We start from the raw sequence: 144,179 nt of genomic DNA, 5'->3' as shown, positions 1-144,179 counted from the left end.
TGTCCAACTTTGGGCATGAGGAGTTACACCAACTGAAACCTAATATAAATCCTGGCATGCAACTTGGGTGCACATCTTCCAAATTCTATAACACTGCGCATAGTTCTTTGGACTGTCTCTGACCCACCCATGCCCCTCCTGTAGCCATGCATTCTTTTGGGTTGCACGCAAGAGGATTTGAGAGCGAGTCTTTATAGAATTGCATATAGCCAGATCCAGAAGCAAATCTAAATTAGAGACAATTAATATCAATAGCAACAATCAATAATTGGCTAACTGCTAATTAACTAATGGGTCCTTTTGCTAAGCAGCGGTAGGTCTAATGCACGAATAGTGTGTGCCAAATCGGCACTACCACAGGAGTATCGTGGGCACCCTGCGGTAGTTTTGAAGTTGGCGCATGCTGATTCCAAGTTAGAAAATATTTTTTTCTATTTTCTACTGCAGGGGGTGTTCCCAGTGGTCATCGACAGCGCAGCTGCATTGACGCATGCTGCATGATTTCCACATGAGTAGCGTGTGAGCCCTTACCACTATGCCAATGGGTGGTGGTAAGGGCTCAGGCAGTACAGTCATGTGCTACTTTTAGTTTTAATGCACAGCCATTTACTACCCCCATTGAAAATGCCTTTTTTTCCCAGCCGTGGTAAAAAAATGGCCCAGCACCATGTGCCAAAAACACATGCCCATACTACCGCAGGCCACTTTTTAACCACAGCTTAGTGAAACAACCCCTAATTTATTTGCACATAGATCTCAGGATCATGCACAATTGTGGGTGCCCAAATTTGGGTTCCATTTATAGAATCCAGGGGAAAATGTTGAGTTTTTTCTGCTCATTTTCATTTGGTAATGACATACAACATCTCTAAGTACCATGTTAGACAATTATGTTATTCTATGCTATGCTATATGATTCTTATATTCCGCTAAGTTCAAAAGAGATTCTAAGCAGGTTACAAACACTAAGTCCTTCTTCGGGATAATTTACAATTGTATATCTAATATATTGAAACTAAAAAAAAAAACATCTTTCTCATGAAATGCATATCTAAAACATTAATTGCAGTTGCATATCTAGTACATTGAAACGAAAAAGGATCGTTCTCATCAAATGCAATTAGTTGGACCTCCTCTAGGGCTTTTCTTTGGTTTACCCATCAGCTTTCTGAAATTTTAACTTTGAGCATCAGAACTGGTATATTCTTACAGGTTTAAAAAACCATAAATCTAGGGCGGTAATGGCGTATTCTCAATTCACCGCAATGTTGGCGGCTGGAAGCACACATTATATTACATTTGTTTAGAAATCCATGATGAAACATTTATTTAGCTTTGAATGAGGCTGATTTGGAGTCACACTCAAGGGCTCTACAGAGATGAAAATCTGTTTCTAATTATCTCTTTTTTTTTTTTTTTTTGAAATTGTAAGTTGCTTTGACAGAAAAAGCAATCTCAGGTGGCATCTTAATGTCAAACAAATTGTGTCATACAGGTAATACTTTCTATCAGCCTGTAAGGTGCAAATGCATTATGAAGTGGGAAAGTGGTGTATATAATTATCTAAAAAGCTTTTAGAAATGTAAAATTCTAACAGAACTGTAAAAATAACAAATTTTACCATTTTGCAATCAAGGTTTTTTCTAACAACTTCCATTCTCAAAGGAATTGTATAGCACAATAAAAATATTGGTCAATATTCAGCTCATGGCAGTGTTTTTTAAACACTGACCTCCACAAGTAGAATTAGCCCTGGATATTCAGTGCCAGGCCATGCCGGGACACCAACACTGAATATCCAGGGCTAATTCACATTTCCCTGGCTGCCAGAGCTTATACGGATCCAGCTGATATTCAGATTAGTGCCCGGTTACCTTCCCTGCATAAAGTTAAGGCAGTCTTTTTTCTGTCCTAAATTTGGGGCCCTTTTACTAAGCCGCATAAGTGTCTACACGCACCCACCGCGCACCAAAATGGAGTTACCGCCCGGCTACCGCATAGCTCTTGCAGTATTTTCATTTTTGGCGCTCGTCCGATATGGGCATCCAAAAAATAATTTTCGGACATGCGTATCTGACACGCGCCAAGTGGCATTTCACACGCGTAGGTAATTACCACCCAGTTACCACATGAGTCTTTACCGCTAGGTCAATGGCTGGCGGCAAGGTCTCAGACCCCAAATGGACGTGAGCCAATTTTGATTTTGCTGCACGTCCATTTTTGGCAAAAATTAAAAAAGGCATTTGTTTGCAGCATGCTGAAAAATGGATCTGCGCACGCCCAAAACCGCAGGCCATTTTTCACCGCACCTTAGTAAAAGGACCCATTTTTTTTTGCGGCTTCCTAGCTGGTCAGAGGGCTAAATATTGCCCAACTTCAACTTCACTCCCAGCCTGTCGCAACCCCGTAGGGGTTGGCCGTCCAGAGGCAATCTTCATTGGCGATATCCGGTTAAGTGTCACTGAATATTGCCACTTATCTCCAGACAAGAGATTTAAATGGCCAATATTGCTACATGGATGTCCAACCACCACCTGAAACTGAACATGTCCAAGACTGAGCTCATCGTCTTTCCACCAAAACCCACTTCTCCTCTTCTTCCACTTTCTATCTCAGTGAATAACACCCTCATCCTCCCCGTCTCATCTGCCCGCAACCTCGGAGTCATCTTCGACTCCTCCCTCTCCTTCTCGGCACACATCCAGCAGATAGCCAAGACCTGTCACTTCTTCCTCTTCAACATCAGCAAAATTCGCCCTTTCCTCTCTGAACACACTACCCGAACTCTCGTCCACGCTCTCATTACCTCCCGACTTGACTACTGCAACTTACTCCTCACCGGACTCCCACTTAGCCATCTATCCCCCCTTCAATCTGTTCAGAACTCTGCTGCACGTCTTATATTCCGCCAGAACCGATATACTCATATCACCCCTCTTCTCAGGTCACTTCACTGGCTTCCAATCCGATACCGCATTCAGTTCAAGCTCCTCCTTCTTACCTACAAATGTACTCAATCTGCTGCCCCTCACTACCTCTCTACCCTCATCTCCCCTTATGTTCCCACCTGAAACCTCCGTTCACAGGACAAATTCCTCCTCTCAGTACCCTTCTCCACCACTTTTTGAGGGGGTAAGCAAACGTGGACAATGGGGAGCCGGTTGATATTGTATATCTGGATTTTCAGAAGGCGTTTGACAAAGTGCCGCACGAAAGACTCCTGAAGAAATTGCAGAGTCATGGAATCGGAGGTAGGGTATTATTATGGATTAAGAACTGGTTGAAAGATAGGAAGCAGAGAGTAGGATTGCGTGGCCAGTATTCTCAGTGGAGGAGGGTAGTTAGTGGGGTCCCGCAGGGGTCTGTGCTGGGTCCGTTGCTTTTTAATGTATTTATAAATGACCTAGAGATGGGAATAACTAGTGAGGTAATTAAATTCGCCGATGACACAAAATTATTCAGGGTCGTCAAGTCGCAGGAGGAATGTGAACGATTACAGGAGGACCTTGCGAGACTGGGAGAATGGGCGTGCAAGTGGCAGATGAAGTTCAATGTTGACAAGTGCAAAGTGATGCATGTGGGTAAGAGGAATCCGAATTATAGCTACGTCTTGCAAGGTTCCGCGTTAGGAGTTACGGATCAAGAAAGGGATCTGGGTGTCGTCGTCGATGATACGCTGAAACCTTCTGCTCAGTGTGCTGCTGCGGCTAGGAAAGCGAATAGAATGTTGGGTGTTATTAGGAAGGGTATGGAGTCCAGGTGTGCGGATGTTATAATGTCGTTGTATCGCTCCATGGTGCGACCGCACCTGGAGTATTGTGTTCAGTACTGGTCTCCGTATCTCAAAAAAGATATAGTAGAATTGGAAAAGGTACAGCGAAGGGCGACGAAAATGATAGTGGGGATGGGACGACTGTCCTATGAAGAGAGGCTGAGAAGGCTAGGGCTTTTCAGCTTGGAGAAGAGACGGCTGAGGGGAGATATGATAGAAGTGTATAAAATAATGAGTGGAATGGATCGGGTGGATGTGAAGCGACTGTTCACGCTATCCAAAAATACTAGGACTAGAGGGCATGAGTTGAAGCTACAGTGTGGTAAATTTAAAACGAATCGGAGAAAATTTTTCTTCACCCAACGTGTAATTAGACTCTGGAATTCGTTGCCGGAGAACGTGGTATGGGCGGTTAGCTTGACGGAGTTTAAAAAGGGGTTAGATAGATTCCTAAAGGACAAGTCCATAGACCGCTATTAAATGGACTTGGAAAAATTCCGCATTTTTAGGTATAACTTGTCTGGAATGTTTTTACGTTTGGGGAGCGTGCCAGGTGCCCTTGACCTGGATTGGCCACTGTCGGTGACAGGATGCTGGGCTAGATGGACCTTGGTCTTTCCCAGTATGGCACTACTTATGTACTTATGTACTTATGTACTGCCAACTCCAGGCTCCGCCCATTCTGCCTCGCCTCACCCTATGCCTGGAACAACCTTCCTGAGCCCCTACGTCAAGCCCCCTCCCTACCCATCTTCAAGTCTCTGCAGCCCACCTCTTCAATGCTGCCTTCGGCACCTAACTCTTATCTTCACTATATCTGGACTGCCTCAAATTGACTGCCCCCATCGTATCGTCTACTCACTTGTCCTTTAGATTGTAAGCTCTTTGAGCAGGGCCTGTCCTTTTATGTTAAATTGTACAGCACTGCGTAACCCTAGTAGCGCTTTAGAAATGTTAAGTAGTAGTAGTAGTAGTAGTAGTAAGGTTTGTTTGTTTGTTTGTTTGTTTGTTTGTTTTAATTTATGCCAATCCCATCCATTCTTCAAACAACTAGGGCTCAATACACCCCACCTGAGGTTGAAATTGCTATTTTGAAGGACTGGCAAATAATGCTTGAACAGAGGCTGCATGCTAGCAATTGGCTGTCATTTTAAAACATAAAAACATCCGTGATTCTCATTGTAGAATTTGACATTTTCCATAGAAAATGACAAATCAAATTAACACAATATTCTTTTATGTTGTTTTGGCACTTCATTTCTATTACAACCCACACTTTATTTTTGCCTATAACACTATCAGGTCCATTTTCGAAAGAGAAGGACGTCCAAAAAGCGACACAAAAGGCACATGGGCATCCCCGTGAAAGAAGGTCGCCCATATCCAATAATCGAAACAGGGCCGTAAGGACGTCCTCAGCGCAAGGACGCCCATCTAAGGTCGTCCCCACAGGGGGTGTGTTAGGGGTGTGTTATGGGCGGCGTTACGAGATGGGCGCCTCCACCGTATAACGGCTAGCGAAATGATTTCGCATGGGCAGGAACATGGGAGTCCTTAGTTAGACCTGAAATAAAAGCGACCAGACTAAAGGGGAAGTCGTCTTTAGATCTACTAGCGATTTTGTGGAGTTGGAGAGTGGCGAGATCGTTGTTGGGAAGGAAAGTTGAGAGTTGTTCAGTGCCCTGTTACCTTTTTTTTTTTTTAATTTATGAGAAGTCTTTATTGTTACCTTTGTCTGTGTTCCTGGTTTGCTGCTCTATCTGCCCTTCAGTATGCTGGGGCTGGTGCCCACTAAGACCAGCTTCTGTGTCTGACTGGTGTCATCACCTGCACAGCAAAAGGGGCAGAAGTGTGTTGGTTAAAATAACCCAGTTTTCTTTTCCAGCATTCATATACATAGCCCCACATGTGAAGACCCAGGAAACAGATGATGAACAATGGCATTAGCAGGTAATGACAAATGGAGAGGAGGAGTAGAATGCACTTTAGAGACTGATGTGCAAGAGAGCCACACAGGCAGGTGGGGTAAACATAGAATTGTGGAAGGAGTGTAGAGGTCACAGTGAAATTATCTTTGTGGGTGGGTGACTGTTTTGGTGCCATTGTACCAATGCGATGCAAAGAATCGAAAATACTGAGAAGAGCACTTAAATACTATCCAGGGACGCCCATGTAAGAACTTGATGGGCGTCCTAATTTCGATTATGGACAAAATTCCTAAACGTCCCCAGCTGCTCTCTGCAATTTGGGCGTCCTCATTTCGATTATGGGTGGGAACTTTGGGTGTCCCCAGCTACTCTGTGTTTTGAACACCCTGAATTCGATTATGGGTGAAAATGATAAACGTCCCCAGCTGCTCTTCCGGTTTGGACGTTTGCATTCCCTTTATTGGCGCCTCTTTAAAACGGCTTTCTCTGTGCTTGCACTTTAGAGGTTTTTCTTTAGATCATGGAGTGGTAATTTTAAGCATTTTATCTTCAGTTATGGTAAACCTTGTTTTTGCCACTGTATGCTTTTGTAGACCTGTTTGGTTTTTTTCAGTCTATTTTTTTTTTTGGGGGGGGGGGGGATACCTTTTGGCCAATTCTTAAAAGATAACTGGTGTGTGGGCTGTGTACCTTTCCTTTCAAAAGGTTTCTGACTGGGTGTTAGCTGGCAGCTTAGCATATACTCTGCATTTTCTGCATCTGACCAACTCTCCATCTTCTACCCTCCAGGAGTTGCTTGCTATGTTTGATGTGGTTCCTCACTGACCCCCATTCTCTCTCCTTAGTTGAAGCAGCCAGCCTCTGGCCCCTTGAAGCAAACAGATTGGTGTTCCTTTTGGCAATTTCTGGAACCACAAGTTCAAGGTAAGCTCATACCTCTCAGCCACCTCTTCTCCTTCTGCTATGTAGATGCTAAACAAACACTTCTTGCATCTTGCACTGCAGCTGGTCAACAGGATTGCAAGGGACAGCAGTGGACTCTAATACATTGGACTATGATACTGATGATTGTTTCTACCCAGTTCATTGTACAGATGTCTTGTTCTCTATTGGACACACTCAGTTGTGCCTGCCAGTGGGAGTGGGGGAGGGGAAGAGGCCCTGAGAATGGATGTGTGCATCCTCATGGTCAAGGGCTCCCCATTCTCTCTATGTTCTCTGCATTCAAATCTTACCTCTATTTTCACCAGGTTTGCCAGTGGTTTGCTGTGCAGTGGTGGAAGGAGACGCCACTTGTTGCTGCATCAGGGCTGTACTGTGTGCTTGCAGGTCACGCCGTAGACCCTCGACACTATGCTCCAGCCGTTGGAGCTGTTGTATCGCTTCCCGTTGGGCCTGTACCACTCCCCGATAGGTTCCATCCTTCTTTATGTGTTGAATCCCAGTCCCCTTTTATGAAGTGCCCACCCATTCTCAAGGTTGCTGGTGGTGGGGAGGGGGTGGGAGAAGCATATATGCACTGAATGTCTTCTCCACATTATTCAACACAGTCCTACAATCCTCCATGGGATCCTCTAAATTATATCCTGCAAACTATTTTCAAGGTGGCCATGGGTGCTTGCCTACCATGGCCTTGAGCCCTTAAGTCATGGTGAGGGAAAGGGGTTCTGGTTACAGTTCCTATTCTAAATTACCTGCAGGTGGCTACAGCCCGGTGCCTATATAATTCCCCTAGCCTGTGCCCTTCTGTACCTGATGTATTATATTGCAATTGTGATGAAGTAAACATCCATCTAATGCTTTTACCGTTGTTTTCCCTTTTCTCCTCAGCACTATATACCATTGCTGATACATTCAATGTGAAAAGATGACCCAGCTGTTTCTAGCTTCTTCCTGGCCCTCACCAATGTGGTTTGATTGTGGGTAAGGGTGTCTGGTGATCAGAGAGCAAACGTCATCTATGCGCTACCTATGGTTATCTGCAAGTTTCTACTTGGCAGATCACTAGTGCTAGACAACATACCTATTATTTACCCAACTCTGTGCTGTGGGGCTCTATGGTAAGGGGGGGAGAGGCTCGATAGGCATTTCTGTTCCTCAACAGAAATGCCCACCCAGCCTCCCCCCCCCCCCCCTTACCATATAGCCATGCAGTTTGGAAGGAACAGGTGGCCTTCTGTATGGCCACACTTATCACAAATATGTACCAAAGTTTCTCTGTCACAGTTGACCTGTCATGCAACCCAGATTGCTGCCTCTTCTCGAATCAACCCCAGCATTTGATAATATGTAGTGCACAAAGTAGAGACACACACCCTTTATATCAAAAATATGAAACTTATATTTAACAAAACAAAAAATGGAATTATGTACAATTTATTGTTTTTTTTTTTTAACAAAGTTTCTCAAGGGAGGCCTTGTCCTCCTCCCTGAATGGCCCTTTGCAGCAGGCTAACGAGCAGCACCAGGAACAGCCTCTGTGCCCTGAAGTGCTGCTCGTTAGCCTGCCGCATTGCCAACATCTCCAGCCTCATTGCTGACACCTCCTGCAGCAACTGGTTTTGGCTATTCACCAGTTGCTGCAGGAGGCGCAGTGCTGGGACTGGAGATGGGGCTGGGGATAGTGATGGTGATGGTGCTGGTGATGGGGCTGGTGCTGGTGCTGGGGATGGTGTGGAGAGGGCTGGAGGTGTTGGGCCCTCCTCCTCGAGGGGAGGCATATCATGCCAGGGGTCCTCCTGCTCGACCATTGCTGCAGGCAGTCCTGCCTCCTCCTCCTGCTCCTGCTCCTCCTCCACCACCAGAGCAGGCAGTCCTGCCTCCTCCTCCTCCTCCTCCTCCTCCTCCTCCTCCTCCTCCTCCTCATGCTCCTGCTCCTGCTGCTGGTGCCCTGTGTATGTAAAAGGATTGTCCTTGAGATCAGCACATTCAACATGGCTTGCATAGTGCAGGAGTTGGCTGGCTGGCTGGCATGAGGCAGGAATGGGGAAAGGTGGGGGTCAGTGGTGAGCCCTAAGCTAGACACATGGGGTATGAGATGCATGAGATGGCATGACAGGGACCCCTGGAAACTGGTCTGAAAAAGGAATACACTATAAGATGTGTTGGCAGGGAACACTCATTCCTCAGCAGCATGTTAGTATTTTGAGTTGTGACTATGGTAGTATGACCATTTTTTGGTGGGGGGGGGCACTATTTTTTTTACATTACTTTCAAATCATGCTATGACATCCACTAAGAGCAGGACATCACGCAAGAATACCATGAAACAGTATCCACCCCAGAAAGGGGGATACAGAAGTGAGGCATGTCATCTCATTCATCTCAGAGGAGGTTAGTTGGAAGTTACAGCCATACTCATGGGAGGGTAGCTGCAACCTCAGGCCTTGATCTGGGACAGAGGTATTATGACTTACTATTTGCCTACTATTTGCCTATTAGCCATATGGAAACTGAACATGAAATTTGCATTATTAAATAAATACATTTACAGAGGACTACATGTGCCCTGTTTATAATACTTATGTTGAGCCCTGAGGCACCATTGCACGCTCCGTATTATATCTGGGTGGTCCCGCCGTACAAGGCGGAACCTTCTCCTCAGGGACTCCAGGTCCCGGCATATGCCAAAACATCTGTAAGATACAAGTTTGTACACCAGGAGTCAGGGGATGGCCCTTCTTGCCTTCACAACATAAAATCATTTGGCAGCCAAATTGTAGAGACACAACACTGATAATGGGGGGGGGGGGGCATGACATTGGTACAGGTGATGTCATTGAGGTGGACATGAGGACAGAGAGTACCGTTTGTGTGCAGTATTGTTGGGAAGTGAGAATGTTTTTCCTTTCTAGTACATTGATTCTATTAATGAATTTACGTGAGCACATATCACTGATTACCCTTGAATGCAGACTACAGTTAGTGCTTACATTGCTGAGGGAGCTCTTATATGTGTAGCTACAGGAGAGGGACCTGATAGGCCAGGACCGGGGGGGGGGGGGGGGGGGAACAAACAGTTACCTTTGCAACCTATCTCTTATATTACTCCATGCTCTTATAGAGACAGTCCTGGGGGGGCAGGTGGTGGTGGTGGATAAATAACCTGCGACGGTGCCGCAGACAGAGGTGCACCAAAAGCAGGGTCTCAGCTGTGCTGGTTTGGTTCTCTTCTGAGTGCCATCTCAATGAATAACCATTGGGAAAACGTGCATCGCCTTATATGGACACCCATGCGTGATGGACGTCCTTACATGCACAGTTCCATATATGGACAATCATCCCATATATGGACGATGAGTCAGCACATAGACGACCATGATGCATGGACGTCCATGATGTGCATGGACCGTCGTTATGCATGTGGTGCCTTATTTGTATGAGTACGTGTTCACATGTGCAGAGCCTTTCTTATCTGAATCATTATCAAGTATGCGAACCTCTTCATATATACACAATAAAATATGTATGTTCCTTATATTTCCCATAGCTGCATGTTTCGCAAGTACAGTGCATATAGTTGCGGACATCCAGGTACGGGAAATATAAAGAACATTCATAAGTGTAAAATACAGTAATCAAGGACGTGTTTCTCACAGAACTGCCGAAGAACGTCCCTCTTACAGACCCACCGTACTTCAATGGGCCTTGTAAGATGGACGTCCTTCGGCAGTTCTGTGAGAAACATGTCCTTGTTACTGTATGTTACACTTATGAATGTTCTTTATATTTTCCATACCTGGATATCTGCAACTACATGCACTCTACTTGAAGAACAACCAGGTACATCAGAGAAGTCCAAAGTAAAGTAATAAGGATGTCTTTCTCGTTAAACCTCCGAAGGACATTGATATGACAAGTACAGTGAATGTTTTAGAGACGTCCTTTCGCGGTTCTGGAAGATGGGCAATCTTTCTACTATACTTTGGGCATCCCTGATTTGAGCATTTTGAACTGCAATAACGGATTGTTTAAGGACGTCCATACTATTTTTCGATTATACCTACCTGATTTTGGCCGACTTCGCGAGAGCATCCTAATTCATACTTGAACAACCTTTCGAAAATGCCCCTCCACAGGTTGCTAAAGCATTCTTATAAATAATGAATTTAACCCAATTGCTGATACTTGCCCCTGAGTACAACTTTCAAAATCATAAAGGCAAGAAGGAAAAGTGTGAGTGCTGCTATTTAATGTCACGTTTTCAAAACAGGAACTAGGTTTGTGAGCCCTTGGACCACTACCGAGGAGCAGCAATGGCAGGCAAAACCACCCCACACTGGAGACTAGGCAGAACAGGACTGGAACCCCGGACTGGAGTTGCAGCAGAGGCAAACAAGCAGGCATAAGCAGAGCAGGCACACTTAAAGTTCACCTGCACTTGGCCGCCTTTCACCAGGAGTTGAGTCCCTGGCTGCAGGTGGCCAGCAGGACTTACTGGGCAAGGCAAGACTGGATACCCACTAGGCTGAACCAAGACTGAGGGTCAGAGGGGAAAGGAACATACAGGGGCAGCAGGGCAAGGAAGGGAAAGCTAAAGGGCAGGCCTGAAAGCTGCAAGCAGCCACTAAAACAGGGAACAAAACACTGAATAACAAGACACAGACCAGAAAGCTGCAGAGCTGCCACAAAGGCACAAACAGACAAAGACTAAACACAAAACTAACCCAGAGACAGGACTAGCAAACAAACAACAACCTAATCAAAACTACACACAGCCTAACTAGAACAGACAAGAATCTCAGGCAAGAATCAAAACAATAAAACTAGACTAGGCAGACATGCACATAGCACACCAGGGCCTTAGGCAATGCAAAGGCAAAGCAGAAAGATTTCAGAATGGCTAATAAGCCCAGCAGCAGCTGAGGCTTCACTGCAGCAATCACCAGGCCACTACGGGAACTGTGCAGGTTCAAACAAAAAGAGCAAGTCTGGCAGTCTGGAAGATCCGGACCGGACTGGGCTGAAATCTGGAAGGGTGATAATAACCAGACAGTTCATTGCAGCCCCCAGGTCTGGCCACCAGGTGGCGAGAGGAAGGCGAGCACGAAGCATGGGCACAACCGTGACATTTAAGGAGGAAAGACTTCAGAAACTCTGTATTCACCGTATATACTTGTGAATTACAGACCTTCAACGATCTCTAGCATAGCTTTACTGTAGAGATCATGGTACAGGTTCCTCATTAGCTCTTAGGGGTGAAGGGGGCAACTACATGTGGGTACAGTGGGTTTTGGAGGGCTCCCATTTACCAGCACAAGTGTTACAGATAGGGGGGATGGGCCTGCCTTAAGTGCACTGCGGTACCCACTAAAAGTGCTCCAGGGACCTGCATACACGCAGGTCTCTAGGACTTGTTGCTGTATAACCTTGGCACACCAGTTGACACGTGAAGACTAATCTCTTTGAAAAAGTCCTTTATTTGAATAAACCCGTTTACTCACAGTTAATTGCAGATCAAAGGTTGTGCCCCACTGGCAAAGAGTCTCCCTGGTACTGAGATGAGCAGTAGGTCAGAGCTGGCAGAATGGTGTACAATGTCCTCTTTCAGCAACGTGGGTAACACATGAAAGGGATCTAAAACTGGATTACAAAAATGGCCACTTCCTCGTGGACTACCGGAAACAAAACTGGCCACACCAGTTGCGGTATGAACAAATACAGGTGTTATTGTGGTAAAAGAAGGTTCGTGTTTGGTAGATACATTGGGGAAGTTAGGGAGGGGGGATAAGGGTTAAGGTATGTCCATTACAGTCTTTGGTTTTGCAGTGTCGCAGGAACTTAGGCTTTTATGTTGGGTCAGTGGGGTATGCCTTTTTGAACAGGTTTGTTTTTAGTTCTTTCCGGAAACTTAGGTGGTCGTTCGTTGTTTTTATTATCTTTGGCAGAGCGTTCCATAGTTGTGCGCTTAAGTAAGAAAAGCTGGATGCATAAGTTGATTTGTATTTGAGTCCTTTAGTACTTGGGTAGTGGAGATTTAGGTAAGTTCGTGCTGATCTTGTGTTTCTGGTTGGTAGGTCTATGAGGTCTGTCATGTATCCCGGGACTATTCATTTAGGAAGCCATCCAAACCTTTTTTAAACTTTGCTAAGCTAACCACCTTTACCACATTCTCCGGCAACAAATTCCAGAGTTTAATTATACATTGAGTGAAGAAATATTTTCTCTGATTTGTTTTAAATTTACTACATTGTAGCTTCATCGCATGCCCCCATAGTCCTAGTATTTTTGGAAAGCGTAAACAGACGCTTCACATCTACCCGTTCAACTCCATTCATTATTTTATAGACCTCTTTCATATCTCCAAGCTGAAGAGCCCTAGGCGCTTTAGCCTTTCCTTAAAGGGAAGTCGTCCCATCCCCTTTATCATTTTCGTCGCCCTTCTCTGCACCTTTTCTAATTCCATTATATCTTTTTTGAGATGCGTCGACCAGAATTGAACACAATATTCGAGGTGCGATCGCACCATGGAGCGATACAAAGGCATTATAACATCCTCATTTTTGTTTTCCATTCCTTTCCTAATAATACCTAACATTCTATTTGCTTTCTTAGCCATAGCAGCACACTGAGCAGAAGGTTTCAACGTATCATCAACGACGACACCTAGATCCCTTTCTTGGCCGGTGACTCCTAACGTGGAACCTTGCATGACGTAGCTATAATTCGGGTTCCTCTTTCCCACATGCATCACTTTGCACTTGCTCATATTAAACGTCATCTGCCATTTAGATGCCCAGTCTCCCAGTCTTGTAAGGTCCTCTTGTAATTTTTCACACTCCTCCCGCGATGTAATGACTTTGAATAACTTTGTGTCATCAGCAAATTTAATTACCTCACTAGTTACTCCCATCTCTAGGTCATTTATAAATATTTTAAAAAGCAGCGGTCCCAGCACAGACCCCTGGGGAACCCCACTAACTACCCTTCTCCATTGAGAATACTGACCATTTAACCCTACTCTCTGTTTTCTATCTTTTAACCAGTTTTTAATCCACAGTAGAACATTACCTCCTATCCCATGACTCTCCAATTTCTTCTGGGGTCTTTCATGAGGTACTTTGTCAAACGCCTTCTGAAAATCCAGATACACAATATCATCCAGCTCCCCTTTATCGACATGTTTGTTCACCCCATCAAATAAATGTAGTAGATTGGTGAGGCAAGATTTCCCTTCACTAGATCCATGTTGACTTTGTCTCATCAATTCATGCTTTTGAATATGCTCTGTAATTTTGTTCTTTATAATAGTCTCTACCATTTTGCCCAGCACCGACATCAGACTCACCGGTCTATAATTTCCCCGGATCTCCTCTGGAACCTTTTTTAAAAATCGGCGTTACATTGGCCACCCTCCAATCTTCTGGTACCACGCTCGATTTTAAGGATAAATTACATATTACTAACAATAGCTCTGCAAGCTCATTTTTCAGTTCTATCAGTACTCTGGGATGAATACCATCCGGTCCAGGAGATTTGCTACTCTTCAGTTTGTAGAACTGCCCCATTACATCCTCCAGGTTTACAGAGATTCATTAAGTTTCTCTAACTCGTCAGCTTTGAATACCATTTCTGGCACTGGTATCCCACCCAAATCTTCCTCAGTGAAGACCGAAGCAAAGATACATTAGTTTGGCATATTTATTGCTTGTTGTATAAAGACAGCTTGTAAAAATTGTTAGACAATCAAGCCTGCCCAAATTTATGCAACTGAAATGCATGTGGATATTTACTTACAGCTTTACCATCAGGGGCAGGCAATGTTCAGTCACTGGACTCCAATCTGCTTGGAATTTCAGAATTTGTATATTTTGGGGATCTTGCCGGGTATTGGAAACAGGATGCTGGGCTCGATGGACCTTTGGTCTTTCCCAGTATGGCAGTACTTATGTACTTAATATACTTAATAAATATGCATGAGATAGCTTTGTATACAATTGAGATAGTTTAATACATGACCTGTGTATTTTATCAGTTCATTAGTTCTAACCACAAGGAATTCAGGAGGTCTTACAATAATTGGCAACTGAGATGATAACACAAATTACTTACTGGTTTTAACACCAGTATTATATTTAGCTTCCACATTCAAAAGTCAATTCTATAACTGCATGCCTTTAGTTATACACACTTTGGGGTCCTTGTACTAAGGGGCGCTAAAGAATTTAGCATCATTAGAACATGCTAAATCTGTTAGCACATACTAACTCTGTTAGTGCACCTTAGTAAAAGGACCCCTTTTTGCACGTAAATCCATCAAAAGTGCCACTTATATGTGCAGGTGTCCTAAGAACTATTCTAACATGGTGCTCAAAAGTGGCATAGCAAGCAACTGGTAGGGGAGTATACATGTGGGCAGAGCATGGGCTTGTCTTACTTTTACATGCACAGCTTATAGAATATTGTAAGTTGCATGCACTTCTTGCTGTACTTAGGTACGTGGATTTACATCTGCCATAGACCTGGCACAAACCCACATTTAGGCATACTGATGTGGGTTTATGCTAGTATTCTAAAATGAAATCTGGGTTCCCAGATTCCATTATAGAATAGGTGCTCCTTACACTGCATCGAGGCACCTACATCTAAGCACCCCTTTATAGAAATGCCCCTTCAATGTACAAATTAATTCTAAAACATAGTAGTATAGCTGTGATAATGCATGTCATGATCTGTGCATCAAGTTTTACTGCATTAACCAATTGGAAATGAATTACCAGTAAATACAGAGAAACCCTCCCCTCACCAGAGATATGATCATACTTATGAGCTTGTCATCCTTTCACTCACCAATGACAACACATAGCCTTTGGGCCCAAATCCCCAAATCTTTGCACCCCCATGATGCCTCCTCCCCAAAGTCACATACTTGGTCAAGGCACTCCTCATCACCCCTGACTCTCCTAAAGTCATGGACCCTTTACAACATCCCTTCCTAACTCTCAATTCCTGCCCTGAATGTAATGGTCCACTATTTTTATAATTTTTCTGAATAATCTCAAGTCATCTTCATCAGCAACTTTGTTTAACTTGCATGTCCAACTCCTTTGTGTAATGTTATCTTGAAGAAGCATTAACTTTTGTGTTAACATGCATGCCATTATGCTCTACATAGTATGTCTGAAAGATATTGATCTCTGAAAAAAGAAGCAGAGCAAATAAATCTTTGTTCTGAATGGTTAATGACTAATAATTGATTATGTATGAATTATACCAGAATACTTTCTAGATTGAAAAATCCAAAATTTCTTCTGATATTGATATTGGACCAGATTCAGTAAATGGCACTCAAAATTGGAATGGTGAATGTGTGAAACAAAATGTTAAAAAAGATCTGGCACTATACAGAGGCCTGCATGCTACTTTTTTACAAAACCACTAGGGGTTTCCGGATCCTGGTGAGTGTCATAGACCAATTCCTTTGATTTCCTTTGTAAATGCTCAGTCGATAAAGGAATTTCTGTATGAGACCTTCCTCACATCTATGTTGAAGTTTATCTATGTATATTTCATAAACCTACGTTGAGATTGGCAGTATATACACATTTAAGACTTTGGACATATCGTCTGGGTGTTCATGTCGCGATTTTGAATGTAGTGCCACAGTGGGAAGGAAGAAGAATGGTACTCTCTGCTGCAGATTCCATAAGGCCCAGCAGACATTGTAAGTAGGGTCTGATGTCTGCTGTTATTGATATGGGCATGGGGGAAGCCACTGCTTGTCCCGGGATTGGTAGCATGAAATGGGGAGAGGAACTTTGGGGTTCTGGTAGTAAGGATTAATATGAGGCATCAACAAGAAAGTTAATTACACCTTTGAGGTATAGTTAACTATCCTGCATTAAGCAGCCTCTGTTGTTATGTTCAGGTATTAGATTTTCATGTACTATCCAGTATTAGTGCTCAATGAGTCTGTTAAAATAAAGTGGATTTTTAATGGGTTCATTTGTTTGTTATGGTAGAAAGCAGAAATGCCAATGTTCAGGCAAATTGCATGCTTGGACAAAGAATTAGTGAACAATTTCTTTAATATATATTAAATAACACTAATGTGTTTTAGTATATAATCCATTGATTATTATAGGTTATTTACAGGACTGAAATATATGAATGGTGAACTTTTATTTGGAATAGATATACATTTGGATTCAAGGTGAGTTGTTGATAGAAATAAAAGTGACTGTGCACTTTGAAAAAAATCTCTATTTTCATTTTTCACTGTCTCCTTTCACATTTTCCAGTAATATATAAATGTGCACCCTCTCCAGTGAAATTGTACTTAGCATTTGACTTAAGAATATAAGAACATAGGAATTGCCATACTGGATTAAATAAAAAATCCATCCAGCCCAGCATCCTGTTTCTAACAGAGGCCAATCTGGGTCAGAAGTGCCTGGCAGGATCCCACAAAGTAGCTAGGTTTAATGGGATAAGCAGACTTTCAATAGTTGTGTAACATCAAATAATTGATACAATTGCAAATAGAGAAAAATAAGCCACAAAATCATCCTTGCAAAAAAAATAAAAAATAAGATCAATGGATTTTAAATGAAATTCATCTGGGCAACTCACTGGAAAGTGCATCTATACAGTAAGAGTGTTTGCTGAGAGCAAATGGCTCATTAATTTGAAACAATCTAACCTCTACCAAATATTACAGTCAGACTGAAAAATGACCCTCATTGCCAGGAACATGCTGTACAGTACTGGATACAAGAATGCATTTCCAGTATCTATCAGGTAGCCTGAATAATACATTGACCCCTGGTACGTTGAAATGGTTTCAAGAAGATGAGAAGATAGATAGATAGATAGATAGATAGATAGATAGATAGATAGATAGATAGATAGATAGATAGATAGACAGAAAGAGAGAGAGAGAGATTTCCAAATCATCTAAATTCAAACAGCTTGAGAAATATGTGGGTCAATAAGCACGTGGCGTCTCAGATTAATATATTCTAGGCTGCCTACTGTAGGCACTTGAGTTGTGAATTATAATTTATGATGCATGAAAACTGTACCCTCTGAGTGTACGTCAAAAAAGCTGTGACGTATTGCTTATATGCATCAAGAAAACTTTTACAAAAAAAAAAGAAAGAAAATGCAGTAGAGTAGAATTTTCCTCTGCTTTTATTCTGTTTCTTTAAACAAAGCAATGTTTTAGAACCTTGATCTTCACTCCCATTCCTCTAGAACTGCCAAAGGTCAGGTCTTCAGGCTACACCTACTGAATATGCAAATCTCACATGTATTGCTCCATGGTGCGACCTCACCTTGAGTATTGCATTCATTTCTGGTCGCTATATCTCAAAAAAAGATATAGCGGAATTAAAAAAGGTTCAAAGAAGAACAACGAAAATGATAAAGAGGATGTAACTCCTCTCATATGAAGAAAGGCTAAAGAGGTTAGGGCTCTTCAGCTTGGAAAAGAGATGTTTGAGGGGGAATATGATTGAGGGCTATAAAATCTTGAGTGGTATATAATGGGTAAAACTGAATCGTTTTTTTTGCTCTTTCAGAAAGTACAAAAACCAAGGGAGACGCAATGAAATTACATGGAAATACTTTTAAAACAAACAGGAGGAAATATATTTTCACTCAGTTAAGCTCTGGAACTCATTGCTGGAGGATGTGGTAACAACGGTTAGCATATCTGGGTTTAAAAAAGGTTTGGACAAGTTCCTGAAGGAAAAGTCCTTAGTCTGTTATTGAGTTGGACATTGGGGAAGCCACTACTTGCCCTGGGATTGGTAGCATGGAATGTTGCTACTAATTGGGTTTCTGCCAGATTCTTGTGACCTGGATTGGCCACTGTTGGAAACAGGATACTACGCTAGTTGGACCAGTGATCTGACCCAATGTGGCTATTCTAATATAAAAAAACGCACCGTGAATGTTCTAATGAGGACAACGTTCTGAAGTCACTAAAACACTCCCTGAAGGGTTCGTGGCATTCGTGGTGTGAAGCCACCCAGCCGTCTCTGCCCCGCCCTCGCGTCAAACGTCATGACGTCGAGGGCGGAGCGGAAACAAGAACAAACAAATCCGGCAGTGCAGCGTCAGGGAAGGAGGCGGCGTTCCCAACGTCTCCAGCCTTCCCTTCGCTGAGATCCGCCTTCTTCTGACGTCAAAGATGACGTCAGAAGAAGGCGGAACACAGCGAAGGAAAGGCTAGACGTCGGGAACGCCGCCTCCTTCCCTGACGCTGCGCTGCCGGAACCGCCACGGAGGTAAATTTAAAAAGAAGAAGAAAAAAAAAAAAAAGGGAAAGAGAAGAGGATGGGCAGTAAAGAAGAACAATGGGAGCGGGAGGGCAGGGGAGAAACGACAGCATGGATGCGAAGGGGGAGGGCAAGGATGCGAAGGGGGGGGAGAAGAGGGCGGGCCAGGCTGGGACATGGGAGAGAGAGGAGCATGGATGCGAGGGGGGGTCATGGAAGGGAGAGAGGGGACTTGCAGGAAAAGGATGAATGGAGGAGACAGGGGACAGAGGAGCATGGATGGACATGGATTGGGATGGCAGGCCTCAGGGAGAGAGGGGAATTGCTGAAAAGGGATGAATGGAGGGGGCAGGTGACAGAGGAGCATGGAAGGGCATGGATTGGGAGGGCAGGGCTCAGGGAGAGGGGAATTGCTGGATAGGGATGAATGGAGGGGACAGATGGGCATGGATGGATATGGATTGCACAGCAGGGCTCAGGGAGAGAGGGGAATTGCTGGATAGGGATGAATGGAGGGGGCAAGTGACAGAGGAGCATGGATGGCCATGTATTGGGAGGGCAGGGCTCAGGGAGAGGGGAATTGCTGGATAGGGATGAATGGAGGGGACAGATGGGTATGGATGGATATGGATTGCAGGGCAGGGCTCAGGGAGAGAGGGGAAATGCTGGATAGGGATGAATGGAGGGAGCAGGTGACAGAGGAGCATGGATGGATATGGATTGCAGGGCAGAGCTCAGGGAGAGAGGGGAATTGCTGGATAGGGATGAATGGAGGGGGCAGGTGACAGAGGAGCATGGATGGGCATGGATTGGGAGGGCAGGGCTCAGGGAGAGAGGGGAATTGCTGGATAGGGATGAACAGAGGGGACAGATGGGCATGGATGGATATGGATTGCAGGGCAGGGAGAAAGGGGAATTGCTGGATAGGGATGAATGGAGGGGACAGGTGACAGAGGAGCATGGATGGCCATGGATTGGGAGGGCAGGGCTCAGGGAAAGAGGGGAATTGCTGGAAAAAGATGAATGGAGGGGGCAGGGGACAGATGGGCATGGATTGGGAGGGCACGGCTCACACACACACACTCTCACAAACACACTCACACCCAGACTCACTCTCTCTCTCACGCACACATACTCACACTTTCACTCTGACTCTCAAACAGTCACTCTCACATACACTCTCCCAAACATACACACTCCGAGGAAAACCTTGCTAGCGCCCGTTTCATTTGTGTCAGAAACGGGCCTTTTTTACTAGTGTTCTTATAATATTCATTAGGAATATCCTGAAAACTTGACTTGTTGATGGTTCTTGAGTACTGAGTATAAAGACCAAGGCTTTAGAATAAGAGTTTACAGGGCCAAAGATGGCCACCCGGTTGTAACAGTTGGCTGCTCACTTTTTTCCCTTGGTCTTTTAATTTACCTGGAGATAGGCAAGCAGAAGAGCAAAACCTGGGTCTTCCCCTCTGAATCCGGGTCAATTTTTTTTATAGGCCCAAGGGATAATTTTATGCAGCGAGTAAGCGTTCAAAGTAGGTCTGGTGATGGCCATCTTAACATGCTGGAGGAGGTGTTGTACCTAATACATCTCTGAGGCATGAAATCTCCTTTAGTGTGGAAGAGAGAGTTCCACCTCCACAGCAGCATGTGCTTGATTCAAATAAAGCATCAGTTGCATAAGCCATGGCTGATGATGTCAGAGCACTGGCAGAAGGAGGGGGAATAACTGGAGCAAGGAGAGGAGAGCTGGGTTCCCTGCACAAGGCAATGAAATCTTTCACTGGAGTTTGAGATATGGAAGTTGCTGTAGAAGAAGGAAGAGTGTCTAACCCAGGTGAGATACATTATCTGTGGATGTTTCAATGAAGAGAGGCATCACTGGAATTTCAGGTATGCCTGTTTCTCTACCCCACTCGGTTTTAGTTGGGACAGGGTCTATTACTCTGGAAACCATCTGGGAAGGAATTGTTGAGCCAGGAAAAGCAGTGATTTCCAAGATTAATCTGTTGACTCATATTTTTTCAAGTAGTGGGCCATGTGGACAAGATGGAGAAAGAACTGTCTAAGGTTCAAGGGCTCCAGAAGTCTATTCTTCTGAAAGCTAAGGTAGAGGCCTCAGAGGATGCTTCAAGGAGTTGTAACTTTTTTTTTTTTTTCTGAATTGGTGATTCCATATGAATTTGTACCACCGGTCACTCAAGTTTATTATCTTCCTTCAGGGAATATTGAAGTTTCTGTGGAAATGGATGCCTTGGATGGTTTAGCTCTTCTGGAGCCCCTTGATACAGTGGGATTGACCTCTGCCACAATGCTGGTGACTGTAGCATCAAATTCAGACAGAGATTGGCTTTTTTAGGATGTATCTCAGATATTGTGATAAATTATTTTTCAATCTTAAGAAACAGAGGGGTAGATATTCAAAGTGATTTAAATGGCCAGAAACAGCTTCTGGCTATTTAAATTGCTTCTCTAAGGCTAACTGGGCATATTCCGTGGCAAATAACAGGACAGTGCCGCTAAAAATGCCCGGTTAGCATCTAAACCAAAACCAGGTATTTTGTGGGCATTCCCAGGGTGGAGTTGGCACTTAGCTGGTAAGTGATGATGTTCAACACTTAAACGGCTAAGCTAACTGCATAAATAGGACCACATAAAACACAGTCCTATCTTTAAGTGGTTCATCATAGTCACTTAAGTGCTGAATATTACACTTAATGCTTTGTTTGTCCGCATATGCCCAGATGCTCAGTGCAGGTGGTCCTGCATTGAATAACTGGGAATAAAGCTGTAACCGGTCATCCAAACTGAGCACCGTCAACTGAATATCTATCCAGTAGCATACCAAGGGTGGGGCAGTAGGGGCAGTACCAGGGGCGTAGCCAGCCTTCCGTGGGTGAGGGGTCCAGAGCCCGGGGGGAGGGGGCACATTTTAGCCTTCCCCCCGCCCCCCCCCCACCGCCGACATTGCCGCCCCCCCTCCCGCCGCGAACCCGCCGCCGCTGCAGCCTACCTTTACTTTTGCTGGCGGAGGATCCCACTCCCCGCCAGCCGACGTCTTTTTCTCAGTCGCTTCCTGCTCTTCAATTTGTTTGCTGACGTCCTGCACGTTGTACGTGCAGGACGTCAGACTCAGAGAACAGAACTGTTCTCTGAGTCTGACGTCCTGCACGTACAATTACGTGCAGGTCGTCAGCAAACAAATTGAAGAGCAGGAAGGACTGAGAAGATGTCGGCTGGCGGGGAGTGGGATCCCCCGCCCGCCAGCAAAAGTAAAGGTAGGCGGCGGCGGGGGCGGGTTCGCCGGGAGGGGGGTCCTGGGGTGAATCTGCGGGGGCCCCGGCCCCCTCAGGCCCCACGTAGCTACGCCACTGGGCAGTATGCCCTGAGTGCAGGCAGCAAGGAGGTGCACAGAGCGGGTGCGTGGCTGTTGGCTCTGCCGGTCCTTGCCCCCTCTGACATTACTTCCTGTTCCAGGGCAGGGGACTGACAGAGCAGACACACATGCGCCTGCTTCATGCACCCCCTTGCTAGGAGGAAAGATGGTGGGGTGATGCGCTTTGGGAGGTAGCACACCTTGAGGAAGGGTGATACATTGGGGGAGGGTGCACCAGGGGGGCGCAGTGGCAACCCGCTCCAGATGGTGAACAAGCTAGGAACGCCACTGTATCTACCCCATATATTTCTAGAGAGACTCAGAAATACATAAGCAGTTTTTGTTTCTTCAACGTGGTGTCTTATAGCAGGGTGCACTGTTTCTCCTCAAGTATCCTTGTATAACTAAATTCCATTCCTTGAAATATGTGTTCCTTGATCCTTTCCATCTTACTTTGTTTTTCTCATCCAAGAGGGCTCTGATCAGGTTCTTTCATGGTTACTGATAATCTGTCAAATATGTCTGACTGAATCGGAAAGGTATATAGTCTGCTTGATTTACTGTAAGTGGACATGTAAATTAAATTTGAAATTTGTTGCAAAGTAATCAGATGCATTACATAGTAATGAGATGCAAAAAAATGTAAAGCTGTTTACCACTATGTGAATGCTATAGAATATGGCCGAAAAACATCCAAATGTTAGGAACGTCCAGATCCCACCCTTAACACGCCCCTGACATGCCTCCTTGTGATCTGAACGCACTTGTGACAGATTTCATAGAAAAAAATCTATAAATTGTTTTTGAAAATACCAGTTTGGACTTTTTATGAGAAAAATGTCCAAATCAGACATGTCACTTTTTGGATTTTTCTCTTTTGAAAATGAGCCCCATAGAAAATATAGATATTCAGCATGTGGAGGTCACTGTGTTTTTAAACACTGACAGCTGGGGGGAGAATTAACCCCAGATATTCAGTGCCGGGCCATGTCCGGGCACCAACACTGAATATATGGGCCTAATTGACACTGCAGTGACTACCAGAGCTTATACATGTCCTGGCCAATATTCAGCTGCAGCACACATAAGACATTTATGCAGGCCCTGGCTGAAAATCAGCCTGTACCCGTATAACAAAAATGTGCTAGTTTCCCTTCAACCCCTCCCCCCCCCCCCCCCCCCGATGAGGTCTATATCCCACTCCAAACTCCCCTGACAATTCAAGATCCCCCCAACCCCACAGCTCCATATCCCCTCCCATCTCCACCTCCACCTCTAATTCAGGATAGGCCCCCTTCAAACCTACCTGAAGTCCTTGGTGGTCCAGTGGGGTAATGGGGGCAGATACAAACACCACTATCTCCTGCAACTAGCGACTGACTTTACAAAATGACTGCCGTGATTTCTAGAGTACAATGAATTTTGTAAAGGCAGCTTCTAGGGGTAGAAGCAAGTGGGGTTTGTTCCTGTCTCCATCACCCCACTGGACTACCAGGGACTTCTGGTAGGCCCGGGGGAGGGGGGAGGCTATCCTGAGTTGGGGGTAGGGGTGGGGGTGGAGATGGGGATATGGATCTGTGGGGTGGTTGTGAGGTGGGATCAGAGGGAAACTAGCCATTTTTTTGTTATGTACATCCCAGCTGATATTCAGTGCTGATGCCTGCATAGCTACCTGGTCAAATTTAGAACAGCTTTGAAGCTATCCTAAATTTGCCCAGTTAAGTATGAGAGTTCTGTCACTGAATATTGCCAGCTCCCGCATAACTGCTGGCTCCTCCCCAACACCGCATCCCATAATGCCCTTGACCTGTACACTTTTAACATTGCCATTCTGTGCCGATATTCAGCAGCACTGCTCAATTATGTGCCACTGAATATCGAACAGCAAGGCAGCCATAGGCGATTTAAGTGGGACAGAGAAGAAGAATATGTCAGATACAGATGGTTGGTGGTAACGGCCCAGAGAACCGGGGGCATTGATAATGGGTCATAGTGTGGGTGGGCCTAGTTGAGTAGTATGAAGGATCTTATGCAATGTGTGGTAATGAGTTGCCTCAATGGGTGTGGAGCAGCGGTATATAAGATATGCTGTGTTTGTAAGGCTCAGGTAGGTTTTATGTGTTGCCAATAAACTGCAGCCCTTGTAAATTCAATGTGGTATCTTGTGTTTTATTTGTGACGGGATGAAGGGGCAGGAGGGTTGGCACCAGTTCCTAGCCTATGTTATATGCATTGCGGAATAACATGTGTACTTCTAGCAATATCCAGATAGGACAATTTTCAAACAGTCTAATCACTTTCTGCCTTCATAAATGTCTTTGACAATTGTTCTCTTAAAGCCCTTTTACCAAGCAGCAGTAAAAGGGGCCCTGCTGTGGCATCGGAACACAGGTTTGCCACACACCAAACTCCCCTTTTATCACCTCCCAGAAAAAGGAAATTCTGGACGGGGGATGGAAATGGCCATGTGGTAAGTGAAAAAGTTGCCACATTTCCTGGTGGAGCCCTTACCGCCTCCTATTTAGGAGGTGGTGGGGGCTTTGGCGGTAGCCCAGCAGTAACTGGGAAGTGATTACCGCTGGGCACATCCCGCACTAAAAAAATACAAAACTATTTTCTAGCACCCTAGTTGCCATTCACTAGAAGCTGAAACTACTTCCTGGCTCCTCAGCAAGCCCGGTGGTAGGCCCGATTTGACATGCATCAATGCAGCGGTACAGGTACTGCTGCTTTGTAAATAGGCCTCTAAATGAGATAATTGTTCTGATAAATATTATATTCCCAAAGATTAACACATAGATTTTTATGAAAAAGCACTCATTAACTTATAGAAGTTTATTTTATATATCTAGAAAAATGTGAAATATCAAAGGGAAAATAATAGTTCATTTTCTTTTTAAGGTCCACAGGTTAATGTAACTATTTCTACTTAGACTTTGAACATCTCTGCCTCTCTTATTACCTTCCTGAAGTCATTAAAAGCAATTAAGGTTCAATCTATTTTTCAGATTACCTGATGGGCACTTAAATGCATTCTGCTTAGGCTGCACTGTCTCTTTTCTTCCCTTGTAGCTCTTTATGACATTTTAGTGTCTCTTTATCTTTTTCACAGCTGGTTGGTGTCTTTGTCCCCTGGGGCTAGTTACTTTTTTCCTCTTCATGGCTCCCCTTTGTGTGCTGCTTGATCAGTATAAATGCATTCTACAAAGCTGAACTGTGAGTGCTGCACAAATTCTTTTGCCAGATTAGGTGAGCAAGAACCAGGGGGCTTTTTTTATTGTTTGATACTTCAATTTAATCCTTTCAGGAGGAACATTTTTCCATGGTTTCTATACAAGTTTTTGATCGACTATTTCTTTTCTGTGGAATTTTTCCCTCGTCACAAAATTAAAACTGTAGAAGCAACATGATTTGCAGACAGGTTTTACTCCCTTTAATGTAGTCCTTTCTGTCTTACTATGTTCTGTTGTATTGACACAGATTAAAATACAAAATATTAAGAGCTGGGATTACTCTACAAGTTGCTTAGTGTCATAGGAGAAGAAATGGGAGTGTTGCATTACATTACCTAAATACACACGTTTTGATTATTTTCTATTTAATGTCATAGCAATGTACGCTTGGATATAGTTAAGGCCTCAAAACGTAGGCAGAGCACCAATGGAAGTAATTTGAGTAATGCAGAACACAGACTGAGGGGTCCTTTTACTAAGGTGTGCCGAAAAATGGGCTGCACTAGTGTAGGCGTGTGTTTTAGGCACACGCAGATCCATTTTTCAGCGCTCCTGTAAAAAAGGCCTTTTTCAAATTTCTGCCAAAAATGGACGTGCAACAAAATAAAAATTGGCATACATCATTATGGGTCTGAGACCTTACTGCCAGTCATTGACTTAGCGGTAAGGACTCACATGGTAACCGTGTGGTAATCGTCTACATGTGTAGGATGACGATTACCGCCCAGTTTCCGCCATGCATAGCATACACGCATAAAAATGAAATTACCACCTGGGCCTCATGGTAGCCGAGTGGTAGCTCCAAACTGACGCTTGTAGGATGCGCGTACATGCCTATACGGCTTAGTAAAAGGGCCCCTGAATGTGTATGAAAGTTAGTAAGTTTCCTTCTCATGTAAAGCCCATAAACCTAACACAGGAAAAAGAATATTCCTTTCTTACCAACAAGGAAATGGATTGCCCTGTGAGTAGCCTTGGAAGTAAAACTAATTCCCTCTATATTCAGTGATAACCCAACAGTAACCGGGCAGCGTGCAGCACTGCCCGATTACTGCCGGGTATACATCAGTACTATAAAAATACAAATATTTTTGTAGCGCCAGATATGATGTCTACCGGAGGTGGGAACTACTGCTGGGCTGCTGTGGTAGCCCGGCGGTACGTCCCATTGTAAAAGGACCGTTTAATGTAGCTTGGTCAAAGAGCCCCTTAATGAGGACTTGAGCTGGGCATTTAAGCAGCGAGGCAGAGATAGAGTGTCCTCCTAAAGATTTTGTCTAAAGAGAGCTGCTAACCTAAGAGTAAAGGAAACAATAGCTTTTGGAGCACAGGAGTACCCTGATTGTATTGACCGTGCAGAAAAATCAGATGGTATAATAGTTACATTCTGATGGACTTAAGCAACTGGATTGGAGAAACATGAAATACCCTTATGTCTTTTCAAACAATAAAGAAACACAAATTGGGGAACAGCATTAAAATCTGAATAGTACATCAGAAGGATGTGTTGCCTTTAAACCTGGGAACAAAGATTTGTTAAAGAATATCAGATGAATGCATTGTCTTTTAAACAGAGAACAAGGATTTATCAAACAACCAAATGGGCAGATTTTATTCAATTGTGAGTGTCTGAGATTATTAAGTACATAAATATATAGTATTGCCATACCGGAACAGATCAAAGACCATCAAGCCCACTATCCTGTTTCCAACAGTGGACAATCCAGGTCACAAGTACCTGACAAGATCTCAAAAAAGTAAAACAGATTTTATGCAGTTTATCCTAGAAATAAGCAGAGGATTACCCCATATCCATCTTAATAATGGCTTATGGAATTTTTGTTTATGAATGTGTCCAAACGTTTATTTAAACCTGCTAAGCTAACTGCTTTTACCACATTCTCTGGTAAAAGAAAACCAGTGCTTAATTAGACATTGGGTGAAGAAATGATAACTCTGATTTGTTTTAAATTTACTATTTAGTAGCTTCATTGTGTGCCCCTTAATCATTGTATTTTTGGAAACAGAAAACAAATGATTCATATCTACCCATTTTCCACTCAGTATTTTATAGACCTTTATTATATCTCTCCTCAGCCATCTCTTCTCCAAGCTGTAGAGCCTTAGCCTCTTTGGCCTTTTCACATAGGAAAGTAACCCCATTCCCTCTATCATTTTTATGTCCTTTTATGTACCTTTTCTAATTCTGCTATATCTTTTTTGAGATGTGGTGACCAGAATTGAACACAATATTCTAGATGTGATTACACCATGGAGCAATGCAAAGGACTTATAACATTCTTAGTTTTGTTCTCCACAGTGTGTTTTTTCTAACAAAAAAGGTGCCCGTACTCAAATTCCAGGCCACCCTTCAGGGGTGGAATGATCACTGAGGGACTCATCTCACAATAGCCAGGCCCCCTGCAACCAGTCACAGAATCTATGACCAGGCAGAATTGGTGTGTAAAGCCTGAGCTCTTTCATTAAAACTTGGGGACCATGGGTCAATTTTGGCAGACAATGGAAAAGGTGCTGGTACTCAGTACCCCCAAGTACCCCCTCAAAAAAAGCCCTGGTTCTCCATTCCTTTCCTAATAATTCCTAACATTCTATTTCCTTTCTTAGCTGCTGTTGCACACTGAGCAAAGGATTTCAATATCATTAATGTTGATATCTAAATCCTTTTCTTAGGTAGTGACTCCTAATGTGGAACCTTTAATCATGCAGCTATAGTTTGGGTTCCCCTTCATACGTGCATCACTTTGCACTTGTTCACATTAAATGTTATCTGCCATTTCGATGCCCAATCTCCCAGTCTCATAATCTAATTTAATCTAATCTATTCTAAATTGACATTTGTAACCCACATTCATCCCTATATAAGTTCAAAGTGGCTAACAATACAAATAAATAAAAATATAAATCAAACTTATATGTATAAAACTATTATAATATCTTAGGCCCCCTTTTATCAAGCCGCTAGTGGCTGCTGCGCAGCAGTGCTGACACAGTTCATTCAAAGTGAATGGGCTGTGTTGGCATGACTGCACCAGCAGACGCTAGTGCGGCTTGATAAAAGGAGGCTTTAATTCCTAAAAATATCAATTAAAAAAGTTTTCAAATCCTTTCAGAATAAATCATAAGAAAACTGATGTTTAAGACTTAGCGGTAAATCATTCCATACTCGAGGAGCTTGATATAAAAAAGGAAGCTTATACCCCGCCCCTTCGCAGGGACGTCCTGCGAGGACGCCCTCAGGAAAACTTGGGCGCCCCGTTCGATTATGCCCCTCCACGTATTGTAAGGCTGCGGTTTTTTTATCTTATAAAATTGTGGATGCAGGTGTCTCATGGTTCAGGGCTCGAGACTGGGAGTACAGTTAAGGTTCTAAACTGTTTAGTTTTGGCAGTTGGGTGGGTTGTTAAAGTGATGTTCAGATGTGTGCTGTAGGCTATCTGAGGAAAACTGTTGAAAGAGATACTTTCCATTCGGAAAAATGATTGTGCCTTTGTTTTAGCTGTGATAAAAGGTGTGAGTGATTTGAGAGTGTCTTAGTTCATTTTAAGAGGCCGCGGGTATTTTATGGCTCAAGAGAACATATGATTGTAAATGCCTTTACAGTGGTTATGCTGTAGAATTCATGATTTATCATATTGTGCCAAAGTGTCATTAATATAAAATATTAATGGGTACATTTTGAAGCTGTTAAACTTGTCAGAACACAGATTAGTAAAGTCTGTGTCAGGGAAGTCAAAACTGGTTCTGTATTTCCTGAATAAATTCTGACAGGTTTTTAGGTTGCTTGAAAATAATATTAAGTAACTTTTATTTTCTGCCAGCTGTTTGAAAATTATTTTTTAAACTGTGCAGAAAGAGTTTCTTAAAAGGCTGATAGAACCTTTTACACATATAAAAAAATTCTGAAGTAATATCTTAAGGTTATAGAACTGGGAAACTAAACCCATTATTTTCTTACATGACAGCAAAGTTATAATTGATATTTTATCTAAGATCCAATTCTGAAGTACATCTGAGAGTGCACGTGTTTATCATACAGTTATTGAAGGGAGGGCTAGCTCAGGGCTTATCAATTATAATTTATTTTGGGGTAGTTAGTGCAAGTATAATTAACATTTTTAAGTTAATTTGAGTGAAGATTATTTCTTACATAAGTAAAACAATTTTTAGGGAGTAGGTTTTATTCCTTTGAGTTCTTTCAGATAGCATAGTAGGTATCATTGGACCTGGTTCTGGCTTATCCATCCAAAAGTAAGGTACCCAACATAAAGAAAGACCAAGAAAAAAAGAAATATAAGAAAGTATAAAACCCAGCTAAGTTTTAATTCTACATTGCAAGATTTAATAAAACTAAGATAAGGAGAATATAGAATTAAGGGAAAAATTAAAATATACTCACCTATTTGGCAAAGTTGAGGAACCTGAAAAATAAAGATAATTACAAAGCATCAAATTCCAAAATTAACGACATAATTTAATACATTAATAATTTTTTCTTGCTACAAAAATGTTATAGAAATTTTACTTATCTGATAGAAATTGGTGTAAACTGTGTGAGTTCACTGGAAACATTTTATTGCAACCTGTAAAATATGTAAACAATACTGTTAGAGATGACTAAAGTTAAATGTGCATAAATAGAAATAAATTTATCTTAATTGAAATACAACATACTTGCTTTTGAGTTACTTTATCTATATATTTTCACCTCCTAATATTAAAACTAACCACACCTATAGGCAGGTGTGGTTAGTTTTAATATTCGTATCTTCATCTCCATTTTAGTGAAACTTACCTGACGTATTTATTAGGATACTAGTGGAACCATGCCCATTTCTTCAACAATGAAACAGGCCCTAGGAAGGCTGTGATGTAAGCTTTTTTTTTCTCTGTTTCCCCTGCCCTGCCCTCCTCTCCATGTCTAGCGATTCTTCCCTTCCCTCCCCTCCCCTCCCATCCCATCTGATCCCCTCCATGTCCAGCAATTCTCCTCTTCCCTGCCCTCCCATCCCTGTCCCGCGATTCTCTCCTTTACTGTTCTCCCATCCCATCCAAGTCCATCAATTCTCCTCTGCCCTGCCCTCCCCTTCCCTTCCTGTCCCTCCCTCCCCTCAATGTCCTGCGATTTTCTCCTCCCCTCGATTTGTACCTGAACATTATCTGGCTGGCTGGCACTGGCTTCAATTCTGTTCGTAATATCCCTCTTGATGTCAGCTCACCTCCAGCATTCCCTTCCCTCTCACTGTTCCACCCTCTGATGTCATTACTTCTTGACGCGAGGGCGGGACAGTGATGGAGAATGGAACGCTGGAGGCTGGATGACGTCAGGAGATGTTACGAACCCAGCCAGCCAGCCAGCCATGGAACGTTGGAAGTGCAAATTAATATATAGGATAGTAGGGTAAATATTTCACTCTTGGAGGTGTGGTTACTCTAAGAACTGTGATGAGGCAGGGAACTACAAGGTCCAGAATGCACTGCAGCAGCAAGAGAATCAGAGTCAGGGGGAGGACTCTTGCCAGGAGAGTGAGAAGCCAGCAGTTGATTGGGAAATTGAACCAGGTGTGAGAGGATTGCAGGCAGCTTTATTAAGAGAGTGGTGGAAAGCTGTAGGTAGTAGATGGAAACACTGGGGAAGCTCTCTCGGGAAAAGGTGACAACTCTGAGAAGGAAAGTAAATTCTTTTGTTTGACTGTTTGAGTTTGAGGAACTGTCTAAAGTTTGAGAAGGGTTTAAGAAGCAGGCTCTGAGTGAAGTGCCTTTTGTTGTTTGACTTGAAGAAATGTTTATGTTAAAGACATTAATAAAACCCTTAATTACAAGAAGCCTGCTGTTGATGAGCATTTTGTGAAGGGAGAAGAGGAGGCAGAAAGCTCCCCAGTGTTTGAGACAGAGGCCAAGATGCACAAAACTGTAATGACCCTTTAACGGCCACATTAAGGGCCCTTTTCCGAAGCCGATAGCAGACAACGAAAACGGGATGCAAACGAGTCACTTCCAATTGAATATGAACAAATCGCAATGCACCAACCATACCGACGCTTACAACGATTCATTTACCGCAAAAGATTTAACGAGGAGTTGAAGCTGTCGTTCAGGCCACAGCTGTCAGACAAATCCATCGTAACACGTCAATGCACACAAAAATGGAACAAAAATACACCCCAAAACAATTTAATCACCTAGGAACACTTATGGACCAAAAATTGTGGGAACCACATGTTACACGCCACACACCTTGGACAATAATAAAATGCAGCATAAAGGAACAATAACATGGCAGCACCTTCAAAGCACGAAAATGTGAAATGAAACAACAGGAGCATGGCTGCAAACTTATCATCTGTTTAGTAGGAAAACTACCCATAAAAAAAGCAGAGTGCCTGAAACCACACGGTACACAGCGAAAGCAAAAAAAAAAACATGTGGAAAACAACGCAATTTACTAAAAATCAAAATTTTAACTTTGTAAACGTCTTTCTATTGCCAGCACAGAGAACAACACACAACAATCAAGTCGCAGCGCTCAGTAGTTGTGATTTTAAAAAGCTGTGACTCGACTATTACACGCCGTGGACGCACGCCTATGACGTTACATACACGTAGGTTAGCCACATTGATCCATGCGTATGCATTTCCAAACGGATTTCCGAAATTTTCATGCATCCGACTTCTGAGTACCGTTTCGAAATTTTCTACGGTGCATTTTTCCTGCATTGCTCGTACTTTCGAAATCGGTAAGCAGTTTTACATTTCGAGATTTTTTATGAAGGGTTAATGCATCTGGGCCAGAATCCTGTGAGTTACTGAGAAAGGCTAGAGCCCAGCAGTGAGTGTGTGTGTGTGTGTGTGTGTGTGTGTGTGTGTGTGTGTGTGTGTGTGTGTGTGTGTGTGTGAACCAAGACAGCCGGCTCCTCCCCAGCGCTGTCTAAAATTTTATCTAGGGGCCGCGTGAGGTCCGCCACCTTCGCACCAGGCAGGCAAGTGACCAAGCGATCTTCACATCCACCAGCCACCCAGCCATCTACATGCCTAATATCTCCAACAGTCCTAACCTTTCCCTCCTGTGTGAAAACCCCTGGAGACACATCCTTAATCAGTCACTATGGTTTGACTGACAGATAACAACACAGTGCTAATCCTTGTGCCTAAAAGTACATAAGTATTGCCATACTGGGAAAGACCAAAGGTCCATCGAGCCCAGCATCCTGTTTCCAACAGTGGCCAATCCAGGTCACAAATACCCGGCAAAACTCTTGCAAACGTTCTCCTACCTTTCTTTCTGTCTATATTAATAGAGATGTCTTTGAAATAACTAAAGTTAAAGGGGTGCTTTTACTAAGGTGTGCTGAAAAATGGCTTGCAGTAGTGTAGGCGTGGGTTTTGGGCACACACCAATCTATTTTTCAGCATGCCTGTAAAAAAGGACTTTTTAAAATTTTTGCCGCAAACAGATGTGCAGCAAAATCAAAATTACCGCGCGTCCATTTTGGGTCTATGACCTTACCATCAGCCATTGACCTAGCAGTAAAGTTTCACATGGTAACCATGTGGTAATGACCTACATGCATCAAATACCACTTGGCGTGTGACCGATACGCGCATCTTAAAATAAAAAAATTTTTTCAGCCACACGTATTTTGGCGTGCATTGGGAACGCATAGACGCTTACGTGGCTTAGTAAAAGAGCCCCAAAGAGTCTAAGCTGAGGCTTCCTGTGCCTCTTAGCTGTGTTTTATACTATTATTATAGTAACTGTAAAAAAGCCCCCTTAAACACTAGCCTATGGTAATGTAACAGAGACTTTTTATGCTAAGAAAAACTATTCCCTAAACTCCTATGCTAAGTGAGCAGAGCAATTCAAAAATATGGTCCCTGAAGTTACCTATTTAATTCTAAGCCTACCTTTCCCCACGTTAAAAAAAAACAATTTCCTAGCAAATTCTTACCAATAAAAATCTCGCCTTCTCTGGAATTGTTCTCACAGCACTTCTTCCAATCTGGATTGAGGAGAACTCAGCCCTTCCTTTTTCCTAGTTATGCTGGGGTGGGGTCAGGGGTAGAGTGGCTTTTTATTTTTTTTGTGTCATTTTTGTTGTCTCTGTAAATGTGGTAACCTTAGTGGAACCCAGCCTGAAAGCAAGAACAGGGAAGGAGCCTTTTCGGAGCCAAAGGCAGTAGCCCTGAAAGATACATCTTTGAGTGTGGACAGACAGGGAGGTCTGATCCAGAGTGGACATAGCTTGCCACACCAGTGCTGTAGGCACAGCCTTAGACTGATATCCCAGAAGGGATGGGTATTTGGACTGGAGGAGCTGCACATATATAAATACCCTAGGAATTTGCTGAATATGGGTGAAAGAGAAGAATGAGAGGGGGAAATTCTGACTGGGGAAGGAGAAAAGGATAGAGAGGAGGATACTGATTAGGGGGAGAAGAGAGAGAAAAAGTGAGAAACTGTACAGTTGGGAGTGAAAGGGGAGAAGATGTACTATTGGGAAAGGAGAGAAGAGGGGACAGGGGAATGCTAGGATACAAATGTGGGGGCGGGGAGAAGGAAGGTGTTTGACTTCAAGAGTGGGGAGTGTTGAGAGAAGGAAGATGTTGGACTATAAGGGAGGGGTGGAGAGATGAAGAGAGAGAGAGGGAGATGAGATGCTGGGCAGTGGAAAGAGAGAAGAGATGCTGAGCTACAAAAGTGGAGGGAGGGAAGGTGTTGAACATAACGGAACTATGTAGTAAAAGCCATACGGGTGGCCTCAAGAAAAATAGGATGGGAGAACTAGGGACTGAGAAAAGGATATGGAAAGTTGCTAAGTTGGTGAAAAGTAAAAATAAGGAGGTAAAGAACTGGACTATAAATTAAGCCCTGTCTAAATGTCTTTCAGCAGCGTGTGCCTTGCTGAATATCACCTTCTCAAGTTTTAGCCTGCATTAGGGTCTTTTTCATCAGTATGGTATAAAATAACACAGTTTTGGTATGTAGGTTCATAAATCTGCCCACAAATGTATAAGGGAAAAAGTTATCAAAATGAGGTAAAAGTTGGGCTTTTACCACATTTCATTTATCATGAGAGTCACCCACCCTCTAGTATCACAGGGAGCATCAAGCCATGGCTTTGCAGTCTAATGCTCCCACCTTTAGCTAGAACTTACATAGTAATGAGTTGTTTTGCATGCAGTTTCTTGCTTTCCATCTCTTTACTATATACCATGTGTCAACCTGCATATTACTGTGTTAGAGCACCACAGATTGTGACCTTATTTTAAAGTTATAATTTTCCTAGTGTGGGTCTAGTTCTTTTAATATAATTGTAATCCGCACTGATCCAGTAATGGTTTGTAGTGGAATATAAATTTTTACTGTAATTGTAATTAGAGCTTTTTAACACATGTTAAAGGGCAGATAACATGGGTTAGAGCCCTAAAACAGCATTACAACTACTCCCTAAGGGGGTCTTTTACTAAAGGTTAGCTCAAGTTATCTGCAGCAGGTCCAGTTTTATTCCTATGGGCCCTGCTGCAGATAACTCGAGTTAATCTTTAGTGCAGTCAAAAAGCATCACATACCACTTGCTTTTATATTGGAGTGGACTATCAAGGCAATTACACTAATGCACTGTTTAGAAAACCCAAGCCTAAAATTGTTCAGATTGATATTCTGTAAAGATTTTGTTTTTATATTCATACACAGTTAAGAAAATTTGTAAAAACACTGAGCAATCACAACAGAATGTTCTACCCCATTGTGAACCGTTTATTAAAAAGGATATATTTTTTGCCATTGCTTAAATTTTCCCTTATTGCACTCTGAAGTGAGAATCTATAACAATGATAGATTTAATGAATTTAGCTATCAAAATGCATAAAGACTAAAGCTCCGTTTTTAATCCAACAATTATAAAGGCTTTATTCCCACCTGTTTCTGTTGTACCCATATAATCAGAGATTGTAAGGTTTGTATATATAAAAATGATAAAAATAAGTAGGGAAAACATGATGAGGCATGGCTTCAGGAATACGTTTTACCATAGGTTTATAGGTGTGGGAGATTGTGGTAATATGTAGAGATAAAAATGGAATGTGTGGGTTAAGGGTAGGCATTAGGAGCAGGTGGGTAGTGTGTGCCGATGTGTATGTGGTAGGGAAGTATGTGGATGAGGTGTATATGTTTGAAGATGTAGATGTGTGTTTGTGGGTTGGGGGGGTTTGTGTACATGTCAGAGTAAAGAACTGTGAGTAGTACGGGGTGTTTATCTGGGGATGAATGTGTATGGTATGTGTATACGAACAGGTAGAGGGGTATAGAAATTGCAATTATTATGGACTAGTTAAAAGTAAGAGGCACAGCTTAAAACAAGTTCTAAGTCTGTCCTCTGTGTTTTTACTTTCACTTCTCTATAAGCCATTGTTCCTATTTTGTGAATGCAAGCCAGCTATTCATAGGCAAATAGAACAGATATCTAGACAGCTCAAAGATAATTTGGAACTAGATTGATATTGCATTGAACATCTTTTTTTGCTGCTACCATCCCAGTATTGCACTGAAGAGCTGTTGTAGAAAGACACCATGGGCTACAGAGCGCCTGCTCATTAAAGGCTGCTATAAGCAAAAACCATTTTTGCACTGAGCTTTACTCCTGTGGTATACATCAGCATACAGCATATTAAAATGCATGCTAAAGATGGCAGGAATTCCTGGCTCTTAGGCCTAGAACTGTGACTCTTGGTCTTAAATTTCAGTTAAAATGTCCTTGTTCTTGTGTGGTTTATTATGAGGGTAAAATATATATCATCTTTGATCCAAAACAACTGTTAAAATTTATTTTTGCTAAGAAAGAGTTGAATATTAAGATATGACATCTTTCATTGTGCTCTTTAGTCTGGCTTGGAATACATGACAGGATTAGCATTCTTCTAATTCTTAATTGTTTTTTGGCTGTTGTTATTATCCTGTTTTGACTTCCCCATAGTTTCTAGTATAATGTGGATAGATTACATGTAATTTTTTTTTCCTTTACTGATTTTTTTTACATTAAATTTCTTTTTTCTCATACTATTTCTAATATTGCTGTGATATTATTAAAAAATTTATTAAAGATTTAAAAGAATGCATGTTAAAAAATTGATCAGCTATCCCGCAGCATGCAGAGCTGTGCACTGATATCTACCATGGGGGCTCAATGCCAGAAACCTACCATCAGATCCTAGAACCCCTGGGGTCAACATCGGCCCCATCTCCTTTTGCTTTGCCCTACTCTGGCATTGTCCTATCCCCCCCCCCCCCCAGATCACCTGACAGGTTCCCTCCCACACACCCCCAGCGATATAAAAAAAAAATTCCCTGGGGCAACCCCTCTACCCCAATATAACCAGCCCCTTCCCTTATAACAAAACGTTTCCCCTGGTGTTTAGTAGAACCCTTCCCTCCCCTCTGCCCAACCAGAACTTTAAAAAAGTAAGTCCCAGGTGTCTAGTGGTACCTGACCCCTTTTCTAAGCCCTCCACAGACCTGCAGACCTTGAATGAAGCAGGAGCCATGTCCACTCACTCCTGCCTATGGTAGCTCCTACCCTGTGTGGTGTATCCTGGAGATACACTGGATAGGGTCAGTTAGCCTGCTGTGCATTGAAAGCGGCTGCTGGGACCTCCCGCGGCAGTCTCACGGTCTTGTTGCGATTGGAACCAGCGTAGGTAGGAGTGATTCCCCTTCACTCCTGTTCATGCTAGCTCCCATCTCAAAAAGGCTGCCGAGACTACCAGCAGGAGAGCAGCCATATTGAATGGCGGAGCTGGCATTGAAGGTGCAACTGAGGATTGTTCCTGCCCCAACTAGGCATCTAGACCTCCAGGGCTTTTTAAGGTAGGCTCAGGGAGAGCCTATGCGTGGTGGAAGGGCAGAGGGAAGGTTTCTGTTGGGAGGAACTGGGCACTGGGGGGGGGGGGGCCTCCACTTTCTGTTAGGTGGTGGGAGGGTGACACTTTTATTTGGGGGAGGGAGAATTTTAATTTCATTTAAAAATGCACTAGCATTTTCGGCTGAAACTGAATGATGGATGAAACCTTTCAAGCTGGTTTTGACACTGAAACTGAAATTTAGTAGGCCTCTAAAGGATACTAGCAGTGGCAAGATGGCTTCAGTACATGCTCAGGGAGGAAAAGATATACACAGTGGTAGACGTCGTAGTGGTGGAGTATTCTATAACATAGCTGCTAACATTTACTTACATGTGTACATGTTTAGAATAATGGTATAGGCAAGTAAATGTCAAAATTCCACCTAAGTGCTATTCTGCAAATACTTGTATTTGCAAAGGGGGTGTGCACAAGGGCAGAGTATGGACAGGACTCACCCTTATGGGTGTAAATTCTAGAATACTATAGTTTATGTGCATATCTGTGGCATTTAGGCACTAACACTTACACCAGCTCTATGACTGATGGAAGTGTTTGCACCTATGGGAGGTCTTTTACTAATAATTAGCACATATTATCTACAGTAGGGTCAACAGGAATAAATTGGACCCTATAGCAGATAACATGCACTAATTGTTGTAAAAGACACTCCTAAATGATAAGTACATTGTGAGGGGGTTTATAGAACACTGCCCCTCACCCTTAAGAATAGTCCCTCAGGTAGTCTGAACCATCTTAAACCCATTAGTCCCATCCAGGGAGGAAGTGAGAGATGAGGGCTGGAGCCAAAAGGACAGGAATCAAGAAGTATAAAAGGCAGGGCTAGAATGGGGTTAAGGAGGCCCACGGAAGGAAGAACTGAAGCCCCAGTCTACACTTTTACTGAATACGTCTAGCTGCTATGACCTTGTGAGGTAAGCCAATCTTTTATTTGAAGACTTGTGAGTCTTAAACTGAGGACTGGAAATCCAAAGAGAGAAACTTCAAATTGTGTTTGAGGTGTGGCAGTTACAGACCATAGACTGTGTTTTGGGCCCTGCTAGAACTTTCCCCCCTGAAGATAAGAGACTCTACTTTTGTTCCTAGGCCTGTGACGTAACAGAGCTCAGATGTAAGTTAATAAAGCACTTATTCCATGTTTACATAAATATTTGCATTCAATTCACCTTTAAACATCTCACTATATAACATAGCATGCCGCATACTCCAGCACTACTCGGCATTTATCACCAATCATTCTCGGCTAATGATGTCATAGATTAGTGTTGAAATAGAATACATTTTCTAATAATACTGTTCTCATCACTGCTGTTCTATGATGCGTCTTATACATCCTTCAGTGAGACGGCACTCAATATGTTTTTCCCTGGTCATTTAAAATGCATTTCCATAAAACCTTACAATCATAGTTTTTGCCACTCAGGCACTTTACAATGTGTGTGTTTTTTAATTTAGAAGTTATAGTTTTAACAGCCAAGATTTCAATATCTTCTCTAAGGCAAGCCTTTTCAAGACATTCTGGCAGGTATTCGATATTAGTCACAAAATTTATTTATTTTTTTAAAAGGCAGAACTTTATGTCTCATCCATATTGATGTATTATGAATGTCCGCTTTTAATATATCTTTACAATAGAGGTACATTTTTAACATGTACTCTGTACACATTTATGTCAACATATACCCTTGCTTTCTTTATATAACATATATTTAAAAAAACAGCACACCACTGCAATGAACATTTATGTTTCATACCATTTGTACCTATATTGATTCTATTTAAGAGTTTATGTTTTCATTATTTATTTATTCATTTTATTCATGTATGAGTTGTTTTTACTTTTTATTCTTAACTTCTTTATATTGTTTATTTATTTCAAGTTTAGTTAAATGGTGGTGTGAGTATATTTATTTGTATTTATGTTATTCTTATTTTTAGATTTGTTTGACCTCTGAGGTAGGCCTTTGCTCTGAAACATGATGTCAGGTCGTTCTATGACTTTTTACCATTAAAACTCTGACATTTTGATTTCCTCTTCGAGTCTGCCTCACTTTTTTGTCTTGCTGCTCATGTTTGCGTGAGGGTTTTTTCCCTCCTTCTTCATTTTCCTGATGTCACTACCCAAGCCATGGTCACTTCCCACCCCCTTGGATAACATCACCTGATTTGACCTCGACCCCAACCAAGCCCTGCCCCTTTGGCATAGACATGCCCCTTGCTCTGCCTTTTTTGCATAGTCCCACCTCAAACCATGCCTCTTTTGCTGAAGACACAGGAAGTGACATCATGTTTGGAACTGTTTAAGTGCATTTATCAGAAAAGTTAAGTTTGTGAAGAGGCAGATTTGTGTGAGTTAATCAAACCAGAAAGGAAAAGCGAATCAAGTAACTCTGCGTGTATTATTCTGGATGTTAACTGATCTGCATTAAAGTGAACTTGTAGCTAAGAAAAGTAATGTTTGGGACTGTTTAAGTGCATTTATCAGAAAAGTTAAGCTTATGAAAAAAAACCCAGAAGATTTGTGGAAGTTTAAAACCAGAATCTTTGAGAGACTGTGCTAGCACTGACCACATTCCTAAGAGCAATTAAGTCAAGTGCCTTCCTTTTGTCTTTCAAGCACCTTTCACTGCTCAAGAGCAACCCCTCCCCTCTGGATCATCAGCAATCAAAGGCAGCCAAAGAAGTCAGGAGGAAAACTGTTTCTGTATTGGCAAATCTATGAAGATTTTAACATTTTAAGTAAGCATAAGGATTAAGAAATGAAATTAGTTTAAAGTGACTGTTGCAGAATTGATCAGAAACTTTGAAGCAGGATATTAGAGTGAGACAGAATCTTCCAACTTGAGTTCTTTGTGTTGCATTTGTCACACCTCTGTGCTAATTACCTTGAAGGTGCTCTGAAGTTCCTCTCCCTTCTTCCTCCAGCCAAAGCCAGAAATTTGAGCCCTGAAGATCCTCTGGGCAAGGAGGTTGGGAAGCAATTAGTTGCTAAGAGACTGATTGAGGGAGGACCCTGACTCAGAGCTACTCTCCCCCCTCCCATCTCTTCTGCTCATTATCTTATAACTGAAACCTAATCCAATACTGATCTCAACAGCTTGAAAGGCAGACCCTCTTCTTAAGTCAGTGAAGAGAGGGAAGCAACTGCAAGCAAGTCCCTGCACAGCTCTCATACCGAGTAGTCTCTACACCTCTAGCCTCCCCGCATACAAGAGCAGACTCCTCACCTAATCAAGAAAACAAACAAGCAAACAAAAGCTACCGGTCAGAACAGCTGGCAATAAAATCAACAACAAGATCTAAGGGAATTTCGAACCACAGATCAAATTCATCAACTGACGAGGCAGACAACAAAAGTGGCCCAAAACAGCCCAACCAAAAGGTAACACACAGCCACACATCGCCTAACCCAAGGAAAACATACTGAGAAATAGTGCAGGCAGACAAGATCTCAAACAGTCATACACAAACAAAAACCAAGTCATGCACTGAACTCATGCACACACACATATATAACCCCACAGCAAAAAGAAACCTTCAAACTACTCCTAATAATCTACTCCTTAACACTGATCCACTTAACACTAACCACCCCTCTTGCAGAAAGTAACATTATATGCATACTATACAATCATCAAAGATTGATCAGACACACCACACCTCATAAAACTGACAACAACTTAAACAAAGGAAGAACACCAACATGCAGACAACCACCACAGAATGCAAAGAAGGGTCCAAACAAACTCACCTCAACAAAGAAACGACAACTAATAAAAGTCCACACAACACCAGATGCAGAAGACCCATTCCAAACAATCCAAGTGGGCTACATCAACGCCAGATCCTCAGTAAACAAAACAAAAATACTAACAGACTGGATCATGGCAGAAGACCTTGACCTACTCTTCATCAATGAAACCTGGATCCACGACCAAAAGGACCCCATAATCCTAGACCTGTGCCCTCCAGGATACAAAATCACACACTGGACCAGAAAGGAAAAGAGAGGCGGAAGCATAGTACTAATTTATCGGTCCCACTTTAACACCGAAACCACTGCCGAGTCCATGACACCTCAACTTGAAATTGCCTCAATCAGAATCCACAACAAAACCCTACGCGATCATTTGAATTGTGTCTTGTTTTATAGATCTCCAGGTAATTGGAACGAAGGCCAGACTAACTTCATGGACTTCATTTCAAACACATGTGTAACCAACTCCAATGTACTAGTATTAGGAGACATCAACCTTCACTTAGAAGACCCAAACTCAATCAACGCACGAGAATGTAAGGAATTCCTCCACCTATGGGATCTCAAATGGCCACAAATGCAAGCAACCCACGTCAAAGGGCACACACTTGATCTTATCTCACACAAACTTTCAACAGACCAGAACCTAATAATAACAGATATTAAATGAACAGAAACACCCTGGACTGATCACTACAAATTAAATTTATCCCTACACTGGCGGAAGAAGGGATTACACCAAATACAAGAACACACATCCTACAGCACAAGAGATCAAGTAGACATGAAAACATTCTGGCAACAGATATACAACAATGAATGGACAGCACAAACAGACTCCATATATTACCTTGTGGCATGGGATAAAAGTTACAAATGCATACTAGATGAAATAGCACCCTTACGAACAAGAACTTCATGTAAGCATAACTCGATACCATGGTTCAATGATGAACTGAAAAGGCTAAAAACACAATCCAGGAAACTCGAATGAACAAGGAGAAAAACAAAAGACGAACACACACTCAACAAATGGAAACAATCACAAAGAAAATACAAATACGTAATAAGACAGACCAAAAGATCATACTATAAAACTAAAATAGGGACAGATTACAAAGACAAGAAGAAATTATACCAACTCGTGAACAAGCTCCTAGACACCAACTTGGTCACTACATCGAATACAGACATCCCATCTGCAGACAATCTTTCTAAGTATTTCAATGAAAATATTGCAAACCTACGCAACATGCTACCTCAGAACAAAACTGACATCGAAATCTTCCTTAATGAGTTGGACCCAACCAGTGGAGAATACCCGGCTGACCGAAACTGGTTAAAATTCGCCCTCCTTACTGTCGATGCAGTTGCACAGGCAATCAGCAGGTTCTCCAACACTTACTGTAAACTAGATACCTGTCCCAACTACCTAATGAAATCTGCCCCTGACCGCTTCATAGCAGACCTCACATCCCACCTAACTACATGCTTCAGCAAGGTCTCAAAATGGCAATATCCTACTCACTCCGATACCAAAAGACACCAAGAAAAAAACAAATGAAATCACTAACTACCATCCAGTAGCATCCATTCCGTTGTCAGTCAAACTGATGGAAAGCATGGTAGCCAAACAATTTACAGATTATATAAACAAATTCTCAATATTACACAAATCACAGTCAGGTTTCTGCCCCCTCAACAGCACAGAAGCAGTACTATTCACTCTCCTAGCCAAATTCATGCAGGAAATAGCAATAGACAAAAACATCCTCCTCCTCCAATTCGACATGTCTAGTGCATTCGACATGGTAAACCATAATATATTAATAAGATTACTAGATAAGTTTGGGATTGGTGGAAACATACTTAGCTGGATCAAGGGTTTCCTAACCACAAGAACATATCAAGTAAAATCAAACTCAAAGATATCATCACCGTGGAAAACAGACTGCAGAGTACCACAAGGATCACCGCTATCACCGATCCTCTTCAACCTAATGATGACCCCACTAGCCAAGTCCTTATCCAACCAAGGCCTTAAACCTTTCATCTATGCAGACGATGTCACAATATTCATTCCTTACAAATCTAAACTGACAGAAATCACCAACAAAATAAAGATCAGCTTGAACATCATGGACTCGTGGGCAAATGCATTTCAACTAAAACTAAATAAAGAAAAAACACACTGTCTCATCCTCTCATCCCTACTACACAGTGCAGATAACCCCACAATTATCAACACCCCAGATTACACCCTCCCTATCTCAGACAGCCTGAAAATCCTTGGCGTTACAATGGACCGCAACTTAACACTAGAGAGCCAAGTGACATCCACAACAAAGAAAATGTTCAACTCAATGTGGAAACTCAAACACGTGAAACAATTCTTCCCGAGGGGAACATTTCGCAACCTGATACAATCAATTGTACTAAGCCATGTAGACTACTGCAAAGGAATTTATGTGGGATTCAAAGAACAAACCTTAAAGAAACTTCAGACCGCTCAAAACATGGCAGCTAGGCTTATCTTCGGAAAAACGCAATTTGAAAGTGCAAAACCTCTTCGCGAAAAACTACACTGGCTCCCAATCAAAGAATGCATTGCTTTCAAAATCTGCACTCTGGTTCACAAAATTATCTACGGTGAAGCTCCGGGATACATGACAATACCCTACCGATCCAACATAAATGCCTGATCTCTGCAACACAGCAAAACCAAAGAACGTAATGACATAACAAAACTCTTCTGTTGTAGGATTCCCTAATGTGGCTGTGCCACATGAACTTTATCTTACCATAACATCACTTTGTATTTGTTTACACCGGAGTCTGTAACGCCTCTCCGGTACTATGTAAGCCACATTGAGCCTAGAAATAGGTGGGAAAATGTGGGACATAAATGTAACAAATAAATAAAATAAATAAATCATAACCACTGCCCTTTTAAAAGATGACAATCATGAGTATATAAATTGCATCACTTCCTGTTTCCACTACTAGCTGCCATCTTGGATGAGGTCACATGATTTGAAGTGAACTCAAAAAAATCTCAACACCACCTCCTACAGCCTCAGAGGAATTTATTTGCATATGCAAAGCTTAACCTTTTTTTCTCACAGGAAAAAAAAATAGGCATTTTGTTTTTCTTTATTTCTTTCAAAAAAAGACACCTTCTTAAGCTGGCTTGTGTGGTCCATCTGCTTTTAAGAGTGACAGGAAGGACTAGCCTGCTGTACAAAACCTCCCTGCTTTTTTCAAGAGAGATCACAAGGGCTCTGTCTGGCCAGGGCTGTCTTTTTTTCAATGCTGTTGTAAGGTAAGTTTCACAAGAAACCGGGGGGGGGGTTCTGAACAATGCTGAAAAAAAAATAGGTCTATCTGCTTTTAAGAATGACAGGCTGATTGCTAAGTGACAGCCATTCTTCTTTGCTTTAAAGGGTATATATAGATAAAAGCCAAGCTGTTTTAAGAGTAAACACCACCCACAGCTGCATGAGATCATGCCCTGGTTTCTCACAAAATTTCAGCAAAACAAGCTATGCTTTCAAAACAAGCTGTGCTTTCGGCAGTTCAAAAAGGAAATAAAAAGAATAAAAAGTTTTGTGTGAGAGAATCCACAACCCTCACTATCGACACACTCCTCCCTTTTTCCCTACAGCTATATAAGATCATGCACACTGTTCGTAGCAGAGCTGTTTTTTGCTTTTTAAGAGTACAAGCCCCCAGAACTAGTGTGAACGCTGCTTTTCAGAGCTGAGGAAAAAAGTTACAGATAAGCAAACCTCTCTCTCTGTCTCTGTTTCTCTCTCTCTCTCTCTCTCCCTCTCTATCTCTCTGTATCCCCTCAACCCCCACCCTTGTTCTCTGTCTGTAGCCTCCTCCCTTTTACCTACTACTTATCATTTCTATAGCGCTACTAGACTTACGCAGCGCTGTACACTTGAACATGAAGAGACAGTCCCTGCTCAACAGAGCTTACAATCTAATTAGAACAGACAAACAGGACAAATAAGAGATAAGGGAATATTAAAGTGAGGATGATAAAATAAGGGTTCTGAACAAGGGTTAGGAGTTAAAAGCAGCATCAAAAGGTGGGCTTTTAGCTTAGATTTGAACACAGCCAGGGATGGAGCTTGATGTACTGGCTCAGGAAGTCCAGGCATATGGTGCAGCAAGATAAAAGGAACGGAGTCTGGAGTTAGCAGTGGAGAAGAAGGGTGCAGATAAGAGAGATTTACCCAGTGAACGGAGTTCCCGGAGAGGAGTGTAGGGAGAGATGAGAGTGGAGAGTGGAGGAGCTGCAGAGTTAGCAGCAAACTTACAGGGAATCCCAGCTCTGCCCCTTCCAAGAAATGGTAGCTATAAGGCAAATATACTTTTCCCACACTGCTTTTTTTGTCCCTAACAGTATTCATCATTTGTTTTCATTTTTTCTTTTTCTTTCGAAAGGATATGAATCTGAAAGCTTTATTTTGCTTTTAGCAGTGTTCACCTAAGAAACATATAAAGCAAACCTCTCTGTCTGTTTTATACAGGGGTTGTTTTGGCTCTAACAGAACAGACAAGCTTAAAAAAAAAGTTGAATGGCAGAACAAATGTTCGTTATACAGGGATTTGCTCAGTAGCCATAAGGCAACATATTAAAATTTTACAAGCAGAAGCCCGTGAGCTGTGCCTAGGTCTGCATCCTCTATCATGATCCCCTCCCTTTTTTCCCTAACCATCAGCAAACTTACAGGGAGTCCAGGCTTTGCTTCTACCTCTCGTTTAGAAAAAAAAACATCAGCCCAACCAGCTGCAGTCAGGCCGTTGTACATAAAGAGATGCAATGTGCATGTGTGGCTATTCCTATACCCCACCCCCTTATACTGCTCCCCACCCACCATATAGTGATAGTATTGAAATATGTGCTGCTCTATGAAGTCTTGTTCAAAAAAAATCCTATGCAGAATTTACTATGATTCGTAGGCAGTCAGGAGTTTAGGAGGCATTATGCCTTTGCTCAGGGCCTCTAGAAAACATAATAATGCTCTCAATTGAATACAGGTTGATGAATGGTTCAATGAGCAAGACGCTTATACCTTACACCAACCTGCTCGCATACATTGCTCGCACACATTTTTAAAGAAACAAAACCGTTGTTTCAGAGGTGGATGCTCAGTGGCAAGCAGACCTGGTAGATCTGTCAGCTCTGTCTTATTTTAACTATTGCTATAAATACATACTGATGATTATCGACATCTTATCAAAATATGCTTGGATCCATGTGTATAAAAACAAAAACTGGTCATGAAGTGCCTTTTGAAAAGGTATTTAATTTAGGCTACACGCCTAAAAAAATACAAACAGATAAGGGTAAGGAGTTTTTAAATAAACCTGCACAGATATTACTGAGAAGAAAAGTAATCTGTCACTTTGTGACCTACAATGATGTAAAAGCAGCTGTGGTAGAGATGTTTAACCATACACTAAAGTCTAAAATGTGGTGGTTCTTCACATCATGCAATACTTTTCGCTATGTAAATGTATTACAGGCCATGCTACATAGCTATAATCAGAGTTTTCACAGAACTATAAGGGGTAGACCTATTGATGTGATGCCTCTAAATTCTCTGCAGGTATGGCAAACAATCTATTGAGTGAATGCAAAACTAGAAATGGCCGTGAAACATTTGGCAAAAGGCGATCACGTAAGACTGTCGAAAACAAAAGGCGTTTTTCAAAAGGGGTACCAATAGACGTAAAGAGATATTTATAATCACGGATGTGTTAATCAGAGGGCAGAAGCCTGTTTACAAAATGTAGGATTACGACGGGGAAGCCGTGGAAGGTTCTTTTTACCCCAAAGAACTATTAAAAATCAAACCTAACACTGAAAGGGTCAATTGTATTGAAAAAGATTTAGAAGTAAAAGGAAAGAGTTGGATCAAAAAATGTCTAGTGAAATGGAAAGGGTGGCCAAATAAATTTAACAGTTGGGTGCCAGCCAGTGAGGTTCAAGACATCTAAGGGGTATGCATGAGAACCAATATGGACAATGAAGGGTTCTATATGACAGTCCCTAGCAATGCATCTGTGGATATATTCCCGCAAAACACCAGTTCTAATTTTACAGTTCATTTAGCAAGACCTCTAAATATACAAGGCCCTTGGGAAGTGGGTTTGGTGGAAGTACAATATGCACACATGTGGGACAATGTTACAAAAGATCAATTTTACATTTGTTGGTGTATGGCTTACTGGATGAAACATTTGTAGTACAGATAGGTTATTACTGGAGCATGGAAAGTTTAACGGAGAGTATGAATGATGACATCACCGTTCACTACGATAAGCAACCCCTGTTAATCTCTTATGACTCCATGAGGCGTAGAACCATAATAAGAAATATGGGAGAAGTGGCACTCATCCAAGCAGACAATTAATTGGCGATCATTTTAGGTTAGAACCTAACAGTTTTACTAGTAGTGCAAGCTTGCCTGCTGACATCACAGTTGATTTTAACACCTTGTACCTCTAAACAGACATTGTGAAGCATCAGTTAGTAGTGGATCATATTTTTTCCCTGTTGTGTTGCATATCATTTAAAGGAAAAAGTAAAGAGTTTGTCATCTTCACGTATAATAAATCCCATTATGACCCTGTGAACAAGAATCACATCGATACTATTGCCTTTGAATGGATCAGAACAGGCATATCTCATTTTGCTATGGAAATGTGATCCTTAAGCTTCACTTGCAACCTTGGTAAGCGAACATATTTTAATATGGTAGTGATTAAAACTTACAGTGACCCAGCAGCGTACAGAGATTATTATATAGCTCAGACCAGTCATGGTTTCCCAGGATTTTACCGATCACTTGTTATGTATGGAATGGGGATCGGCGGTGTGTTTAATAATCTATTTAGAAAAGCGCTACCATTATCGAGAAAGGGCTTTGAGATTGTTAAACTGCACATGAAAAGTGCTGCTAAAAACATAGCCAAAGATGTGATGGGTCACGCACCATGGTCGTTCTGAATTACATGAATAACAACAACAACAATGCCGAGCAGACCAGATCAGGACTAGCAGTTGTGCAAAAAGCCCTTAAAAGAAAGAGAGGAGGATAGATGCTTTTAGAAAGATTGCCCGAGCCCCTTAAAACAAAGAAACGGAACTGTGTAGCTTCTCAGAAGCCTAAGTGTAAGGCTAAGAAGAGAGTCAGTGCTATAGAGACAGATGACATATTTTGAGAAAAAATCATGGCTTTTGTGTACGATGGCTCGTAAGAATGTGTTAAATTAGAACTGGACCTCTGTCAGTTGTCACCCACACAAACCAGTATCAAAGAAAGGACTTATGTGGAAAAAACGCCTTTATTGGCCTTATCAGAAACCGCACCGCTTGACTTTTATATAGCCGGTCATGGAGAAGGTTACTTGGATTTGAACAATATGTTCTTGTATCTGACCTGTAAGATCATGAAAGAAGATGGAATGAATATTACAGGGGTGGCCAAAGAGGTGCTAGTAAGTTATCTGATAGCCTCCCTCTTCAGCCAGCTGGACGTCATGATCAGAGACAAGCTCATCAGTCAGAGCAACAACTGCTACCCTTATAGAACTCTCATAGGACTGCTTGTCAATTTCAGTGAAGGACCCCTCAAAATGCAGTTTATTTTTATTTATTTATTTGTTTCATTTGTACCCCACATTTTCCCATCTATTTGCAGGCTCAATGTGGCTTACAAAGTACCGTAGAGGCATTTGCCAATTCGGTTGATAGCAGATACAAAGTTATATTGTGGTTAAATGAGGTAGGTGTGGATCAGGCATCATGGGGTCGAAGGAAGTGAAGATTATAAATTGTCCAGTACGATTATTAGTTATGCTGTGTTGCTGGGTGCTGGGATTTATGTTGGATTGGTGGGATAGGAATTTTTGAAGAGGTGAGTTTTGAGTGATTTCCTGAAGTTTAAGTGGTCACGGATTGTTCTCATAGCATTTGGGAGTCCGTTCCATAGTTGTGCATTTATGTAGGAGAAGCTGGATGCGTAAGTTTACAAGCGGTCAGCCAGGAACCACTAGTTGACAGACCCTGGCAGTCTCAACACCGGTTTCAATGAAAGGCTCACTTTACAGCTGGTAGCCAGAAGGTAGAATTACTGGGCCATTTACTTCTGATCAACAGGGTAGATGTTAAGATAAAAGTTATGAAAAGTAAAGATGCCATGTATTTAATGAGCAGGAATGCCGACGAACACTACAAAGTACAGATCCTGCCTGCATCGTTGTTTGTAAAGAGTAAAAGTGTCACCGGGAGTAAGATTGGGTTACGCTGAAGCACTGTTGAAGTCCAACGTCAAGTATGCAGTTGACCATGTTGGGCTGAAGGTACTTAGCATACCCATCGGAGTGCACATTAACAAACAGGAAAACCTCTTTCTGGGCCAGTTGCCTAAACTTATCGTCCTGGGGTTTGTGGACAATAACGATTACAGCGGGTCCTACGGTAAAAATCCTTAGAATTTTCAACATTACAGTATCAACTTTGCTGCACTGTACAAGGACAGTGAACAAGTGCTAGGAAAACCTTTTGAACCAGACTTTGAACACAGTCATTGTATGAGAGAATACATGCAGCTGGTATAAGTGACCGGTAAACATATGAAAGATAGTGCTTTACTGATCAACTGTACTGAGTTTTACAGAGGTTAGACATTGCTGGCTTTTGATCTGTCATCTGACCAGAAATGCGCAGATCACTACTTATTGATGAAAACTGGTAATGTGCTAGTAGAAATCTGTTTTGCGGATACTTCGCCCTGTACTGTAAACATGATCATCTACGGAGTGTTGGACAATGTAATAGAAGTCAACCAGCGAAGAAACGTCCTGTTTGACTACTTGTAAAACAATGAACGTACAGATTTATTGTTTGTTGAAGGAGGACCTGTATGCCACAGAATCGTTTTTAGATGTTTTATCCAGAGAGTTGTTACTCAGGCCATGCTTGCCATGGAGACCTTTAGCGTTAGTGGTAAATACCCACCCACATGACCTACCCGGTGACCACTGGTTAGCCATCTACCTGTCTCAGAATAGTGTTGGAGAGTTATTTTATTCTTACAGACATCTTCCTGATAATTTATTGTTTCCTAGCAGTATTATGGATATTTTACAGAAGCACTGTGCACAGTTACGTACAATACCCTTTATCAATTACCTGTGGTCACCACTGTGTGTTTTTCTTACATCACGTTTGTAAAAACTTGTTTTTTAAGGATGCTTTACAATTATATTCTGAGGACTCTCTACAAAATGATGAAATGGTATTATTACAGTTTGTGAAAAATAACAAACAAAGTGCTGCGTGTGTGGATCTTTTCAAAGTCTATTTTGTAACCTACAGAGATGTGTTTCCTACAAAGAGTGCCATACGGCTTCTAAATAAAACTCTGTAAAGGAATAACATTTCTCGTATCATGTGTCTGTATACAAAATATTTTTTATTACAACTGTACACATTACATATTTAACCACTGTCATCTATTTAATACAAGTGTTTTTTTTATAAGGGAGGCTAACATATTTCACAAGTTTCTTTTTTTTTTTAAGGGGAGGAGTTTCTTGGGTTTTCACAAGGGTGGTGAATTTCACAGAAACCTCAGAGGGGTTTTCTTTAAGAAGTTCAAGCAAATGCCTATTGCTTGCATTGCAGACTACCATTGAGGGCATATTGAGTTCAGCCCTGGAGTTCATGGACTCCTCCTGTCAATCTATTTTATTTTCCTCCTACTCTTTGCTGTAATAGTGTTTTGACTTTGCCAGTATATGCGATCTTTCCTATCCAAAATGTAGTTCATTTTCATCTTCCACCTTCTATATTTTATGTACTTTGTAAACTGCTGTGACCTGCTAGTTAGCTATATTGGTATAGCAATTTTTTAATAAACCAAACCATAAACGTAACCTCTGGGTTTCCTTTGTTGTGAAAGAGGGTGTGTCTGCATAGCCCCACGAACTAGGTTGAGCAGATTAGAACTGCTGATGGGGTACCCCTTGCCAGTGGTGTTCCTAGGGGGGGCTGACACCCGGGGCGGATCGCCGATGTGCCCCGCCCCCCGGGTGCAGCGCCCCCCGGAACAGCGCGATGCCCCCTGGCGAAAGAACCCCCGATCCCCGGCGAAAGAACCCCTCGGGTGCACGCCGCTGGGAGGGGAGTGCCGCGCGCCTGCCGGCTCTTCGTTTTCATGCTCCCTCTGCCCCGGAACATGAAGTAACCTGTTCCGGGGCAAAGGGAGCATGAAAACGAAGAGCCGACAGGCGCGCGGCACCCCCCCCCCCAGCGGCGTGCACCCGAGGCGGACCACCCCCACCGCCCCCCCTTGGTACGCCACTGTCCATTGCACACAAAAGTCCCATCAACACACTAGGTCACCACATCCTTGTTCCTGGATAGCTTATTGAGCAACACTTTGGAGTTTTTCCTATAAAGCACACCAGTTCTTTTTAACACTTCCTGAAGAATAGGGTCAGGAGGTCCATTGTTATCTAGCAATGCCTCCATCTGTTTAAGAATTTGTTTGGGGAGATACCGAAGTTTTTTTTCTCTTTCCCTTTCACCTTGTCTGGCAAACAACAGGTAGAAGTGTAACATGGCTGAATAATATTTGGCCTTTTCATAGTTGATTTGTCTGGAACTTTGAAGAATATTCATTTCTTCATTGAGTATTTGAACAGTATCCATTCTAATATTTTCATGGGGTGCCGGAGGACCTCTTAAATGATTGAGCTGCCAGCTAGGGACCAAGTACATATTTTCAGCATACTATATTGCTGATAGTGCTAGTGATCAGCTGTAAGACGATGCTTAGCAAGGTCTGATAAAACCCCAAGACTGCGTCACCAGCTTCTTCTTTGTTTTAAGAGGTATCCTTTTGTCCCAGAGACTCTTTATTGCATGCCTTTGTCTTTTCAGGATGCTAATCTTGTTCTGTAATAACGGTATATTACCTTTCAGAGTGTGTAAGGCTACGTCCACTATAGCCACTATTAAGTCATTCGAAGCAATACCAAGGATGGCCATTCTCTGATGGGATGTAGCCTAAACTGAAAGTTTTAAAAGCTCCAGGTTCCTCTTCATATGGATAGACATATTATTGCCTGTGAGAACACATTTACAGCATGTGGAAAAAGCAGCGGCTCATCACTTTTTTCTAGGTGCCCGCTGTTTTCTCATTGTATATGACCTTCAAAGTGGGGGAGGAGGAAGTTGTCTGTTCTCAGTCTGTAATCTTCGGGCATCAATACATTCAAATCCATGATAAGATAACCATACAGTTTTCAGGTAGCATCTTTGAAGGCCTCGAGAAAGAAATACATCTTGCCCGGATACATTTGGCTGGTGAGAACAGCTATCTGTTGTTTATATCTCGGATTCTTACACAACACCATATATTTTATATTTAAGGTGATGATGCAGCTTGCTCTGCCTTGCCAAAAATTGTTTTGGACGATATATAATACTTAAATTTCTGTGGTTTGCATATTTGGTAAAGGCTTTTTCAAACTCATCATTTTTACAACATAAAACCATTGCCAATGAGCAGATTTACTTTACGGGGTGGAAACAAGCAGAATTGCTTAAATAGTACAAAAAATGTCACCAGAAGCACTTCAATGTATTTCAAGGTAATCCTTTAACATGTTCTTTCATAATCTTGAAGGGTCCCAACATGAACCATGTTTCACAACTCACTTTTTCAAGCTTCCCATATCACAAAAGTCCAAGTTCCACAATATAAGTTTTCTCACTAAAGTTATATCCACTATCTTATAAGAAGTGCTGCCACGCTAGATATAACTTCAGTGAAGAAGCTTATATTGTGGAAGTTGGACTTTTGTGATATGGGTTCCTTGAAAAAGCATGAAGCGAAACGTGGTCCATGTTGGGACACTTCAAGATTATGGAAGAACATGTAAATTAAATGATTACCTTGAAATACATTGAAGTGCTTCTGGTGACTTTTTTGTACTGTTTAAGCAATCCTGCTTTGTTTGGGTGTGAGCTTATTATATACTAACATTTTGAGAATTGAGATTTATCATTTTATTTTTTGTAATGATTTCATTGTTTGTTCACACCGGGCTTTTTCTTTTTGGATTTATTCAGGTTTACCTGTATGGGGTTTTATTTATTTTTTTGTTCTCATGTATTTTCTTTAAATGAAAGAGGCAGAGCATGGATTCCCTATAAGTTTGCTGATGGCTAGGGAAAAAAAGGGAGGGGGATGTGATGGAGGATGCAGACCTAGGCACAGCTCACGGGTTTCTGCCTGTAAAATTTTAACATGTTGCCTTATAACTATTAAGCAAATCCGTATATAACAAGCATTTTTTCTGTCATTCAACTTTTTTTTTTAACTTGTCTGTTCTGTTAGGTCCCAAACAACCCCTGTATAAAAGAGAGAGAGGTTTGCTTTGTATGTTTCTTAGGTGAACACTGCTAAAAGCAAAATAAAGCATTCAGATTCATATCATTTTGAAAGAAAAAGAAAACATATGATGAATACTGTTAGAGGGAAAAAAATCTGAAAAAAGCAGTGTGGGTAAAGCACATCTGCCTTATGGCTACTGCTTCTTGGAGAGAGAGAGAGAGAGAGAGAGAGAGAGAGAGAGAGAGAGAGAGAGATCATGGTAATACAGCTGTAGGTAAAAAGGGAGGAGTGTGTTGATAGGGGGGTTTGTGGATTCCCTCACACAAAATTTTTTTTTCTTTTCAAACTGCAGACAGCACAGCTTGTTTTGCTGAAAATCTGTGAGAAACCAGGGCACAATCTCGTACAGCTCTGGGTGGTGTCTACTTTTAAAACAGCCTGGCTTTTATTTATATGTACCCTTTAAAACAAAGAGGAATGGCTGTCATTCAGCAATCAGTCTGTCATTCTTAAAGGCAGACAGTCCTTTTTTTTTTTTAGTGTTGTTCAGAAAAAAGCTCTCTGGTTTCTTGTGAAACTTATCTTACAACAGCTTAGAAAAAAAAAGAAAGCCTGGCATGCCAGAGCTGGTGCAATCTCTCTTGAAAAGGAAGGGATGCTTTGTACAGGAGCCTAGTCCATCCTGTTGTTCTTAAAAACAGATAGACCTAACACGATCCAGCAGATTAATTCCACCGAGGCTGTAGGAGATGGTGTCGGGGTTTTTTTTTTACATCAATTCCCATCATGTGACCACATCCAAGATGCAGCTAGTAGTGGAAACAGGAAGTGATGCTATGTATACAGTAGTGGCCACCATCTTGGAAAAGGGGCAAGGCTATGACATCTCTTCCTGTGATATCACCAAAGGGATGGAGTTTTGGGGCATGACTATGTAAAAAATTAGTGGGGATTTGTAGCAGGGCTATGCAATTAAGACGGTAAAAGGAATAGGGCTAAGGAAAAGGGGTGGGGCTTCGGCAGGGTTGTTACATCATATCTGATGATGTCATTCAAGGTGGCTTGGAGTGGGTGTGGCTTGTGCAGTGATGTCAAAGGGGGGCAGGGACTGGGGCATGGCTTGGACGCATCCTTTCTTCTTTTGGGCCGAAAACCCAAATGTAGACATGTCACCTGTCAAAATCAATTAATTTTGACAAATGCAGGTGAGATACACTACTACCCACCCTCAATCCTCACTCACAGTAACACATGTGGTGTCAAAGTGCAATATTGAGGTTAGCTTGCCCAAGGAAGCTGGATCCTTGACCTCCGGGGCTCTGGCCTATTGAAAATACCATGCTGGGCAAAAGGGATTAGCCCTGCCCTAGTTGAGGGAGGGGGGCATATAGTTAGCACTGGACAGGCATGTTTTTATTTTTGTTTTCCTCATGCAGTGCGTGAGGCCGCTACAGCAAAAACATGAAGAGGCTATTTCAGGCCCTAGTGGAAGGCCAGTAGCAGTTGTAGTAAGAAGTATAGAGGTAATGGGAGTACCAGCAAGCCTCCCAAAGATCTCTGGAAGCCCAGCAGAGCTTCCAGAATCAGGTGACACAAGCTTTGCAGTCTCTCAGGTTGCACCCTCCAGTTCTGGTGTTACCGAGGATGGTACCGGATGATGACCTGGACTATTTCCTGATCAATTTTGAAAGAACTGTCCGTCTTGCTGCTTGGTCAGAAGCATCGTGGACAGTTTATCTAGGGAATGTACTGACTGATAGCAGCCAGACAGTATTCCAAGATGTCAATCCCAGTGGGACAGCCACTTATATGGAAGTAAAAGTCACCATTTTGAAAGCACATTCATGGGATTGAAATAAGTCTGTTTTCTCCAGTTCTGGAGTGGGGCTCTTAAGGAAGGAATTCGAAGCAAGGCTTTGTAGAGCCCAGCTGTAATGGTGGCAGTTTGGATTATAAACTGAATGCTTTAACTATACAAGATACGTGTTTTTGTTGGACTTTTCCTGGTATGTCTTAGAAGATTTCAGTCCATTGAGACTTTGCTTCTATTTTGAGTGATTTTTTTATGTGTTGATGAGATTTAATGTGTGTATGTATGTTTTTGCACTTTATTGATTTTGGCACAACACACTGGGAGTCCCTATGATGTTGTGAAAGTTGATATACGCAGGGGGTTACCTGCCTTTGTTAAGGGTCAGGGCCGGCGAATGGTGGTAAGTGCAGTAAGCATGGCTGAATGATGGCGACCTCTGGAGGGCACCGTAAGCCATGCTTACTGGCAGCTCCCAGTCCCAGCCCAGGTCCCAAATGTAGCCTCCTGTCTCCACCTGCCCACTCTCAGTTCCCTCACCAGCCCCTTTCTTGTTTCTGCCACCCTGCATTTTTTAAAATCTTTGAATCGTCAGCACCAGCATCTGTGACGGAAGCAGGCTGCCTCGGGCCTTCCCTCACTGTGTGGTAACGCCAGCATCTGTGATGGAAGCAAGCAGGCTGCCTTTGGCCTTCACTCACTGTGTCCTGCCCTCCTCTGATGTATCTTCCTGTTTCTGCGAGGGCGGGACAGCATGGGAAGGCCCGAGGTAGCCTGCTTCTTTCATTTTCCTTCTAGGCAATCTCACTCATACCTTATGTAATGAGTTTATCTTGTTAGGCAGACTGGACGGACAGGTCTTTTCCGTCATCTATTATGTTACTATCAGGGGCATTTTCGAAAGAGAAGGGCGCCCATCTTTCGACACAAATCGGGAGATGGGCGTCCTTCTCTCAGGGTCGCCCAAATTGGCATAATCGAAAGCCAATTTTGGGCGTCCTCAACTGCAGTCCATCGCAGGGATGACCAAAGTTCACAGGGGCGTGTCAGAGGCATAGCGAAGCCAGGACTGGAGCATGCTTAAGAGATGAGCCTCCTCGGCTGATAATGGAAAAAATAAGGGCGTCCCTGACAAGCATTTGGTCGACTTTACTTGGTCCATTTTTTTTTCACGACCAAGCCTCAAAAAGGTGCCCAAACTGACCAGATGACCACCGGAGGGAATCAGGGATGACCTCCCCTTACTCCCCCAGTGGTCAGCAACCCCCTCCCACCCTAAATTTTTTTTTTTTTTTTTTGCAAGCCTCTATGTCAGCCTCAAATGTCATACCCAGCTCCATGACAGCAGTATGCAGGTCCCTGGAGCAGTTTTAGTGGGTGCAGTGCACTTCGGGCAGGCAGACCCAGGCCCATCCCCCCCCCCCCACCTGTTACACTTGTGCTGGTAAATGTGAGCCCTTCAAAACCCACCCGAAACCCACTGTACCCACATGTAGGTGCCCCCCTTCACCCCTTAGGGCTATGGTAGTGGTGTACAGTTGTGGGGAGTGGGGTTTGGGGGGCTCAGCACCGAAGGTAAGGGAGCTATGCACCTAGGAGCAATTTGTGAAGTCCACTGCAGTGCCCCCTAGGGTGCCCGGTTGGTGTCCTAGCATGTGAGAGGGACCAGTGCACTACGAATTCTGGCTCCTCCCATGACCAAATGGCTTGGATTTGGTCGTTTTTGAGATGGGCGTCCTTGGTTTCCATTATCGCTGAAAATCTGGGACAACCATCTCTAAGGTCGACCTAAATGTTGAGATTAGGGCATCCCCGACCGTATTATCGAAATGAAAGATGGACGCCCATCTTGTTTCGATAATAGCGGTTTCCCCGCCCCTTCGCTGGGAAGTCCTTAGAGATGGGTGCCATTAGAGATGGTTGTCCCCTTTCGATTATGCCCCTCCACATTACTATGGGGGTCTTTTACAAGGGCGCGCTAATGGTTTTAATGTGTTCTAAATGCTAGAGACGCCCATGGAATATATGGGTATCTCTAACATTTAGTGCATGCTTTTTTTAGCGTGCGCTGAAAATGCTAGCGCACCTTTGTAAAAAGGGCCCTATGTTAATTAGGGCCACAGCAAGTTAGTCACTCTTCAGTACTGTGGCTAATAGAAACATAGAAAAATGTAGGCAGATCAAGACCATAAGCCTATGCAGTGTGCCCATCCATGCCATCTACTCTCCCTATCACTCCTTAGAGAGCCTTTGCATTTGTTCCAAGCTCCCTTGAATTCAGATACTGTTTTCATCTCCACCACTTCCACCAGGAGGCCATTCCACAAATTCACCACCCTTTCTGTGAAGAAGTATTTCCTCAGATTACTTCTGAGTCTATCCTCTTTCACCTTCATCCAAAACCCCCTCCTTCCAGAGCTTCCTTTCAATTGAAAAAGACTCACCTCTTGTGCATTTATGGCACCTAGGTATTTAAATATTTTTGTCATCTCTCCTCTCTCGCCTGTCTTCTAAAGTATACATACTGAGATCTTTAAATTCGTCTCCATACACTTTATGATGAAGACCATTGACCATTTTAGTAGCTGTCCTCTGGCCCGACACATCCTTTTTATATCTTTTTGAAGCTGCAGTCTCAAGAATTGTACACAATACTCTAAATGAGGTCTCACCAGAGTCCCTTTTCCTACTGGCCATTCCTCTCCCTATGCTCCTTCAATTAATTTCCAGGCCTCTAGCCCCAGCTGAGGATTTGAACTTCAAAGAGAATGGTCTTGATATTCAAAGGATGTGTGAAGAACAGTTCTAGGTCCTAACATTTATGCATGCATTGTGAACATAAATGTTTAGAATACTAGCATATACATGCTTATGTGGACACATTCAAATGCCAATATACCACCTAAGTTCCATTCAGTCTTCCATAGTGCATATTTACAAGGGGGGCATATACACAGGTGGAGCACGGGCGGGACATAGGCAAGGCTCTCACTTACGTGCATAACTTGCATGTTATTTTTTTTTTGTTACATTTGTACCCCGTGCTTTCCCACTCATAGCAGGTTCAATGTGGCTTACAATTATATACAGGTACTTATTTGTACCTGGGGCAATGGAGGGTTAAGTGACTTGCCCAGAGTCACAAGGAGCTGCCTGTGCCTGCAGTGGGAATTGACCCCAGTTCCCCAGGACCAAAGTCCACCATGCTAACCACTAGGCCACTCCTCCACCAAATTGTGTGTCGCTGCCACATTTAGGCATTCACACTTACGCTGACTTGGGCAAGTTACTTCAACCCTCCATTGCTTCAGGTACAAACATACTCCCCTGTTTACTAAGCCATGCGGCAACACCCACTCTGCTCATACAAAGTGAATGGGTTGTGTCGGCATTAGTGCACAGCAGCCGCAAGAGCAGCTTAGTAAACAGGGGAGGTTAGATTGTGAGCTCTTTAGGGACAAAAAAAAAAATACCTAGTGTATCTGAGCTTTCAGGCATGCAGGTGTTTTATAAGCAGTGGTGTGCTGGAGCCGGCTCGCTCCGGCTCGCAAGATCCGGTTGTTAAATTTTGGCCGGACTTGCGAGCCGGTTGTTGGAAAGGGCTAGCCGGCTCTCTCCCTCTGCCCTCCAGATCCGGTCCCTCACTGATCCTACCTTGACTATCGAATTCTTCGGGGTAGGCAGTGTTGCCTGCCCGCTGCTATCGCTGACTTTCCTCCGCCGCCTGTTTGCGCTTTAAAAATGGCCGCCGAGACATCCAGAGGCGGCCTCGCGAGACTTCTGTAAGTCTCGGTGGCCATTTTGAAGCGCGATTGGGCGGCGGAGGAAAGTCAGCAATGGCAGCGGGCAGGTAACACTGCCTGCCCCGAAAAATTTGATGGCCAAGGTAGGGTCGGTGAGGGACCGGATCGGGAGGGAGGGAGGAAGCAGGAGAATTTGCGGAACAAGTCGGGAGGGGTGGCAGGGGAGAGAAGGGAGCTGCTGGCCATGGGTGGATGGAGGGCAGGGGAGAGAAGGGTCGCTGGCCATGGGTGGATGGAGGGCAGGAGAGACGAGGGTCACTGCTGGACATGGGTGGATGGAGGGCAGGGGGAGAGGAGGGGAGAGAGAATAAATGCTGTACATGGATGGAGGGGAGGGAAGAGTGAGGAAGGAGATAAGATAGGGGAAAAGGAAGAGAGGAGAAAAACTGCACATGGATGAAGAAAATAGGCAGAAGCTGAGGACCAGAAATGAAGAAGAAAGGAGGAAAGGAAAGAAATAAATGGAAAGGAAGCCCTGGAAACGGAGTTAAGAGGACAGATAGCAGCAGAATCGGAAACTGGGCCAGCATGATCAGAAAAACAGTCACCAGACAACAAAGGTAGAAAAAAATCATTTTATTTTCATTATAGTGTTTGGAATATGTTCCCGTTGAGAATCAGGTGCTCAACATTAAAAGTTATTTATTTACTTATTTATGGCATTTTATCCCACATTAAACATGAATTAGATTGGAACCTGGGATCATTTAATTTTTTTTTCCTGGAGAGAGTAATGCATTCCCCCCCCCCCCCCCCCACCCACTGGCTATAGCCAGCTCTGCAATTTTGGGGGGCGCAGAGGTGGATGGGGGGGGGGGGCGCAGTGCCGAGGTGGACCGGGGAGAGAGCCTGTTGTTAAAAATTTACCAGCACACCACTGTATATAAGAAATTAAAAGTTAAAAAATAAGAAACCAAAACTGAGTGCCTATGTTTATATCACCCTTGCACATATAAATGTACAGAATACTAGCATGTATATGTGTAAGTGCATACTTAGCTTGCTGAAGAAGTCACATTGTGTTCATATAACTTGAGGAAGGGTCACCAGTGTTTCAGTGCATGGCTACAGGTTTATTTCAAGCATTCCCAGAATTGCTTCTTCAGCAAGCTAAGTTCTTCTGTGTTTGAACTTTGAGAAATTGTTTGAAAAATTTGAAAAACTGAGAATAAAAAAAAGGACATTGAAAAGCAAATATTAAAATATAAGTCAAGTTGGGAACTATTTGGAATATGGGGATGCTACTGGAATTTTTCTGACCGCTGATGTGTTCTTTGAGCCTTCTGTTATCAACTTGGAGTTTGTTTTTCAGGGTTAAGTGAGATCTTTTCTTCAAATTTTTCCAACTTTCTCCCACTTTCAATTTAGTGTTTTCCTGGTATTTTTCAAAACAGCAAAATGTCTATTTTTTTTTTTTCCGAAAATGGCCACTTGCTAGATGTTTTTGTGTTTTGTGCATTTATCTATTTGGACCATTAAAAAAAAAAAAAAGTCCAAATGAAAAATGCACAAAATCAAGCCATTGGGATGTAGGAGGAGCAGGACCACTGAGGAGGGGGGGGGGGTGACAGGGAGCAAAATTCCCCGGGCCCAGCCTCCAAGGAGGGTCCAGCGCCAGGGTCTTTCTCTCTCTCCTGCTCCTGATGATCCAGGTAATCGTGTCCTGACAGGAGCAGGAGAGACAAAACTCCGGCGCCAGGCCCCCCTTGGAGGATGGGAAGGAGCAGAGAAAGGGCTTCCGGCCAGGGCCTCTGGTTTGGCTGGCGGGGGTCCCTAGGCCCCACCAGCAAAAGAGGTCTTTCTCCAGCGCTGCACTTCACTCTGCCGCATTGTCTGCCTGCCCAGTCTCTTGGCGGCCCTGAGGAGGAGCCAGCATTCTTAGTAGACTGACCGCGCAGACATCCCAACAGAGCAGTGGGGCACCCTAGAGGGCACTGCAGTGGACTCCACATATAAGCTCCCAGTAACACATCTCACCCTTACCCCCTTATATTGTATGGTAGCTTTCCAAAACCCATCAAAAACTTACTGTACCCAACTATACAGCACTACAGTAGCCCTTATGTTGGCAAGTACCACCTATATGGGAATACTGTAGGATTCTGGTGGGTATTGGGGGGCTGACATATTCCACCACAAGTGTAACAGTTAGAGTGGATAATAGGCATGGGTCCCCTTCTCCACAATGCACTGCACTGACCACTAGGCAACTTCAGGGACCTGCTGCTCTAATAGGACTGGGCATAGCATCTGAAGCTGTCATAGATGCTGGTATATACTGTTTCTTTCACATCTTTGGGGGGTGGCAGGGGGTCATTCCTTTATTTCTCCACTGGTCATTTAGGGCACTTTTTTGTGGCTTAGTCATTATTTAAAACAGGTCTAGCTCAAAACATCTTAGTTTTAGTCCAAATGTTAGAAACTCCCTAATCCCACCCCCAACACGCCTCCTTGTGATTTGGACGCATTGCAGATGAACTGCACTGAAAAATGTCTGCAAAATAGGTTTTGAAAATACCAATTTGATGTTTTGACAAGCAAAATCTCCAAATGCTGCTTTATGCCACTTTTTAGACGTTTTTCTCTTTCTAAAATGAGCAGCTCAGCCTATTTGAGTTTTTCAGTAATATAAACATATGTGCCTGTTTGGCACTGCACATACTTATAACCATTGGGGCAATTTTATAAAAGCCCATTTATATCTATAAAAATGGATTTATGTATGAGAAAATCCTTTATAAAATTACCTCCTGTAAACCTCATTCTGCTATTAGTATTATAAGCATTAGCTTTTCCTTAGACTTAATTATTCAGAGAGATCAGGCTCAAATTGAAAAAAAAAAGGTTCTTATGGGCTTGATGTAACAGTTGATTTTTGAAGCAGCCATCCTTAGGGCAACTCTAAAAGAATAAATAATAAAATAAATTGTTGAAAGAGTAGATCTGATTATAGATGACATTTCAGATGCTAGTTTACTGTCTTTAGATTAAGATAAAGTGCCTTTTCTTTCTACAGGAATGATAAACAGGAGGAATTATAATACGTAAAAGGTCAAAGAAAGAGAGAGCAAATAAAGAAGCAAGAGTGTAAAGTTATGAGGTCATGGGTGAAGGGATATGAGAGGAGGCTGGGTAGACAAAAGCAGAGCAAAGAGTGAAATGTCAACATATAATGTGCAGTCAATAACCAAAGAGCCAGAGCAACCATCCCGAAAGGAAAGATTCTTTAACTAGAAAGCTGAAAAGGTTAATCTTTCCTTGGTTCACATTTAACTATTCCTGTTCTGAAATTTTTTCTTGAAAATTAAGTCCAGATTCTTGGTCCAAAAACATTTGCAATATAACCAGTGGCATAGCCAAGGGTGGGCTTGGGTGGGCCCAGGCCCACCCAGTAGCAGCATACCTATGATGCCCCACCAGCCGAAAACTCCCAACAAGTGTCCCTCCTACATACCTTGTAAGTAGCAGATCTTCACCTGCAGTGAGCAGGAACATACATACTGCTCACACCGGCCCCACAGCCTTCCCTCTGATGTATTTCTGCCTAGGCAGAAACAGGAAGTTGCATCAGAGGGAAGGGTGTGGGGCCAACATGAGCAGTGTGTATTAGTTGCTATTCACTGCTGGTGAAAATCTGCTATTTAAAAGGTATACGGGAGAGGGGGGATATTTGAGAGACCATATGGCATGCAGACGAGAGAAGGAGAGACCAAATCACGTGTGGGACGGGGCGAGGTTCTTCTGCCCACCCATCTTGGGCCCAGGCCCACCCAAAATTGGGTGTCTGGCTACGCCCCTGAATACAACTATGCGATTCTAACAACATGATGAAAAACATTAAGGTCAAATAGTTTCTGTCTAGGTATTAGTATGCTACCTCAGAATAGTGTCTAAACTAATCTTTCGTATACTTATGGAGAACATGATTTGACTGGCTAAATCATGCTAAGCAGGCTGGGAAGAAATATTCAGCAGCCCTTAGCCAAACAGTGCTGCTGAATATCCTCGCTGACAGCCATGGTACTTGCCAGTTAGTGCTGGGGCGGACTGGGGGCGGAGTTCAGGTGCCACCAGGAGTTCTATGGGCACCAGTGATATTCAGTGCCAGTGCTAACATAGCTAATCAAGCAAGTAGAACCACTTTACTAGCAGTCCTAACTTTGTCCAGTTAGCCATGCGGGTAAGGCACTGAGGGCCCCTTTTACAAAGCGGCAGTAAGCCCAATGCGGGCTTACCGCTTGCTAAGCAAGAAGTACTTCCCACCCCCAGTGTGCCGTCATATCTGGCGCTACAAAAATATAGGATTAGCGCAGGAGCCCTTACCGCCAACTCAATGGGTGGCAATAAGGTCTCCCCCCAAAATGGCCACGTGGCAAGTTCTTTACTTGCCACATGGCTATTTCCTGCCAAAATGAAAATCCTACCTTTTACCAGCTGTAGTAAAAGGGGGCCTTGGCATGCGTCAAAAACTCGTGCCGATACCAACGCAGGCCCCCTTTTTCTGCAGCTTGGTACAAGGGACCCTGAATATTGGCCAAAGAGATGGATATTTATTGCTGATGCCTGGATAGGGACTGGCATTCAATGTCTGGGTCTAATTTAGCAGGTGGCTGTCAGTGTTCAAAAAAATGCTGACTGCCACCTGCTGAATATTTATCCCATAGATTGTAAGCTCTGTCGAGCAGAGACTCTTCTCTTATATGTTTGTCTAGTCATGTTATAGGAATGGTAAACAGTAGTTTCTTATTCGTGATATGGCAGTTTTTCCTGCTTCTTTTGAGCTTCTTGTCTCAGTTGGGATTAAGGCACTATGGGGTCCTTTTACTAAGGTGCACGGAAAAATGGGCCGCACTAATGTAGGCACGTGTTTTGCGTGTGCACAGATCTATTTTTCAGCGTGCCTGTAAAAAAGGCCTTTTTAACATTTTTGCTGAAAATGGAGGTGCAGCAAAATAAAAATTGGAATGCGTCCATTTTGGGCCTGAGACTTTACTGCCACTTAGCGGTAAGGTCTCACGTGGTATCATCTATATGCATAAAATGATGATTACCGCCTGGTTTTCACTGCATACAGGAAAATAAAAATGATTTTCTGGCACTCGTAGTGGACGCATGTAAAAAATGAAATTACCGCCCAGTCTACGTGGTAACCGGGTGGTAACTCCAAATTGATGTGTGTAGGACGCACGTACGCCCCTATGCGGCTTAGTAAAAGAGCCCCTATGGGCTTTTACTTGGAGTTATCCCATATTTTTAACCTTCCCATTATGCTATTTAGTCTATTAATTGCAGCAAAATTGCCCCAAGATTAGAGGACTGCAGTGCTTTTTGGAACTTGGTAGCATACACCCTGAGTCTAGACCAGAGGTTTTTTTTTTTTTTTGTTACATTTGTACCCCACACTTTCCCACTCATGGCAGGCTCAATGCAGCTTACATGGGGCAATGGAGGGTTACCGGCCAACATCTCTGCCTCCGGTAGCGCAGCTTTCTGAATGTGGGTGTTGGGCACATTCTGCCCCGTTGGGGTTCCCCGGCTGCCTGCACCCCCCTTCCCAGATCCCCTTTTACCTACCCTCTCACAGTGTAGAGACCCCAAATTTTCATGTGTCATTTCTGGAAATGTTCATTTTCTTTGGGATTTTAAAAAACATATTTTGTCATCACAGGAGCAATGTTGCTAAGACTGTGTGCTCTTTCGGAAAGTGCATATGCCCAGTGGTTCACATACACATCTTTATCACGAAAGAGTGGACAGTCTGAATAGTGCACACGTTTGATGAATGGTGTGTACAGTTTTGAAAGAGTGCTCACTAGCATAGGAGCCAACTTTTCAAAATGATTGGGAGGGCTAAAATTATTATTATTTTTTTTTACAGGTGGTGCATTCCCCCCTCCCTGTCCCCCCTCCCCCTGCCCCCTCCCTCTCCCCGCCCCCCTCTCCCCCCTCCCTCTGAGATCCAGGCCCTTCTCCCTCCCTCCCTCCGAGTTCCAGGCCCCCCTCCCTCTGAGTTCCGAATTTTAAAAGTCATCTTACCTGCTCGGGGTCCCTGTGGCAGCAGTGAAAGGCATACAAGCTCGGTGCTTCAGCCTTCCCTTCTCTCTCTCTCAGCTCTGGTCCCGCCCTTGCGGAAACAGGAAATGAGGGTGGGACCAGAGCTGAGAGAGAGAGAAGGGAAGGCTGAAGCACCGAGCCTGCGTGCCTTTCATTGCTGCCACCGAGACCCCGAGGTAAGATGACTTTTAAATTCTGGGCGGCATGCAGGAAGGCGAGGGCAGGCACTGGGCTGGTGAAGGGAAATTCCGGTTCCGGCGGGTGAAATATTGGGGGTGCTCGAGCACCCACAGAGTCGGCGCCTATGCCCACTAGTGGTGGCATACAACTCCCCCCTCCCCCCACACACACTCACACAAAATTTCAGGTTTTTTTTCTTCTCAGTTTCATTTGCCAGCGATATGAAATGACATGGGAAATGTCATTAACATTTTGTATGTCATTTCAAACAAATGCACATCTCTCTCGGAAATACATCCCAAATAAATCAGTTTTTCATTGAGGTGCATACAGTTCTTGAGAATTTTTTTGTACTGTAAATTGAAGATCATGTACTTTTCTTGTTCAGATTTGCAACCTGCAGAGTTTTCTCTTTTTTTCTGTTCTGCATATATTCTATTCAGAAGAAACAGTTAAGGCAGGCACTTAACTTCTCAGCAGTAACAAGTATGAGTGTTTAATAAATTAAGACAACACTAGATCTACAAAGCAGTTTTCGCTTGGACACAAAGGCGTCTACATAGCAGTAGGCATTAGCTATCACACCCACTAATAACAGGTACTAATACTAGTAAAGTAAAAATTTGCATGTGTGTGAGTGTTACCATTGTAGTTCTGTACAATAGTGTTAGCATGTATCCAAATTAGAAAAATATTTGACTTAAGTAAATAAAAAATATTCACTAAAAGCATTGAGACTTACTTTCCTGTTTAATGCAGCCCTCTAATATCTTCTTTGTTAGCAGGTCCACATTAACAGCCCTCCCCATACCTCGCTCCTCTACACCAAAAAGCAATATTGGACTTCCCCACCAAAGACAGAGCATGATGTTGGTGGCAGTGAGCCCTGTCTCCCCTTCCAAATCCTCTAGTCACAGTTTTCAGTTTCCAGCAATTTCTTTAGCGGTAGGTGGTAGGAGTAAAAAGCCCCTCTTGCTGATAGGGCAGCAAATCCTAAAAGAGCTTGTCAGCTTTATGTTATACTCTGAACCTCATGTGCTGGTTGCACAATGTGGGGGCTCATGGGCATGACCTTACTTTTAGGGGATATAGGTATGGGGGTGGGGCTGGAAGCCCACTCATATTTTCATGTGTGGTTGCAAATGAATGTTGTACTTTAGGGTGGAAGGAAAGAAAGAGTTCCCACATTAATGGCATTTTAAGAACATAACAGTTGCCACCAGAGTCAAACCAAAGGTCTATCTAGCCCAGTATCTTGATTCTAACAGTAGCCATGGACCTGGCAGAATCCTAGAAAATACCAATATTCCATTCTACCTATCCCATGGATAAACAGTGGCTTTCCCTAGGTCTACCTTAATAATGTTTTTTTAGGATTTTACTTCCAGGAATTTGTCCAAATCTTCTTTTAAAAGAGCTACATCAACTGTTGTACCAGGTCCTCCAATAATGAGTACCAGAACTTAAACTATGCGTTGAGTGAAAAACTACTACTATGTAACTTCATGGCATGGCCACTAGTTTTTGTACTTTTTGAAAGTGAAAACAATCAGTTCTCATTTAACCGTTTCACTTCACTGAGGATTTTATAGACCTTTGTTTCTTTTCCAAGCTGAAGAGCTTTGTGGTTCCTTTTACAAAGCTGCACTACCATTAGTGTCGCACTGAATGTGAAGCATCTCATGGGAATAGAATGGGCTTCTTCACATTCCTCATGCCGGCGCTAATCGGTAGCGCAGGTTTGTAAAAGGAACCCTTAGGCCCATATTTTAAGAGCTCTATTTGTGTTGTGGACATCTGAAAACTGGTATTTAGACATTCATATTGCATGGACATCCAAATCCTGATGTTGTAAATCCAGGATATGGATATCTAAAACTGCAGTGCATCTTTATGCTGAGGGGGAGTGATCTTGGTGTGTTTTGTGAGGACTGAGGGGCCAAATTATGAATGTACAACTATGAATTCAGAAGGGGAAGGGGCATCTATGTTTAAAAAGATGGGCTTTTTTTTAAATCTGTTACTTGGCACATCCAGGTTACAGAAAGGTGCTCTGATTGACCAACTGCCCACTGGAGGGTTTAAAGCAATTCACCTCCTTAATTCCCTAGTGGTTGCTGTCCCCCTCCCTCCCCCAGATGTGAAACTAGTAAGGGATACCATGAGGGCTTCAGAAACTATGGATATTCATAACACTAAAATCTTTCAAATTAACTACTTAATAGACATCAATGAAGAGTTGAGGACTAGCCAAAAAATAACTACTGAAAAAAATACCTACTATTCCAGAATATATAAGAAACCTGCAAGATTGAAGGCTATTTACGTGGTGCAGTAAATATTTTTATGCCCCTGGAAGGCTCACAATTTAAAAAACCAACACAAAGAGCTGAAGTGGAATTTGAACCATTAAGCTACTTCTGTTCCATATGGATGTCTTTGTGGTCATTTTATAAAATGGATGTTCCTATGCTGCCACAAATGCTACTACTACTTAACATTTCTAAAGCGCTACTAGAGTTACGTAGCGCTGTACAATTTAACATAGAGGGACGGTCCCTGCTCAAAGAGCTTACAATCTAAGAGACAAATATATTCATGTCTCTTGTTTTGCCCCATTCATAATATGGGCATTTCAGTTTGTTAAATTGCTGTTTATGTTGGACCTCCCTTGCATATGGATTTCTATTTCTCATGTATTTTGGAACAGGCTGTATGTCGGTAGATCCTGTTCTACAAAATGGGCATCTGTATGTGATGTACTGATTGGAACATCCATATTCTGAGCTGGACATTCTTTCTAAAATGCTGTTCTTAACCTCTTTAACCTTTCCTTATAGGAGAGGAGTTGCATCCCTTTACCATTTCAGTCATCTTTCTCTTTACCTTTTCTAATTTTGCTATATGTTTTTAGAGATGTGGCAACCAGAACTACACACAAAGCAAGGTGAAGTTTTACTATGGAGCAATACACAGGCATTATATACGTAGTAACATAGTAGATGACGGCAGAAAAAGACCTGCACGGTCCATCCAGTTTGCCCAACAAGATAACTCATATGTGCTACTTTTTGTGTATACCCTACTTTGATTTGTACCTGTGTTCTTCAGGGCACAGACCGTATAAGTCTGCCCAGCACTATCCCCGCCTCCCAACCACCAGCCCCGCCTCCCAACCACCGGCTCTGGCACAGACCGTATAAGTCTGCCCAGCACTATCCCTGCCTCCCAACCACCAGTCCCGCTTCCCACCCACCGGCTCTGGCACAGACCGTATAAGTCTGCCCAGCACTATCCCTGCCTCCCAACCACCAGCCCCGCCTCCCAATCTCAACTAAGCTCCTGAGGATCCATTCCCTCTGCACAGGATTCCTTTATGCTTATCCCACGCATGTTTGAATTCCGTTACCGTTTTCATTTCCACCACCTCCTGCGGGAGAGCATTCCAAGCATCCACTACTCTCGCCGTGAAAAAATTATGATATGTTTTGTTTTATTCTCTATTCCTTTCCTAATAGAAACAGAGAAAAATGAAGACCATATGGCCTATCCAGTCTACCGATCCATGCCATCTACTCTCCCATTCATGCCCTCTGAGATCCTGGAGTTCATGGAGTTCATTTTCAAAGCACATAGCCTTACAAAGTTACTTGGAGATGCATTTTTGATATGGCACCTAAGTTGGACTTTTTTGGACATTTTGTACCAAACATCCCAAATCTGAACAGCAAATGTAACCATTTTTTTTTAAAAAAGAAAAACATCTTTTTTTTTCCAAAATACCATTTCAAACAAGGGTTTGTGCTTTGTACATTTATCTTTTTAGGTGATTTGTGGAAAAAAATTGCACAAGTTTGATTCCCACTGCACAAAATCAAGCCATTGAGATATAGGAGAGGCCAGCATTTTTAGTAGACTGGTCCCCAAGACATCCCAGGAGAGCAACAGGGCAACCTAGGGAGCACTGTTGTGGATGTCATATAAAAGCTCCCACATCTCACTGTTGCTCCCTTATCTTGTCTGCTGAGCCATCCAAAACCCACTACCCCCAATTGTACATCACTACAATAGCCCTTATGGGTGAAGGGCACCTATATGTGGGTACAGTGGGTTTTTAGTGAGTTGTGGATGGCTCACAGTTTCCATCACAAGTGTAGCAGGTTGTGTACAGTGCACTGCACCCACCACTAGACTACTCCAGGGACCTGCATGCTGCTCGATTGGACCTGGCTATAACATCTGAGGCTGTCATGGAGGCTGGTGACTACTATTTTTATTCACATTTTGGGGGGATATGAGGGTGTCAGTGACCACTGGGGAGAAAGAGGGGTCATCCTTGAATCCCTCCAGTGCTTATATGGTCATTTAGAGCATATTTTTGTATCTTATTCGTGAGAAAAACAGGTCTAGACCAAAATGTTGAAGTTTTCACCCTAGACGTTTTGGTTTTGTTCCATTATGGAAATAAAACAGCCAAGTGTTAGGCATGCGCTAATCCTGCTTATGAAATGCCCCGACATGCCTCCTTGTGATTTGGACACACTACAGATGAATTGCATAGATAAATGTATAAAAAATAGGTTTCGAAAATACCGATTTGGATGTTTTGAGAAGAAATTTGTCCAAATTCTGCTTTATGACACTTTTGGGGCATTTTTCTCCTTCAAAAATGTAACTTTGTAAGTCTATGTACTTTGAAAATGAGCCTCTCTATGTACTTGTCCCAAGCTTTCTTGAACTCAGATACAGTGCACTGCACACTGGATAAGCGCACACTCCGCTTATCTGCAATGGAAACTTACAGTCCCAAATTTTTCTCATTTATTCCAATGTTAACTTACTCAGGTTTGGCACACCAGCAATAAGCACATACTCCGTATAAGTGCAATGCTTGAACCACATTTTTTTACAACTTCACTCCTTTTAATTGCAATTTTCCTTATTTGCTCCGGAGCTTGTCAAGTCCTACTGCCACCTGAGGGATCTATCCAACCTCATTGGCTCCCCGGTCTCTGATGTTCAATTGCTGTGCGGCAGAAACTGTATCAAAAGGCCCTGAAGCCAATGAAGTTGAATGGGCAGTCCTCCCTCTTTCCTCTCTCTCACCTTCATTGGCTAGTAGCTTGTGATGGGCAGAGTGAAGAAGTCAGCACTACTACAGGGATAAGTGGTAGCTCTGAATATAATGAAGGACTCAAGAAAATATGCAGGGAGGGGTCATTCTGTGTCAGTGCATCTATCTGGCACCTATTTTTGAATGAAAGTAGGCACCTACTTTCCTTTATAGAATGCTAGTGTAACAGATGAAATACCTAGTCCTCGGGATACACCTAGCCAGTCAGGTTTTCAGGATACCCTCAACAGATATGCATGAGATAAATTTGCATATAGTGCATAAGTGGAATTTTGGTATTTACTCATATGTATGTATGCATATATATGCCAATATTCCAAACATTTGTGTGTAATTGGAGCATAAATATTAGTGCTCAATTCATAAAATTACCTCCATAGTGGCTGAATGATCAGTATAGTTTCCTGTAGGGATGTGCATTTGTTTTAATTATTTGTTTCAGATGTACTTTGCAGTATACACTCTTCACAAATAGTACACCATCTTTTGGAAGAGTGTGCACTCTTCTTTACAAAAGAGTGCACACTACCAATGATATTGCTCCCATAACAAAAATAAATACATTTTAAAAAGCATAAAATAAAATGTCCCATAAATGATAAGAAACCGATACAAAAACAAAACCTTTGAGTTGCACATCCCTAGCTTTTTTTTTTTTGTTACATTTGTACCCTGCACTGTCCCACTCATGGCAGGCTCAATGTGGCTTACATGGGGCAATGGAGGGTTAAGTGACTTGCTCAGAGTCACAGGGAGCTATGTCTGCCTGAAGTGGGAATTGAACTCAATTCCCCAAGACCAAAGTCCACCACCCTAACCACTAGCCAACTCCTCCACTTCATGTCTTCCTCCTCACTTTACCCTAACTCTGCCCAGGTACCATACAGATGGTGCTGAAGCAATTAGAGCAGGGGTAGGCAATCTCAGTCCTTGAGGGCCAAAACTTATCGGGTTTTTGGGATTTTCCCAAGATACATACAATAGATCTATTTGCATGTACTGCCTCCATTGTATGCAAATAGATTTCATGCATATTCATTGGGAAAATCCTGACTGAGTTTCAGCCCTCGTGGACTGAAGTTGCCCACCCCTGAGCTAGAGCAACTTTCAGCCAACAAAGTCTATATAATCTACTGAATATAGGTGATCAGAGAAGATATACTGGTAACTCTTTTAGATAACTGACCCCTCGAAATATTAGAAGTCTTCTACTACTAACCATTTCTATAACACTAGTAGACATACACAGCACTGTACAAATTATATGCAGGTACTTTGTCCCTAGAGGGCTCACAATTTAAGTTTTTGTACCTGGGGCAATAGAGGATTAAAGGGCCCTTTTACTAAGCCGCGTAAGCGTCTACACACGCCCAATGCATGCCAAAATGGAGTTATCACATGGCTACTGCATGGCTCTTGAGGTAATTTCATTTTTGGTGTGCGTCAGATACATGCATCCGAAAAATAATTTTTATTTTCTGTTGCACGTATTAGACACGCGCCAAGTGGCATTTGATGCACATAGGTCATTACCGCCCGGTTACCTCGTGAGACTTTACCGCTAGGTCATACCCAAAATAGACGTGCGGCAATTTTCATTTTGCCGCACGTCCATTTTCGGCAAAAAATTTAAAAAGGCCTTTTTTTACAGGTGTGCTGAAAAATAATTCTACGCAAGCCCAAAACCCACACCTACATTACCTCAGGCCATTTTTCAGTGCACCTTAGTAAAAGGACCCCACGTGACTTGCCCAAAGTCAAGAGAAGCTGCAGTGGGAACTGAACCCAGGTTACCAGGATCAAAGTCCACTGCACTAACTATTAGGCCACTCATCTATGCAATATTTAGCATACAGGAAAAGTAATCTTATAACCTGATTAAAAGTAACTATCTTTTACATTGTATGAAATGGCTATAAATTTTCTTCCCAAATTGCAGACAGATAGGATCAATCTGGGTACAGCTGCTTGTTTAATAAAAGAGGTTTCACATAAGCACACAATTGAACACTTAGGTCCACTGATTCAAAACAATATAATTAAGAGCAGAGTTATTAAGATGTGGTGAAATAGAAGTTTATGGATGAGTGTCTCTAAAGAGGATGCTCTCATTTACTATGAGACAAATTTGTTACAAACAGTGTGATCACAAAAAAAGAGATCAAAACATCATTTGGAACCACGCTGTTTTATGATTCATTCTTCTCCAGGAGGTAAAATGAATCTTGCTTAATGTTTTCAAATGATCAAGTCAGAGCAATTATAGTTAATTTAAATCTAATGACATCACTATTGCTGAACAAGTGTTAATCTACAATTACATTTTGCAAATCGTTCAGAAGTTAAATAGATGCTGGGTTAATTGACATGACTGATGCATGACAATCCAAAGCTAGGTGTGCATCAAAAAGGCTGAAAGCAGAAAATGTATAACCTGATTAAAAGTAGCTATCTTTTACATTGTATGAGATGGTTATATTCTTTCCAAATTGCACGCTGATAGGATCAATCTGGGTACAGATGCTTCCATGTGGTAGTCATTCTCCATTTGCTTGCCTCTAATTTACCCTGATCTTTTCAAGACACCTGATCCCCTCCTTTAATTCAGTCAGAAAACTATCTTCCTGTTCCCATTTTATCTTCTGTATACTTAAATGTGAGTGTAGTCTCCTAGTGTGCACCAAGTGGAAATGTGCATCTAATTAATACCAATTGATAAAAGGCATTGTTGTACACCTGCTTGCACAGAGGCAGGTGATAAGGTTTCATAATAGAAATCCCTGTAATCTTGTAGTTCTCTGTAATGTCCAGTTCCTTGTGTCTGATGGGACTCTTTCCATAGGCTTGCCTTGTAGTCTAAGCTTGCTGGGTATGTACCTCCCCCACCCCCCAATCAGGTCTGTATAAGTCAATCTTCATGCAAGTTTCCTCTGTGAACTGAAGCAGCTTATGCTATATTCTGTTGCATGATCACTTTGAGCTATTGTAACTCTATCATGATTTCACCAATATAAAGTATAAAACACATTTCTATTCAGCATGTTGCTGAATCCTTCAAGCTTTTCTTGCATTGAGAGAGAGAGAGAGCTGGTTGAGAACAGACTCCCAGTTTGCAAGGCAGAAACTCTTGCCCAGGCCCAGCACATCTGAACTGTAAGTTATTTTTTTTTTTGTTTAATTGCTGCATCAAAGAAGATTTTGGTTCTGAGTCTTCTCATAGTGATATTCTGTACTCTGGTTTAAACTGCATGCCAGTCACCCCAGTGAGAGGGCAGAACAGGCACATTATTCTATTTGAATATTCAAGCTAACATTTTCATCACACGTAGAGGGGGAGCCATCAATGTGGCCTACTCTTAAGAAGTATTATTTTACTGTTAACCCCAGTTATTAGTAACCCTATCTTGCTGCATAACACGGGGCCTGTGATAAAATAGCATGAGTTTATGGTAAAATGACATGCCTTAATGTTAGCCCACATTGATAACTACGCTTCTTACTGACTCATAAGTTTTTGCAACACATTTTAATGCTCTTAATAACATTTAGAAAACATTTCAATGGATTTTAAATTTAAAAAAAAATACCTTGTTGTAATTGATCTCACTATAGAGGTATTCTCCAAGGACAGCAGGCCATTAATTCTCACATGTGGGTGACATCATCCATGTCACCTGGTGCAGAACACTTTTCACAGTGTACTATAACTTTAAGAGTATGCAACAGCATCCCCACTGTGTATGCACGAGTACCTTTCCACCTGTCAGGAGAGTGCAGAAACATCAGTACGGTACAATAGCTATATAAGACAACTCCAAGGAGAGGGGGGAGGGTATGTGAGAATTAATGGCCTGCTGTCCTTGGAGAATACCTGCTACAAGTAAGTACCTTTGCTTTCTCCGAGGACAAACAGGCCATGTTATTCTCATATGTAGGAATCCCTAGCTACCAGGTTTCCAAAAACCACAAGAGTTGAACAATTGGATGAGTTGAAATTGTGATTAACCTGAAACTATATACATACTGTTACTATGTGCAGCCCGGAACAGAACAAAATGGGCCTAGGAGGGTAGAGTTGAATTCTAGTCCCCAAACAAATTCTGCAGAACTGTCTGTCCAAATAGACTATTGCACCGGGTATCTTGCTCAAGGCAATAGTGAGATGCAAATGTGTGAACTGAAGAGTTGCAGCATTGCAAATTTCTTCTATAGAGGCTGACCTCAATTGGGCTATTGATGACACCATGTCTCTGACATTATGAGCCTCGACATGACCCTCAAGAGTCAGCTCAGCTTGGGCGTAAGTGAAAGAAATGCCATCTCCCAGTCAATGGAGATTGTGCATTTCCTGATGGTGACCCCCATCATGTTGGGATGGAAAGAAATGAAAAGCTCTCTGTAGGGCCCTGTCTGCTCCAGGTAAAAGACCAATGCTCGCTTGCAGTCCAAAGTGTGCAGTGCACTTTTGCCAGGATGGGCATGAGGTTTGGGAAAAAAATATTGGAAGGATGACAGACTGATTTAGATGGAACTCCAACACAACCTTAGGCAGGAACTTAAGGTGCATGTGGAAAACTACTCTGTTATGATAAATTTTGTGTAAGGTGGATTTATTTATTTATTTATTTATTGCATTTGTATCCCACATTATCCCACCTCTTTGCAGGCTCAATGTGGCTTACAATTCTTCATGGATGATGGAGGTAGAAGAGAACAAACAATTGGTTTTACAGAGGGTTTTGGGTTACATGGTGGTGAAATACATGGTGATTTTAAAGCAAAAGACATTAAAGAACATTTCTGGATATATTAGAGATACATGAAATACGTGATAGTTTTAAAGCAAAAGACATTAAAGAGCATTTCTGGATATATTAGAGATAGTGCAGTTCCACTACTAAGGCCTGAAGTTCACTGACCCTATGAACTGAAGTAACAGCCACCAAAAACAAGACTTTCCAGGTCAAATACTTTAGATGACAGGAATCAAATGGCTCAAAAGGATCTTTCATCTGCAGGGTGACGATGATGTTGAGGTCCCATGACATATGTGGAAGTTTGACAGAGGGATTTATCAACAGAAAACTTCTCATGAAGCGAACAACTAGAGGCTGCCCAGAGATGGGTTTACCTTCCACATGGTGATGATAAGCACTAGTTGCACTGAGGTGAGCTCTTACAGAGTTGGTCTTAAGACCAGAATCAGAGAGGTGCAGAAAGTATTCAAGAATAACACCTCTTGATGGGATATTTCCTGGAAGCCAGCAAGATCCTGGACACACCCTCAGGAAGATGCAAGGAATTTTAAGCTCTCAATATCCAGGCTGTGAGGGCCAGAGACTGAAGGTTGGAATGAGAAGAGATCCCTCATTCTGCATTATAAGAATCGTAAAATACTCCAGTCTCCAAGGTTCTTCAGAGGATAACACCAGAAGAGGGGACCAGATCTGCCTGGGTCAATATGGGGCAATCAGAATCATGGTTCCCCAGTCTTGCCTGAGTTCCAGGAAAGTCTTCCCCACAAGAGGTATGGAAAGATATGCATACAGAAGACCAGTCTCCCAATGGAGTATGAAGGCATCCGACACTAGGCCGTCATATGTCCTAAGTCTGAAACTGTACTGAGGGACTTTGTGATTGAATGGAGTGGCAAAAATATCCACCGAAGGGGTGCCTCACACTGAAAAATCTTGTGGGCAACACCCATGTTGAACGACCACTCATGAGGTTGCATGACCCTGCTCAGTCTGTTGGCCAGGCTGTTGGATTTTCCCACCAGGTATATGGCTCTGAGAACTATCCTGTTCTGGCCATTGTCACATCCAGATGTCCTCCTGACACAGAATGTATGATCTGGTACCCCCCTTGCTTGTTGGTGTAATTCATTGCAACCTGATTGTCCATTTGAATAAGTATAATTTGGTTGAACAGCTGATCTCTGAAAACCTTTAGAACATTCCAGATTGCCAATAGCTCCAGAAGGTTGATGTGAAGATCTGTCTCCTGAGCTGACCAAGCACCCTGACTGTGAAGCCCATCTAAGTGAGCTCCCCACCCCAGGTGGGATGCATCTATCATCAGTCTGTGGCTAAGGAATTTGGAATGGAAGTCCCATGGTCAAACTGGAACAAATTGTCCACCAGAGGAGGGACTGAACCAACTCTGGCGTCAACTGGATGACATCCACCAGGGGCAGATGGTCGACGACGGAGGGCGGGTGGGACTACAACGCCGGGCCCCCCTTGGAGGCCTGGGTCCGGGGAATTTTGTCCCCCCCTGCCCCCCCTCTTGGTAGCCCTGGATGTAGGTGCAAGTATTTACACCAGCTTTTCGCTGGTGTAAATGGCCACGCCTTAATCTACACATGCCCACCTGGCATGATCTTGTCAAGGAAAAAAAAGTATGTGTTCTAAACCACCGCAGCAGGCAGTTGAGAGGGTGATTGGTTACAGCAAGGACGTGTGTGAATGTACTGCATAGTCACAGTATAACATTTAGTCTGGTTAAGATGAAAATGGATTGGCAAACGTTAACAGGTGAAGTTTTGACTGAACTAATTTAAAAATTGAGCCTTGCGGAATTCTTTTTGGGCTCCAGGGTGTGTGAATGAGAAAAACCATGCTGTCAGGTTTTAAAAGTCTAAAGCTTTGATGAGTTACCTATGTTTGGGGTAACTATTAAGTGAGCTCTGTTTGTAAGTGTGAAAGAAACAATAAACATCTGGCTGAGGCTTTGCACTCAATATTTTCCAAAAGAAAGGTCAGAAGGCCCAGCAGCACTACTATAAAGAGCTGATTTAATTTCTCTGACACTCTGAGTTAATATAAACAAGTATTAAATATTATTAAGTATTGAAATACTTAAATAGCTGAACATTGCTGTACTATGAATTTGAGATTTTAAGTGATCGAACAAGTGCAGTTTGTTTTGCCAAACTCAGATTGTGAGCCCTCCTGGGACAGAGAAATATCCAGAGTACCTGAATGTAACTCACCTTGAGTTACTACTGAAAAGGTGTGAGCAAAATCTAAAATAAAAAAAAAAGATTGCTATGGCTGTGATTTTGTAAATTAGCAGTGCTGAAAGCCAGTGTGAGTGAGTGCTGAGTCCTTGCAGTAATTGTGAGAGGGCTAGATTAGGGAAAACTCAATTAGCTGTTTCTTTTTACCTCTGGGATAACTAGAAAAAAAAGCACTTGAAAAGAGAATAAATAACAATAACAAATGACCTAATTTATTATGGAATAGGTTTCTTTCCATTTGAGTTTGTTGAAACAGAGTAATAGATCCAGACTGCAGCTGACCAAAAGAAAGAAACTGGCACCTGTCGAAAGAAAGGTGAAGAAAGAAGAGATAGCCAAGAAAGCAGGAAGTCAGAAGTATAGCTAAGTTTGCAATCCCAGAAAAAGAAAAAAAAAACTATATAATAAAAATCTAGGGAAAAGTCAGGGAGAAGAAAAAAGAGGAAAAAAATCAATACTTACCTATTCTGATTGTATAGGAAGTCGATGTGTGAAATGAAAGAAACACAAAGTATCAAATTCTTGATTAAACGTTAAATTAGTTCAAAATTATTGAATTGTTATATCTGATAACTAGCTATACATATCTAATAAAGTGTTGCATTTTTCTTGTTATTGTTGTAGCAGCAACTTTTGAATTTACTGAAAAGTTCCTAAAAGACCATTTTTGTGTGTTAATACATTTTAGCCTTCATTGTAAATGTCATCTATGACTCTGAGTAAATTAATATTAGAGTAATTTTCTCCTCTATTTATTAGGAATAGAGGACGTTAGTCTCAAAATTGTATACCCTAACCCCCATTCTAGTTGATGTTTGCCTGAGGTATTTATCTTGGGTAAAGTAAGGTGAAAATTAAACTCTTGAGGGTGGGTGGGTCACACAATTTAATGGCATCATGGACAGGATAAATTGCCCTACCTAAAACTCTATGGGTGAGCTTACCTGAAAATCTATGGTGTATTGTGAAATGTGAATTTCTGTGTTGTATCTGGCTAACCTTTGGATCTTTTGAGGGTCTGAGTTCACTCCCAGCCACAGAATGGAGAGACAAATAAGATTTTGAGACAGAGGAACTGATTCTGTACAAGAGGCTCTCTGGGAAGAAGAAGAGTAATGGTGACAGAGAGAGAATGCAGCTTGGTATCATGGACAGCGGTATTAGAATGCTGGGAGATCCTCATTCTTGGAAGACCAGAGGCTTGTCATCTGTTACAAGTGCAGCCAAGCAGGTCATGCTTGGTATCATGGACAGCGGTATTAGAATGCTGGGAGATCCTCATTCTTGGAAGACCAGAGGCCTGTCATCTGTTACAAGTGCAGCCAAGCAGGTCATGTCTGGCTATAGTGCAGAGCCGAATTTACAGTGGAAAACCTCCATTATGGAAGAAAGCAGAGGTTTGAGATGCCTAGATGAAGTGAGCCATATCTGAAGTTGGAATATCAAAGACAGCCAAACCCTGAATCAGAATGGGATCGGCAGTCCAGTCTTAGTCCTATATGGTGGTACCACATCTACCAGACCATCAAGGTCCTGACCCTCACATCTGAGGAATCGGTTCGAAGAGAGAAGAAAGCTCAGCTACTTGCGCTGATTCAAGAGAAATTGGATAAGGTCAAAAGGGTTTTTAAGAAGCTGGTTGAGGAGGAGCAAAGGAAGAATGAGGAAGTGGTGGAAAACCAGTGTGTCAGATCAGATGTGGAGTTGTAGGTTCCATTGGTGGTGGAAGAGTGATCAGTGGCTGAATAAGTAGAAGATTACTGTATAGTAGAAACCTCAGAGTCCAGTAATGAAGGGTACCTGATTCAAGTTCCAGAGTTGGAGGAGTCTTCACCAGAGCCAATGCTGTCATTGGAGTCTTCAGTGAGAGACAGGGGAGAACCTATGCAAAAGTAAGAACTCCTGATGGAGAAATCTCCAGAACAGAAAACATTGGATCTACAAGAAGTTTCAGAACCCTTCGTGGAAAATGGAAAACTAACAGTTCTGAAAATGTAGAGTGGATGGGAGAAACTGAGATGACTATCTCAAAAGAGATTAGATGGAAAGACTATACAGAAAGGAAGGAGTTGAGTCCAGAAAAAGAGCTTTCAGAATCCAAGAGTGAATATAAGAACAAATTAAGGAAAATTAATTATAACAACGACTGTTGCTACAATTTTCCGTAATTTGTTCTTATATTCACTCTTATTAACTGTTATTAAGAAGAAAAATACATTGTGGAAAAGAGCAAGGGGCAGAATTATATGGCCTGGGATGTGGTCTATGAGTGTTGAGAGTGGAGATAAAGAACTGGAGTTCCTGCAACAAAAGCCAGTGCAAGAGAATAAAATGAAGGGTGTAAGGAAACAAAAGGAAAGAAGGACCTATGACTTTAAGAAGAGGAAGAAAAACGTTCTGTTGTTGAGGGGTGAGCTCTGACTTGCAGGGGAGGATCTGGAGGTTACCTAGAAACAATCAATACCAGAGTATTTTTTTAATACAAATTCACCAGCAGTCAATTTTAACTGCACTGTAGTAGGGGGCCAAAAGATTACTGTAAAATGTATATCTTTATAAGAATTGAGTAAATGTAAAGGTAGTAGTAAAAAAAAAAATGTATACAAGCTAAATGTTATGGTGCATGAGATGATAACAGGAATGTAGATGGAAATGGTGTTGGTGACAGTTGCTGTTTATAAATAGATGGAACAAATGTGAACGGGATGGTAAGTTGAGATGTTTTTTTTTGTTACATTTGTACCCCGCGCTTTCCCACTCATGGCAGGCTGAATGCGGCTTACATATTGTATACAGGTACTTATTTGTACCTGGGGCAATGGAGGGTTAAATGACTTGCCCAGAGTCTGTGCCTGAAGTGGGAATCAAACTCAGTTCCTCAGTTCCCCAGGACCATAGTCCACCACGGGGGGGGGGGGGGGGGGGGGTGGGTTGGAAGTTGGGGTGATGTAAAAAATGTTTACGACAAACTTTTTTTGTTGTTTTTTTTTTTTGGCCACCCTGAATGTAACCCCTTGGGTTAAAAAAAATATTTTTAATAAACTTTTACACCTACTTAACTTTGATCATAAATGTAGAAACCCCCTATTCTGTTGAAGAATATTGTGTTGCAGTCACAGTTGCAGAGAAGATGCATCGCAAGAATTTATAAAGCCCCGAGGGAGATAGTTCCACGACTTTGCTACTATATGGGTTATGGGAGAGAGCACATGGTATATCTTTTTTGGAACCTGAATGGTAGCAAATTTGAGAGGAGGTGTGGTGGGGGGTAGCTGAACAGCAATATAGGCTGAGTCTGAGAATTTTCTTGATCCTACGCAGAATGCAGTGCATTTGAAGAGATCTAATAGGTGCTGGAGACAGTGCAGGTGGAGGAGGAATATAACTCCCATACTCCTGGATTCTATAAACTCAAGTGCCCAGATTTATGCCTAGTGTGTAAATTTACACATGTAATTTATAAAATAAAGGCAGTTACACATGCAACTTAATTCAATAATTGGCTGTTAATTGGAGTTAACACCCATTTAAGCCACTAGTTGGCTTTTAATTGGCACCATTTAGCATCTGCGTGCAACTGCCCTTAGTCGTAATTCTAGAATTTGTGACCAAAATTAGCAGTGAGCACTTACGCCGGCCTTTGACATGGCATAATTGCTTGTACCTAAAGTTAGACGTGAATGGCATAAGATCATGTCTCTTTCCATTGAAGAGTGGTATGAGGAAGTAAGCTCAGTGGCTGAAGCACTCCTTCTATCAGCTAGGTGTAGGAAAAAATATTTTAGGGCTTGGGAGATGTGGAGACCTGTTCTCAAGTTTCTACTGGTTATGTTAGCATTCTATAAAGGAAAGAGGCACCTAGAATAAGCGCTATTTCTGAGTGCATATTTATAGAATTATCCCGCTGATGTGGAAGAGCACAGGTGGGTGTCAGCATGGGGGTGTTCCCTCTTACATGGCACCCAATGTGGCCACTCAGGTCGCATACCACAAAAGCTTGTCCTTTGTAGTGCTGATGGCTGGCACAACAATATAGCTCTTGAAGTGGCTAGAGGGATCTGTAGCATCCTGCAGACTTTGTTTTTTTTTTTGTATTGATGTTTCACTGTTCTGTTTCCAGGACTCAACAAAGGCCTTTTAAATTAATATTTCAAAGCCCACAAGTAATCCCACTGATTTCAATAATGTGTCTGTTCACAACTGTGATGAAAAAGCTTTCATTTAAAGGGAAATTGTCTTAGCCCAGATTTCTGAGCAATTCTAAAAAAAACTGTGGGTGAAAAGAAATGGAAAATAAGCAGGGTAGGGATATTATGGGATATCACACACTTTTTTCCCCCAAAAATTACTGCTAAATTCCATACATGAACTAGTTTCTTCTATGTCTAATTTAAATCAATTATCAGTGAGTTACCTATAAAGCTGTTATAAACCTTTACTGAAAATAACATTACAAAGGGCTCATATTATTCACAGCCTATTTGTACATTATTAACAAATGGACTTGGAAAAACAGTAAGGCTTCAGGAACATAAAATCATGCCATTTATCCTGCTGATTCTATAATGAGTGATTTTTTTCTTTCAAACAAAAGGGCAGCATCTCAGAACTCCTTTTGCATAAGTTCTTGGAATTTGGGAATCAAATGTCTTAGAAAATCTTAAAAGTAACTTTTGTAAAGCTGATATTCAGGAGATGATTGATCAAAAACAAAAGAAGTTGTCACTACATGAAGAAAGTGAGCAGGAATTATAATCTGCCCACAGATATGTCCTCAACTACCTATCTGCCCACACACAAACACTTTTTACTTAACCTTCCAGTGCCCTCAGATTCTTTAGCTGGAATAAATGTGGAAAACACTAGCTAGACCCCTATAACAGGAATTGCGTGTTCTGAAATGGAGGGAAGAGGTTAGGGAATTGCCTCCAAAATTATGAAAATTTTGAATGCTAAGGGTGGGCTGTTGCTGCAGTGACATGGGACTTGTCAGTGGATGTCATTACCAAATGAAAATGAGCAGAAAAACACAATTTGAGTTTTTTGTTGGCCAAAAATTGTGTGCACTACTGAAAGAGCGAGTACTACATACAAACAGGGCACACTCTATCAGAAAGTGTGTGCTCCTTCCCCAATAGTGTGCATATTTGAACCACTGTGCACGTATGGGGCATAACAGCTGTGTGAACCATTGCACGTGCACGAACCATGACACTTACATGAGCCATTGTGCATGTGCGAACCGTGACACCTGCATGAAGCACTGTGCATGTGCAGGCCATGAAACCTGCATGAAGCATTGTGCACATGTGGACTGTGATACCTGTGTGAACCATTGTGCAGGTGTGGTCCATGACACCTGCGTGAACCATTTCACACGCACAGACTATGACACCTACATGAACCATTGTGCACAAATGGACTATGACACCTGCGTGAACCATTGCTCATGCATGAACCATGACACCTGAGTGAACCATTGCACACGTATGGGCCATGACATCTGCATGAACAAATGAGCAAGTGTGAGCAGTATCAGGAAGAGAGCACACTCAATAACTTGGCTCCCATGATGACAAAAAGACCAAATGAAAATAAATAAAATGAAAATGTTCTGGTTGCTCATCCCTATTGAGGGATCTTGTTTATTATGGCTGTTGTTATTATTACTATCAAACTTGATTAACCACTTTTTCTAACAAACAGGTCAAAGTGGGGAAAGAAAAATCTCCCTTCCAGGCCTGATGCCAATCTTCATCCTCCCTTCCAGATCCCAGAGGTTTCTCTGGACTTGACCTGAAATATTTCCTTTTCCTCCTTGCAGTCACTCATAACTTCATGATTTGTCTCATAAGCTCCCCTATTTCTATAAACATGTGCACACAGTTTTATGCTTAGTGCACAAAGTTGTGCATCCAAGTTATAGAATACTGTCAGTTACACATATAACTTAATGCCAATTAACAGCTAATTATTATGTTAACCACCAATCAACAGCTGCAATTAGTGCTAATTGGCACTAATTAGCAGTTATGCCCTTAAGATTCTGCAAATTGTGCATGTAAATTTTATGGCAAGCACCTGCAAGGGGGCATAGAGCTGGATGAGACATGGGGGGGGGGGGGGGTGGAGTCAGGGGCATTCCTAGCAGTTATGTGTGCAGATTATAGAACACTAGCAGATATGCAACTGACAGCAGTTAGGCAAGAGCATTTACACCAGCCTCAGAATTAACCAGCCTCTGAATTAACGTAGTTGCTCGCACCTAAAGTTGGGAGCATAACTGCAGACTTACATTCTATTCTAAAATGGCAATTACGCATGTAACTGCCCTGTGTTATGAGTCAGCTTCCAAGGTTACTCAATTAATCAATACATATAAGCCAAGTGTACATCTAAAATTATAGGACAAGTTCCAGAGATCGAAGTTCACTATAATGCTATTGATATGTTATCTCTATCATAATTTAAAGCATAAAAAATAGTGTGAAGTAGAGAGAGCTGGGTCTTATTCAGTTCCCCCCTAAACCTTTACAAAGACCAACATTTTAGAAAATTGATAAATTTGCACCCTGTAGCTTAAATGAGGAGCTTGAGTAGATGGCATTGGTATAATTCCTGACCTATTATGAGCTGTTTGGATGATGTCATCATCTTCCATTGGTCAGGGAGGGTCAAGTTACTCCCTTTAAAATCAGCTCTGTGTTTGCTGGTACCATTTTGAAGTTAATTAACTTTTATGTTATGTCAAATGTTTATTTTTACTGTTTTTATTTGTAGACTCCTGATGCAGGCCCTTTGGCCGAAACACAACGGTTGTGTCGAGTCAAATATACGAGTCAAATATACTAATTAATAACATTTGATTTTAGCTTTACTGTGATCCAGTCTCTGGGACTCCTGGTTTTGTGCCCACTTTTTTGTTTGTTTTACCATTTTGAAGTGAACATGCATGGGTATGTTTTTTTGCCTTTTGAACTATATGTTTTTCTTGAAGATTGTATATTAACATTGCTTTTTATTGTTTTATACTCCAGGAACCATCCCCTGACGCACTATTCAAAACATGGTAAATGTCAGGAGGTTGCCTGACAGCTGATTTAAAACAAGTTTTCTGATTTTTTGAAGCATGAAAAATGAGAATTAAAAGTGTTTGTAAGAAGTAATGCTCAGTTAAACAATTATAAAACAAAAAAATCAGCAATAGTACTGAATGGGGGAGGGAGTTGAGAGAGATAGAGGTGTGGTGGACCTGGCCCAAATACCTGTCAAGTTTTCTGGCTAGATGCACTTTCTGAGGACCCAATAAAAAATAGCCCAGAAAAGCATGTAACCGTTTATGTTGTCATGCTAACCCCATTGATATTTACACATGTATGGTACTAAAATGCATGGTTTCGATACACATAACTGGAACATAAACATCCATTCCTGGATGTATTCTAGAGCAGCCAGAACCTATCCTAAGATGGTAGCAGAATTTGACATGTCATTACCTGAATGTCTCAATTCCAATTTCAACAATATATGTGGGACACACTTTCAGTTGGGGTAAACCATTAAATCATACAACCAATCAAAGCCCCAATTATACATTATCCATCCTATAAATCAAGTAAATGTGCACCTTTTCCTTGGCCGCCATTGTTTTAACAATGCGGTGGCAATAGCAGGCATCTGAGCAACTGTTAAGCTCTTTCCTTTGACAAAGCGATGGCAAAATGGATGTCCATTGGGAGTGTTTGAGCTGGAGTTAAGTAACAAATTGCCTTGTTTTTAAGCACCAGTAGTTGTTCTGCACAGCTTTTCATTTGTTTAATAAACACTTTCTGCACAGCATTTGATTTATAGGACGGTGAAGGTTTTTGGTTGATGATTACATCTATCACCCATAGTCTTGAATCTGGCTCCTTAAGTTGAAAGAATGGAGTAATTAACTGGGTGATTGATGAGACCTTTTCCTCCTTGTCAATCATATGCATTATTTTATCATATGCATTAATTTATTCAATTTCCAGGTACTATTACTTTTGCATAGCTTCCTGTTTTGGTGAATATCTGGTCTTCAATTTTTGGGGGTTCTATAATAAAAACATACTGGCTGACATTCAAAGAAATTTAAGCAGGCAGGAACCTGTCCTGCCCACTTCGCTTACCATTTCCAAACTCCCAATATTTAGTGGCATTAAAGCAGGCAGTGCTGCCTCTGACTGGCCCCAGGAAAGGTGAGCAGGTCAGGGACAGTACAGGGAGTGGTGTTAAGGAGGAGCTGGGGGTTATGCAGGTGCTGGCAATCTTTGGTTTACTGTAAAAAGGAAGAATGGTCTTATTTGATAAAACAAGTATACTGTATGTTCAGTTTTAAGAGCACCAGTTTTCTTATGGCCATACCCAATCATTAGTCAAGACTAGTACATATTCGTCTATTAGTCGAGAAATGTTGACTTCAAAATCCCATCAGTAAAACAGAGTTGTTTTATCTATGTGTCATTCTTTTCAGTACTATGACACTCTTGTTATTGCAAGCTTTATATAAGTGCAGTAGACAAACTCAAGCTGTGCTGAAGTTGCTTGAGAGGATACAGCCAGTTCTATATATGTCCCTGGTGTGGGAAGAACTCAATTCAGGGTAAGCTTATACAGTGTTCAAATTAAAGTCAAGAGGTTTGGAGAAGATGTGCAAGTGAGATTGGGGAGTAATAAAAATAAATAGTAGTGATTGTTTAAAATCTGTAAATGTTCTGGCTGGTTGAGTGGAGAAGTAGCCTAATGATTAGTGCAGTGAGCTAAGATCCTGGGGAAATGAGTCCAATTCCCAATGCAGCTCCTTGTGACCCTGGGCAAGTCACTTAACCCTCCACTGCCCCAGATACAAAAAAACACCTTAGATTCTGAGCCCACTAGAGACAGAGAATGTACCTGCATATACTCCCTGATTCTATATAGTGCGACTTGGCTTGCATACGCAAATCCAGCCTGCAAATAGGTGGGAAAATGTGGGATACAAATGTAACAAATAAACAAATAAATATTCTGGATTTGTGTGCACAACTTAATTAGCTTAACAAGCCAATCAGTGCTGATAATTGAATTTAACAAGCAATTATTGACACTAATTGGCATTAATTAGAATTTACATGCACAAATGTCTAACCATATTCTATAAAGTGATGTGTGTAAATTCTAAGACACAGATCTGAAAAGGGGGCATGGCCATGAGCGGGTCATGGGCATTCATAGAACTTACATGCTCTGTTATAGAATATGCCCATTCCACGCATAATTTACGTGTTGGCATATACATCAGGTTTTCATTGCCGTTAATGGTCGCAACTAAATTTGTAGTCGCAGAAAATGAGTGTTGGGTATATTCTATAAACTATGCCTAGATTTAGGCATATTCTATAAACCACACCTAAATTTAGGTAGATATAAAGAATCTAGCCCATAATGTATACAGCACTGTGTATGTCTATTAGAGCTATAAGAATGATTAGTATTAATACTAAAATTTGTGCTGAACATGTACATTGAGAGGAGGGCATGCCTACAGGGAAGTGTGCATGACAGTTATCAGGTGACAGTTAAAAGCCATTTGATTGGCCAATGGCTCAAGCTGTAGCATGAAAGAGGAAGTTTAGCTGAGATGTCTGTAAAGAGTTGGTGAGTGAGTGTGTGTGTGTGGGGGGGGGGGGGGCTGAAAAATACTGATTCCTTGTTGAAATCTGCAAAGCTGTAAGCCATAGGAAGGGGAGGAATGTTATAGGGAAAATGGGGAGATATTGGAAGCGATGGACAGAATGAGGGAGCAATATGGGACCCAGCTTTGACTTCTACATGGGTCACAGCATTTTGGCCATTTTTAGTCCCAAATCTGTCCTTGATTATACACAAGATCAACTTATAGATGAGTATATAAGGACCAAATAAAGTTTAATGCTTAAATGTATAATGTCCAATTATGCTTGTCTGAGTTTATCAATATTTCAAAATCTAATGTTTGACTTACTGTAACATTAAACAATGGTCTTATTTGGTAACATAAAGGGGCATTTTCGAAAAAATGTCCAAGTCAGAACTGGCACTTCCTGCTGGTAACATCCCCCCCAAAATGTCCATCTCGCAGCCATTTTCAAACATGAAAAACATTTGGGTTTCCTGTTTGAAAATACGTGAAACTGTTCTAAATAAACAGCTATTTTCCCAAATAAAATGTGCATATAATAAATGACAAAAAAAAACAGGGACAAAGATGTCTATCTGGAAATATTTGTATAAAAATGGCCACACAGACAGAGCAGAGAAGTAGCCTAGTGGTCAGTGCAGTGGACTTGAATCCAGGGCACCCAGGCTCATATTCCACTGCCACTTTGTTATTTTTGATGGTTCAATAATTTTTATTGATGAACAGCATAGTAAACACAGCTGACAGCATTAATACATCCATTTTCATCTACCTTCACTTTATACACTTCAGTAACTCTCATCCACTGTATCACCAAAATTTTATATTTTCCCCCTCCCACCCCCCTCATCCCTCAACTTCTAACAGATGTTAGTGGTTCCTTATCTTAGCACTGTGAATAGTACCCTCTCTATCCAATTAGCTAGAGAGACCAGTTTATCGAGCATATGAATTTGCATCATTAAAGAATCACAACTCTATACTCTAATCAGTAAAATGAGGATACAATATGGCATAATCTAGTGACCCGCAACCCCAGGTGAGCCACTCCCACAGTCAATGTGCATTCCAACGTCACATCACCATGACATATATGTGTTCTCTTAATAATCCCAACCCTACCCCCATCCCATCCCCTTCTCTCCTTCCCCTCCCCCCTCCCTTAGATTATTCCCGATGATTCCCAGAGTCAAGAGGAGCCTCATCTCAGTTAGTCTTATACAACACAATAAATTTATCTATGCGTCCCGTAAACCTTAATCCTATGTCTTAAGCTGGTCACTTCCCCATTTTGCTTCCCCCCCTTGCAACCTGTGTCCTATAGAAGCAACAATACTCAAACTCTCTATTTTTTTTATATTATATTTATATTATGTTATAAATTCAACAGGAAACTTCTCCCTCTGGGGGTCAGAGTATCCCATAAAGGTTCCCATTGTGCCTGAAACCTCCTGCCTGGCAAACTGTCAAGATCATGAATCCCACACCTGTCCACTCACATTTGCTTTATAATCTGAGATCTCCACACCTGCTGAGGTGGTTCTTCACTCTTTCTCCAATATTGTAAAATAGTTGTGATTCCAAAGTAAATTGCTAGCCTAATAAAGGCTTTGAAGCCTTCCGGAGGATCTCGCGAATACTTAAATATATTAAACAACATTAGAGGATCCCAAACCACAGAGCAACTCCACATCCTCTCTATCCCCTCTAGCATCCTGCGCCAAAAACGCTTCACATATTTGCAGTGCCAAAACATATGCCCCAGAGCAGCTGAAGCTTCTTGGCATTTTGGGCAATCACCATTATCTGCAAGCCCTGCGCGATATGCTCTGTGAGGGGATATGTGTGTCCGCATGATCCACCTGTATAGTCTCTCTCTCTGCGGTATGGAAAGCCTTCATTTATACAATGACTTTAAAAACGTTTCACAGGTGTCCATGGAGACCTCACTTCTCAAATCTCTGGTCCATTCTGAAGCCAATTTGACCACATCAAGTTCCATGATCATATCTTTTAACTGTTGATAGTGAAATCTCAATGGCACCTGCAATTGAGCCCCTAATGTATAATCCTCAGAGATTACCTATACGACATCTTCTGTTAAATCAGACCAACCTAGGGTTCCCACATAATGCTTTAATTGATAGTATGCAAAATAATGATTTGACGAAATCTGATATTTTAATTGCAGTTCTGGGTATGAGTACATCTTGCCTTCCTCATTCACTACATGAGCTAAGTATACTATTCCCTTTTCTGCCCATCTGGTAAAAACACTCCTCCCCTGCCCCGGTGGAAAGGCCGGGTTGTCACAGATGAACATCCATAGGGTCACCCTGGCCGAGAAGAAGTGTCTCCTACATAACCAGCGCCAAGTTTCCCTCATAGGTTGCAGCACTGGGTGTCGTTTAAAGGCATCTTTAGGTAAGGTCCCTCCAGTGTGTAATAGATGGCTAAAATGTATCCCTGGAAATCTAGAAGTTTCTAGCTCTGTCAAAGAGAACTCTGAGGACCCCCTATACCAATCATTAATATGCCTCATAGAGCAGGCTACCGTCAAATACTTAATATTTAACAAACCCATTCCTCCTCCCTCCCGAGGGGACGCAATCAGTTAATATGGGATCCTAGGCCTCCTCCCCTGCCATAAATATTCCTGTATCATCCGCCGTAGCTTCCCTTCGTCCTTGCGTTTCAGAAATAAGGGTAATTGCTGAAATACATAAAGCCATCTTGGTGCAATCACCATATTAAATAATGCTATTTTGCCCCACACTGTGGGGGGTAATTCCATCCATATGATCAATTTACTTCTGGTCATATCTAGAAGTGGATCAATATTGTCCCGGTATAAGCCAGCTCTTGCCCTAGAGAGATAGACCCCTAAGTACTTCATTTTGGAATCCACCCACTTAATGGGAAAGTTCCCTAACCAACCCTTACGGGTATTTTCATCCATTGGCATTGCCCCTGATTTATCATAATTAAGGGTAAATCCTGATAACCGGCCAAACTCCTGGATGATTCCCAGTGCCGCCGGAAGGGACCTGCGCGGGTCTGTAAGGATCAAGAGAATGTCATCAGCATAAGCTAATGCTCGTATCTCATGATCCTCCATTGTCACCCCTTGTATCTCTGTTGTTGAATTCAGTAATCTCAATAAAGGCTTTAATGCCAGATCAAACAATAGGGGAGAAAGGGGGCAGCCTTGTCTTGTTCCTCGCTTAACTTGAAATCTCTGTGTTGTTCCCCCATTGACCGTGACTTGGGCAAACATATTTGTATATAGGGCCTTAATGGCTCACTGTATCTCGCCAGGGAATCCCACCCAATCTATAGTTTCGAAAAGGAAGTCCCAGCTTACTTTGTCAAAAGCCTTAGCGGCGTCCAAGCTTACCACCATCCCTGGAATTTGCTGATAGTGGCAATGAGCCATTGCCAACAAGGCCCTCCGCACATGTAGTACTGAGTGCCTTCCTGGGATGAAGCCCACCTGCGCTGGGTCTATGATAGATGGCAGACACTTCGCCAAGCGTCTAGACAATATTTTTGCTAGTAATTTAATATCAACATTAATAAGGGATATGGGTCTATACAACTCAGGCTCTTCTGCTGCCTTCCCGGGTTTCAATAATAACGAGATATTGGCTGTATTTTCATACTGCGGGACTTGCCCTTCCTGAATTATGGCTTGATGGTAAGCAAATAGTGGACCTATCAAGGTTGCCTGCATGAGTTTATAAAATTCCCCGGTGTATCCATCTATTCCGGGTGCCAAGAATGATTTTAGATTTTTAATTGCCTCCTGTAGCTCTCTAGGCTGTATGGGGCTTCAAGAAGGGATATATCCTCCGCTCCCATTCACGGCATGTCTGCCTGTTGGAGGAACGCTCTACTCTCTGCCCTATCTCTGGGTGTATCTGGAGTGTACAAGTCCTCAAAATGCTCTTGCAATAGCAACAATATCTTATCTGGAGTGTTTGTAATTAGGCCCTGTTTATTCTTTAAGGCCGGAATTGTCCTGTTTCCCCCTTCCTCTGTACTAGTCTTGATAACAATCCCCCTACCCTATTCCCAAATCTATAAAACTGATATTTTTGATAAATCTGGTTTCTTTGCATTTGTTCATGCAGGAGCGAATTAATTGCTGCTTGAACTGATAGGTAGGCATCTTTATTGACTTCTGTTGCTTGTGCCACGTATCGGCGTTTAGCCTTTTGCATCTGTCTTTCTAACTCTACAAGGGTCTGAGCATGTCGTTTTCACCTAGCTGACATGTAGGCCAACAACTCACCCCTTAGTACTGCCTTTCCCGCACACCAGAATAATTGAGGGTTAGATACGTGTTCTCTATTATTTGCCACTTAATGTTCCCACTTTGCGGTTAGAAACTTTTGGAAAGATTTGTCTTTAACCAGATAATTAGGGAATCTCCATCTTCTACCCTGTTGATAGTCTCTGGGGGCCCCCAAGTCTGCCCACACCGGGCCATGGTCTGATACTGTTAGCTCTGCTATTTGTGTCTCCTTAACATGAGGAACGAGGTCAGTTGTCATGAAGACATAATCTAACCTACTCCATGAACCATGTGCCCTGGACCTATGCGAATAGTCACGAGCTTCGGGGTGTAGGACCCTCCAAACATCCACCATTGAAAGAGAGTTCTTAAACTCCTTCAACAATTTACATTCCATGCGACCTCCCACTTTTTTTTTGTACATTTGTACCCCGCGCTTTCCTACTCATGGCAGGCTCAATGCGGCTTACATGGGGCAATGGAGGGTTAAGTGACTTGCCCAGAGTCACAAGAAGCTGCCTGTGCCTGAAGTGGGAATCGAACTCAGTTCCTCAGTTCCCCAGGACCAAAGTCCACCACCCTAACCACTAGGCCACTCCTCCACTCCACTTTCTCTCCCCGAGACCCGGTACAATCTATCGTAGGGTCTAACAAACTGTTCATATCTCCCACAACAATCAATGGTTTATCCCAATATGGGAGCATACGCTTCACCAAACCAGGAAAAAAATTATGTTCCAGTGGGGTGGGGGCATAGACATTCAATAGGTACATTTCCCTGCCTTGTAACCACAACTTGACCAATAGATAACGCCCCTTAGGATCATGTAAGACCTTTTCAGCAGAACAAGCTAAATTTTTGTGTAAACAAATCACCACTCCTCCCTTACGGCCTTCAGAAGAGGCATACAGAACCTGTCCCACCCATCCCCGACTAAGCTTCTCATGTTCCTGATCTGTCAACCTTGTTTCTTGTAAGCATGCAATATCTGCGTGCATGCACTTTAAATGAGTCAGAATCTTTTCCCTCTTAATTGGTGTGGTTATTCCTCCCACATTCCATGTAATTACTCTACAGTGTATGACTTAGTGAGTTATTACTATTGCTCAAATACCTGTGTTGTGGTGAAGGCCCTGGGTCCCAGCCCTTCCCCAGGTCTCCCTTGTTGATCTCAATAAGGACCACTTGTGATGCAATATTTATCTTTTGGTCGGCTCTGCGAGACTGTGATATATCATCCCTATCCTCCTGGGATGACTCCTCCTGTTCTTCACTCTGTGTTGTAATGATGTTCCAAATTTTCCAACCCCTGTTCTGCCCTTCCCCTTTCCCTACCCTCCCACCTCAACCTACCTCGCCCCTTACAGTCATGTTTTGACTTCTATCGCCAGCCTAAAGTCCCTGGCCACCTTAACCGGCATAGTGAAGTGTGTTATGTAATACTTTCCCCCTTCGTCATTATGACCCATATGCCCGAGCTATTAATCACCCCTTAAAACCCATCCCTTATAACTATTTATAACACAGTATTAACATAGATTAACTTTCAATCCCTATCAACACAAACTGCACACATTTCAACTTCAACTTTGTCCCATTACATTCTTACCCATCGCCTCACACATTGGTGAAGCGACATTCAACTGTCACTGGGTTCTACTGGATTGACTATCGGATTGTCCCAGCGTCTGCATCATCCCTCAGGGGCCTCCAACTCAGCATCCACGAATCGCTGCACTTCCTGTGCTGAGCTGAAGGACCGCCACTGATGCCCTTGCTGAATCTTCAAGACCACTGGATAAAGCAACATAAATCGCTTTTTCTTTTGAGCCAATGATGCACACAGGGGATGGAATCTGCGTCGCTGCTCCTGGACTCCTGCTGAGTAATCTTGAAAGATTTTTATTGGAGAGCCATCATAGGCCAGCGATTCTCGTTTCATTCGGAATCCCCGTAGAATCTCCTCTTTATGGAGGTAATTAAGGACCTTGATGATAACAGTCCTTGGCCGCTATTGGTTCTGCTGCTGTCTGCCTAGCCTGTGGGCTCGCTCTATGCACAATGTTCCATAACTGTCGGACAGGGCTAGTTCTTTATTCAACCATTGTTCTAATAACGCTCCCAAGGATTGTTCTGGGATACTCTCCGGTATTCCCACCAGCCTTAAGTTACACCTCCTGGCTCGGTTTTCCATGTCCTCAATTTTATCTTGTTGCAGCTTAAGTTGTTCTCGCATTCGCGAAAGTTCCTGACCGTTTTGCGACCTCTCATCTTCTATGGTCGAAATCCGCTGCTCCGCCTCTCCCAGTCTCTTTTCTGTTTCAGCCCTTGAGGTTTCCAAATTTTTTAGCTGGCTTGTCAGTATATCGAATCTTGGGTTTAAAGCAGCGCAGACGGCCATTGTGATCTGCGCTAACTGTTTTTCATTAAACTCTCCTGCTTCATCCGATTTCCTATCTGTCATCTTTGAGCTGGATTTGGGGGGTGGAGTTTTCCCTTTCTCAAATTTTGTTCCTTTACGTGTGATTCCTGTGGACATGGGCCGTAAGAAAGGCTCCATAAATTACATAGACTAGTCTTCTGCGCCACTCAGCAAATCCAATATATGAAGGACTGGAACGTTACAGTCTGTGTCTCACTTATGAAAGATGATTCTTGCAATACAGCCTCTCCGCAGTTGTTGGCAAACTCTGCCTACTTCCCCCTTCATATACAACTCCCCGACTGGTTTAAGTAAGTTCTTATTTTATTACATTTGTACCCCGCGCTTTCCCACTCATGGTAGGCTCAATGCGGCAGGCAATGGAGGGTTAAGTGACTTGCCCAGAGTCATAAGGAGCTGCCTGTGCCGGGAATCGAACTCAGTTCCTCAGTTCCTCAGTTCCCCAGGACCAAAGTCCACCACCCTAACCACTAGGCCACTCCTCCACTTATTGCTAAGTTCTTATTGCTCGAATGTAGGTAATTTTTGATGCATATCCAAAACACGCGGTGGAAAATATTTTCTATTTTCTACCACGTGGTGCTTACCTGGCAGTAATCAGCATTTTACGCATGCTGGCTGCTTACCTCCCAGTTAGCGTGTGAGACCTTACCGATAAGTCAGTGGGTGACGGTAAGGTCTCAGGCCAAAAATGGATGCACGCTGGTTTTAATTTTTCCGGATGTCCATTTCCGGCCATAAAAAAAATGCCTTTTTTCCAGGCATGCTAACAAAATGACCTGCGCATGTCCAAAACATGTGCCTACACTAGCGCAGGCAACGTTTAAGTGTGCCTTAGTAAAAGGGCCCCTTAATTCTTTGTGTGCAAATATAAATGGACATAGATCATTTTAATTTTAATGATATCACCACCAATATACTTTCTCAACATTGTTAACCCAGGACATAGAACTCACACTACTACAAGTAACATGTTTTCCTAAAAGTGGACATAGAACCTTACAGTTCTAAGGTAATGAGGTGTGAATCCTGATCTGGATCAGTTTGGACATAGACAGACATTTATTCCATTTCTAAAACAGGAAATACACATTTATTTTTTTAGCCCCACCCAAAACATGCCCAGATGATACACCCTTGCCATATGCACATTTTTCCAGTTTGAGACATGTATATCCTGGCTTTGTAAAATCAGGATTTAGATGTTGAATTGTAGGAGTATCCTAATGGTTAGAGCACCTGGCTGACAACCAGGGAAGCCTAGTTCAAATCCTGCTGCTGCTCCTTGTGATCTTAGGCAGGTCCCTTAACCTTTCATTGTCTTAGGTACAAAAATTAGATTGTAAACCTTCTCGAGGGAAATACGTGGAGGGGCATAATCAAAAGGGACGCTCAAGTTTTCCTGGGGCCGTCCTCGCAGGACAGCTCCAGCAAGGGGCGGGAAAACCTGTATTTTCGAAACAAGATGGCCATCTTTCATTTCGATAATACGGTCGTGAACGCCCAAATCAGCAAATTTAGGTCGACCTTAGAGATGGTCGTCCCCAGGACTTGGTCATTTCTGATTTTCAGCGATAATAGAAAGCGAGGATGCCCATCTCAGAAACGACCAAATCCAAGTCATTTGGTCGTGAGAGGAGCCAGCATTCATAGTGCACTGGTCCCACTAACTGAACGGAAAAAGCCCTTCCCTTAGCGATCCCTTAGCGATTCGGAAAGGAACGGGCATGCATGAAGGAAATCGCATGCAAATGAGCTGCTCGCTGTTAGCTGATTTGCACATGATTTCCTTCCTAAGGAGGGAAAGCCAGTGCAGAGCAGCCAAGCATTATGCGTGGCTGCTCTGTGCATGCCAAAGATGGCTTCATACATACAGACAAGCTGCGTGTATAATAGCTGTCTATAACCTTAAATAAATTGCCATCTACAACCTTAGAAAAGTACAAGTCCAGGTGAAAACATCTAAGTGCTCGTCAGGGACATTTTTTTTTTTTAGATTATGAGTGAAGGACATCCTTTGCTATACCTCTGTCCCTGCAACAGCAGATGTGGATGTCCAAAATGTGATGTTTCTGTGAGAAGGATATCCATGCCTGCTATGCATCTGACATCCCCTTTATTTATTTGGATTTTGGATCATAAGGAGCAACACTGGGATTTGAACTGGCCACCTCTGGATTAGAAGACCAGTGCTCTAACCACTAGGCCACTCCTCCACTCCACTTCACTCCCTTGAAATTTGGCCATCCCTGGGGGGTGGGGGGCAGTTCAGGACATCCAAAATGTTTGAAAGAAGGACGTCCACGTCTTCGTTAAGCCTCCGCTGACACACATATACCTCCCCCCCCAGGGACCTGCATACTGCCCCCCCCCCACCACATAGATGGCCAAATTTCAAGGGAGTGGAGTATAGGAGTGGAAGAGTGGCCTAGTTGTTAAAGCACTGGTCTTGCAATCCAGAGGTGGCCCATTCAAATCCCACTGCTGCTACTTGTGATCCACAATCCAAATAAATAAAGGGGGTGTCATAGCAAAGGCATGGACATCCTTCTCAGAGAAACATCCACATTTTGGACACCAGGGACGGAGGCATAGCAAAGGACATCCTTCACCCATACTCTAAAAAAAAAAAGACAAAAGTTTTTAAAGTTGTTTTTTTTCGAGGTGGGAGGTGGTTAGTGACCACTGGGGGAGTCAGGGGAGGTCTGATGTACCCAGTGTCATCATTATAACATTACACAGAGGATGGGGGTACCCTGTGGCACCCCTACCATGGGCCTCCAGGGTAAAGATATTATTTCATCTTTAGAAACCCTATAACTTCTATTTTCCAAGAAGCCCTAACACCACTGGATTGCGTTCTCCATAATTCCCAAGTCTCCTAAAACATCCAATAAGACATCATGGTTTACCAAATCAAATGCAGATGATAAGTCAAACTGCAATATAATAACTTGATAGCCTTGGGACAACAATACTCTAGCTTGTGCCAATAATGAATTCAACAATGTTTCTATACTAAAAATTTGTCTAAATCCATACTGTGTATGTAATAGTATATTATGTTGATCCAAGTAAACCTCCAACTCTCTTGCCACCAAACCTTCCATAACCTGTGCAAACATTGGAATATTGGCAATAGGTCTATAACTACTTGGTAATGCAGAATCCAGGGAGGAGTTTTTGAGAATAGGTTTAAGTAAGATATCTCCCACATTTTTAGGGTATAGCCCCACTATTACAGTATAGAGCCACATCTTAAATATAGGAGGAGCAGATGACAATAAAAATTGTGGACAAATATCTAGCTGACAGCAGGATTTGGAAAACTTATTACTTAGTGACATAAAAAATCTTCCTTACTTGGAAAGGAAAAGTCTGTCCAAAAACGATCTGCTGGAGCAGCTAATTCTACCAAACTTTCTGGGTCAGCTATAGCTAAAGACTGAGATGGAATAGATAATTGCTCCAGTAAAATTACAACTTTCTCGTGAATATAATTTGCCAAATCTTGTGCAGAAAGAAGTAAAGAAAGTGAAGGTTGTAATATTAAAGATAGTTTCTATTTACAAAGTGAATTAACCATTTGAATTAGTTGTTTAGTATTGGAGTTTACTGATGATATCATTGAATCATTATACTCACATCTAACCTGCTTGCTCTTAATTTTATAAATATTAACTAGTTTTCTCCACTGAGTCCTAACTATTGGTTCTTTAGTCTTTGCCCATTTTCATTCTAATGTTGACAAGACTGCTTCAAATCTAATAATTCAGAATTAAACCAATGAGCATTAATTCATAGAAAACAAGATTTTTCAGTAATAGGTGAAATTTGATACAATATTGATTTTAGCAAATTATTCCATTCATCAGACATTAAAGGATCCTTTACTCCATCTTCCAAACTTGGCATAATTAAATTCAAAAATTGATTAGAATCTATTTTTCCTTTTGTCTTAAAATATTTCTTTGTTCTACCTATGTGCTTCACTTGAACTTCAGCAAAGCCTTTGATACGGTGCCCCACAGAAGACTAGTGAATAAGCTTAAAGGGTTGAACTTAGGACCGAAAGTGGTGAACTGGGTAAGAAACTGGTTGACCGACAGGTGGCAGAGGGTGGTGGTAAATGGAGTCCGCTCGGAGGAAAGGAAGGTGAGCAGTGGAGTTCCTCAGGGGTCGGTGCTGGGGCCTATTCTGTTTAATATATTTGTGGGAGACATTGCTAAAGGATTGGAAGGAAAGGTGTGCCTTTTTGTGGATGACATGAAAATAGCCAATAGAGTGGATACCCTGGACGGAGTAGAAAAGGATGAGAAGGGATCTCCGAATGTTAGAAGAATGGTCGAGGGTCTGGCAGTTAAAATTTAATTTGAGCACAACAGTTATTGTGGTTACTTATCATTGAGTGATGGAGTTTTTTTCAAGCTGCATGATGGCACTCTGAGGTCACGCCTTATAGCCTGCTGTGTTGGGCTGCCTGGGTGGTGACACTGAAGCGTTTTTCTCCATCGAAATATGAATCACAAGACTCATAACAGTGTGAGTGTTCAATCTTGAATTTACACAGCCAGTGTGAGGCTGTGTTGTGATTTTCTATTAGTTAAAATTTAATGCCAAGAAGTGTAGAGTGATGCACTTGGGGTGCGGAAACCCAAAAGAGAGATACCGGATAGGAGGGGAGAGATTAGTAAGCTTGACTCAGAAGAGAGACCTTGGGGTGTTGGTGTCGGAGGATCTGAAGGTGAAGAAACAATGCAACAAGGCGACGGCTGTGGCCAGAAGGATGCTAGGCTTCATAGAGAGGGGCATAACCAGCAGAAGAAAGGAGGTGTTGATGCCCCTCTACAAGTCGTTGATGAGGCTCCACTTGGAGTATTGTGTTCAGTTTTGGAAGCCGTATCTTGCTAAAGATGTAAAAAGACTGGAAGCGGTGCAAAGAAAAGCTACGAAAATGGTATGGGATTTGCGTTGCAAACCGTATGAAGAGAGAATTGCTGACCTCAACATGTATACCAGGGGTGATATGATACAGACGTTCAAATATTTGAAAGGTATTAATCCGCAAATGAACCTTTTCCGGAGATGGGAAGGCGGTAGAACTAGGGGATATGAATTGAGGTTGAAGGGGGGCAGACTCAGGACTAATGTCAGGAAGTATTTTTTTTCACGGAGAGGGTGGTGGATATGTGGAATGCCCTCCTGTGGGAAGGTGGTGGAGATGAAAACGGTAATGGAATTCAAACATGCGTGGGATAAACACAAAGGAATCCTGTTTAGAAGGAATGGTTCCACGGAATCTTAGCGGAGATTGGGTGGTGACGCCTGTAATTGGAAACAAAATGGGAGCTAGGCAGACTTCTACGGTCTACGCCCTGATTGTGACTGAATAGATAGGGATTGGCTGGAGTGTAAATTTTAAGGGGCTTCGATGTTAGACAAGTCCTTAACATAGAAAAGTGACAGTATTTCTTAGAGGTCATTGTACATATTTGAAAGAATGCAATGAAAGGTACTTCATATGAAAAAGAAAAACCCTTTCTTATGTTGTACACTATTAATCACCTATTTAACGAGAGCTGTAATTATTACTCTTTAAAAGTCAATTTTGCACTGCATTTTGTATTCTTATGGGTGGCTAAATTCTATTCTGAACAGTTAGCTTCAGATGTTAGCTTCAGAACTTAGTACAGGAACAGTACTGGGCAGACTTCTACTGTCTGTGCCCTGAGAAAGGCAAGGACAAATCAAACTTGGGTATACATATAAAATATCACATACCATGCAAACTGAGCTTATCTTGTTGGGCAGACTGGATGGACCATACAGGTCTTTTTCTGCCGTCATTTACTATGTTACCACGTTACATTATTAATACTTCTCCAATTTAATATAAATTCTAATAAAAAATGATCTGACCAAATCTTTGGTGTCCAGCTTAGATCACTTATAGTTGTCATATTAGAATTACTGCCCACGTATTAGAAAAAAGGGGAAAAAGACTAAACGTCAGCCGGCGTGGCTAAACAGTAAGATAAAGGAAATCATTAGAGCCAAAAAACAATCCTTCAGAAAGTGGAGAAGAGAACCAACTGAAAGTAACAGGATAGATCATAAGGAATGCCAAGCCAAATGCAAAGCGGAGATAAGGAGGGCAAAAAAGGACTTTGAGAAGAAATTAGCGTTGGAAGCAAAAATACATAGTAAAATTTTTTTTAGATACATTAAAAGCAGGAAACCGGCCAAAGAGTCGGTTGGGCCGCTGGACGAAAATGGTGTTAAAGGGGCGATCAAGGAGGACAAAGCCGTAGCGGAGAAATTAAATGAATTCTTTCTTCGGTCTTCACCGAGGAGGATTTGGGGGGGACACCAGTGCCGGAAAGAATATTTGAAGCGGGGGAGTCGGAGAAACTAAACAAATTCTCTGTAACCTTGGAGGATGTAATGGGTGAGTTCAGCAAGCTGAAGAGTAGTAAATCACCGGGACCTGATGGTATTCATCCCAGAGTATTAATAGAACTAAAAAATGAACTTGCGGAGCTACTGTTAGAAATATGCAATCTGTCCCTAAAATCGAGTGTAGTACCGGAAGACTGGAGGGTAGCCAATGTTACTCCGATTTTTAAGAAGGGTTCCAGAGGAGATCCGGGAAATTATAGACCGGTGAGTCTGACGTCGGTGCCGGGCAAGATGGTGGAGGCTATTATTAAGAATAAAATTGCAGAGCATATACAAAAACATGGACTGATGAGACAAAGTCAGCACGGATTTAGTGAAGGGAAGTCTTGCCTCACCAATCTAATGCATTTTTTTGAGGGGGTAAGCAAACATGTGGACAATGGGGAGCCGGTTGATATTGTATATCTGGATTTTCAGAAGGCGTTTGACAAAGTGCCGCACGAAAGACTCCTGAAGAAATTGCAGAGTCATGGAATCGGAGGTAGGGTATTATTATGGATTAAGAACTGGTTGAAAGATAGGAAGCAGAGAGTAGGATTGCGTGGCCAGTATTCTCAGTGGAGGAGGGTAGTTAGTGGGGTCCCGCAGGGGTCTGTGCTGGGTCCGTTGCTTTTTAATGTATTTATAAATGACCTAGAGATGGGAATAACTAGTGAGATAATTAAATTCGCCGATGACACAAAATTATTCAGGGTCGTCAAGTCGCAGGAGGAATGTGAACGATTACAGGAGGACCTTGCGAGACTGGGAGAATGGGCGTGCAAGTGGCAGATGAAGTTCAATGTTGACAAGTGCAAAGTGATGCATGTGGGTAAGAGGAACCCGAATTATAGCTACGTCTTGCAAGGTTCCGCGTTAGGAGTTACGGATCAAGAAAGGGATCTGGGTGTCGTCGTCGATGATACGCTGAAACCTTCTGCTCAGTGTGCTGCTGCGGCTAGGAAAGCGAATAGAATGTTGGGTGTTATTAGGAAGGGTATGGAGTCCAGGTGTGCGGATGTTATAATGCCGTTGTATCGCTCCATGGTGCGACCGCACCTGGAGTATTGTGTTCAGTACTGGTCTCCGTATCTCAAAAAAGATATAGTAGAATTGGAAAAGGTACAGCGAAGGGCGACGAAAATGATAGTGGGGATGGGACGACTTTCCTATGAAGAGAGGCTGAGAAGGCTAGGGCTTTTCAGCTTGGAGAAGAGACGGCTGAGGGGAGATATGATAGAAGTGTATAAAATAATGAGTGGAATGGATCGGGTGGATGTGAAGCGACTGTTCACGCTATCCAAAAATACTAGGACTAGAGGGCATGAGTTGAAGCTACAGTGTGGTAAATTTAAAACGAATCGGAGAAAATGTTTCTTCACCCAACGTGTAATTAGACTCTGGAATTCGTTGCCGGAGAACGTGGTACGGGCGGTTAGCTTGACGGAGTTTAAAAAGGGGTTAGATAGATTCATAAAGGACAAGTCCATAGACCGCTATTAAATGGACTTGGAAAAATTCCGCATTTTTAGGTATAACTTGTCTGGAATGTTTTTACGTTTGGGGAGCGTGCCATGTGCCCTTGACCTGGATTGGCCACTGTCGGTGACAGGATGCTGGGCTAGATGGACCTTTGGTCTTTCCCAGTATGGCACTACTTATGTACTTATGAGCTATAAAAGTTATGTGTACTGGGCCGCAGCTCTAAATCCCAAAGTTGATCATGGTGGTCATAGGCATGCATTCCCCTTCTGAAAGTGGGAATCCACGTGTATATTTTGGTCCCACCCCAGTCCCACTCAATCCCCTCCCCCTTGACATATGGATAAGATCTGTATTCAAAAGGCATATTTTTGACAAAAAGAGCTCAGTTTTGTAAGATTTACATCTACCTGGCATTTTAAGTGTATGCTAAACTAAATGGAAAATATTTGTTATTTTAAGCAGACATGCCAAAACTTACTCTTTGTGTAATCAGGCACCTGGAAAAAAATGTCCAAACCTATACCTGTTTTAGGCTTCTTTAATCAAGACAATATTAGTGCCTACATGCTTTTATAAAACAGGAACTCAGACCTAGCTCTAGCAGTGCACAAATATTTCACAAAAATGTCCACTTGCTCCAAGCAGGTGAATATTGTGGAGGAGTGGCCTAGTGGTTAGGGTGGTGGACTTTGGTCCTGGGGAACTGAGTTCGGTTCCCACTTCAGGCACAGGCAGCTTCTTGTGACTCTGGGCAAGTCACTTAACCCTCCATTGCTGCATTGAGCCTGCCATGAGTGGGAAAGTACAGGGTACAAATGTAACAAAAAAAATATTAGGTCCATGTATCCTATATGCACCTATTTATTTTAAAAAGAAACTGCATATATGACAATTTTGTCCACATTATGCCTCCATGAATGCCTTTGTACAATGCCTTTATAAATACCCTTAATTTTCTTGGTATGCATATTTAAAAACACACGTTTGCCCATTCAAGTTTATAATAGGCATTTTCCATTAACACGCTTTACACATAGAAAAAAGGCTTTGTAAAATTACCTTTATGTGCATGTCTTACACTGTCGGAGGCTATTTCATTCTCACATGCATTAAGTTCCTTTCCTCATGCATCAGGTCTGGAGCGCTGATCTTGATCATTACTCTGATGAGAGTAAGATCTAAGAGAAAAAAAGCCAGGTGCCCCCACAAGTAGAAAGAAATCTAAGCATCCTGTGGTTTACCTTTCAATCTAGTGGTTGATTGGCTTGCTCACCTCCTGAGAATCAATTCAGTTCTGAGAGGTGGGAATTAAGATCTCTTCTCAAAAGCGCTTTTTACAGGCAAAGAAAGAGAAGAGGAAAACTGAGTGGAAGAAAGAGAGAAGAGATTTTTCTCCAAATGTATATTAATAGCACTGTGTGTCCTCCACTTTGTGGACCTTCTTTTTCTTTTTGGTAGAGCACACTCCAAGCAGAGGTTAAGTTAAAGAGGACCATCAGAAGCTGCGGTAACTATATGCTTCCGCAGAATCTGGAATGAGTTTGTTGGGGTTGGACCAGCAGATGCCGAGGGCAGGGGCGTATCTGGACTCCGGCGGTAGGGGGGGCCAGAGCCAGAGGGAGGGGGCACATTTTAGCGCCCCCCCCCCCGCCCCCCCCCGCCGCCGCCGCCGCCGCCGAGCCCCCACCGCCACCAATAACTTAGTCTCTCCACCCCCCTCCCGCCGCCAACCCTCCCCCGCTGCCGTTCTTACTTTTGCTGGCGGGGGACCCCAACCCCCGCCAGCCGAGGTCTGCTTCCACCTGCCGCTGCCTTCAAAACTTCTTCTTCAGCCGGCGGGGGACCCCAAACCCCCGCCAGCCGCCCCGCGCTGTTTAAAATTCATCTTCGGCCTCCGTGGCCGTGCTGCTGGGATAGGCGGCGCTGTTGAAATCCACTTCGGAGTCTGACGTCGCAGCACGTACAACGTACAACGACGTCAGACTCCGAAGTGGATTTCAACAGCGCCGCCTATCCCAGCAGCACGGCCACGGAGGCCGAAGATGAATTTTAAACAGCGCGGGGCGGCTGGCGGGGGTTTGGGGTCCCCCGCCGGCTGAAGAAGAAGTTTTGAAGGCAGCGGCAGGTGGAAGCAGACCTCGGCTGGCGGGGGTTGGGGTCCCCCGCCAGCAAAAGTAAGAACGGCAGCGGGGGAGGGTTGATGGCGGTAGGGGGGGTCCAGGGCAAAATCTGCGGGGGCCCAGGCCCCTGAGGCCCCACGCAGATACGCCCCTGGCCGAGGGGTCTTGGCCTAAAGGGATCATTCAAACCTCTCATTTTGCTCACAAAAAAAGAGTCCAGTCACTTTTTTTCTAGACCAGAGAAACTAGGGGGCCCATTTACTAAGGCACGCCGAAAAATGGTCTGCACTGGTGTAGGCGCATGCATTGGAGACACGCAGGAAAAGGCTGAAAATGGACGTGTGGCAAAATACATATCGGCGCACATCCATTTGGGGCCTGAGACCTTACTGCCACCCATTGACTTAGCAGTAAGCTTTCACGTGTTAACCAGGTGGTAATCGTCAGTGTGCGTATCGGACATGCGTAAAAATTAGAATTATCACCCGGGGCACGTGGTAGCCAGTCGGTAGTTTTAATAATGACACCCATACACGCGTAGGCTCCTACGTGCCTTAGTAAAAGGGCCCCTAGGTGTCTGGAAAAATCAAATTGTCAGGTAGGAAAATAGTAGAACTGGAACACCAAAAACTTGAACAATTAAGCCACAGTTCAATTAGTTATGTAATTCTGATGTAAGAAACAATTTTTTTTAAAATTTATAACCATTTAAATTTTTACAAGCGATAAAACAACTTGCCAGAAATACAGAGAAAGTAATTTATAGGAATTATTTCAGTCAGGTAATTCTATTCTCTTCCTTAGACCACTAAATAGGGAGAGTGAAACAAGACAAAGAGATCAATTAAACCGTAAACAGAAAGAAAACGTGGTATTAACCTGATTATCCCCAGATATTACTCGTCTAATTCATTATTCCACATTGATCATCTGGTTGGCTTCTTCAAGGCCAATACGGTGTATAGTCAAATCACTTAATTGAAAACATACTTATTGTCCAATATTAGTTAGGAATAATAGACCTGATTACATTCTTTCTCTTTTTTTTAACCATAAGTTATTTAACAATACATATACTTAAGTCTCTAATTAAGATCCCACTGGTTAAAGTAATCCCAGTTTTCACAGGCTTCACTCCTTTTAAAGTAATAATTGAGGAAATATTTCTGAGGAAAACTTTAGGAGTCATACCCGGAACTCTGGGAAAAACAATAATCTCGATATTAATCATCTATAATAATGTTCATTTTATTATTCAAATCAAATTGTCAGGTAGGAAAATAGTAGAACTGGTACACCAAAAACTTGAACAATTAAGCCACTGTTCAATTAGTTATGTAATTCTGATGTAAGAAACAGTAATTTTTTCAACATGCTCTACTTCAAAATTTTAGACACTATCCCTGGGCTCTGGGTTCCCCAAGACTTTTCTCCAATGATTCTTTCCCTTTCCTCTTCATAGACAAAATATCAATTATCTTCAGAGAAGACCACTGCATGCTCAACTAAATTAGTTAATGATCTATCAAGTACAAGTTAATAAGCCTTAACAATCAATTATCAAGCTTAATTGAATGTATCTGCCTATGCGCTATTCTATATCACTGGGCACCTAAATCCCATAGCATGCAACACAAAAGGGGGCACAGCCGAGGGAAAGGCCATGGGTGAGTCAGGGGCATTCCAAAAACTTATTTGTATTGTAAATAGAACATGGTCATTTATGGACTGAAATTCCATAAGTTGGGCGACAACATTCATTTTTAAAAATTATTTATTTATTGAAAATTTATATTATAATCGCAAGCATACAAAACTTGCTATGAAAAGAAATTGAAATACAATATATCTTTAGGAAATAGTCACAAAGGAAATGCAAGAAGCATTCCAATCTACACTAGTCCACAACAAATAGTGGAATCTAAACTACAATATAAAGGAAAAGAAAAAAAGGACAATTAACATTGGGGCCAATATTCAAAGCAATTTAATTGGGCAGGAGCATCTCCTGCTCACTTAAATGGCTTTCTGCTGCCTAAGTGGAGATATTCAGGAGCACTTAACTGGAGAGTACCATTGAATATCCCCTCAGACCGCCCAACTAAACAGTGGGCAGGTCAGGGGCGGCGTTGGGGGTGGCACTAGGGAGGAACCCCAGGTTATGTGGGTGCCAGCAATATTCAGTGCCGGCACCCACATAGCTAAGTGGCTTAATTTATGACAGTTCAAGAGCTGTCCTAAATAGGGCCACTTAGCTATGCAGGTACTGGCTCTGATTATTGGGCCGGCACCCGTATCATTTTTTTTTCCTTTAAAAAAAGCCCCAAGCCCCCTCCTGCCCTGCCCTGACAATGTTCTCTCGTTCTCTCACCCCTCCACCCAGCCCACGTCAATGCACCTCCCCCACTCGGGTGTACCTGTATTCCTGGTGGTCCAGCAGGGTTGTAGGGGGCAGGAGTGCAGCCCTCTCACTCCTGCCCCTTGCAGAACCTCTCTAAAATGGATGCTGCAACCTCTTGTGGCAGCTTGCAGTACTACATGAAGTAACATGAACTGCCGTGAGAGTCTGTGGCAGCCATTTGAGACCAACACCGCAAGGGGTAGGAGTGAGGGGGCTATGATCCTGCTATCAACGACCCTACTGGAAGGCATATTTTCTATGGAACTTTGGAAGGCTAAATGCTTTGAAAATATGCCTCCCAGGGATACAGGTAGGCCCGAGGGGAGTGCCTACTTGCACGGCTGGGGGGGGGGGGGGGGAGTCTTCTAGGGGGGCTTTGAAGAGGGCTGAGGGGAGGGAGTAAGAAAGAGGTGACATTGGCAGGGGAAGGTGACGAGAGTCGTCTTGGGTTTTTTTTAACACAAAAACGTTTTGTGGGCACGGCCGGCTTGATATTCAGCTGGGGCCGCATAACTCTTATGCGGCCCCAGCTGAATATTGGCCAGGCCTGCATAAATGCTAGCGCACAGCCCGCCAAAAATTATCCCCTGATACTTATTGCTGGTACCCAGACATGGCTCGGCATTGAATATCAGTGACAATATCAGTGACTGACCAGCCGGCTGAATATCAGGGAGATTATATGTAACATAGCAGCATAAAAACTATTTGTGGTTACGAGCATCCTACACACCGGGAAAACTAGTCATAGCAACTCAGTGGAAACTCCAACTGGCTGGAACTCAAGAGACTTAGAGGTTACAAAGGCAGTCAAATTTTGTGGTTTATAGAAAACTAGTAAAAAAGGCCCGTTTCTGACACAAATGAAACGGGCGCTAGCAAGGTTTTCCTCGGAGTGTGTATGTTTGGGAGAGTGTATGTGAGAGTGACTGTGTGAGAGTCAGAGTGAAAGTGTGATTGTGTGAGAGAGAGCGTGAGTCTGGGTGTGAGTGTGTTTGTGAGAGAGTGTGTGTGTGAGAATGAGAGTGTGTGCAAGTGTGTATGTGAGACACAGTGTGAGTGAGAGTGTGTGTGTGTGGGCGAGAGAGAGAGTGTGTGTGAGACACAGATTCTCTGTTTGAGTGAGTGTATGAGACCAAGCGAGTGTGTGAGTGACTGTGTGGCACATAGAGAGTGAATGTGATACAGTGTGAGACAGAGTGTGTGAGAGTGAGAGTCAGAAAGACATTGTATATGAGAGTGTGAGTCGTGCCCTCCCAATCCATGGCCATCTGTCCCCTGCCCCCTCCATTCATCCTTTTCCACCAATTCCCCTCTGTCCCTGAGCCCTGCCCTCCCAATCCATGGCCATCCATGTTTGTCTGTCACCTGCCCCCTCCATTCATCCCTATCCAGCATTTCCCCTCTCTGCCTGAGGCCTGCCCTGCAATCCATATCCATCCATGCCCATCTGTCCCCTCCATTCATCCCTATGCAGCAATTCCCCTCTCCCTGAGTCCTGCCCTTCCAATCCATGCCCATCCATGCTCCTCTGTCACCTGGCCCCTCCATTTTTCCCTATCCAGCATTTCCCCTCTCTGCCTGAGGCCTGCTCTGCAATCCATATCCATCCATGCCCATCTGTCCCCTCCATTCATCCCTATCCAGCAATTCCCCTCTCCCTGAGTCCTGCCCTTCCAATCCATGCCCATCCATGCTCATCTGTCACCTGGCCCCTCCATTTTTCCCTATCCAGCATTTCCCCTCTCTGCCTGAGGCCTGCTCTGCAATCCATATCCATCCATGCCCATCTGTCCCCTCCATTCATCCCTATCCAGCAATTCCCCTCTCCCTGAGTCCTGCCCTTCCAATCCATGCCCATCCATGCTCATCTGTCACCTGGCCCCTCCATTTTTCCCTATCCAGCAATTTCCCTCTCTCCCTGAGTCCTGCCCATCCATGCTCCTCTGTCCCCTGCCCCCTCCATTCATCCATTTCCAGTAATTCCCCTCTCTCCCTGTGCCCTGCCCTCCTAATCCATACCCATCCATGCTCCTCTGTCCCCTGCCGCCTCCATTCATCCTTTTCCAGCAAGTCCCCTCTCGCCCTTCCATGACCCCCCCCCCCCTCGCATCCATGCTACGCTCTCTCCCATGTCCCAGCCTGGCCCGCCCTCTTCTCCCCCCCCTTCACATCCATGCCCCCCCCTTCGCATCCATGCCTCGCATCCATGCCCCCCCCTCGCATCCATGCCCCCCCCTCGCATCCATGCCCCCCCCCCCTTTGCATCCATGCATCCCTTTTTTTTTTTTTTTATTCTTTTAACTTTACCTCCGTGGCGGTTCGTGCAGCGAAGCGTCAGGGAAGGAGGCGGCACTCCCGACGTCTAGCTTTCCCTTCGCTGTGTTCCGCCTTGTTTTGAAGGCGGAACACAGCGAAAGGAAGGCTAGACGTCGGGAGCGCCGCCTCCTTCCCTGACGTTTCGCTTCCGGATTTGTTTGTTTTGTCGCGAGGGGCGGGGCAGAGACGGCTGGCTGGCTTGAAGGCTTCACACCACGAATCCACGAACCCTTCAGCCTCAGCCTGGGAGTGACGTCAGATGGCTTCAAGGCTTCAGGCTTCAGGCTTCAAGGCTTCAGGCTTCATAGAACGTTGTCCTCAGAACGTTGAGGGTGCGTTTTATTATATTAGATAAAGCAAACCCCTGATACTTAATAGTAACATAGTAAATGTACTGTCAATCCAGTCCATCCAGTCTGCCCAACAAAATAAACACATTATACATGGTATGCGATACTTTATATGTATACCAAGTTTGATTTGTCCTTGCCATTTTCAGGGCACAGACTGTAGAAGTCTGCCCAGCACTGTTCTTGTACTAACATTTCTGAAGTCAGCGTTGTTGAAGCCCCTTAAAATTTACACTCCAGCCCAGTGGTGTACCAAGGGGGGGGCGGTGGGGGCGGTCCGCCCCGGGTGCCAGTGGGTGGGGGGTGCTCCGCTCCCGCCGCCGCCTTTAAACAAAAATCGGCGAAGCAGCGTCGCAGGCAGCGCCTCGTCTGCCCTGCTTGTGAAAAAATCAAATCTCTCCATCTCCTCGTCTTGACGTCGACTCGGGCCTTCCAATCAATCACTATGTCTCGCCCTCCTCTAAGGTAACTTCCGCGAGGGCGGGCGCCGGGCGGGACATAGTGATTGATTGGAAGGCCCGAGTCGACGTCAAGACGAGGAGAAGGAGATTTGATTTTTTTACAAGCAGCAGGGCAGACGAGGCGCTGCCTGCGATGCTGCTTCGCCGATTCAGACAGTAGTGAGAACGGGACTGAGGTGGGGAAGGAGAGGGGCGAAAGGGACTTGGGTGGGGGTGTTCAGAGGGGAAAAGGGGAGGGGAGAAGGGGACTGGGGTGGGGATCTCAGACAGGGGAGGGGGAGGGGAGAAGGGGACTGGAGTGGGGATCTCAGACGGGAGAAGGGAAGGGGAGGGGAGAAGGGGACTGGGGTGGGGTGTTCAGAGGGGAAAAGGGAAGGGGAGAAGGGGACTGGGGTGGGGGTCTCAGACAGGGGAGGGGGAGGGGAGGAGACTGGGGTGGGGGTCTCAGATGGGAGAAGGGAAGGGGAGGGGAGAAGGGAACTGGGGTGGGGGTGTTCAGAGGGGAAAAGGGGAGGGGAGAAGGGGACTGGGGTGGGGATCTCAGACAGGGGAGGGAGAGGGGAGAAGGGGACTGGAGTGGGGATCTCAGACGGGAGAAGGGAAGGGGAGGGGAGAAGAGGACTGGGGTGGGGGTGTTCAGAGGGGAAAAGGGGAGGGGAGAAGGGGACTGGGGTGGGGATCTCAGACAGGGGAGGGGGAGGGGAGAAGGGGACTGGGGTGGGGATCTCAGACAGGGGAGGGGGAGGGAAGAAGGGGACTGAGTTGGGGATCTCAGATGGGAGACGGGGAGGGGAGAAGGGGACTGGGGTGGGGTCTCAGACAGGGGGAGGGGAGAAGGGGACTGGGGTGGGGGTCTCAGACAGGAGAAGAGGAGGGGAGAAGGGGACTGGGGTGGGGGTGTTCAGAGGGGAGAAGAGGACTGGGGTGGGGGTCACAGACAGGAGAAGGGGAAGGGAGAAGGGAACTGGGGTGGGGGTGTTCAGAGGGGAGAAGAGGGCTGGAACTCCGGGCTGAAAAAAGGGGCAGAGAGAGAGGGGACAGATCCTAGATGGAAGGGGGAGCGAGAGAGAGGGCAGACCCTGGATGGATGGGAGAGGGAGGGCAAATGGTGGATTGAAGGGACAGAGAGAAAGGGCAGACAGTGGAGTGGATGGAAGGGAAAGGGCAGACAGTGAATGGAAGGGGCAGAGATAGAGGGCAGATGTGGATGGAAGGAGCAGGGAGAGAGGGCAGACATTGGATGGAGGAGACAGCAGAGAGGGCTGACACTGGATGGCAGAGAACGAAGACAGATGCTGGATGGAAGGAAGATGGTGAAAAGAAGATGAGGAAAGCAGAAACCAGAGACAACAAACTGTAAATAAAATATATATTTTTGTTTTTTGCTTTAGGATAAAGTAGTATTGTAGCTGTGTTAATAAATGTTTATAATAGAACATGTAAACAAGGTAATCTTTTTATTAGACTAATTTTAATACATTTTGACTAACTTTTGGAGAACAAAACCCCCTTCCTCAGGTCAGGATAGGATACTGTAACAGCACTATACTGTACTGACCCGAGGACAGAGGTTTTGGCCTCTGAAAGCTAAATGTATTAGTCTAATAAAATGGTATTATTTTACTTTCTATATTTGTTTTATTTCTATTTGTTAATTTGTAAAGTGGTGATTGGTACTTGTTAGTTTTTTTTCAAATTTATATCTGCTGTCTTTATATTTTGCACAGTTCTAGGGGACAGTTTCTGTTTCTGTGGTGTTGCATTGTATGCAAAGTCTGGCATTGGGGGTTCAGTTTAATTTTTGTCTAAATAGAAAGTTTATGATTACTTATTTTATAGTGGATTAGGGTGTATCTGTGTTTGTGAAAAAGACATGGCTTTCAGTTGGCATTGACTGTGCAGGATCTACGATCTGTACTATTCTGTCTGGTTTCGTTTTACATTAGGTGAATTGATGTTCTAGTGCTCACTGTAGTGTTTAAGATGCTTTCCTTTTCCTTGTGTGACTCGTAGAAATGACTGCTTATGGTATGGTAGAATTGCTCTATAGGTCCTGAGTGTTTTGTATTCTCGGCATGCCTAGTACTGGATTTTTGGGGGGAGGGGGGGTGTTAAAAAATGACCGGCCCCGGGTGTCAACTACCCTAGGTACGCCACTGCTCCAGCCCATCCATATTTATTCAGTCATGATCAGGGTACAGATTGTAGAAGTCTGCACAATCTGCTCAGCACTGGTTTTGCTTCCCAATTACTGGTGTTGCCATCCAATCTCCACTAAGATTCCATGGATCCATTCCTTCCACGGAACCATGCCTTCTAAACAGGATTCCTTTGTGTTTATCCCACGCATATTTGAATTCCATTACCATTTTCATCTCCACCACCTCCCGCGGGAGGGTATTCCATGTATCTACCACCCTTTCCATGAAAAAACACTTTCTGACATTACTCTTGAGTCTGCCCCCCTTCAACCTCAATTCGTGTCCTCTAGTTTTACTGCCTTCGTGTCTCCAGAAAAGGTTTGTTTGTGGTTTGATACCTTTCAAATATTTGAACGTCTGTTCATGTCACCCCTGTTTTTCCTTTCTTTCAAGATATATATGTTCAGGTCGCCAAGTCTTTCCTTGTACGGTTTGCAACACAAATCCCATACCATTTTTGTAGCTTTTCTTTGCACTGCTTCCAGTCTTTTAATATCTTTAGCAAGATACGGCCTTCAAAACTGAACACTTTACTCCAAGTGGGTCCTCACCAATGACTTGTAGAGTGGCATCAACACTTCCTTTCTTCTGCTGGTTATACCCCTCTCTATTCAGCATAGCATCCTTCTGGCCACAGCCGCTTAATTAAACATTTACATGGATAGCATAAAAAGAATAATACTCCTAGCTTCAGCACTGCAGGTTTAAGTAAAAGGCATTGACATTGCCTTTTTTTGGGTGTCCTTCGAAACATCAGGAAACAGCTGAACTTTAGCATGTATCTTTTACATGAAAAACATTTTAAGGACTCAATCTCTATCTGGATCATCCTATATAATATTTCTCACCTCCAACGTTTTGAGGCTGCCTGGAACTGTGGTTTCCGGCCAGAGGTCATCTGTTAGATTGATGGAGTAGATAATAGTGATGTCAGGGAGAGGGGAGGAGCCGCGAAGCAGGGAGCAGCGAATCGGCTGTGGCGAGTGTACATTGGCAGGGGGAGGAGTAAACACGCGGACCGTGTTTCCCTACTCCTCCCCCTGCCTAGGAATCGCTCCAGACTGCCTGCCACCGCAAAAAAAAAAACATCGCCACCTAGGAAACAACCCACATAGCCCCCCCCTCGGCGCAACACCCAAGCCCCTCCATGCCGGCGCATCACACAAGCCCCTATCCCCCCCCTCGGCGCATCAACCAAACCCCTCCCCCCGGCGCATCTCCCAAGCCCCTACCCCCCCCCCCCCCCTTCAGGCACATCAACCCCCGGCCGGTAGAAAAACAAAAAAAAAAGATTTTAAAAATGAAACACGGCTCCGGACAGCCATCTGGCATTGGCTGTCATCTCTGCAGCCACTCTTCCTCTCCCCTGCATGTCACTGCCCCTGGAGGAAACCCCAGAGGAGCACAGCGACGTCAACGGGGAGAGGAGGAGCGGCTGCAGAGACAACAGCAAATGCCAGCTGCATGTCGGAGCTGTGTTTCACGGAGGTGAGAGACCGACACCACCCCCCAAGCAACGCTGACCCCCCCCTCAAAGCACCTGAACCCCCTGCAAACCCCCACCACCGCTGCAACACACCTCCCACCCCGCCCCCTCCGAGTCCTCCCAAATGCTAGACAAAGAAAGCAAAAGCAACAGAGCATGTTCACAGCTCCTCCCACCAGAAAGAAGAGGTGAGCCTATTTAGTTCCCTGTAAGCAAGGAAGCCAATTTGGTTGATCTCTGTTTCCACTCTCCCGCGCAGCTGTCATTGCTATACACTCAAAATACAACAAGCAAACGTATGAGCTGGTGCATCCAGGTTGTCATTCTTTATTATTGGTCCATCTGTAACAAATCTAAAACTGTTTCATTTGGACCCCTCCAAGCCCCTGACCCCCCTCTAAGCCAACAGCCATTCCCTCACAGTTCGCCATTCGCCCACCCCCCAAACATTCACACACACACACATACAGACACACACACACACACACACACACACACACACACACACACTCTAGCAAACAAAAAACAAATAAACTGAGAGCCACCAAAAACACGACCTGAAGGATCCCTCACTTTCAACCCATCACCACAGGAACGCAGACCCCCACTTCCAAAACCCCCGACACTCCCTCACAGTTCACCATCCACCCTGCCACCCAACCATTCACACACACACACACTCTCTCTAGCACAACAACAACAAAATACAACTGATGACAGCCAACACAAACATGGCATGAACGATTCCTCACTTTCACAACATCCACCCATCTACCCAGACCCCCCTCCAAGCACCCTGCCACTCCCTCACACATCACATACCCCACCCCCTCAAACATTCACACATACACACACACACACACACAAACAAACAAACAATCTCTACCACACCAAAAAAAAAAGCTACACTGACAGCCAGCACAAACACAACCTGAAGGATCCCCCACATTCAACCCATCACCACAGGAATGCAGACCCCCCCCCCTTCCAAGCCCCTACTCACTTTCAACCCATCACCACAGGAACACAGACCCCCCCTCCTTCCAAGCCCCCCTGCCACTCCCTCACAGTTCACCATCCCCCACCCCCCTCCCCCTAACATTCTCACTCACACACACCATCACACCTTCCCAACTACCCAACCCCGCTCACCCCTCCCTTTCCCACCCCTCAAACAACATTCTGAAAAAAAAACACAATATCTATCGCACACACAAAAACACTTCACTAATGACAACAAGCCACAACACGACCTGAAGACGGTGGGGCCCAAGCAAGTGGCGGTCGACCACAGGGCCGTGGAGAACACCTGGAAACTTATGCACAAAGTGGTGAGTTGCAGGGGAGTGGGAGAGGGGAGGGGAGGGAGGACGGCCTGTAAATCGGAAGAGAAGAAAGGGGGGGGCGGGGGACTTGGAGGGGACAGAGGAAGACAGCGAGGGAGGGGGGATTATCTTGCTAGCGCCCGTTTCCTTTAAAACAGAAACAGGCCTTTTTTACTAGTTTACTCATATTATCAAAAGGGTTGCAACCACAGGGTCATATTCAGATCTTTAAAGAAAATAATTCAAATCCAAACTATCCATTTCTAGAGAGGGGGATTGAGCTGCACCCTCCCTCTTCTTTGCCTGTGAGAGATAGTATGCTCTACTGGAGGAATCAATTCAAGTGGCACTTTCAACACTGTTGTAACAAATTTTGTATACATGCCTACAGCTGACACTGCTGGCATATGGGGTAAATTTATAAATCTCAAATTATTTCTTCTATTAGCATTATCTAGCGAAGGGGTTCTCAACCCAATCCTCAGGACTTACCTAGCCAGTCAGGTTTTCAGAATACCCACATTGAACGTGCATGAGATAAATCTGCATGCAATGGAGGTAGGGCATGTAAATCTTTTTCATGCATACTCATTGTGAGTATCCTGAAAACCTGACTAGCTAGGTGTGTCCTGAGGACTGGGTTGCGAACCCTTGATCTAGAGCCTCCAGTTTATGATGCAGCCTAAAAATACTTGGCGTCACAATCGACTGCAACCTTACTCTTGAGAGCAGGGGCGTATCTGAACTGCGGCGGTAGGGGGGGCCAGGGCCAGAGAGGGGGGGCACATTATAGCCCCCCCCCCCCCGCCGCCGCCGCCGCCATTGCCGATCCCCCGCCCCCCAGCCGCTGCCATTGCTAACCCTCCCCCTCCGTTGCTCGCCTACCTTCGCTGGCGGGGGACCCCAACCCCCGCCAGCCGAGGTCCGCGTCCTCCTGCCGCTGCCGGCTGCCTTTGGTCCTTTCATTCTTCCATTGAAGCTGGCGCCGACGAAAAAGTTTCTTTTGAATCTGACGTCGCTGCACGTTGCACGTTGTACGTGCAGGACGTCAGACTCAGAAACAATTTCTGAGTCTGATGTCCTGCACGTACAACGTGCAGCGACGTCAGACTCAAAAGAAACTTTCGTCGGCGCCAGCTTCAATGGAAGAATTAAAGGACCAAAGGCAGCCGGCAGCGGCAGGAGGACGCGGACCTCGGCTGGCGGGGGTTGGGGTCCCCCGCCAGCGAAGGTAGGCGAGCAACGGAGGGGGAGGGTTGGCAGCGGTAGGGGGGTCCAGGGCGAAATCTGCGGGGGCCCAGGCCCCTGAGGCCCCACGCAGATATGCCCCTGCTTGAGAGCCAAGTAAACTCCGCAACAAAGAAAATGTTCCATTCAATGTGGAAACTTAAACACGTAAAACCTTTCTTCCCGAGGGAAATATTTCGTAACCTAATACAATCAATGGTACTAAGCCATGCAGACTACTGCAACGGAATCTATGCGGGATGTAAAGAACAACTCACAAAGAAACTCCAGACCGCCCAAAACACAGCAGCCAGGCTGATATTTGGTAAAATACGATTCGAAAGTGCTAAACCCCTCTGAGAAAAACTGCATTGGCTCCCAATCAAAGAACGTATTATCTTCAAAATTTGCACCCTGGTCCACAAAAGTATCTACTGCGAAGTCCAAGAATACATGACAGACCTACCAACCAGAAACAGAACCGGATCATCACGAACTTACCTAAACCTCCACTACCCAAATTGCAAAGGACTCAAATACAAAACAAATTATGCATTTAGCTTCTCCTATACAAGCACACATCTATGGAACGCACTGCCAAAAGCTGTGAAAACAATTCATGACCATGTAAACTTCAGGAAATCACTAAAAACCAACCTGTTCAAAAAGGCTTACCCTATCAACTCAACATAAATCCCTACACCTGGCAACACAGCAGAACGATTGTACTGGACAATATACAACCTTTCCTTTCTTCGAACCCCATGGTGACTGAAACATACCAACCTTATTCAACCACAACATAACCTTGTATTTGTTTCTCTACCAGACTTGGTGAACGCCTTTACGGTACTATGTAAGCCACATTGAGCCTGCAAATAGGTGGGAAAATGTGAGATACAAATGCAACAAATAAATAAAAATAAATAAATATCCTTTATGGTGACAGACTCTCTCAATTGAACCTCTTGGATATTCATTTCAATTTCTGAGACACGTTGTTTCAAATCACTAAAATCAGCTTGAACTGTGCCATACTGTTTTCCCACTACCTCCACATTTTGCAGGATAATTCCCATATGACATAGAAGGGACTGTTCCATTAGGAACAGAAGGTGCTGCACCCAATTAAGCAATCTGGAGCCCTTCTTCTCCACTCCTAGAGTGCCAAGCAGCATTCCACCAGACTGTGAAACCCCTGCTGTGGATGTCTTTTCCTGCCAAGCTACTCCTGTGACTAAATGCTGAGCTGGTGCTGTCTCCCTGCCTATGGACGTCCTTCGCCCCCCCCCCCTCCCCCCAGATTGCTGCTGCTCCCATGCCCCCCTGCATTGAAATGACAACTTCCCGCAGCCCCGGCCTCCCCGCCATCCTCCGCACCCCCGAGGCCCCGCCCCTGCCATCCCCCCTGAGGTCATCACCACTGCTGCTCTCCCCCTCTGTCTGCCACCGGGCCAGGCCCTCACAGCGCCTCTCACCTCCGTGTGAAGGTGCTGCAGCAAGCAACAGCTGAATGCTTCCCTTCAGACTTCCCTCCTTTCCTCCCTGGCCCGCCCTCCTCTGACCTAGATCCCTTTCTTGGTCCGTGACTCCTAAAGTAGAACCTTGCTTGACGTAGCTATAATTCGGGTTCCTCTTTCCCACGTGCATCACTTTGCCCTTGCTCACATTAAATGTCATCTGCCATTTAGACGACCAGTCTCCCAGTCTCATAAGGTCCTCTTGTAATTTTTCTCAATCCTCCCGTGATTTAACAACTTTGAATAACTTTGTCTAATCAGCAAATTTAATTACCTCACTAGTTACTCCCATCTCTAGGTCATTTATAAATATGTTAAAAAGCAGCGGTCTCAGCACAGAGCCCTGGGGAACCTCACTTACTACCCTTCTCCATTGAGAATACTGACCATTTAACCCTACTCTCTGTTTTCTCTCTTTTAACCAATTTTTAATCCACAATAGAACACTACCTCCTATCCCATGACTCTCCAATTTCCTCTGAGGTACATTGTCAAACACCTTCTGAAAATCCAGATACACAATATCAACTGGCTCACCTTTATCCACATGTTTGTTCACCCCTTCAAAGAAATGTAGTAGATTGGTGAGGCAAGATTTCCCTTCACTAAATCCATGTTGACTTTGTCTCATTAATTCATGCTTTTGAATATGCTCAGTAATTTTGTTCTTTATAATAGTCGCTACCATTTTGCCCGGCACCAATGTCAGACTCACCGGTCTATAATTTCCTGGATCTCCTCTGGAACCTTTTTAAAAAATCGGCGTTACATTGGCCACCCTCCAATCTTCCGGTACCATGCTCGATTTTAAGGATAAATTACATATTACTAACAATAGCTCTGCAAGCTCATTTTTCAGTTCTATCAGTACTCTGGGATGAATACCATCCGGTCCAGGAGATTTGCCACTCTTCAGTTTTGTAGAACTGCCCGATTACATCCTCCAGGTTTACAGAGAATTCATTAAGTTTCTCCAACTCATCAGCTTCGAATACCATTTCCAGCACCGGTATCCCACCTAAATCTTGCTCGGTGAAGACCGAAGCAAAGAATTCATTTAATCTCTCCGCTACAGCTTTCTCTTCCCTGATCGCCCCTTTTACTCCTTGGTCATCTAGCGGTCCAACCGATTCTTTTGCTGGCTTCCTGCTTTTAATGTGCCTAAAAAAAAATGTTTACTATGTGTTTTTGCCTCCAACACAATCTTTTTTTCGAAGTCCCTCTTAGCCTTCCTTATCAGCGCTTTGCATTTGACTTGACATTCCTTATGCCATTTCTTATTATTTTCAGTTGGTTCCTTCTTCAATTTTCTGAAGGATTTTCTTTTAGCTCTAAAAGGTTCCTTCACCTCACTTTTTAACCAAGCCGGCTGTTGTTTGGTCTTCCATCCTCCTTTTTTAATACGTGGAATATATTTGGCCTGCGCTTCCAGGATGGTGTTTTTTAACAGCATCCACACCTGATGTAAAGTTTTGACCCTCGTAGCTGCTCCTCTAAGTTTTTTTTTTCATCGTTCTTCTCATTTTATCATAGTCTCTTTTTTTAAAGTTAAATGCTAACGTATTTGATTTCCTATGTATACTTACTTCAAAGCTAATATCAAACCCGATCATATTATGATCACTGTTATCAAGCGGCCCCAGCACCATTACCTCCCATACCAGATCATGCGCTCCACTAAGAACTAGGTCTAGAATTTTTCCTTCTCTCTTCAGCTCCTGTACCAGCTGCGCCATAAAGCTGTTCTTGATTTCAGCAAGGAATTTTACCTCCCTAGCGTGCCCCGATGTTACATTTACCCAGTCAATATCAGGGTAATTGATATCATCCATTATTATTGTGTTGCCCAGTTTGTTTGCTTCTCTAATTTCCTTTAACATTTCTGCACCCGTCGGTTCATCCTGGCCAGGCAGACGGTAGTACACTCCTATCACTATCCTTTCCCCCTTTACACATGGAATTTCAATCCACAGTGATTCCAAGAAGTGTTTTGTTTCCTGCAGAATTTTCAATCTATTTGATTCAAGGCTCTCATTAATATACAATTGCTACCCCTCCACCAATTCGATGCAACCTATCACTACGATATAATTTGTACCCAGGTATGACAGTGTCCCACTGGTTAACCTCCTTCCACGAGGCCTCAGAGATGCCTATGGCTGTTTACTTGAGTAAAAGGAGTTTTGAAAATTTCCCACCCTATATGGTAAGTACACACATGTACTTTTGTCTGAAATTTTGCAATGGGTTCTTAGACAGGATTAGGCTGGGAGAGGTAACAACATGCTTTGTTGTGAATTTTCAAAAACTATGAGTGTTGTTTTGGTCATTACCCATGGACACCACCTTGCTGGGTGCCCTAATGGCTAAATTACAGGCAAAAGCTGGCACATTCCAGAAGTACGAATATTATTCAGGGCAAAAACATCTAAAGCTTGTAATAATGTCTGATCTTTGAATATCAATGACATAAAAGAAAGAATTGGAAGTCAAAATTTTAGAGGCGATCCTGATGGCAAAGAATGAAAATCATTACAGACTGAACTGGGTCTACACAGAATAACATAAGATGAAAAGAAACCGTGTGTTAAAAACAGCATGAACTCCTTCAGTTTGACACAAAGACTGACCTTTCAAAAAAGAGATTTCAAACAGAGTTTAGAAGATGATGGAAAAGAATAGGCAATTATTTTTGTAAACCATATAATAGACTTATAGGGCCTATAAGAGCAATTCCATTTAACCTCTTTTGTGCAGTTCTGTTGTTCTAGAAGTGGCATGACTGATAAAATCCTCAGGATCATTTGGCAGATGAGGCCCATTGAAGAGGTTTTGAGGATTTAGTGGTTTGCAGGTTCCATATTTTACTGTGGGTGCCATGCTATTCCCCCTCCTCACCCCTTCTGCACTGACTGACATCTAAAGGGTATAGCTTGTTAGGTTTTTCTTTGTGATGTGATCATCTTGTTCTATCAGGAAAACAAGATTTCCAGGCAAGGAAAGCCCATGATTTCCCATCAGCGACTCAGTCAGTGATTAGCAGCTAAGCAGACTGGTTTCTTTGTCTCAGAGATCCTCAAAAATGATAAGAGCTTTTATAACGAATTATAATTATGCAGTAATTTATAGATCAATATGTTGCAGTAAAGGGATTATGTCATTGGATTTTATTTGCATGTTTTACTTGTTCTGCTTCAGTTTCAATTACCTCCTTTTGTTTATTGATGTGGGATTTACTCTTGGAATGAGAGTCAGACATTTTCAAGTCTGCCAAAATTTCACTCTAGTGTTCTCTTCAACCTGATTTGACAGTGACTTTGATTCTTACAACAAAATGTACTTGATTTGATTTGGAATTAGTTTGACCCTCCATATACAAATGCAATCTTGAAAGTATTTTGTATCCAATTAAAGTCAGAACTGTTGCGAGTCCTGAATTTAAAAAAAAAAAAAAGCATGAGCAGTGTTGTAAGTTATGCATCATGCATGATCTGGCTTTCATTGTGTAAAACCAGAATGAGTAGTGATATTGGATCTGATTTATATCCTGTGTGACTTGTATATTATGAACCAGGACAAATCCCTCCTCTCAGTACCCTTCTCCACCACCGCCAACTCCAGGCTCCGCCCATTCTGCCTCGCCTCACCCTATGCCTAGAATAAACTTCCTGAGCCCTTACGCCAAGCCCCCTCCCTACCCATCTTCAAATCCTTGCTCAAAGCCCACCTCTTCAATGTTGCTTTCGGCACCTAACCTTTATACCTTTCAGGAAATCTAGACTGCCCCAATTTGACTGCCCCCACTTGACTGACTGTACATTTGTCCATTAGATTGTAAGCTCTTTGAGCAGGGACTGTCCTTTTATGTTAAATTGTACAGCGCTGCGTAACCCTAGTAGCACTTTAGAAATGTTAAATAGTAGTAGTAGTAACCATGCTCTACACTTTGAACTGACAGGCCAAAGTCTGAAGTGACACTAACTTGAACTCCAGTAATGGAAAGAGTTGAGACACCCTTGCGGTGATGAGAATGAGGAAGGGGAGGTTGTAGGTGCAAGGCCTGCAAGTATAAATTAGCGTTGTGTGGCAACCTGGTGATGCAGGTGTTTCGGAGAAATGTGGAAATGGAAAATTCCCCTGAAAGATGACTGTGCTTACTAGGAACAGTAAAGCTAATTTAGACTTTCTCAGAAATAATAACCAACATATTAGCCTAGCCAATTAGTAAAAACCACTATATTATACTATCCAATAGGTATTAACCACTGCATTATAATATGTATTAACTGTTACCTGTATAAAACTGCATGTACCAGATCTTATCTGGGGGAATCTCAGACGCAAGCATCCCGGCTGTGTTGTGGCTCTGAATCCCCCTATGAGAAATTAACCTTTTATAATTGTACTTTTCTCTTGGTAAATAATAAAACTTCTAACTCCACTTTCTCATATGTGTGGCCTTTTATATTATCTCTCTAAAGCTGTTATATTATATATGATAATTATTATATATGATAGTTTAGAAAGGTGGTAAAAATACTAAACACCACTGGTCTTTCAGCACGCCACAATACTGAGTAGTGGATATTTGGGACACTGGAGTGAGAGTGGAAAGACAGTGAGAGTCCTAGAGTGGAAAAGGGGAGCCCATTATTAACAGACTGGTTATCTGAACCCCAAATGCAATGGAATTTCTGTTGTCTAACCTGGAGTCTTTTTCACCGTATACCTGCTGACACTCATACAACTTGTATAATTTGACACAATACTGACCACATTTTAAAAATGCACTATTTCAAATTATAGAGTGGGAGAGAGACTCCTTTACCTGACAGAGAGGGAAAACCTGGGTATGTTATATATATATATATACTAGTTTAAAAAAAACCCGTTTCTGATGCAAATGAAACGGGGTCTAGCAAGGTTTTCTTCAGAGTGTGCATGTGGGAGTGTGTGTGTCCCTGCCCTCTGCCCTCTCTCCCTCCCCCTCCCCCTCCCCCCTCCGAGTCCAGTCCTTCAGTGTTGTTTCCTGCTGTTCTGTGTTTACAGAGAGAGTGAGGGCATCTCTCTCCCCTCCCCCCTCTGAGTCCTTCACTGCTTCGTGGGATTTCCTGCTGTGCTGTTTTCCTTCACTCATGGGGAAACCGGATATCTCTGGCGCTTCACACTTCCGGCTGGAGGCTTCAGTGGTGCCTTTTATATATATAGATATTGGGGGTGGGGGTGCTGTTTATTACAGTACTAGCAAAACAGGCCCGTTTCTGACACAAATGAAACGGGCACTAGCAAGGTTTTCCTCGGAGTGTGTATGTTTGAGAGAGAGAGAGAGAGAGTGTGTGTGTGTGACAGAAAGTGTGTGTGAGAGATGGAGTGTGTGTGTGTGTGTGTGTGTGTGTGTGTGTGTGTGTGTGTGAGTGAGAGAGAGAATGAGTGAGAGACAGACAGACAGAGTGTGTGTGTGTTTGTGTCAGAGAGAGAGAGAGAGAGAGAGAGAGAGTGTGTGTGTATGTGTGTGTGAGAGTGAGTGAGTGTGTGAGAGAGAGACAGAGTGTGTGTGAGAGAGAGATAGAGTGTGTGAGAGTGTATGTGAGAGACAGAGAGTGAGTGTGTGTGTGTGTGGGGCTCTGAGTTCCATGACCCCCTCCTTCCCTCCCTCTCCTCCCCTCTGAGTTCCAGGCCCCCCTTCCATCCGAGGTGCAGGCCCCTCCTCCCTCTCCTCTCATCTCCCTCTCTCTCCTCTCCTCCCTCCCTCTCTCTCCTCCTCTCCGAGTTCTTGGACCCCCTTCCCTCCGAGTTCCATGCCCCCTCCCTCTCCTCCCCAGCGTGTTCCATGCCCCCCTTTCCTCAGAGTGTGTATGTTTGAGAGAGAGTGTGTGGGTGAGAGATGGAGTGTGTATGTGAGAGAGAATGAGTGAGAGAGAGAGACAGAGTGTGTGTGTGTTTGTGTCAGAGAGAGAGAGAGTGTGTGAGAGACAGAGTATGTGTGTGAGTCTGTGTGTGAAAGAGAGAGTGTGTGAGAGAGAGTGCATGTGAGAGACAGAGAGTGAGTGTGTGTGTGTGAGAGAAAGTGAAGCCTTCAAGCCCTGAAGCATTCATGCGTTCTGTAAGGCTCCATCTCCTCAATTGACGATACGTAGTTCCGGAACGTTGCAGGAATGCTTCAAGGCTTGAAGGCTTCACTTTCTTGGCTTCAGAATGTTGGAGGTGTGTTTTATTATATAGGATAAGCAGCAGATTCCCCAAGTCCACCTTAATAATAATTTATAGATTTTTTTTGGTTAGAAACCTGTCCAAACTTTTTTTAAACCCTGCTAACCTAACTGCTTTTATCACATTCTCTGGCAAATAATTCTGGAGTTTAATTATACATTGAATAAAAAAAACTTTTCTCCAATTTGTTTTAAATTTACTACTTGGGGGGGGGGGGGGGTGAGTGACTAAAATGGCACTAGAGTGAGACACTGAGTCATAGGCTCTGCATTTTCCTTGCTAACAAGTTTATTTTTCCTGCTTACCTTTCTGCAGTACCTAAATGCAGGGGGAAACTGAAGGGATTTCCTCTTTCTCCTTTGGTGACTTCTCCATGACAAACAGCAATAACATCTGTTGTGATACCTTCTTCTTTGGACGCATCTGCTGTTGGTGCTAGGGAGACAGTGATCTTTTGTTGAGCCCAGTTGGGCCTCTTGCTCCCCCACCTCTGAAAATGCTTGGTAATCCGCTAACTCAGCATCAAGCGGAACCCGGATTGGTTGCCATGGCTGCTCTGCAAGCTCCTCAATCGAGCACAAGGGAAACAATTGTTAACAGCTCAGCGTTGGATACATCACAAACGCTGGCTTGGAGAGCAGAGTTGGAGTGTCCGGCTGGTGGTGTGTAGGTTTGAGATTCTGATGAAATCCCTGCTTTGTCTGCTAACACTCAAGATGGGGTGTTTCTACATCTTTAATCTCCCTGCAATCACTAATTAAACCATGTAAAATAGGCTCAATTTATTATCCAAACATAAAACCAGACACAGTCTTCCTGGTGCAAATATATCCAATGTCAGTGGACAAAAACAGTGGTATACGAGATGTGCTTGAAGATGAAAGCAACCCAACATTGCAGTGTTTCGGCCATTAGTGCCAGAGAAACTATCAACTCCCTGTGTTGTGTATTTCTTAGCTTCCTACTGAGATATCTGCAATGCTGTGTGGTAAAGTACAGGCTTTTAGAGTACTTCATTTTAGTTTGCAAGGAGCCCTGATGAAGGTAATTTCTTGCCGAAACATCCTGGCTTGTGAGTTTTGGCTCCTTCTGTCCCCCTTTTTTCCTTTGTATTGTTTTACAGGAGGATTTTGATCCTTCTTTATTTGTCTTTTTGGAGTATTGGTAGGGCACACATGTACTGAATCTTGTAAGTTATGTGTGGAATCACTGAAACCTAGTTACACAGACTTACCCCAACTCTATGGCTGGAATAAGTGCTCTCACCAAAACACATGCAGTTATGTAATATGTTATGCTAGTATTCTATCCAGAAGAATCCGCAGCCAAGCGGAGAACTCAAACTCCCCACGGGAAAACACAAGTATAAGTGAGAGTGGGATGTTTGACCACGGAAATTCAAATCCTGGAGACAAGAATCTTAAAAAGCTTGTTTATTGATGAAAAGACTCGACACAACTGTTGTGTTTCGGCCGTCAGGCCTGCATCAGGAGTCTATAAAAACATACATATGCAAATAAAGAAACCTATACTCCAGGAGGATGAATTACTGAAAGAGATATTCCCATCCCCACCAGTACTGGCCTTCCGACAGCCACCCAATTTAAAACACAAGCTAATCAGAAGTAAACTTCCATCACAGACTGAAAAGGAACAGAAGGGCACACTTCCCTGTAATTTATCCAGTTGCAAACTATGCCAAAATATTTCACAGGACCCCAAAGTCATCCACAAAGGAAAGATATTCAACATAAAGGGATCTTTCACTTGCTCATCTTCCAATGTGGTATATATCATTCAGTGTAAAAAATGTAACGAAGGATGCTATATTGGAGAAACAGGCCAGATGCTTAAGACAAGATTCAATTTACATAGACATCATATGAACAATACTGGTGCCAGCAGGGTTCCTACGCCTGTTGGTCAACATTTTACAGGACCAGGACACTGTACCAGTGACTTCACAGTGAGAATCCTCAAAGGTAACTTTAAAACCATACAAGAACGTAAGACCTTTGAAGTCAGAATGATTGAATATTTTAACACCCAACAGAAAGGACTTAACAAGGATCTGGGGTTCCTAGCCCATTATAAACCATAAAGCTGTATGTCTCAGTTGATCACCCTCCCCTCACCTATCCACACCCACCCTGTTAGAATATCAATGATATGCTTTGATGTCCCCATGCATACTTCCTACCCACCCCCCTCCTCCCACCCTGTCAGACTGTCATAGTAATGCTTGAATGTTTTCACTTATATACACGGTCAGCTAGCACATTTGCTTATTTCCGATCTGAGGAAGAAGGGCAACCTTCGAAAGCTAATCAAGAAATGTATTAAGTTATGTCCAATAAAAAAGGTATCATCTTATTTTCTTTTCCTTGTTTTATTTTGTTTGATTTCTATTTTCATCTAGTATCCCTGCAAAGGTGGAGAAAATATTGAGGTTCTATTCTTCCAGTATCCAAGGGGTAGCATCTCTCTGGGAAGAAATGAGAGAAACAGATGTCAATGCAGCAGGAGGGAGACCTATCTATGGATACTTTAAATCTTACTCAATATATATTTGCCTTATTTGCATCCCTGAAAGCACTGAATGAGATCAGGTAAAAATGGTGATACAGAGGCAGGAGCTTCAGGGCATCACTCCTGCCTCCCAGCTTTTTGAAGTTATAGAGGGAAGGGATAGGAGGTAGAGGGGGTCCGAAAGGAGGGTCCTCTTGGACAAAGAGGGTAATTTGTGGGGTCATAGGGTGAGGAGTCTGAAAGAGTCCACTAAGGCCATCAAAGATGTTGGGGGGGGGGGGGGTTGGTCACCAGGGATATTTTGGGGTCAGGAGGGAGGAAGCTTGGGGGACACACTTGGGCCACCTGAGTTTGCGATGGAGGAATCCTCTGCTGCTGCATTGCTTCCTTATACCAGCTTTGAACTGGCATAAAGATTCAGCTCTACAAAATGAGTAAAAAGAAGTGCTAGATTTTAGTGCAGTTTATTTTTAATATGTTGGAGCAATTTAATATTCATCTTTTTGCATGTGGTTTGTGTGCCCACCACACTACCCTTTAGCACAGTGATTTAATGCTGATTATCCTGTTCTAATCTTTTTTCCTGCATCAGGGTAAGATTAGTGCACTAAGGGGTCCTTTTACAAAGGCACACTAGCGTTTTTAGCGCAAGCTAAATTCTAGAGATGCCCATAGGAATATAAGGGCATCTCTAGCATTTAGAACGCTCATATTTAATGCGCACACTAAAAACGCTAGTACAGAGCTGTAGTGAGGGGAGCTGACACCCGGGGCGGGTCACCGCTGCGCACCCCCCCACCCCCACCCGGGTGCAGCACAGCGCACCCTCCTCCCGCTGGAGCGCATACCCCCCCCCCCCCCGGAGCGCATACCTCCCCCCCCGGAGCACATACCTGCGGTGAGGGACGGGCGGGAGGGCCGATCCGCCCCCACTGCACGTTGCTGGGGTGTGTCGGCTCCGTGCTGCCTGGTTCACTGCTCTCTCTGTCCCAGAACAGGAAGTAACCTGTTCCGGGGCAGAAAGGGCAGTGCACCAGCGCAGAGCCGACACCCCCCAGTGACGTGCACCCGGGGCGGACCACCCCCCGCCCCCCCTTCCCACGCCACTGCACTAGTGTGCCTTTGTAAAAGGACCCCTAAATCAAGCATAAACTGCTGTGCTAAATGGATGTGTTTATGTAAATAATTAAATAAAGATTAAAATAAAAAATATAAACCTCTCATCTTCTTAACATTCTTCTAGATTTTGAAGTAAAAATGCTAATGATGAGTAGTTGTGTTCATTAGGAGCCAACTTGAGAATTGACTTTTGGTCTCTACTAATCTAAGCTAGGTTTGAACCAGTGAGCTCTGAGTGTGTCACTCCATGAAGTCATCTTGTCCCCCTGTAACCTTTGTTCCATTAGTTCTTTGGCATGAATAAGACTACAAAAAATTTGGCTGCCTCATATCAATCAATAGTGTTTTACTAGAAAAAAAATGGTAGCACTTGTAAATATAAATATATATATATATATATATATGAACATTTTTTTCAGTCCTCTCTGTAGTTACCAAAAGACCTTTATGTTTACATTAATGTGTTAAAATTTGAATGCTTGCAGTGAATGAAAATGTTGTTTAAAACTGAAAAATGAGTGTGCTTTTGGCTGAAGCACGAAGTTCCTTTTTTTTTTTACTTCATTGAGGGGCCCTTTTATGAATCGGCGGTAAACCCAACACAGGCTTACGTCTCGCTATAAGGGAAGTACTGCTGGGCTACCGCAGCGGGCTGGAGGTAGTTCCCTACCTCATTACACGCTATTTTCAGTGCTGCACAGCATATTTAAAATTTTATAGCTCTGGTGTGTACCTGGAAGTAATCGGGCAGTGCCCTCAAAGGATGGTGGTAAATGTTACCCCCCAAAATGGCCACAAGGCAAGTGGTTCACTTGCCATAAGGCCATTTCTTTAAGAAAAGAGAAACCTGGCTTTTACCTGCTGCAGTAAAAGGGGGCCTCAGCACGCACCAAAAATACATGCTGACAGCAGTGCAGTCTTCCTTTTGCCGCAGCTTCGTAAAAAGACTCCTGAAACACTACTACTACTTATCATTTCTATAGCGCTACAAGACATATGCAGTGCTGTATGTTGGAATGTAATTGTATTTTACATGCATTGCCTGTCACCTATTATTTCTCTGTGATTACTCTGTGACCTCTGATGTGAATTACTTAGAGAGGTCACACAGCTATGCAACTTCCTGTGGGGGTTAGATGCAGCACATGCAGCACATGGAGCACATGGAGCTCATGATCTCTCCTAACCTGAGAGTAGGGTTACCATTTGTCCGGATTTCCCCGGACATGTCCTCTTTTTGAGGGCATGTCCGGGGCGTCCGGCGGATTTTGCCTGCACCCACGTTTGTCCGGATTTCTGGACAAACGTGGGCGCGGGTGCGGGCAGGCGCGTGCGTGTGGGCGGGCGATCGGCGCCGTGGTAACCCTACTCCCGTCCCCTCCCCTTCCTTACCATGTTCCCTGGTGGTCTAGTGACGTCTTCGAGGCAGGAAAGAGCCCCCTCTTTCCTGCCTGGAGCGCTGCCTCCTCTGTCTATCATCCTCCTCGGTCTGGCTGGGGATTCAAAATGGCCGCCGAGAGTTGAACTCTCGCGAGGCCACTTCAACTCTCGGTGGCCATTTTGAATCTCCAGCCAGACCGAGGAGGATGCAGCAGGCAAGGACAGGCAGCGCTCCGGGCAGGAAAGAGGGGGCTCTTTCCTGCCCCGAAGAGAAGACCCTACTAGACCACCAGGGCTAGATAGTAAGTGAGGGGGGGAATATGTGAGGGGGGGGAACCATGTGACGGGGGGGCGGGGAATAGAGGGGCGGAACGAGGACCCGAAGGGGGCGTGGCGGGGCGGGGTATGAGGCGTGGCGGGGCGGGGTAGGGGGCGTGACATGTGTCCTCTTTTTCAGAGGACACAAAATGGTAACCCTACCTGAGAGGATCTATGGTGGTGTGAGCATCCATTACCATCTAAGCACATGGAAGGAGCTGATAAGACAAATGTATAGTAATATGTAAATATAAGCCTGTCTGATTATAATCTAACTACAAACTGTGAGTAAACAGATGTTTTGTTACTTCAACTTTAAAGTGACTCAGCAGTGAATTATTCAGGGGTGAATGAGAGAGAGATGAAGAAAGAAATTAACATTTCTAAAGCTGAAGCTGTGTGTACTAAGATCTGCTAATTATTTACTACAAATAATCCAACAAAAGGGTTATGGGCCCAGGGCTCAGGAATTGAAAAAGAAGAGAAATATTACCAGGCAGAAAAAAAGGCCACATTTTTTCTCTTAAGTTTTAAAGGAAAGATTCAGTCTGTCTCTCTCTCCCCCCACACAGCAGACAGAAGGCTAAGAAAATGGCTGAGGGAAGAAATTCACCATTTTTCTATTCTCTCAAGGTGCCTAAATTAACTGAGTTTAATTATCAGCAGTGGGAATTAAGATTCATATGTCTCCTTCGAGCAAAAAGATTAAATATATGCTTAGACCAAGACAGAACAGCTGAAAATATGGCTGAATGGGACAATGCAAACTATTATGTGAAGTGCATGCTTTTGGAAGCTCTCTCAGAGAAACAAGCCATATTAGTGGAGGGAAAAGATACACCAAAGGACATTTTATATAAACTGAGAACTATGTATGCAACTACATATGCAAAGCAGCAACCAATTTGGTTGGCAGAGTTGAATGAAACCAAATTAAGGGATAAAAGTAAATGTAATGATCACATTATGCATCTTATGTCTTCATTTCAAAAGCTAGAACTTTCAGGAATTCCCATGTGTGATGCATTGAAAAGAGCATTTCTTTTTACCTCACTATCAAAGAAGTTTGATGTTTTTAGGTCTGTAAATGAGGCCATTGAAGGGCAATCTTTTGAACAGGCAACATCAAAACTAAGGCAGGAATGCATAATAAATGATTCTGAGGAGATGTGTTCTCAAAGTCAGTCAGAGAGAAATGAAACAAATTTCTTGGCAAAGAACAGAGGAAGGCGGAGCTATGGGAAAACTCCACCCAAGGGCAAGCTGATTTGCTACTCATGTGGAAAGGAGGGACATGTATCTAAATGGTGTAAGGAAACACAAAACACTCCCTCTAGCTCACCTAAGCCAATGGAACTAAAGAATTTTCAAACCAGGAAATGTATGAAGGACAAAGATAAACACAAGGGTTTTCTAATGGCAGAAAAATCTTTGACTATGGTAAATAATAATTCAAATGAAAGTACTTGGATTTTGGATTCGGGGAGCACATGCCATTTAACCAATTGTAAGGATTTCTTTCAGGAAATGTGTCCAGAGGAAGGTATTCTTAAAACTGCAAACGCAGGGACTGCTAAGATCCAAGCAAAAGGCATTGGATTCTTAAAATGCAAAGTGTCTAATGAAGTTAAAGAAATTCCTGTAAGTGATGTCTTGTATATTCCCCAAGCAGTTTGTAATATGCTTAGTGTATCTACATTAGATAAGAAGGGATTTGTGATTCATTTTGAAAACAGTAAGTGCACAATCTCTAAAAATGATGAAGTGTATGCTGAAGCTTTTATGCATAATGATGTTTATAAACTGAGCATTTCAGGTGAAGCCTCACATATGGTGCAAGTAAGGAAGAATGATGGTAAATGTAGTCCGGAAATCTGGCACCGCCGCCTGGGACATCGTGATTCTAAGGTGATCCAGGATCTTTACAGTAAGCAACTGGCCACCGGCATTCAGATAAGTGCAAATGCTGGTAAAATGGAGAAATGCATAGACTGTGTTACTCAAAAAGGTGTGAGACCCTCATTTCCTGCATACACAGGAAATAGGAGTAATAAAGTGCTGGACTTAATACACAGTGACTTATGTGGACCGTTTAATATCCCATCATTGGGAAATAACAGATTTGTGCTAATATTCTTGGATGATTTCTCTAGATATTGTGTGGCCTATTTGCTGAAAGAGAAAAGTCAAGTCACAGACATGCTGAAGAAATACGTAGCCATGGTGAGCAATAAATTTGAAAGAAAACCAAAGGTTCTTCAGACCGACAATGGTGGTGAGTTCACTTCACAAAGCATGCGCACATTTCTAGAACAAGAAGGCATTCAACATATCACAACAGTAGCTTATACACCAGAGCAAAATTCTGTTGCAGAGAGAAAATTTAGGTCACTTGTGGAAATGACCAGGTGTATGCTGTCAGATAGCAATCTCCCTAAAAGACTATGGGGGGAAGCCATTCTCACAGCAGTGTACCTACAAAACAGAATGCCAACTAAAGGCGCTGAGCGCACACCACATGAGACATGGCATGGTAGGAAGCCAAACCTGTCACACATAAGAACATTTGGAAGTACAGCATATGCTCATGAACCAAAGCAAAGAAGGCATAAGCTGGATTCCACAACAGAAAGGGGCATTTTAGTTGGCTATGCTCCAGGACACAAAGGATATAGAATTTTGAATCTGAAAACTGGCATTGTTGGCATAAGACATGTTACATATTTTGATGAAAACAAAAGGGTTGATAAAGGCTGGATTATCCCAGATGAGCCTTATCATCCAGAATATGAAACTAGAACCATAATAGACATGCCAGTGTATATAAATGCCATACCAAGGCAGATGTCTGAAAGCAACTCACCTGTATCTAACGAGGAACAGGCAGAGGAAGCAGACACAGAAAGGATCATTGAAGAAGACAGTACAGTTGGAGAAGGGGAATCAATTGGAGAAGTACTCTCAGATTTAGAGGATGCGGAAAGGTCAGACCAACCTGTTGTCAGACGCTCATCCAGGGAAAACAAAGGTGTTCCACCCCCAAGACTGTCTTACCTAACAAAGTCAGCAGAAGCTCAAGAGCCCTTAACATGGGATGAGATTGAGAAAATGCCAGCAGAAGAAGCTGCTGAATGGCATAAAGCTGCACAAGAAGAAATTGATGCATTGGATAAAAATAATACTTGGATTCTTACAAAATTACCTCCTGGCAAGAAAGCTATAGGATGCAAATGGGTATTCAAGTTAAAAAGGAATGCACAAGGAAAAGTGGAAAGGTATAAAGCCAGATTAGTGGCAAAGGGATATCTTCAAAAATATGGAGAAGATTTTGATGAAGTGTTTGCACCTGTAGTGAAACACACGACAATCAGAACACTTCTGAGCATTGCAGTCTCAAAGGCATGCAAGTCAAACACATTGATGTGAAAACAGCGTTTCTTCATGGAGATATAACTGAAGACTTGTACATGGAACAACCAACAGGTTTCATAAATACAAAACAAAGACAGCTAGTGTGTAAATTAAACAAAGGTCTTTATGGATTAAAGCAAAGTGCAAAATGTTGGAATGACAAATTGCATGAAATATTGACAAATTTAGGATTTAAGCAAGGTGAAGCAGATAAATGTTTGTACACTAGGTGCACAAATGGACAATATGCATACATTTTAGCTTTTGTTGATGATCTGCTCATTGCAAGCAAAAGTGAGCAAGAGTACAAGGACATTGTAAAATGTTTAAACCTCAATGTTGAGATAAAAGAACTTGGTAATGTGTCATACTATCTTGGTATAGAAATTGAGAAACAAAATGATGGTTCTTATCTTCTAAGCCAGAAGCAGAAAATAAATGAGCTTATTGAAAGTTTAGGTATGCAAGATGCCCAAGTTGTAAGCACTCCCATGATCACTGATTTTCTGAAGGATGAAACAGTAAGAGAACCTTTACCAGATAACATCCAATATAGATCAGCCATAGGTAAGCTTTTATATCTAGCTACCACATACAGGGCTGATATAGCAAATGCAGTAGGAATTTTGAGCAGAAGGGTCAGCTCACCTACCAAATCAGATTGGACTGCAGTTAAAAGGATGGTAAGGTATTTAAAGGGTACCATTGATTGTAAATTAAAGATTTCAGCCAATAGTAATCCAAAACTAATATGTTACTGTGATTCAGATTGGGCAGGGGATCATTCTGATTATAAATCCACAAGTGGATATGTGTTTATGTATGGAAATGTACAAATTTCATGGGCCAGTCATAAACAAAGTATTGTGAGTTTGTCTTCTACAGAAGCTGAATATGTGGCCGTATCGGAAGCGTGCAGAGAACTGATGTGGATTGAAAAACTTTTGCTGGATTTCGGAATAGCTGAAAAGAGACCAATCCAGATAATGGAAGATAATCAGAGCTGCATCCGACTGTCACAGAATGACAAGGTTCAGTCACGTACCAAGCACATCGCAACGAAATACCACAACGTGCGAGAGTTGGAAAAAGAAGGGGTCATCAGTCTACACTATTGCCACACCAGTGAGATGACAGCTGACATCATGACCAAACCGTTACCCAGAGAACATTTTGTGAATCTGCGTATAAAGCTTGGACTTTGTATGAATAAATAATTGCATGACAGTTATGCATGAGAAGGGGTTTGTTGGAATGTAATTGTATTTTACATGCATTGCCTGTCACCTATTATTTCTCTGTGATTACTCTGTGACCTCTGATGTGAATTACTTAGAGAGGTCACACAGCTATGCAACTTCCTGTGGGGGTTAGATGCAGCACATGCAGCACATGGAGCACATGGAGCTCATGATCTCTCCTAACCTGAGAGGATCTATGGTGGTGTGAGCATCCATTACCATCTAAGCACATGGAAGGAGCTGATAAGACAAATGTATAGTAATATGTAAATATAAGCCTGTCTGATTATAATCTAACTACAAACTGTGAGTAAACAGATGTTTTGTTACTTCAACTTTAAAGTGACTCAGCAGTGAATTATTCAGGGGTGAATGAGAGAGAGATGAAGAAAGAAATTAACATTTCTAAAGCTGAAGCTGTGTGTACTAAGATCTGCTAATTATTTACTACAAATAATCCAACACTGTACACTATACACAAAAGACAGACCCTGCTCAAAGAGCTTACAATCTAGATAAGACAGGTAGACAGACAGAACAATTAAGGGTAAGGGAATAAAGAGGTGAGGATAAAGGACAGGGCAAGTGAGTTAGGAGTCAAAAGCAGTGGTAAAGAGGTGGGTTTTGAGTTTGGACTTGAAAACAGCTAAAGATGGGGCTAGACGTACAGGCTATTCCAGGCATGAGGTGCAGCGAGATAAAAGGAACGGAGTCTTGAATTAGCAGTAGAGGAGAAAGGGACAGATAAGAGAGATTTATCTACAGAACGGAGTACTCGAGAGGGGACGTAGGGAGAGACAAGAGTGGAGAGGTACTGGGGAGCGGCAGAGTGAATGCACTTATAGGTCAAAAGGAGAAGATTGAAGTGAATACGGGAACGGATAGGAAGCCAGTGAAGTGATTTAAGGAGAGGGCTAATGTGGGCATAGTGACTTTGGAGGAAGATGAGTCGGGCAGCAGAGTTTTGGATTGATTGAAGAGGAGAGAGATGGCTAAGAGGGAGGCCGGTGAAAAGTAGGTTACAATAATCAAGACGAGAGGTGATAAGAGTGTGGATAAGGGTTCTGGTAGAGTGCTCAGAGATGAAGGGATGGATTTTGCTAATGTTGTAGAGAAAGAAACGACAGGATTTGGCAATCTGCTGAATGTGAGCAGACAAGGAGAGAGAGAGGAGTCAAAGATGACCCCCAAGGTTACGAGCAGATGAGACAGGGAGAATGACAGTGCCATCCACTGAGATAGAGAAAGGGGGAGAGGGGAGGTAGGTTTAGGGGGAAAGATGAGAAGCTCGGTTTTGGCCATGTTGAGCTTCAGATGATGCTGAGACATCCAGGCAGCAATATCAGACAAGCAGGCTGAGACATTGGTCTGGATGGTGGTTGAGATTTCGGGGGTAGAGAGGTAGATTTGGGAGTCATCAGCATAGAGGTGGTATTGAAAGCCATGGGAAACACAAACATAGAAGAAAGGAACTGCTTGATGAACTTAGGGGGTCCTTTTACAAGCTGCAGGAAGCACTAATACATACTTATTGTGGCAAAAAATGGCTATGGGGTATGCTGAGACATCCTGTGGTAATTTTTGGATGTATACACGCTACTCACATGCTTGGGGATGTAGAGTGGGTGTGTTCTGCGCTAATTGGTTAGTGCAGCTACCTTGCCACACGCTAACCAATTAGCACATGCTTAGCATGTGTGCCTTTATTGCCTACATAATGGGTGGTAGTAGGAGCACACGCACTAATGGGAAAATTAGTACATTTCCATTAATAGTGAAAATAGAAAAACTGCCATTTTACCTCAGTGGTAAAAATGGCCTTCGTGTGTGGAAATGACCCACGTAAGGATGCACAAAGGCCATGTTTTACCCCAGGTTGGTAAAAGGGACTCTTTTAAATTGGTTTGTTACAGGAAAATGATTGAATCTCTCAGAAATATCTAAAACTTGTTTCAAAGATTTCTGATTTCTCCTGACAACTGTTGATATGATTGGTTTATTTTTGTCCGATCTTTTATTTCCTGTAAACTGCTTTGGACACTAATTATTGGGAATAAGGTGGTCTATATAAACTCAGATTAGATTAGATTAGAAAAAAGTCACTCCAAAATAAAATACTCAATTTAAATAGTCAATAGCAACCCATTAAAGAACATGAATATTTATCAGGAAGCCACAGTCCGCATCCAAGTATTATCTGTCCAACTACTTTTTGAAAAAACATTTTTTTAAAACATTTCTTATCACATTAAGGGCCCTGTTTACTAAGGTGTGCTAGCATTTATAGCGTGACTAAAAATTAGTATGTGGTAATGCTAGAGACACCCATAGGAATATATGGGTGTCTCTAGAATTAGCATGTGCTAATTTTTAATGTGATCTAAAAACGTTAGCATGCCTTCAGCACAGCTTAGTAAATAGGGCCCCAAGTAAAAAGATAAGACACAAAAATATTATATCACAAAACCATTCATAATATCATTTGCAGAAAAAACACAATATAAAATAGTTTTTCACATTGTCGCCCTTTTACAAAGCTGCACTAGTTGCCGAGCGGCAATGCCGACACAGCCCATTCAAAGTGAATGGGCTGTGTCGACTTTACTGCACCAAACAAAAAAGAAGAGCACAAAGGGCCTTTAAAAACAGGAGGGAACACAGTTTTTTCATTAAAATAATCCTTTAATGGTAAACTTTGATTGAAGAGAGACCCGACACGGGCCGTGTTTCGGTGCTGCCGCACCTGCGTCAGGGGTCACACCAATGACAAAGGAGGCTTCAATAGACTAATTCTTTCCAAAATTTTGTATAATATATTCCTCCTCTGAATAAATTGACGAAACTCACACAACAGCAGCGTAAGTTGTAAGGGCATCCTCGACCCGTAATGGAAAAAAGAAGGGCGTCCCTGACGAGCACATGGGCGACTTTATTTGGTCCTTTTTTTGTTACAACCAAGCCTCAAAAAGGTGCCTTAACGGACCAGATGACCACCGGAGAGAATCTGGGATGACCTCCCCTGACTCCCCCAGTGGTCACTAACCCCCTTCCACCCTAAAAAAAAAAAACTTTAAAAATATTTTTTGCCAGCCTCAAATGTCATACCCTGCTCCATGACAGAAGTGTGCAGGTCCCTGGAGTAGTTTTAGTGGGTGCAGTGCATTTCAGGCAGGCAGACCCAGGCCCATCCCCCCCTACCTGTTACACTTGTGTTGGTAAATGTGAGCCCTTCAAAACCCACCAGAAACCCACTGTACCCACATGTAGGTGCCCCCCTTCACCCTTTAGGGCTATGGTAGTGGTGTACAATTGTAGGGAGTAGGTTTTGGGGGGGTTGGGGGCTCAGCACACAAGGTAAGGGAGCTATGCACCTGGGAGCAATTTCTGAAGTCCACTAGGGTGCCCGGTTGGTGTCTTGGCATGTCAGGGGGGCCAGTGCACTATGACTGCTGGCTCCTCCCACGACCAAATGGCTTAGATTTGGTCGTTTCTGAGATGGGCGCCCTCAGTTTCCATTATCACCGAAAATCGGGGATGACCATCTCTAAGGACGACCATCTCTAAGGACGACCTAAATTTCACGATTTGGGCATTCCCGACCGTATTATCGAAATGAAAGATGGACGCCCATCTTGTTTCGATAATACTGGTTTCCCCGCCCCTTCACTGGGACGTCCTGCGAGGACGTCCTCAGGAAAACTTGGGCGTCCCTTTCGATTATGCCCCTCCATATCTTCCAGTCATTCCTCAGTCACTCAGACATCAACCAATCAGATCCATGAGAACTAGTCAAGCTCTACATTCAAATCATGAGGCTGGATAGTGTTTAAGAACATAATGATCCACCTAGCCCGCTAGCCTGCTTCCAGCAGTGGCCAATCCAGGTCACAAGTACCTGGCAGAAACCCAATTAGTAGCAACATTTTATGCTATCAATCCCAGGGCAAGCCGTGGCTTCCCACTTGTCCATCTCAATAACACACTATGGACTTTTCTTCCAGGAACATGTCCAAACCTTATTTAAAGCCAGATACGCTAACCGCTGTTACCACATTCTTTGGCAGTGAGTTCCAGAGCTTAACTATTCTTTCAGTGAAAAAATATTTCCTCCTATTTTAAAATTATTTCCATGTATCTTCACTGAGTGTCCCCTGGTCTTTGTACTTTTTGAAAGAATGATAAATCGATTTACTTTTACCTGTTCTACTCCACTCAGGATTTTGTAGACCTGAATCATATCCCCCCTCAGACATCTCTTTTCCAAGCTGAACAGCCCTAATCTCTTTAGCTTTCCTCATATGGGAGGAGTTCCATACCCTTTATCATTTTGGTCACTCTTCTTTGAACCTTTTCTAATTCCGCTATATCTTTTTTGAGATACAGCGACCAGAATTGAATGCAGTACTCAAGGTGAGGTCGCACCGTGGTGTAATACAGAGGCATTATAATATTTTTGGTCTTATTTTGCATCCCTTTCCTAGAAATTCCTAGTATCCTGTTTACTTTTTTGGCCGCCACCACACACTGGACAGAAGATTTCAGCATAATGTCAATGACACCTTGATCTTTTTCTTGAGTGCTGACTCCTAAAGTGGACCCTAGCATCAGGTATGATTCAGGTTATTCTTCCCAATGTGCATCACTTTGCATTTGCCCATATTAAATTTCATCTGCCATTTGGATGCCCAGACTGTCAGTTTCCTAAGGTCTTCCTGCAATCTTTCATAATCCACGTGTTTTGATAATTTTGAATAGTTTTGTGTCATCTACCAATTTAATCACTTCACTCGTCATTCTGTTTTCCAGATCTTATAAATATGTTAAATAGCACCGGTCCCAGTATAGATCCCTGCAGCACTCCACTATTCACCCTCCTCCATTAAGAAAAAAAATTCAGTACTGCTCATAATAATTGAGTCTGTGGTCTTGATTGCTGCATCTAGTTGTATTCTTTTATCCTCTAACGTAGATCCTCAAACATATGTTGTAATTGCAAATGACGATGTACAAGAGGTTCATTAAGATTTTCAGTATTCAAACATTCAATCCTATATTTAAAAAAAAGCCCTGATATGGTATTATATGTGATTAGATTATAGAGATATAACAAAAGAGAGGGAACAAAGTACAAACTAAAGTCCAAACAAAAAAACAGCACCACGGGCCTTTAAAATGGAACAAAGTTCTTTAATGAATGAGCCTTGACCCGAAATTTACTGTTATAAACAATGGACTTCTACTGACAGACTGGTTCTTGTTTTATCGTATTCAATTCTAACTAGAAACATGGTAAATTCAGCATTTCAAAAGTGGCATGTACTAAAGTTACATTATGAGGTCAATATTCAATGCAATTTAACCAGCCAGAAACAGCTCCTGGCCAGTTAAATCACCTGTTCAGGACTGATCGGTCATTTTCAATGGCATTTAACTGATTAGCATCACTAATAACCAGGTAGCGTTGAACTCAAAGCTGGCTATTTTGGGGGCATTCCAGGGGTGGAGTCAGCACTTGGACAGTTAAATGCTCATATTCATAACTTAACTGAACTGGTTAACTACATAAATAGGACCACATAAAAGTCAGTCCTATCTTTCTGCATTAACCCCAAAGCCGGTTAAGTGCTGAATTCAATACTTGGGGCCCCTTTTACCAAACTGCAGCAAAAGGGGGTCTGCGCTGGCATCGGCACATGCTTTTCATGCGTGCCAAGGCCCCCTTTTACTGTAGCTAGTAAAAGAGAAGTCTTCTTTCCTACAAGAAATGGCCATGCAGCACGTAAAGCACTTGCCACGTGGCCATTTCAGGGGGGAGCCTTTACCACCACCCATTGAGGTGGCAGTAAAGGCTCCCACACTAACCTGGCAGTAAACGGGCAGTTTGTGGCACTGCCTGATTACCGCTGGGTACACTCTTGTGCTACAAAGTAAATACATTTTTGTAGAACTTGAAATGATGGTGTACTAGGGGTGGGAAGTACTTCCGGGCTGCTACGGTAGCCCGACGGTACTTCCTGTGTAGCGAGTGCTAAGCCCGTGTTGGGCTTACTGCTACTTAGTAAAAGGAGCCCATAGGCCAGCACTGAATTTCTGGATGTAGCGCCGATGGTAGTCAGCAAAACACTGATTGTTGCTGGCTGAATATTGAGTGTTTATGGAACCTTCTGTTATAATGTATGAATGTATAATGTATGGGTGAGCTATTATCTCGAATTAGGCTGGACTCACAAAATAATGACACAGATGTTGGTCATTTTATATGTTGCATTGTGCAGCCCCAGGGGCTGTCCCTCAAGCAGGAGGAAAAGTAGAGAAAGCAGGGAATATTCTCTGCATACGTTAGGGCCAGTTTAAAGTCTTTTAAAAAGAGCTGGAACTACAGTTCCCATAAGACCATATGCTCTGAAGCCAGGAGGGCTGTGATGAGAACAGCTGGGGAAGCTGACTCAGCAAGCCCTAGCTGGGCTAATTAACACTGTCTTCCTGGTAGGACAGAAGGGAATTTAAAAAGAAGGGCATTAACCTCAGGAGAGGAAGAAAGAGAGAACCCTAGCAGAAAACTAATTTTATAAATCTAATTGAATCTTGGTTGGTTTTCTGCATCTATGGGTAGTATTGTATTGAATCAATTCCCAAATCAAATGGCCTAGATTTGTCTCAGGCAACAAGTTTTAGGCCTATAGTACTACCTAAGTGTATTATATAATCAGCACCTAGATTTCAGCGTCGATTATAGAATATGCTTAGTTGATAATTCAGCACAGATATCTGCGCATTGTATATTCCTTCCTATACTGGGCCTGTAATATGGCCCAGCTAGCCCTCAGTTCTCCTAGCCTTGCTGTTATCAGCATATTTTTAGTTTCTTCCTGCAGCTGCATGTAAGCTACAGTGCTTTCTCAGTAAATGGAAAGTACATGTTACATGTCAAGGTGACACTTGGAAGGAAATGAGGCTATGCAGCCTATATATGGCAGATACACATGGATATAACCTTGATGGTGAAGAGAGACTGAGGACCCTCCAAAGAAGGAGTTGTTCCTGTCAGATACAAGGACACCAGGTGTTTTATACTACTTATTTGTTAGCTGGTTTTCCACGTTGTCAGCATGCTTTACTGATAAGGAATTAGCCAATTGTCACAAAGTGTGCTTGTGAACACAAGTAGGAGATGATGATACAATGGAGGAAATTGCCATTTTTGTATATTACTATACTATTGTGATGGAAGGAAACAGGAACATCCATATATGACCATAAGTAAGTTTAGGAGAAATCACATGATTTAGGAGAAACAAAACTTACAACAGTATATATGTGATGGCTAAGAAAGTTTTTGCTGAGCAGTTTTGTTATTCAGTCTTTGCGTCTGGCTACTGGGTGACAACCTGCTCCAAAGAGAACAATTATTTTGTATTGGCTTAGTGAGATACCAATAAAGATTTTTACTGGTTGCGCCTATATCTACAGTGGTGGAAATAAGTATTTGATCCCTTGCTGATTTTGTAAGTTTGCCCACTGACAAAGACATGAGCAGCCCATAATTGAAGGGTAGGTTATTGGTAACAGTGAGAGATAGCACATCACAAATTAAATCCGGAAAATCACATTGTGGAAAGTATATGAATTTATTTGCATTCTGCAGAGGGAAATAAGTATTTAATCCCTCTGGCAAACAAGACCTAATACTTGGTGGCAAAACCCTTGTTGGCAAGCACAGCGGTCAGACGTCTTCTGTAGTTGATGATGAGGTTTGCACACATGTCAGGAGGAATTTTGGTCCACTCCTCTTTGCAGATCATCTCTAAATCATTAAGAGTTCTGGGCTGTCGCTTGGCAACTCGCAGCTTCAGCTCCCTCCATAAGTTTTCAATGGGATTAAGGTCTGGTGACTGGCTAGGCCACTCCATGACCCTAATGTGCTTCTTCCTGAGCCACTCCTTTGTTGCCTTGGCTGTATGTTTTGGGTCATTGTCGTGCTGGAAGACCCAGCCACGACCCATTTTTAAGGCCCTGGCGGAGGGAAGGAGGTTGTCACTCAGAATTGTACGGTACATGGCCCCATCCATTCTCCCATTGATGCGGTGAAGTAGTCCTGTGCCCTTAGCAGAGAAACACCCCCAAAACATAACATTTCCACCTCCATGCTTGACAGTGGGGACGGTGTTCTTTGGGTCATAGGCAGCATTTCTCTTCCTCCAAACACGGCGAGTTGAGTTCATGCCAAAGAGCTCAATTTTTGTCTCATCTGACCACAGCACCTTCTCCCAATCACTCTCGGCATCATCCAGGTGTTCACTGGCAAACTTCAGACGGGCCGTCACATGTGCCTTCCGGAGCAGGAGGACCTTGCGGGCACTGCAGGATTGCAATCCGTTATGTCGTAATGTGTTACCAATGGTTTTCGTGGTGACAGTGGTCCCAGCTGCCTTGAGATCATTGACAAGTTCCCCCCTTGTAGTTGTAGGCTGATTTCTAACCTTCCTCATGATCAAGGATACCCCACGAGGTGAGATTTTGCGTGGAGCCCCAGATCTTTGTCGATTGACAGTCATTTTGTACTTCTTCCATTTTCTTACTATGGCACCAACAGTTGTCTCCTTCTCGCCCAGCGTCTTACTGATGGTTTTGTAGCCCATTCCAGCCTTGTGCAGGTGTATGATCTTGTCCCTGACATCCTTAGACAGCTCCTTGCTCTTGGCCATTTTGTAGAGGTTAGAGTCTGACTGATTCACTGAGTCTGTGGACAGGTGTCTTTCATACAGGTGACCATTGCCGACAGCTGTCTGTCATGCAGGTAACGAGTTGGTTTGGAGCATCTACCTGGTCTGTAGGGGCCAGATCTCTTACTGGTTGGTGGGGGATCAAATACTTATTTCCCTCTGCAGAATGCAAATAAATTCATATACTTTCCACAATGTGATTTTCCGGATTTAATTTGTGATGTGCTATCTCTCACTGTTACCAATAACCTACCCTTCAATTATGGGCTGCTCATGTCTTTGTCAGTGGGCAAACTTACAAAATCAGCAAGGGATCAAATACTTATTTCCACCACTGTAAGTCTGATTGTCTCTCTTATTCCAACCTCTAGGGCTGAAGTGGCATTTTAGCTACATGGTGGCATTTCAAGTTTATATGAAGATAAGTAATTTTCAGTATTTTGAAGCGATTGAAGAAGTTATTAAGAATAAATATGAATATGAAACCTTTGGGAGGTTTTTTAGACCAATGATTACTTTTTCAACTATGGTCTGCGCAATATACAGGGTTGATAAATAGCAACCATAGGGCCCTGTTTACTAAACCACATTATAGGCGTGTTATCATTTTTAACGTGCGTTAACCATGTACATACGTTAACTGTGTATGTGCCTACAATATCCCTATAGGTGCCTACATGGTTAGCGCATGCACTAATTGTAGGCACATTAAAAAAGGCTAACGCGCCTTTGTAAACAGGGCTCATAGTCTGATGAGGTCTTTTACTCCTGTTTTTGTATTTCTTGATAAAACAGCAGTTAGCTGACACTTGGGGACCACTTCACTGCACAACAGGAGATAGATTGGCCTTGAAGGGGGAGACAAACCAATTGTGTTTGAAATTTTTCCAGGTTATTGGACCCCTGCACACTAAAGTAAATTATGACTTTAAAATAAAGTCCAAACTTCTCAACTTTCAGGCTAGAGGTGAGACACCTGATTCTTCTCTTAAATTTAATGCTTATTGCTTAATTAATTAATTAATTAGCCCTGTGAAACCTTTTCTTTCTTTCTATCTTGTCCTGCCAAGCTCTGATTGATAGGAAGAGAGAGGAGAGGCTGTTAAAACAGCATTGAATTCATTTGAGACTCAAAAGTAACATTTTACACAGCTGTAATTATTGGGAATATTTAGATTAAAAAGTTAGATTCTTAGACAATTTTAAAGGTTAATTCAATTGGAAATTCTTTGGTCCTGGTCCCACCCAGCTACAGAATTCCCTTGATAAAACAGCAGTTAGCTGACACTTGGGGACTTATAATCCCACCCCAGGGTTGTCCACTCATTTATAGACAAACCAGTCCTCATTAACTTACCCAATCATACACAGGCAGTCTTGCAGGCTATTACTCCAACATAGTACACCTGTTCATACCCATTTCAACCAATCAGGATGACTTTTATTCTCTGCAATAATTGTGATGCTTTAGTTTCAAGGCCAATCATCTGGAGACTTAAAGCTTGTCCTATCTGTCTTCAGCTATCTACTTTAAAACAAGAGCTCTGTAAAGTAATGCAAGAATTAGAAGCAATTAAAGCAACTTATAGGACTGTGCAGAATCATAACTTCTCACCACTGCCTCAAAGAATAAAACCACATAAGAACAGATGGTTCACAGTAGGCTCGGGCAGACTTCATCATGTGACACAGAAGCATCCGCCCGCACAAGTGTTGCCACTACAAAATTCTTTTGCTCCACTACAGCACTCTGATATTCCTGAAAATAAAACTGAAGCAGAAAAAGAAGAAAAAGCAAAGAAGGGGGAACAAAAATATGAGAAGGTACCCAAAGAA

Source organism: Microcaecilia unicolor, chromosome 2 (assembly GCF_901765095.1).
Source record: "Microcaecilia unicolor chromosome 2, aMicUni1.1, whole genome shotgun sequence".
NCBI classification, from domain to species: domain Eukaryota; kingdom Metazoa; phylum Chordata; class Amphibia; order Gymnophiona; family Siphonopidae; genus Microcaecilia; species Microcaecilia unicolor.
This window is presented reverse-complemented; position numbering follows the sequence as displayed.